Source organism: Ascidiella aspersa, chromosome 4, assembly GCF_963924565.1.
Source record: "Ascidiella aspersa chromosome 4, kaAscAspe10.2, whole genome shotgun sequence".
NCBI lineage: Eukaryota > Metazoa > Chordata > Ascidiacea > Phlebobranchia > Ascidiidae > Ascidiella > Ascidiella aspersa.
This window is the reverse complement of record NC_139450.1, coordinates 13,101,240-13,241,996: the sequence shown is the minus strand read 5'-3', so window position 1 is coordinate 13,241,996 and position 140,757 is coordinate 13,101,240. Positions and strand designations below refer to the sequence as shown.

The 140,757-nt window shown below is 38.3% G+C and overlaps 14 protein-coding genes and 1 non-coding gene across 18 annotated transcripts; 8 read left to right on the top strand and 7 right to left on the bottom strand.

The window, feature by feature from the left end:
• Positions 1–5,975: 5,975 nt before the first annotated feature.
• Positions 5,976–12,924, bottom strand: LOC146147994 (programmed cell death protein 10-B-like). The gene is made up of 8 exons (XM_083386393.1): positions 12,787–12,924; positions 12,554–12,709; positions 12,075–12,131; positions 10,497–10,617; positions 10,170–10,296; positions 9,571–9,652; positions 9,371–9,453; positions 5,976–8,968 (listed from the first exon to the last, which is right to left on the bottom strand). Exons 2-8 carry the CDS (start codon positions 12,647–12,649, stop codon positions 8,875–8,877), a joined length of 660 nt encoding a protein of 219 aa, XP_083242519.1. The 5' UTR covers positions 12,650–12,709; positions 12,787–12,924; the 3' UTR covers positions 5,976–8,874.
• Positions 12,710–13,614, bottom strand: LOC146147993 (uncharacterized). Its single transcript, XM_083386392.1, has one exon. The coding sequence runs from the start codon at positions 13,574–13,576 to the stop codon at positions 12,908–12,910; it is 669 nt and encodes a 222-aa protein (XP_083242518.1). The 5' UTR covers positions 13,577–13,614; the 3' UTR covers positions 12,710–12,907.
• An 8,139-nt stretch (positions 13,615–21,753) lies between these two features.
• LOC146147992 (uncharacterized) lies at positions 21,754–27,646 on the top strand. 3 transcript variants are annotated; one of them, XM_083386388.1, is made up of 7 exons: positions 21,754–22,132; positions 22,730–23,139; positions 23,866–23,979; positions 24,857–24,974; positions 25,897–25,974; positions 26,115–26,250; positions 26,763–27,646. In XM_083386388.1, exons 1-7 carry the CDS (start codon positions 21,824–21,826, stop codon positions 27,044–27,046), a joined length of 1,449 nt encoding a protein of 482 aa, XP_083242514.1. In that variant the 5' UTR covers positions 21,754–21,823; the 3' UTR covers positions 27,047–27,646. The 3 variants fall into 3 exon arrangements, with proteins under 3 accessions (XP_083242514.1, XP_083242517.1, XP_083242516.1); XM_083386391.1 differs by lacking the exon at positions 25,897–25,974; XM_083386390.1 differs by lacking the exons at positions 25,897–25,974; positions 26,115–26,250.
• A 4,018-nt stretch (positions 27,647–31,664) lies between these two features.
• Positions 31,665–33,962, top strand: LOC146147991 (DNA-directed RNA polymerase III subunit RPC5-like). The gene has a single exon (XM_083387416.1). The coding sequence runs from the start codon at positions 31,727–31,729 to the stop codon at positions 33,623–33,625; it is 1,899 nt and encodes a 632-aa protein (XP_083243542.1). The 5' UTR covers positions 31,665–31,726; the 3' UTR covers positions 33,626–33,962.
• A 1,681-nt stretch (positions 33,963–35,643) lies between these two features.
• LOC146147990 (uncharacterized) lies at positions 35,644–39,568 on the top strand. Of its 2 annotated transcripts, none has more exons than XM_083386689.1 (7): positions 35,644–35,782; positions 35,974–36,120; positions 36,518–36,637; positions 36,704–36,831; positions 36,908–38,020; positions 38,237–38,404; positions 38,517–39,568. In XM_083386689.1, exons 1-7 carry the CDS (start codon positions 35,725–35,727, stop codon positions 38,637–38,639), a joined length of 1,857 nt encoding a protein of 618 aa, XP_083242815.1. In that variant the 5' UTR covers positions 35,644–35,724; the 3' UTR covers positions 38,640–39,568. The 2 variants fall into 2 exon arrangements, with proteins under 2 accessions (XP_083242815.1, XP_083242814.1); XM_083386688.1 differs by having other exon boundaries at positions 36,698–36,831.
• LOC146147989 (protein LZIC-like) lies at positions 38,612–39,929 on the bottom strand. The gene is made up of 4 exons (XM_083386692.1): positions 39,683–39,929; positions 39,465–39,597; positions 39,118–39,312; positions 38,612–39,049 (listed from the first exon to the last, which is right to left on the bottom strand). Exons 1-4 carry the CDS (start codon positions 39,781–39,783, stop codon positions 38,906–38,908), a joined length of 573 nt encoding a protein of 190 aa, XP_083242818.1. The 5' UTR covers positions 39,784–39,929; the 3' UTR covers positions 38,612–38,905.
• Positions 39,930–42,842: 2,913 nt separating this feature from the next.
• On the top strand, positions 42,843–53,057 carry LOC146147988 (limb region 1 protein homolog). The gene is made up of 10 exons (XM_083386344.1): positions 42,843–43,016; positions 44,712–44,845; positions 45,260–45,405; positions 45,709–45,926; positions 46,585–46,782; positions 47,145–47,354; positions 47,774–47,862; positions 48,975–49,429; positions 50,025–50,186; positions 51,770–53,057. The coding sequence occupies exons 1-10, from the start codon at positions 42,936–42,938 to the stop codon at positions 52,057–52,059; spliced, it is 1,983 nt and encodes a 660-aa protein (XP_083242470.1). The 5' UTR covers positions 42,843–42,935; the 3' UTR covers positions 52,060–53,057.
• Positions 53,058–59,992: 6,935 nt separating this feature from the next.
• LOC146147987 (zinc finger BED domain-containing protein 4-like) lies at positions 59,993–65,588 on the bottom strand. The gene is made up of 3 exons (XM_083387277.1): positions 62,840–65,588; positions 61,119–61,250; positions 59,993–60,846 (listed from the first exon to the last, which is right to left on the bottom strand). Exons 1-3 carry the CDS (start codon positions 64,684–64,686, stop codon positions 60,474–60,476), a joined length of 2,352 nt encoding a protein of 783 aa, XP_083243403.1. The 5' UTR covers positions 64,687–65,588; the 3' UTR covers positions 59,993–60,473.
• Positions 65,589–66,028: 440 nt separating this feature from the next.
• On the top strand, positions 66,029–81,630 carry LOC146147986 (DNA-directed RNA polymerase II subunit RPB1-like). Its single transcript, XM_083388536.1, has 30 exons — positions 66,029–66,323; positions 66,398–66,513; positions 67,216–67,369; positions 67,705–67,868; positions 68,056–68,200; positions 68,340–68,483; positions 68,704–68,865; positions 69,018–69,167; positions 69,291–69,494; positions 69,649–69,761; positions 69,927–70,149; positions 70,531–70,740; positions 71,018–71,155; positions 71,627–71,752; positions 71,992–72,074; positions 72,184–72,304; positions 72,558–72,644; positions 73,067–73,202; positions 73,895–74,076; positions 74,447–74,620; positions 75,115–75,323; positions 75,626–75,728; positions 76,196–76,420; positions 76,807–77,008; positions 77,426–77,549; positions 77,780–77,909; positions 78,215–78,397; positions 78,605–78,826; positions 79,322–79,481; positions 80,043–81,630. Exons 1-30 carry the CDS (start codon positions 66,243–66,245, stop codon positions 81,617–81,619), a joined length of 6,048 nt encoding a protein of 2,015 aa, XP_083244662.1. The 5' UTR covers positions 66,029–66,242; the 3' UTR covers positions 81,620–81,630.
• Positions 81,631–84,673: 3,043 nt separating this feature from the next.
• Positions 84,674–89,298, bottom strand: LOC146147985 (GPN-loop GTPase 2-like). The gene is made up of 4 exons (XM_083386701.1): positions 88,988–89,298; positions 87,359–87,613; positions 87,050–87,154; positions 84,674–85,175 (listed from the first exon to the last, which is right to left on the bottom strand). The coding sequence occupies exons 1-4, from the start codon at positions 89,296–89,298 to the stop codon at positions 84,941–84,943; spliced, it is 906 nt and encodes a 301-aa protein (XP_083242827.1). The 3' UTR covers positions 84,674–84,940.
• A 3-nt stretch (positions 89,299–89,301) lies between these two features.
• LOC146147984 (ER membrane protein complex subunit 5-like) lies at positions 89,302–91,868 on the bottom strand. Its single transcript, XM_083386702.1, has 3 exons — positions 91,564–91,868; positions 91,381–91,433; positions 89,302–89,484 (listed from the first exon to the last, which is right to left on the bottom strand). The coding sequence occupies exons 1-3, from the start codon at positions 91,640–91,642 to the stop codon at positions 89,302–89,304; spliced, it is 315 nt and encodes a 104-aa protein (XP_083242828.1). The 5' UTR covers positions 91,643–91,868.
• Positions 91,869–92,177: 309 nt separating this feature from the next.
• On the top strand, positions 92,178–99,306 carry LOC146147983 (uncharacterized). The gene is made up of 13 exons (XM_083386836.1): positions 92,178–92,460; positions 92,605–92,996; positions 93,288–93,496; positions 93,564–93,729; positions 93,898–94,103; positions 95,479–95,524; positions 95,587–95,647; positions 95,736–95,821; positions 95,942–96,117; positions 96,261–96,377; positions 96,631–96,745; positions 96,928–97,041; positions 98,150–99,306. The coding sequence occupies exons 1-13, from the start codon at positions 92,258–92,260 to the stop codon at positions 98,230–98,232; spliced, it is 1,974 nt and encodes a 657-aa protein (XP_083242962.1). The 5' UTR covers positions 92,178–92,257; the 3' UTR covers positions 98,233–99,306.
• A 3,592-nt stretch (positions 99,307–102,898) lies between these two features.
• Positions 102,899–105,491, top strand: LOC146147982 (pre-rRNA-processing protein TSR2 homolog). Its single transcript, XM_083387705.1, has 4 exons — positions 102,899–103,031; positions 103,184–103,274; positions 103,521–103,741; positions 104,272–105,491. The coding sequence occupies exons 1-4, from the start codon at positions 102,957–102,959 to the stop codon at positions 104,467–104,469; spliced, it is 585 nt and encodes a 194-aa protein (XP_083243831.1). The 5' UTR covers positions 102,899–102,956; the 3' UTR covers positions 104,470–105,491.
• Positions 105,492–110,622: 5,131 nt separating this feature from the next.
• Positions 110,623–140,092, bottom strand: LOC146147980 (uncharacterized). The gene is made up of 14 exons (XM_083387390.1): positions 139,250–140,092; positions 133,266–133,529; positions 127,225–127,606; positions 117,849–119,073; positions 117,221–117,316; positions 116,654–116,802; positions 115,617–115,806; positions 115,095–115,259; positions 114,564–114,713; positions 114,018–114,190; positions 113,199–113,550; positions 112,604–112,750; positions 111,973–112,116; positions 110,623–111,687 (listed from the first exon to the last, which is right to left on the bottom strand). The coding sequence occupies exons 1-14, from the start codon at positions 139,767–139,769 to the stop codon at positions 111,394–111,396; spliced, it is 4,251 nt and encodes a 1,416-aa protein (XP_083243516.1). The 5' UTR covers positions 139,770–140,092; the 3' UTR covers positions 110,623–111,393.
• Positions 114,881–114,985, top strand: LOC146147981 (small nucleolar RNA U13). Its single transcript, XR_014495259.1, has one exon. It is a non-coding gene; the product is annotated as a small nucleolar RNA U13 (small nucleolar RNA).
• Positions 140,093–140,757: the final 665 nt, after the last annotated feature.

Sequence of the window (140,757 nt, the reverse complement as noted above, 5' to 3'; positions counted from 1 at the left end):
AGATATGATTTAAAAAAAATTCCAAATGTTAAAAAAAACGACGAAATCAAAATGTTTTGCAATATTTGACGTTCCCAGGAGACAGCGAAAGACCGTATAGTCATCGAGTCCTCTGTTTGACAGCCATTCTACATTATGTTGCAGGTGCACATACGGAATTTTTAACACAGTTGGTGTGGGCTACATACCAGAATTATTAAATTGTATACCTAAATTGCCAATAAGGGTTAAGCTGTGGTAGGAAAGTCAAATGTGCAGAAAACATAGGCCTATAGATTCCACACCTGCGCACCTTAACATTTGTCTCTGCCCATCCGACTTCGGCGAAGAGTGAGATGAAATACCGACTGGCCTGACAGTAGCTATCGCTCATATTATGTAAAGAGGTCTTACATATTCTAATATAGCGGCTAGTCACTGTTTTCTTTAGTACATGCCAAAGCATAACTGTTTTTTACATTCTTAACAATAAAAAGCTTGTTTGTTAATCGCGTAGCCTGTGATGAAAGCATGTCTGTAACTTTTACGGAATATCAAACCATCCTAGGGTTTACTTTACACCAAAAAAAATTATTTAATAAAACGGTGTTTTAATTGGCACTAGCAACTACTCATTTTTTTCTTTTGTAATGTTTTTGAAAATGGAAAATGGCAACAAGATGTAACATGGAATTTACTAAATTTTTTAATGCGCATTTTAATGCGAAATTTTTTTCTGTTGATCGCAGATGGAAGTTGAATAAAAGAGTAGCTTTCGAACACCGCAGGGCAAAGCTGTAACAAGACTGACCTACAGTAAATATGCCACTAAGTTGCAAAAGAGAACTAACGGCCAATACAAGGAAGAAATATAGGTGAGATAAAGCAAAATAACTATGTTTTTGCAATGTCCAAAATTGTCATGCATTTTGTTGGTAATCCTGTTCTTTTTAAAGTTAAATGGCCGATAACAGGATATGATCAAAGTGTTAATTAGGGACTGATCAAATTTTTTTTTTTTTTTTATGTGATAAAAAGCTTATTCGAACTCGTATATTTTTAGGAATGCTTTCTATAAAAAAAACGCTTTGGCGCCTTCTACCTAAATGTATTTAGACTTCATTTCAGTTTCACCTCAGTTGTACTGAAAACAGTAGGTTTCTTAAGTTTGCTTGTTTATATCGTCACAATTTTTTACGTCATCTCTATAAATTGTATTCTCATCCTGGTCCACGTAAAAAAATTCAAAAATTTTTAGGGTGTCCGCATTAATAAACGTTCAGGAACCCCTTGTCTATGGAAATCAATTTTCCTCGAATCGCCATAAAGCTATAACTTTACAGTGATAAACTATGTAGTGTACCAAATTTGATAAAAAGTGTTGATAGATTATAATGAGTAAACACAAAGGCCAACGGGACTCTACCGGTGTTATGTTCCTATTGCAAAAACATCGATACTATAGCAAAGTAACATTTTTTTATTTTTTGTACGTAATACACTATCAAAAAGAGTACCGGTAGTGTTCCGCAACTGGTGTGTCGCGTGGTTTCCGAAGGTGTTTTACTTGCGTTTTTCCAAGGTACATTTTAATAGTGGGTAGAATTAACACGAACAATATATACATCTTATCAAGGCAGGCATTTTGACATTATGTAATAATCTAAGTGTAACTTTATGAACTTTCCTTATTATTTCAAAATTTTTAAAAACCCATGTACTATACGTTTAATCACCAAGTTAAATTTTAAAGTATATTTTTAATTTAAGGAGGATTACCCATGAAAAATACTTTTTGGTTTTGCATAAATTATTCTTAGCTGCTTATCCCAAAAATAAAATCAAAATTACAAAACAAAATTGTCTGGTTTTCACTTTTTAAATATGCTATGTCCTGTTTCAATTATCAGGACCGGATTAAGATATTTTGGAAAGGCCTTAAAACAACAAATCGGAATATAAAAAAATGTACACGTCGAACTGTTGGTGGCGCATTTAATCATAAATCGCTCCATTTGCTTTGGGTAACTCTGGATATTTTCTGATGCGGTCTAATGTCGATTGACATATATTTCGTAGTGCGCCGCCGACTTATTTTCGTGTGGCCGCCAGCAGCAAATGTTTTTTTTATAAAAACGAGTGGCTTTTGAGCTTATATTGTGATAACTCCTTAGGGGCGGACCTTGGAATTATAATGCATTCACAAAATAACTCTATACTCAAGAAGTTTTGCAGCGGCGAAAAAATGCGTTTGTTTGGTTTAAATCAGAGGTCGGTAACCTTTACGTAGTCGCGGGCCAAATCAACTCAGCAAGTTCTCGGTTTAATTTACACTAACAATTTTGTTATAAAAACGTGTGGCCTTTAAGAACTTTAAAATGCGGACCTAAATGTTTGATCCAGTTGAAAATGAGTCTATAGTTATACTACAACAGGAAGCAACGCGCGCATCGCGAAAAAATTGCGTAAGTTGGCAAAACCGACACGTGACGCATTGGGCACACACAAAATAAAATATGAAAATATTTCTTATACTCTTTTTGTTAATGTTTATTATAGAAGAATACGTCAGCGAATTAATTTGAAGAAAAATGCATTTTAGGGAGTTTCATGCTACGAAAAATGTCCAACATTTAGTTGTCATGCGCACGTCACTTTTGATCTCAGAAGACTTCATCAAAACGCTCATTTAATTTAAAGGCTAATTAGATACGCGTAGGGCGCGAAAATTTTGTGCATTTTCGTATTTTTTTCGTATATAACAGTTAAATATATTGGGCATGGCCTTGTGTACAGTTTGTAAAAGAGTTTGCGGACCAGATGATTTTCGCTGGAGATCCGGCCCGCGAGTCGTAGGTTGTCGACCTCTAGTTTAAATTGTCGTAACAGGGAGACGGTGACACATTCAGCAAAACAAAATAGATGCACATATTTATTCTACTCTTGTTGTTATATTATCATAAAACACGGAATGCATCCGCAAAATTTTACCGCCATATTTCGCAAGACAAAGAATCTACTCCGTTTTCTGCCAATCATTGAAATTTATTTTTTTCTTTATAATATAACGTAGGTGTGGACTTACTTAGCAATGCGTTTATAATTTTAAATATATTTGGTGCTAGTTTCGCGTCAACTTTCCTGCCGGTCCGCCAAATATATTACAAAATTATATCTTAATTGCTAAAAGCAAGATGTTGAAGGCGGCTTGTCCATCAAATTTAGAACTTAGCCAGTTTCGTAGTTTGCAGCATTGTGATGTAACAAAGAGTTAACGGTCTACTTTGAACTTCATCTTAGGTCACAATACTGCAAGTGTTGTGCCCAACTATTTAAAAGTAGGCTACAACTCGTTTAAATCCTAAACTTTAAGGTTGAGAACCACTGTTCTACATTAAAAGTAAGCACGTGTGTTTTTGTGCGACTGAGAAACCAACAAAAAGCGAAACTGATAGTTAACACTTCTAGGTATCGGCTTGAAAGTATCGAAGTATATTTCAAAAAAGATAGGTAAATTAGATGTCAGATCACAGCAGGGCTGCTGAGTCGCACTCGGGAGTCGAGTAAGACCAGGTAAAACTACCTGAGTCCTACGTGTGCGGCATACGCAGTACCAAATTTCGAAACTGATATGGCAACAAACTGTAAATGGTTAAGGTGGAATAGCATATGCTCGTGGCATATTTTCCATGACCCTATGAGTGGATTGCGGAATATCCACCTTAATTTAGTTACGTAAATTGGTGAAATACAGAGGCTGAGTCGGACTCGGGACGTGATGAAATCTGATATTTGGCCGGAGTCGGACTCGGGTTGTTTTTAACCGACTCCGCAGCCCTGATTGCCAGTGCGAAACCAAACATAGAAAAATGTTTGGCACGCGAGTTGTTAATATTTTGACATTACGCATAAACTGGCACACTGCGTACGAAAGGTTGCCGACCCCTGACGTATGGTATCAAATAATTTTCCTTCTACTCTGTAACCACCTGCAGCTGTACGCAATAAATTATAATTATTATACGAAAAAATGCGTTTGTTTGGTTTAAATCAGAGGTCGGTAACCTTTACGTAGTCGCGGGCCAAATCAACTCAGCAAGTTCTCGGTTTAATTTACACTAACAATTTTGTTATAAAAACGTGTGGCCTTTAAGAACTTTAAAATGCGGACCTAAATGTTTGATCCAGTTGAAAATGAGTCTATAGTTATACTACAACAGGAAGCAACGCGCGCATCGCGAAAAAATTGCGTAAGTTGGCAAAACCGACACGTGACGCATTGGGCACACACAAAATAAAATATGAAAATATTTCTTATACTCTTTTTGTTAATGTTTATTATAGAAGAATACGTCAGCGAATTAATTTGAAGAAAAATGCATTTTAGGGAGTTTCATGCTACGAAAAATGTCCAACATTTAGTTGTCATGCGCACGTCACTTTTGATCTCAGAAGACTTCATCAAAACGCTCATATAATTTAAAGGCTAATTAGATACGCGTAGGGCGCGAAAATTTTGTGCATTTTCGTATTTTTTTCGTATATAACAGTTAAATATATTGGGCATGGCCTTGTGTACAGTTTGTAAAAGAGTTTGCGGACCAGATGATTTTCGCTGGAGATCCGGCCCGCGAGTCGTAGGTTGTCGACCTCTAGTTTAAATTGTCGTAACAGGGAGACGGTGACACATTCAGCAAAACAAAATAGATGCACATATTTATTCTACTCTTGTTGTTATATTATCATAAAACACGGAATGCATCCGCAAAATTTTACCGCCATATTTCGCAAGACAAAGAATCTACTCCGTTTTCTGCCAATCATTGAAATTTATTTTTTTCTTTATAATATAACGTAGGTGTGGACTTACTTAGCAATGCGTTTATAATTTTAAATATATTTGGTGCTAGTTTCGCGTCAACTTTCCTGCCGGTCCGCCAAATATATTACAAAATTATATCTTAATTGCTAAAAGCAAGATGTTGAAGGCGGCTTGTCCATCAAATTTAGAACTTAGCCAGTTTCGTAGTTTGCAGCATTGTGATGTAACAAAGAGTTAACGGTCTACTTTGAACTTCATCTTAGGTCACAATACTGCAAGTGTTGTGCCCAACTATTTAAAAGTAGGCTACAACTCGTTTAAATCCTAAACTTTAAGGTTGAGAACCACTGTTCTACATTAAAAGTAAGCACGTGTGTTTTTGTGCGACTGAGAAACCAACAAAAAGCGAAACTGATAGTTAACACTTCTAGGTATCGGCTTGAAAGTATCGAAGTATATTTCAAAAAAGATAGGTAAATTAGATGTCAGATCACAGCAGGGCTGCTGAGTCGCACTCGGGAGTCGAGTAAGACCAGGTAAAACTACCTGAGTCCTACGTGTGCGGCATACGCAGTACCAAATTTCGAAACTGATATGGCAACAAACTGTAAATGGTTAAGGTGGAATAGCATATGCTCGTGGCATATTTTCCATGACCCTATGAGTGGATTGCGGAATATCCACCTTAATTTAGTTACGTAAATTGGTGAAATACAGAGGCTGAGTCGGACTCGGGACGTGATGAAATCTGATATTTGGCCGGAGTCGGACTCGGGTTGTTTTTAACCGACTCCGCAGCCCTGATTGCCAGTGCGAAACCAAACATAGAAAAATGTTTGGCACGCGAGTTGTTAATATTTTGACATTACGCATAAACTGGCACACTGCGTACGAAAGGTTGCCGACCCCTGACGTATGGTATCAAATAATTTTCCTTCTACTCTGTAACCACCTGCAGCTGTACGCAATAATTATATACGACGTACGAGTACAATTTCTTTTAAATTTTTGCCAAGCTGTATAGACGAACGTTAATCTATAAATAAGCGATATCAGATTAGTGTTAATAAAAAAATATATGGAATAACGCGTAACTTCATAACGTAGACAAAAAACAGGCAACAACTGTATGTTCTCAAACGCTTAAACTAAAGAAATTCTACACGTGTTCCAGTTGTACTAACTTTATTAGAAACGTAATCTGAACGAAATAAATGAACGGCGAATCACAAGGCGCAAAAGCGTATATTGTCATTAACATTATTATCAGGTGCGGGAAGTTCATCACGAAAGTCCTTTTGTGAATTAAATATATCACTTCGTGAAATTAATTCACGTGTGTGTAATGTTTATACATATCGCCCGATAGTGTTTGAATGGAAAAGAATATATATGCGCAACAGTTATCACTTACATACACAAGGTAGGGCTTACAACAGCCTCTCGCTATAATAAAAGCAGATATAAGAGGGTATTATAATACGTCATCCTCGTGTGATAAGGTAGAGGGTTGCAAGTAAAACCTGCGGTACAATGCAAGGTGTTTTCGCCTCGACTGCGTTTTGAAATTAATTTCGATGATGTTGAAACCGTCGTGCAATTGTGACATAAAAACTTGTGGATATTACGACGGCTTTTCGGTAAAAAATACAAAGTGCATTCTGTAAATATATAGTGGTCGGACCCAAAATGGTCTTAAACTGTGGAAAACTAAATGTCGATATTGTGAATTGCAAACAGGGTCGCCGATCAGCATATCATCTCAAATCTTATTCTTAATTAAAATGTAGAAATTCAATGAGAATCAATAGTTAATATTTGACGACAATTGTTCACTTTAAAGAACTGATAAACAGAAAAGTTTCTAGTTTATCGCCATCCGCACAAGCACCAGATTAGATGGGTGGGTGATAACTAACTGCAAATGACGGCAATTTCAATAAAAACATTGAGTTTTTGCAACAAGTGAAAAAGCACACCCTTGTTTAAATCGTGTTTTTGAACATCCATGTAATGTTTGATTTTCAAGATGGTTGGGCCAGATCGCTAAAACGCCCGGGTGTAAAATATGACATTTAAACATAATGGCTCTGTGCAAGCTAAGTGTTGTACGGTCAATGTGTTCGTTTGGCGATAGTGAGATTGCTGACAAAAAGACCGTAAAAACATGTTGTAAAGCTACAATTAAATTGCCCAATAGTACGTTTCATCCTTTCGTTTGTATGGGTGGAAGGGTTGTTTAAACGACGTATGAGAGAAAAGGCACAGGTTCGGTGTGCTGTGAGTGACCATTACCTTGCGATACTTGGCAACAGCATTGGGTTGTTACACGGTAGACAGTAATGTTTGACGGTCCAAAACTTCTTCAGGCAACAGGATCATTTGCGTAACACGGCAAAAATGCAAAAATGCGCGATCGCACTAAGACCATATGATGGCTGGCGCAAAATAAACAGATCAAACCAACAAACATCAAGCAAAGAGTTGGTGTGACAATCACAATACAACGCAATAATAACAAAGAGGGCCGGGTGTGAGCGGGCCCTGCTGCGGAGGGGGAAGGGCAGGAAACACCGCAAGGCACAAAACAACAACAACAGCAGCAGTAGGGGTGGTGGTGGTTGCAGTAAGGGTGGTAAGGATGAGGAGACGGTAAAACCGGATGCAAGGAAGATGCCGCACACCAGCGGAGTTGTGCACTGCGCGGGGAATAGAGCACCAACAAAACGCCATGTTAAGTTGAACTGACGAACTGGCCAGAAGCGGGGTTACAACATTCATGAAGTCTTAGTTTTTTGACTCATTGGTGTAAAAGGAAGTTATTTTTGTAGGCCCCCGGTACGTCTGACAACATTTTTGTAGAAAGACAGTCGACAAAAATTATTTATTAGAAGTGGAAGGACTTTTCCCTTGTGCCGACCAAAAGTACCATTTCAGTTGATTTTTGCCATGGACAAGTGCTCCCTTGTAGTAAATGCTCTACCAATATACCGACCAAAACTACTAAACAGTAACTTGCCATTTACGAGCGCCTGGTGAAGAACTGTCGGTTTCAAAAATCCCAGTTACTGTACAGCGCTTTGTTCCACCAGTGGTGCGTTCCAACTCATTGTATGTCGATTGTCCGGTTTGGCGCTTATTGTGTTTACTTAAAGGCCATCGCAAAGGCCTATCGGCGGTCGCTGTACATACGTCTATACATCGCATATCCCCATCTAGCGCCAGATAGCCAAACACAAGTGTGTAAAAAAACGACGAACCGGAAAACAATTGTTTCGCGTTGGTTTGGTGCAAGCAATTAACAACCAGTCGGTGTAAAGACGGCACATACATATAAACTCTGCTTAGTTTTCACATTTCACCGAGGTCACTATGTACATTCAACTTCTGTTTAAGCTAAAGGTAAATAATAAAAAGTCATGTTTAATTTAATGACGGCCCTACATCAATAACGCCACAGTCGCGAATATGAAACCCGCGTCGTAATACGATCTGGCAACGAGTTGAGAGGAAGCAAGTTTCAATATGCGAGGTCGCAACGCCTTCTTATGTCTGTTTTGAGGTAACGCGGCGTGCTGCGTAATGCTGTCGGCTCTGTTTGCCGCTTTTGGTCGGATTAATCATTGGCGAAAGCGACGGCAAGGAATTCGCCGGGTCATGGATTGCAACATTGGCGACTGGCGCGTTACCTAAACCGCGTACTGGCAACGCCCAAGTTCCCCGACGACTGAAGTAGCTCTCTGGAATTTAAATGGGGTTTTGGGTTTAAAGTCTTCCACATTATGCTGAACCAATGCGTCCCACGACTGCTGAGTAACAGCCGGTCGTGTCCGTGTGTGATTTTTACGTTAACCAAAATAATATCATTGGCGCAAATCGCCGACTTGCGACCTATAACATTGATAGTCATTCATTTATGGGGCACGTAGCGATATTATTTGGCTAAGGCCTCCGGGAAAATTTCTAGTTCCGAGGGGGAAACAGCCTCTGGGCGTTTAATTGTTTTTGAAGTTCTTGGGGCGAGGGGCGGTTCCGCGCGCTTGGCGGTGTGTGACGTCACTCAGATGACGTGATCACCGTGATGACGACGATGACGCCTTGAAGACGAAGAGAATGGCGTTGGCCTGGTGGATGAGGCGGTTGGCGCTGGCGTAGACCGGCACCTCACTGTGGGAACAAGTGTGTAAAAGTAAAGAACGCTGCGCAATTGCTATATACTACTGTTGCTGACAGGGATGTAGCAGTTATGGGATTCGACTCGAAATAGGCGAGAACTGAATTGAGCGCGCAGCTGTAAATTATTATCGGCCGCACAATCGGGTGTTACTCGCAGGCCCGCAATTTGATCCAACTATGATTGATATCCAATCATAAAAGAAACGCAAACGCAAACGCATATGGGGGCAGGGCTTCACAATGAACGGTCGCAACGAGTTTATCACAAGTAGAATATAATGAGTAGGACACAAATTGTGTTACATCAATATAAAGTAACACACGCGTTTTGCCACTGTAGTATACAAACGCTTAATAACACAACTTTGAGGTACACAACTTGTGTTTGCTTACCTGCCGTCTCTGAAGTATGACTTTAACGTGTCGCTAAAGCTTTTCGAACACTTGACAAATTCCTTTTTCTGGTGGTCCAGTAACTGCAAATTAATTTAACATATTTAAAAAGCGATATGCGTCTGTAGTGTATAACAAGGCGAAATTATTTAAGACTAGTGTCTAGGCAACAAGAATAAACAGTTTAACTCCAACGGTACCCTTTTATTATCTCTGGTGCTGTATTTCTTGAATACGTCGTTAACTGCAGATAGTAGGTCTTTGATTGCACTTGCAATGTCTCTGAAAAAGCCAAAAAAGTTGTTGCTTTATGTTAGAACAGTTTTTTAATAAGAACTACTCGATAGTTTTCCTATAAAAAGCAGGAGTTACGAAAGGTTTTTTACATCTTGCTTTTTCACCGCACATAAAGCAGAGTTTTAAAGCATACTAACGTCAAAAAGTCGTTTGTAAGCGTCGTAAAATCCGTAGATAAAATATAGGTTAGTCCGGGAGGAAATTAGCCTACATTTCACAAGTGGAGCTTATTTTAAACTTAGCATCTAAACTTAATAAAGAGTGTTTGTTGTATGAATAGCGGCGGAGCAACTATACAAACGGGCCAATACAGGGACAAAAAACATCCTGACCTTTGTCAGGAAGTGCGTATGCCTTTTAGTAGCTTCGTCGGGAGGGCGACAATTTCCTTAAACTACAAACGTTTAGCACAAATTCGAACAGGAACTCAAAATGGAAAGTAGCTCAGCGTTTAAATTAGGTCGCAACATTTTTGGATTACAGTAAGAGCTTTTTTACTTACTTTATGGTTTGCAAAAATCTCGGCCTATCACTCATCTCGTCAGGAATTCGCGAAAGGATGATTTTTAGCTTTTGTGACTGCTCGGATAATCGAACGAACTCCCTTTCAGTTCGATGAAGTCTGTGTTCTGTTTGAAATTAAATTACAACATAAAATGAATATAAATACACACAGTAAATAAATTGTTTTCAATCCCGCAGATAAAATATTTTTTCAAGGCCAGGGTGCAAAACTGTTAACTGTAGCACAACAAAAAAACATTTATAAAATACTTATAATTAAAAATAAAAATAAAATTTTCAAATACTTGACTTAATCGTAAAATACCTTGGCTATCTTGGCCTGACATACGAAGTAAGCTTTTTGTAAAACTAATTTCATTTGGCACTTCTTTCTGGATGACTCCACTTAGAAGTTCTTGTGTAAATCCTGGTGCTCCCTTTTCAGCCTATAGTAGGAAACAAACAAAATATTTAAATGACATTGCAGTTTAGCCATAACGTATTTAATGTAACATACTGCAGATTTTGCTTCGGTTTTATGTTGTAAGCTTCTCTTTAATGCAGTGTTTCTCAACCTTTTTTACCCCAGGGCGCACTTGTAATCTTTCAAAACGTGGCGGCGCACCTGACGAGCGAGTTGACCGCTAACTTTGTTTGGATACTTTGTTTTTTGCTGACAGTTTTTATTACATCATGCTCCTAATTTTATTATCTATAAAGCAGCTTGCGAAGTCGGTTGAAAATAACCCGACTCCAACTCCTGAGTCCTACTCTGGCCAAATGTGCGATTTCTTTAAACTCCGAGTCCGTCAGCAACCCTACAGCGTAACTAAATTAAGGTGGATTTTCAATAACCCCCTCATAGGGGTGTCATATATCTCATCCAACCACAATACATTGCTGTAAAATATCCACCATATGCTATTTCGCCTTTTCAATTTACATTTGGCGGCATTATTAGTTTCAAAATTGGTACTGCGCATGTCGGACTCGGAACTTGGGACTCAGGCAGTCCAACTCAAGCAAAACAAATCGACGACACTACGTCGAGTCCCAAATCTGACTCCAACTCCACAGCCCTGCTATAAAATATGATGTGCTCAATAAGACAGGCTTAAAGAGATATACCTTTCATGCGGTAAACTATGATAACACACGGTATTTTTGTTAGAGTTTGATGGAAACACAGAGTAAGCCCCAAAAGCAACAACATCTAACTCGGAATAAATCCAAAATGTAACAGAATAAGAACCTAAATGGATAAAATAAGACCCAAAACTGTAAAAAAAGGTATGGGACGATTAAAGGACATCTTCTAGGCATCGGCCATTTTGGTGTCGAAGTTTGGGTGCCTTAGTTTAAAAAGCGCTGTTAGGGCGCCGCTGTTTTGGCACAAGATTGTTTGCCTCTGTTTGTGGTAAGACGATAGTAATGGGTAGAATTAGAATTTGGGTTATGGTAAAATTATTATGGGAGTTTTTGTTGAAGTTATGGGTGGGGTTTGGGGTTAAGTCAAAGGTTGTGAAGGCCTTATTCTTGCCATTTAGGCCTTATTCGGACAAATTTAGGTCTTATTTTGATTTAAACATTTTTTCTCATTTTCTCGCGGCGCACCGGTTGAGAAACACTGCTTTAATGTCTTGACTTAATAATTAATTGATGCCTACTAGTTTATATTCTTGTTGTGAAATTTTTCTCTCTCAAGGTAACAAGGAACAATTTATTAACTACAACCAGTAATAGGCTATTTGTTAAACTAGCATCTTATAACAATCTAATATTTGCAGGTAGGTATTGGATCGGCAAGGACACAACAAAAGTATTGTAAAGTGTTGACTAACAACATAATCACTAAAAAACAGAACTTAATAGTAGTGAACATGCATAATAAGTTATTGGTTACCTGTGTGAATGCATCTTTAAGTAGTTGAATTGTTTGACTGTCGCATTCTTTTGCAAGCTAAAACATATATTGCAAAACATTAGGCATGTTAAAAATTTATGCTTTTTGAATTTACATTGCTGAGTAATCACTCAGCTTAAACAAAGGGCATATAATATAACAGTAGCAACTAAAACATTAAAGAAAAAAATTAAAATAAATAGTGATTTAATATAAAAATGGAAGAAGATTTAAATTAAAAAAAAAAATATTTTTAGCAACAAAAGATGTGTTTAATGAGTTAATAAAGTCAGTTAGCTTGTCAAAGTATTTGAGAGTTCTAAAATGGTTTTGTGTTAACATGTTTACATATAAGATTAGTACTAAAAAAATGTACATTTCACATGTATTTTTTTCCAGAAAGTATCTAAACTCAACTGCATAAAAAAAACATACCTTATAAAGCTTTTCATACACAATGTCAATAATAAATTACTTACAGTGTCTAAGACTGGAAATAAACCAATGTGAAGAGGAACTGAAACAACAGAGGGTGGAGCTCTGTGGTTTTCGTTGTTGTTCGTTGAAGCAGCCATAACAAAAGATGTTTATAATGTTGTGGATTTCCACATTATTCAAATGTGTAAAAGTAAAACCTAAAGAAACATAGTGCAAGTAAATAAATAAGACATTTAAAAATCACAGTTTCCAAGAGTGAAAGCTTGAATAATACCTCGAAGTAAGTGCCGCAACATTTTAAACAAATTTCATACGTTCATGCAAAAATGGTAAAACAAATCACAGTTTCAAGATAAAAACACTTTTTCACGCCTACTAAGAATATAAGTGGTAGTTTACACAGACAAAAATCTTGGCTGCTTCAAACTGGAGTTAGTTCGCAGGTATTTAATATGCTGCCTCTGCATCTCATGGGGCATAGTGTAATGAGGAATACTGGCGTTAAGAGATCCAAAGTGGTTGCTGTCGCAAAACAACTCCTGGTGTATAGGATTGCTGGTGGAGGGCTTCATTGTTGTTCTTGCAGTGGCAGGGGCCATAGTTCCACTTACTGATTGGCATAGTGGATATCGCTTTTCTTTTTCAAACATGTCCCATCCCTCAAACGCAGATTGTGCCCTACGTAAAAATCTTTTATCTATACTGTAGCAGGTATTGAACTCTGATGGATGTAAATTGGATTCTTGTGAAGTGTTTAAACCATCTTCAGCACAGATGTCATCAAGAGGCTTTTTATTGTATGAATCAAACAGTTTTCTTTCCTTTCTTCGGAATCTAACATTGCTGGCATGAGTGAAAAGGCCACAATCTGCGGGGCACTTGAAATACTGTCTACCACGCCAACAGCCATTGTGACTACCGAGTGGGTATTCCAGTTCAACTCCAACCCAATCACCCTTTACTCCATTTAAAAATCCCTTGTAGCGAACTGTTCCGCAAACAATTTGGCCCCGGTGGCGGACTTCTACAAATTGCCCAATGCAAACATTAAGAAACAGCACCATGATTTGCACAAAATTTTCCTGCAACAAAACATAAAAATTCAAACATTAAAACAGGGGCGTGCAATATGCGGCCCGCGGGCCAAATGCGTTTTTTGGCACACAACACAAAATATCCGTTAACTGTTTTAGGTAACTGTTAAAAAAAAAGAAACTTTCTGACTGTTTCTAAATCTAGGTCACCTTATAGTCATGTAAATGTTCAGTTTATTAGAATACTCACAGTATAAGGTGGAAAGCGATTTACCTTAAATTATACCGCCAACGGTCACTTTGTTTGTAAAGCAAATTCTAATTCCTTCAAGATTAAAATCGCCATAAACAACATTATTTTGTTGTGATATTGTTTCAAAACAACCATGGAACAATCGCTGCAGTAACTGCTAACAGTTAGTTACTAGTTTGTTCATAATTTTGAGTCAAAAATTCGATGGTTGACGGAAGCAGAAAAATAAAGTAATTGCAAAGTAATGTGGCTTGTTAACAAAATAAAACTACAAATCTAAATAGGTTTCCACAGCTGAGAAAATTTGTCACTTCAAAGATGGCATTGTTCGGTTCAACGTACATATGTGAACATTTTTTCGAACTGGGATTCATAAAATCCCCTCATCGCTCAGAACTGACTATTAGTCAGACTAATATACACTTTGAGAATGAACGGGGTGCCAAAACTTCAATTAAAATGAACTTGGATATGGTGGTTGGGAAAGCAAGCCAGTTTCAAAGATCATGTTAAAGTGATTTTAAAATATTTTCCGTTGATTAAGAAAATTGTTTCTTTTCATGGTAGTAACTAACAGCTTAGTCGACGAGATATGCAAGTTGCCCGTGGTATAATCCCAATACACATATTTGGCCCGACAGTATGAAAGGTTGCACACCCCTGCATTAAACACATATATAACTAGTGGATTGTGATGAAAAATTGAACTAACTCTGCATAACCAAATTTGCAGGTTAACAATATATTTCCTTCATGAAAATGCTTTACGTAATAAAAATATATTAACATATATTACCCTCAAAATCAGAAAAGATTCAGATAAGTATAGTATATATTCAAGAGAATAATATCAGTAATCTCAAAAAGCAAAAAGGGGAAATTTTATGAACAACTCGACTAACATTTGTGTCCCTAATACAAATGATACACACAGTATGGCAAGTGCACCAGCAAGTCTTTTCTAACCTTCCAAAAGTGCACCCCCCAAAAAAACTAAACTGCCAAAAATAAAGCTTGAAAGTGCACCCAACACCCTGACTTTTTATGCCGTGCACCCATGAATCTCGTTGAGATCTGCCATACTTTCAAGACTGGCCAATGACGAGGTTACACCAATTTTGGAAACTAATATATGTAGAAATACTCAAAAACTTATATATACTGTTTTGAACGAAGAATCTTTAATTTACAAATGAGGTATTTCATACATGCTCATCTGTATTTTGGTTGTATTGGTAAAATAAAAAATACCTGGCAACCCCATTTTTTGAGTAATTATAAACTATTGGTATCTTAAAATATTTATTTTTTTAATTGCTAAACCAATATATCTTTTACACTTGAACTAAACTGTTTCCACATTAGTGACACCCTTCAGTTATTGTTTGGATTGTAGTAGGTTTTTGGTTATTAACAAAAAGGGTATTTCTCAATTTAATAAAATGGTATATAACCAGCATTATTAAATTCCGTAAATCGCAATCCACTGAACGAAATAACCAAAAATTCAATTAACCGCTATTCTGTACGGTTTATACGACGCTTATAGACACATGTTGCCCATATATTTGAATAGAACAATAAGATCTGATTTTAAAATGTTAGGTAAAACTTCCTTTTAACTCTCGTAAAGCATACCCAACCCAAACAAACGGTGTTTGGTTACCAGCGCGTACAATCGCGTTATTTATATACAGCGCCGAAAAAATAGTATAATTTTTAATTCAGGGGACTCAATACCTTAAAAAATTCGTTTTATTATTTGGTAAAAAATGCGCGTTGTTAAATATACAGACTCCTAGAAACTAAATTAAATTTTACGTAGGAAGCTGGAAAGTTCAACAAAAAAAGTAGAAAAAGTTAGCCATGGCAGCACATCTTGAAAAGTTTTCTGTTGAATATTTTTTGTTTAACGCCTTTTTAGTACTAAAACGTAGGCTAATAACTTTTAAACTAGCTATTAATATAATTTATTCTTCCCCAAGATGTTGCATGTAGCCTACATAATTTTATTATAAATTAATATGGACTGGGAACGTGATAAATCGAGTGAATTTTTTTTTTCTTTCATCTAATAAGGCTTTTAGTTATGCAAACATAATTTACTTGAATGATGTTTTTGCGATCTTCTAGAAATAAATGTCATTTTAGAGCCAGTTTTCTGATCGAAATTATATACTAAATTAGTTTACGACTTCCGACGTGTTAGGCCACTTTAGGGCTACCTTTACTTAACTGGCGGACCGCGGTCCGAATGCGGACCTTTTCATTGTTGAATCCGGACCATATCTGTCTCGGTATTTACTTAGCAATGCAATTTGATGAGCTTTTTCTTGGCAAACAATAGCTGCTGCTCATTGAAAACCCCTTTCTAGCGACGGACATTACCAAATTTTTAGCTAAAGCAAAGGACATATGTAAATTGTACCGTGTTACATTTTGTATCACTGTAATTATTTCGTGAGAGTTATAACGGACATAAGCAAATTTTAATTGTACCTTTGCTAAAAATAGTTCAGTACCCATGGGCTACATATTTGTGTTTAACGTTTACAAATAAGTGTTTTGTTGAGGGTAACATGTGTTGTCATATTAAATTTTATTATAAATTTGAATTATCTTAATTTTTGCGCGTAAAACTACGAAATTGCTACATATTTTTAATTGAGATATTATTGCTTATATAAACGGTCGAGTATACCAATTTTAATGCTTTATTATTTTATTTTGATATCAGTAGGCTAATTTGACTTGGATTTGACTTGCTCCAAATATTTACTTGACAGGGACTTATTTCTTTTAAATATTTAACTTAGACTTAAGTTATTTCCCAAATGACTTGACTGTGACTTAAGTAATTTCTAAAAGACTCGTTTAAAACACTGCAAATCAATGGATAGAAATCGCTCTTCTGTTGTAAACGAAGTGATAACCGACGTTTTGGCAGCAGTTACCAGCTGACCTCATCAGGGTGAATAATTAAAACGAGAATACGTTAGCCAACTTAATTAGGCGTATATAGCCTACTATAAAAATTATGGTATAAAAATAGTAGACGATGCTGGAGTATGGGTACGATAAGCCGCGGCGCGACAAAGTCGGAACGCCGTTGTTTTTCGTGCAAAGCATGGGATGTCGTTGTGCCGCTGGGACGCCGTTGTTTTGGGATTGGGTTGTTTGCCACTATTTGGGGTTAGTGGTGGGTGGGTTTGAAGCAGGGTTTATTGCAAGTCTCATTAAACTAATTTGCCTCGGCAATCAACCTCACTATTACTTCAATAAGTATTGCTGTTGTCTGATTACAAATCCACAAAGTTTGTGTTGGCTATTATGGGCAAACCGGTTAATGCCGGAAAGCACAACCACTCACTGTATTGACTAAACAAGACTGGATATATATTGTGTAAGTTTCGCATATACAAGTTGAAAGTTTGCATGAAAGAGAGAAGGCGACACGAGAAAGCGGAAATGATGTACAACCAGGTACCTTTTTGGCAGCCGGGAACTGCAACAATAACGCGTTCACACAGGTGAAAAACTTTTATCTATAACGGAAGTATGTGTCACGATATAACATTATTCATGTGTGAAACAGCCGAATGCTCTGTTCTCAGAATGACAGCGAGTGTTTGGTAAAAGGCGTGAAAAAATGACAAATCATAAATCGTAACATATTTGATAAATACACAATCCAATAAATTTCAAATTATCCACTAATTATTACTTATGATGCTACAGGTTTAAAAATTAAGTTAGGATTCAAATTGTTAGGGGAGTTATAGCGATAAAATTAGGGGTGATGTGTTTCAGGTTAGGAAAAAGGTTTTAGTTTGTCTCTGGCTATTTAGGTTTTATTCCGACGGGTTTAGGACTTATTACTATTAAAACATTCTAACAAACATTATGTATTATTCCTATATTGGTTTTTAACCATCTGTGTTTTATTCCGACGTTGATTTTGTCTTAATTTCGGTCTTACGGTTGGAGTCACTTCGGCCATATCAAGATATTTTAGGAAGACAGTAAAAACGCAAAATCAGAAGATGAAAGAATGTAACACGTCTATTTTTTTATTTTTGTGCGTTTAATCCAAGTTTTCGCTCCTTTTTCTTTTGGATGCCAGAAAATTGGCTCATCTTGTCTATTGTCGATCGTCATATATTTCGTATAGTTGTGTCGCGGAATATTTTAGCTCTGTTGGTGTGCCAGAATTCATTACAATGTGTCTTTTTATAGCGCCACCTGATTACCTTAAGTTCAAACAAACAACTTATCACATATATTGTAAAAAGTGGCAGGGAACCCACAGCGTATCGACCCAAGAGAAATAAAAAAAAAAGTTTTCCAAGGACCCTGTGCTTGTCGGTATTGGTGTCGATCCAACAACATTCGTTATTGCGTTATGTAGGAAAGTAAAAAAAAACAATATAGCCATTTGATTATAATAGTGGGCAACGTCGTTTTACTCGGATGGGCGGCCGTTCTTTTTGAACTTAATATCGCATATTGAAATAAAACTCTAATAATCAGAGCAGTATAAAATGCGTCATTAAAAAAGCTTAAAATCAACGGCAAAAATAGTTTGGCCAGTACCTTGTATGCCCGCTCCATTGTAACCGACCCAGCGGCATAGTGGATTCAGCAACAAATAATGCGAACGATTTGCGTAAACAGCTTTGTTGGTCGTCAAAATTTACAAAAAAGTAGTTTATCTTCGAAAGTTAAGAAAAAAGTTGCAACTGAAACAAATTGAGAAGGCTTTACTGCTTATATTTCGGGGCGGATCCAAGATTTTGTTTTAGGGTCAGGGCATATAATGTAACAAGTTGCGTCAGAACATCACGTCATATTCAATGTAAACTTTAAAAGTGTTTACTGTTTTCAGGCGAAGTTGTGGGTGAATACGCAACCGAGTCAAATTAAACATGCAAAGCGAGAAAAACGTTTAGTTTGTTTATTTTAACACTTTGTTTGCTTAGCAAATAGCAAACCATGTTTCTCAAACATTTCACCTATAGCGGAACCCTTTTGCTTACTTGAAATAACAAATGTGCTTCGCCCAATAAATTGTGAATTAAAGATGTTTCACCAACCCGAAGAAGTGCGCGGACACCACCTCAAGAACCGCTTAGTTACAAAAAGACTTGTCTTCTTGGCAAAAAAGGGATTGCTACAAAAAATCACTCAAAAAGTTTGAGCAATGCACAAAAATACACACATTACGGCTACGCAATGGTATACACAGCACCTTTACGATAAAAAGATTGCTTTAAAATGAGCAAAACATGTTGTAAAATCGAAAAAGATTCGCACAATGCCCGAATTTAAAAAAAATTAATTATTGAAATTAGAAGATATATAGGTTTGGGGTATGGCCTCTTACTAGCGTTTTTTTGTGGTTTACAAAATAATTAGCATTTTATAAATGTTCACCAATCATTGCAAAGAAAGTTTAAAGAACAGCGATAGTTGCGTCATTGGGTTTAAGGTATCTGAAATATTTTCAGTGATTCACAGTCACAATAACTAAGACGTCTCATCTAACAGACAATTATAATTTACTGGGTAGTTACACGATTCGACAATGAATCAACTGAAATAAGCACGATATAGGGCGCTCGTCTAGAATCCTACCACAACGAACATTATTTGGGTTAGGGTGCCGGTTAGCGTTTGGGTTTGGGTGAGTCCAGTAATAGTGTTAAACAATATTACTTGACCTACCCACACCCAAACACTAACCGACACCCTAACCCACATATTATGCATTGCTTAATATTTATTTCAACGTTGTGGTAGGATTCTAGACCAGCGCCCGATATAGTAGGCTAATCAAAACTTTATAGTTAGACCGAAAAGTGAAAGCGCTTGCTATGCCATTCAATATCCATAGCCGTAAGACAAACAAATTAGCGTGAACAGACAAATTTGCTTGAACTCTGTTTATAATCGTTTTGATTGTCAGTGAACTTAGGGATTTGGTTGGTAAAATAGGAATATCTGCGTAGGGTACATAAGAAATAAAATGGTTTTAATCCATACCAGGATTTTACTTTCCTTTCGAGTAATTAAACTTTGTGTATGCCAATCGATGGGCACGTAAAAGCTATTATAGCAGCCTAGCATGGTCCACTATAGTGTCTAGTAGACAAAAAAGTGATTGAATATCGAAGATTGGCGCACTGAGCAAGCGTGCTCGCTTGGCTCAGTCAAGGATTAATTTCTATAGGCTAATAGCGTCGTGTATCGTGTATGTATGAGTATGCTTCTTTTAGCTAGCGAAACTGCTTGCCTGATTTGACGGCTTCGATGAATAGGCCTGTGGGCTTTTGTGTTTCGCGTTAAGACACATAGAGTGCAAATAGTTCTAAACAGTGAGTATACCGAAAGTTAAAATCAACAAAGCTAGGAACAGCCATCTGTAACTATAACTTTCTCTCTTGATATACGTTTGTTATGATTATGCTGATAACGTTCGCTAAGAATGGCAATATTTTTTTTCCAACACAGTTTTTGTTTCTCCGTTGTCTATTTTAGTCCGATTCCGGCATGATTTTAAAAGTGCGTAAAGTCTAGTGCTTCCCATAACCAACATTTTTTAAAAAGGAAAAAAATATACCAATATTTCGCTGATGTGGGTGATCGACTATACGGGCTTTTTATGTTTGCAAAGTTAATCAATATCTTAAATGCTGTTTCAAATTATAGTTGGTGTTAGCTCTGTATACAGTACCAATTTCCTGATGTACCAATCGATTGCTCTTCCCCGGTGATGATAACAAAATAAACAAGGGAGAGTGCATGCGCTAAATTGTCGTGAGGCCACAACCACTTACGAAGTCGTTATGCAGTCAATTTGATGGACAACCCTCTGGTGTGTTCTATGCTCGACTGTTTTGTGGTTTTTGTTGCACAGTAAAAACTTTACAGCCTTAACGTTACAGAAAGGCAACAGCCACGCACAGGATACTCCATCCGTGCGGTGAAAGTTCTGCGCAAAAGAGTAACCACGCATTGGAGTGACATCATTTTAGATTTGCCACGCTTACCAGTGATAAACAGCCTTTCAGTCATAAGCGAAGTGCAAAAGTGTGGACCAAGCCGTGATACGACAGTTCTACGACAGTTCTACAGTGTTTGCATGGCAAGTTGTCATAGTTAGGCACAAAAAGGACTGTTTACGAGTTCACCCTTGACATATAAACTAAAGATATACAGTATAAAAAAAACATTTCTTAGCCGAGCAAGTTAAAAAATTGTCGTTAAAAATATTTGAAAATAGCAAAACCAGGGTGTTGCTTATAGTGATATTGTTTGATAGCAATCTAAAATGTCACCCAAAAGTCACTACGATACCACATACACATATACACCACGCGCCGTCCTTCACTGTATGGCGTGTATGCCTACGCCCTGCGTACAAGTGTCTAGGCTACACTTCAGGCGCAATATGGACAAGTTGCTGTATTAAGTACGCGTGTCAATTCAGAGAAAGCCTAGCCGACTTGCATGTCACGTAACAGCTAGTTGGTTGTCTGCTGCGTTTCCTAGCGCCTACCAGGCTCGACACAAAACGCCTTGCCTGTGTTTGGGAAGCAATTCAAGAGGCGACTCTGCTGGGCCGCGTAAGAAGTGACAACATGTCATACTTTTATAGCTTCTATTGGCTGTCGATGCGGTTATGAGGGAAATTGTTTATGTTTTGCTGCCGCTGTTTTCGCGTTGAAAGTGTGTCGCAAGTCGCAAAGCTGACTGGCTCGGAAGTAAGTTGCGGGCTTGCCGGTTGTTATGTTTCAGCTGAATGTAGGTGGTAAAAACACAGGCTTATGCCGGCCAGCTGTGTGTACGTTGGCGTTTTCTGTATCGAGGTTAGAAAGTCGCATGTTAAGCAAAAACTGAATGCATGGCATGCTTCGGAATACAATAAGAGACGTCTGTATGCAATTTCAGGAAGCAATATAAAATGCCAAGACAGGCTTGAAAATCTTAAGTGGCAATTTTGACCGGGAATCGAGAACGTTATTATGCCTGAAGAGGGTGGCGGCGGCCGCAGTAATGGCAAGAGCGACGCCCGAAAGGTCAGCCTACACGTCCAGCCGCAAAGCAGGATCCATATGCGTCGGCACTCGTGGGACGCGAGCGCGACAAGGGTGGCCGAGATGTTTAGTGGCACGAAGGCGACAAAGCGCAATTCGCAACAGAACCCTGACGCCACACGATCGAGAAGGAACGAAGGCCAGGTGCCTTGGTGGAAGCTAAGTAGTTTTAAGCAGGCCTGCGTTGACGAAGGACCCGCTGACTACAGTGAATCGGATGTTAAAAAGACTGCCGAGGTTTGTGTAAGAATTAAACGGCGTTCTAAGGCTTGCCACACAAGGACTGCTGGTAGTTCTGTAGTTTGTGAAGTATCATAGGAGGCCAATTATGGCAGTAAAGGCACAATGTGTTACAAGGGGATAGATGGCACTATTGCCATAATTAATGAATTTACACTTTAGCTTAATCATACGCCTAAAAGTAAGCTAAACTGTATTTTCTCCTTTCAACAGTAACTTTTTTCCACGATCAAGTAGATTAGACCAAAGTAAATTAGCGAAATCCAAGCGTTTGGGTTCAACAGTCTTTCTTGCATGTATTTATGTGACGCTATGTCGTATTAGGCCTCCGTGCAGAAAAATAAATCGTTCTATATATATTGCGTATATGTAACGCTGGGCTTATCTGTGAGCACACATTGTTCGCCATATAGCTCATTTCGCTTCAGGCTACTCGCCCTGCGCAGCTGCGGGTCGACCGCAGTGTTATTATGGCAAACCGCAAATTCAGGCAGATCTTGCGCGACCGAAATTATAGCTCGCGTTTGCATGCAAGCGAGACACAATTAAAATCGGTGTGTCGACAACTTCCGTTTCTCTTTTGTTTTCGAGCAGGCCGCCCAGCAAGATACGACCCTCGACGGCAAGTCACCTCGACAACGACGCAAAGGGCTACTAGAAGAAGACGGCATGCGAAAGAGGTCTGTCCATTTCGGGCCTCAAGAAGGCAACTCGCGGCATCCTTCAAGCAACAACAGCAACAGCCGCGAACTTAGCGTACCTAAAAGAAGGTCGGGCGTCGGTAACTGGACCTCACCGCCCGTCCAACCAAATGGCAGCCACAAGGGATACAATGACACTACAGCCCCAGGCAATGGCTCGTCGGAAAGTCGCCGGAAGACTATTTTATCGATCGTTGGCCTAGACGCCTCTCTCGAAAGTGCCGAAAAGCGTACGGCTCAGCAGCGAAGAGCAACTGTACACTATTCGTTCAGCGGCAGGCCGTCCGTCATGGGATCTAAGAGGTAAGTGGTGTATAACGATTTATACTTTCACTGCAGAAAGCAAGTGGCAAGCGATCGTCTATATTCGATTATTCATGCTGCTATAGGTTTCTTGGCTATTAACGTAATTATTATTGCAGCTGGCAAAACAATACAGTGATCAAATATCTACTGCATTCGACCAAGTCGTGATCTAAATTCGTATTGCCTTGATGATTTTGACAAAGACTGCCTATCAGCGTTACCCAGGCTTTAGAATTAATTATTGCAAAAAGTCCTTGAAATAAAAATGGAACTGCGAAATTCGATTGCCCAAAAGGATATCGAAAGCAAACGGTTCGTCGAAATAATAATTATTGCTGCTGAAAAAAGCGTGGTTTTCTACACGTTATATGGTTAGAGTTATATATATATATATATATATATATATATAGGCTATATACTATTTAACAGTGCTAAGTTAAGAGATAGAAACTCACTCTATATATTGGTCTAACTTTTACTATTCTCTAAAATCTTACGTATTGAAAAAAACGTATTTTCACCCAAATTAAACGATTTTTTTTCTAAATGGACAGCCAAACTAAATGCGATTCGTTTGCTGAAACCGTAAAATTGAAAATAATGAAATGTACCTGCTAGGCATCGGTTCAGAGAGGCATATATTTTCAACATTTCTATGCAAACCACGTGATTATTTTTAGTGTTTTTTTTTTTAATTTTACCCACGATATTCATGTTTGAAAGGAGATCCTTGCGTTCGGCTCTCCTGGTCAAAGAGGATCGCGCGCTCGACCAAATAAAGGACGTCTGTCGGGAGTGTGTGCTTCGGAAACTGAAGCGCAACCTCCTGTGCAACAAGTAAGTGTAGGAAACAGCGGCGCATATGAAACTTTTTATTTAACAACTTAACAGTTGAGGTCCATTTTACCAATTTTACCAATTTTACCATGTAACCATATAAAATAAGCTAAAATAGGTAAACGTACACCCTGTCAGGAAACCAGTCACAATGAATACATAGTAAAGCAAACGTTTTTCACATCAGGGTTCTTTGTAAAGCAATAAATCTTCCGGCGAATAAGTCAGTAAAAAACACTTGCCTATTTGCTTATACTCATGGTTATTCGAATATAAGGTCAAAAGTTTGCACTGTAAAAGGTTTTGCAGAATGCTGCAGTTACACCACACACCATTTGGCATTATATTATTTAGCTCTATCTTCAAAATTTTATGTCGTTTAGACATGTTTAATCCGCGCGCCTCCGCTCGAATGCTTGTGAGTCCTTCTCCTGTTTACCGGGGTGTTGGCAGTTTGTTTTCAACAGCTCGCGATTTGATTCGTTAGTTACTTCACGTTTCTGTTTGTCGTCTAATGTTTATAATTTTTGTCTATAGATCAACAATATTGTTTCTTTGTTAAAGCTGTTTTTTAAGTACTGGCTCAATGCCATAAGTCAAACTAAGTATTTGCGGTTTGTTCATGTTAGCATTAGTAAAAGTTCCACTAAAACTCCATCGCACTAAATTATGCGCATTAGTCATCTGTGGCAAAAACGTTAAATGTGAAATTGAGTGTCCCCGCAACTACCAAACACGCAGACGAGAAAGCAAGCTGTATTGCCAATTATGAAAGGAAGTCAGAACAAGATATGTCTCAGTCCCTGCTTTTATTACGTGACATTGAGAACTTCCTTTACCGAACTATTGTGTAACAACTCGAGGTTTTGCGTTTCAGGGTCAAAATCAACCGCGAGCCACAACCTCAAAATCGTTGGGTGGTGGACGATTCCATGTTTGTGGTCAACGAGTTGCAAAAATTAAACAAGCATTTGTACAGGAACATTTCGAAACAGGTAATGTGACGCTTGTTTGCTGTTAGCGTTTTGTGGAACAATGCAGTGACAAAACGTCTACTGAAATCGACCAAGTCGTAATTTAAATTGGTATTGCCTTGATGATTTTGACAAAGACTGCCTTACAGCGTTAACCAGGCTTAAGAATTAATTATTGCAGAAAGTGCTTGTAATAAAAATGCAACTGCGAAATTTGATTGCGCAACAGTATATCAAAAGCAAACGGTTCGTCGAATCGTTTGTTATCATCGACCATATCAAAGCGATTTCTCCACATCGTCTTGAACAAATATCAGAACAATATCATACTAGTGCGATTAAAGTCTCCCTATCCGACTGGTTATATGCCGTTTGTATCGTTTGCGCGGATAATATAATCAATATTGTCTAGGATTTTGGCTATAGGCATTACAATATTGTTATATACTTTGGGATTTTATTAATCGCATTACTATAGGCTTGTTCTTTCTCGGGTACACACACGCTTGCTAGACTGGTCTTATACTATAGGTGGCATTGGTGACGATCCGATTTCAAATTAGCGTTGGAACTTCAGTCATGATTTACGATCAAACGCAGCAATTTAATCTTAAAAGAGTATTTTGTCAAAAATTGTAGGTTAACAACTGGAGGTAACAAAACCTAATTTGTAAACGCCAAAGCAAAAATAGCCTGTCAAAAAGACCTTTAAACGTTTTAACTGCACCAATTTAACTTGTTTGAGCTTATACATAATTTGGTATCAGATTGGATTGGTATATTTTTTGTCCAACATATCGGGTATCGTTTGAAGGTGGCGCTATTCGTATTCGCTTAAAAGCTACAACCATTGCAATGGTTGTCCACATTGTCGTGCAAATTTACCACTTACACTTCATATTATTTTTCAAATGTCTTCCTAATCACTTGTAATACAAATCAGATCGGCATCACACTTCGGTCGGAAGAGGTGATCCGAAAAGTGTTTTCGGAACTGGCATTGGAGATTTTGACCACAGAGGTGCGGGTTTAATTTATTAATAAGACTGTCTATCGAATTTCAGGACGTATGCATTCTTGGTTTTTCTCGACTTTTGACTAAAAATAATGCCATAGCGTTGGTTAAGCAAAACCAGAATTGTAAATTATTGCTGTGATTAGAGTCACGCCGATAAGTCGCAAGCATCAGCCAACCAAGATCTTTCAGAAAGGAGAAACGCACCCGCAATACCAAGCAACCACAACACAACTGAAGTGACCTGGGGAAGGATATTTGCCATTCTTGCCATTGCCGGCGGTAAAAACACATCGCGTTTTACCGTTTTCTTTAATGATTTATCAAAAATATCCTCATTGGCAACTTAAGCGATATTCTTTTAAAAAAAGGACCTTAATGCATCTATCAATCGACGTTGTTCTAGTGTACCATAGGCAACTAAAGAATCTCAAATTGTTAAATCGTACTGGTAGTAAAACAGATTGAGTGGTACGAACATAATATTGTAATTATTTATGGACATGTGCCTTCACTTTGTCTCTTTAAGCGCCCAACGCAAAAAAAACCCGCCGACTATGAAGGCCCATTTACAGTACAGCTGCGCTGAGCTGAGCTGGACGTAAAAATCGCTCCGAAACGTAACCGTTTTCCATAGCTGCACGGGGCTTGAATTAGCAAAGCGTGAAAAGCTCTAAGTCTAAACAATAGAATTTAAATGCAAATTACGCTTTGCTCAGCTCAGTGCAGCTAGTGTAAGCAGGCTCTAAACATACTGAAACAAACTAATCATTTTTTCCGGCACCCCACAACAGGGCTCGCGGTCGACTGCGTTCAGCAGGGTCACGCCGAGCTCGTCAACTTTCTCATCGAGTATTGCGGCGAGTTCGCGCACGATGAGGGAATCGTCACCTGGATCGTGTCCGAAGGAGGCTGGGAATCCTTGCGCGGCGTCGCCATTGATGACGCGCGGCGCAGATGTAACTCGGAGTACACTTACGTTACGCGGTTTTGCAACGCCGTGCTCGCCTTCGTGGCGTGCCTTTTGGCCGCCGTTCTGGTCGTTGCTGTCATCGACGGCCTATCGAACTCTCTTTAAGTGCGCGCACGTTTTACGATGCGATTTCGACAAAGCTCTGCATGGAGACCAAAGATCGGCAGCACTATATTGCCATGGTGCCAGCGCAATTTGCAGGACGACTGGTCGAAGTTTTTCATGGTCCCTTAACACTGTTTAGGCCGACACAAATCCACTGTCTTGTTTCCGTTAACAGTGGTTTTCAAACTGGGGTTCGCGTTCCTTTTGGGGTCCGCGAGACAATTTTCTGGGACCGCGAAGCACCTAACAAAAAATCAACACGACGCCCCTTAAGAAGAAATTTTTGTGCAATAAACTTTTCAGGAAACTTACTTTGCCAAACCAAGTTGATTAAGTTGTTCATTCACGTTATTGAACGCTTCAAGTTAAATTTTCCATTGTGGCGTCATAGTGTTGCGTTGTGCTAATGAGAATTATAGTTTTTTAGCTTGCTGCGCTGTTACTGTGGGCTAGACGCCACAGTCACGGTTTTAAAACTGTTCGTGATTGCTTCACTCAAATAAAGTGATTCGTCAATTAGAGGTTAACATACTTGAGCTGATAGCAAAGAAGCAAGTGCACCCGTCCCATTGATACCATTAAAAACAACGTGTTATTTTGTGTTCATTGTGTATATTTGTTAAGGGACCGTTAGCAATTAAAAAAATTGCTGGGGGACCGTTGCGTAATTATTTTTGAAAAAAGTTTGACAACCACTGCTTTTAAACTCCTAACATATTTTTGTTCTGTTCCAAACGCGACTTGTCCTAAATCAGTTACATGTCGAACTATTCGATTTGGGTGGACGTCGGAAAAGACGTTTTATTGAAATTTAATAGTTTTTTGTATGTATTAAAAGAGTCAAAAACTTTCAAGCAGCTTTCTTTTAATAGATATAGGTAGAGCTGAAAGTAGAATAACTTTCATGCCTAAACGCATAAAAGTTACGTCATATCGTGACTTCATAAAACAGGCAACCGCGAGAAACCTGCTGTTTTCGATGATTACCGTGCGCAAATATGCAACTAAAGGCTAAACACTTTCAAAGAGATTGCGAAAAAGCATTTACGCCTAAAGAACATTCGAATGGGCCGACCGTAGTCCGTATCCGGATTTTGAAGCGTTAAACGTGGACATCACCAGTTTAGTTTATGGAACAATTGTTTATAACTACTTTGCGGGACGATTAGGTGGAATTATCAAAGAACCAACAAAGATACCGAAATTTACACGAGCTGACTTTAGCAGAACAGTAAATCGCCTTTTGCCTCCGAGCCATGTTGCATTGGCACTATTTCAAAATATTTGACTCCAACTAACATTGATATTGAATGGACCTAAAAATGGTCTTTCTTCGTATCCGAACCTTTGATAATACTAGTCGAGTATCCCTGGTAATTGGGTTAAATTGTTAAAATAATAATTCAGCAGGAATACAGAAGACGTTTTACAGTAACATGAGTAAGATAAAAAGTGTGACATACACTCCTAACGCTTGCTCCGGTGCACATTTTCTTCTTAATTCTGCTATTTATTTAAATGTACCTGCAAAAAACGCGAATATTTAACATCCGGAAACAACGGTTGCGGAACACTGTTATGGCTGATCTCCGTGTCGTCATTGTAACAAATCGTTTGGATTTAAATGCTTAAAGTTGTGGCCTGATGGAGGCAGGCCTATGAAGACAACCATGTCTTCTGCAACTTGGGCAACTTTAATCAAGTCCTAATTCATCAGCGGCGACATAATGGGTATGTGATCACCTTAAACTGGTGAAACGGTATTTGTTACATAGCCTATACCAGGGGTGTTCAAATGATTTCTGCTATGATCCAACACAGCCAAACCTGACAACATGATGATCCACCAAATACGAATAGTAAACATGTTGGACACGCTTTAATTTTTATGGTGCTTTATTTATGTAAACGCGATAACTTTAATATTTAATCTCGTTTAGTGTTTGTTAACCTTTCTAAGTCAGGGCGCACGTGGCGAGCGAAGCGAGCGCGATTTTTTTAGGTATACCTGCATTTCTTTTAAATTTCTTTCAAGTTTTTGTTACATTGCCAGAAATACAAAATGTTAAAAAATATATATGTCCAATATTTTTGAATAAGTTTTCTATTAACGGTAACAAAGCGCTTATATAGTTCAAAAGACCGCATCAAAACGTAAACAAGTTGGACGCAGAAAGATGATTCGCGCGAAGCGGGAAACTTTTTCGCACTTACGTAGTTAAAATAGTCATAAAGTATTTGAAATAGACTCGTATCTAGTTTGTCAAAGAGACGGCGGGTCGAATGAATTCAATTGGCGGGGCGCATCCGGCCCGCGGGTCGTAGGTTGCCAACCCCTGTTTTAGACTTTAGGCCTTACAATAGCATTGAATTTGGGTTTTCTGTCGCTGACTGATATCCTTGGTATTCACATGAAAACACTGTAGAAAGTTTGTTTTTTCAGACTACATTATAAGATCCGCACAAAACGCTGAAAAGATCCGGAACCGGGTCGCGATATGCCATTTGAACATGACCGGCCTATACTATAGTGATATTCAATGTTATCGGATCGGAAACAAAACCCTATGTTAAGTGGTGGTAACGGTATTTGTCCGATATCTGTGCCGATCCCATACAAAATTAGTGTACGTAATTTAGCCATGATTTGCCATCCAATACAGCAAGATCTACATTTCTAAGGCAAATTCATCAAAATAGTAGGTTAACAGCCGGTGCCAATTAAACTTCTGTACGCAAAAGCAAATGTTGGCCGGTAACCTGAGAAAAATTACCTTTGGACGATTTATTTAAAGACATTTGGTTTGTTTGATCATAGTAATGACGTTTTTGTTATCGGGTCGGATAGCGATATTATGTCTTATGTCGGGTATCGGTTTCAGATAAAAAGTCAAGTATCGTACATCCCTTTGTATAATCCGGTCATGACAGTTTATCCTGTCGGATATAGGGATGATTTTCAAGATACTATAATTGTATCATCAATGATAGTAATATTGGTGGCATAGCAAGCCAATCGATTTCTAACGATACAGGTTGAACTAATTAATAGGGCTCGCAAAAGTCAATAAAGTTAAAATGTTTGAAGGACCTCGTCTGTCCACGAATCAAAGAATAAAGTTGTTTTCAACACCTAGGGGACTGTTTCTAAGAAGTTTATAGGTTAAAATAAAGTTAAAATTTACAATAAAGTTAAATTTTTTTAATAAAGTCAAAATTTGTCAAATTATGGCTTTTGACAAAATATTACGTTTGGGTCTGAAATCGACAAAATATTATGTTTGGGGAACTGGCATCAATTCAGGGAAGAACTGTGGCCTCTACAAACAAGCAATTTCGTTGGGTTAAAATAAAGGTAAAATTTGATAAAAATAAAGTCAAATTTTTTTTTTTTAGGTTAAAATAAAAATGGCCGTACTAATTAATATACCTATTACCTAGGCCTACACTCTGGATAAACGTAGACTGAAAGACCTATAATACAAATTATTTTTAAAACTGTTTTACCACCGCACTGTCGGCTAATATGAATTAACTGTTTTAAGGGATATTAATTGTAAATCATAATGGATTTATTATTTCGATTTCTATGACATTATTAGTTTACAATATCTATCCAACAATGCTTTCCAGTCGTACGGTTCAATGCACACCCAGTATTCTCTACAATTACGTTAGGCTTTCCTAATGTAAAATTAAATTGTAAAGTTATACACAATACCTTTGTATTTGATAAACACAAATTTAAAATTATTTTCTTCGGTTTAGACAGAAATTTGTATTTCAAATGGGGCGCTGGTCTATAATCCTACCACCTTTTTGTCCAGGGCTTTATCCTGCTAACGATATTTGGGTTAAGGTGCGTGTTAGCGTTTTGGGTGGGACAAGTATTATTATTACATTTATTCTCCGTTATTTATTTTGTTCTTTCCGACGCGCCCAGTAAGGTACTATAGGGACCCTCATTGACTGTCTACTGCACCAACTTAACCAAACAAACGTATACTTCTTTGACGTAGGACTAACGTACAAGCTGCACATAAGTTTACGTTTGGCAAAATTTCTGTTGAGTCAGTCTGCGCCGATTTTACGCATATGTTTTACAGATTTACGAAACCGAGTGGATATTTAAAAAATCCACTTGTACAACAATACGTGGTTGAAAAGTTTTACACCAATCTAGGCTGTTCCACCTTGGCATTTTACAGTTTCTGGCTTATTGAGTTATGGTAGGATGCAACTTCCGTGTGTATAAAACCTTTATTACACATCTACAAATTTGTTGCTGCAAGGTTGGACCCTTGGCAAAAAGTGCCACCAACTGCAGACTGGGGACCTGGTCTCTATTATTCAAATATTAACAATTCATAACCTGTGTTTGTATAAAAAAAACCTGGACTGCCTTTGATTGTAACAAATATATATGTGCAATGGATTATTGTAGTTTGTAGGGTAAAATGTGACAAAGAAGGTTTATGGTTATGAAACTTGGCAACCACATCATCATTGTGTAATGTATGATAGTATAAAAAATGCCCTAACAGTGTACAAATTTTTCATGAAAATCCTACAAACTCTTTAATGTAGCAATACTTGTTATGTCATAGGTTGCCGACTACAAACTAACGAAATGTGGTAGCATAAATTTATTCACTAGCTGAACAGCTTGCACGGTACAAGATGGATGTCAAGTCAGAGGTTGATGATGAGGTAGTTCAGGAACTTGATGTGTTCTTGTCCAACAAGCTTACTGACAAGATTTTCCTCTTGCAGTATCCCACCTGCAAAAATTCGCGCATGTACACACCAGACCAGCGCTTCACAGCCAGAGTGAAACCAAAGCACAAAAAGCTTGAAATGGAAGTCCTTCTGGATGTGAACAGTCCCAACTATGACCAAAGCAAAGGGGAGCAGATTGCTATAAATGTTGATGGAGGTGGTGCTGGTTGCTCATCTGACATACCTTCATTTGGAAATTCCATTATGGATGTGCAGGTTTTAACCTCATCCAGTGTTCCACAAAGTGGCAAGCGTTTTGCGGCGGCCATTCTCTGCCATGGACAGGTTCACTTAAATTCTGTTGCTGAAATCATGCAAATGCGTCCAGGTTTCAAGTACATGGATACAGCTGAAAAGAGGGCAGTTCAAGCTGCTCAAATGAAAGCACAGGCTGAATCAGGAAACTCCTCTCAGGATGAAGCAGATGATGCAAAAGCAGTCACTGTACGTTTTAAAGGAGTTGAAACCGAGGCTTCTCGGTCGGCCAGAGAACGTTCCTATGCTGTCTATGAGAAAAATTTAATTGAAGAAAAGTGGGTGACAACTTCCATTAAGGGTCATGGACATCCTTCCAGTATTAAAGAGAGAAAAAGGATGCTTGGATATGTTGAAGGCAATCAACACTTTGATGATAGTGACTTGGCAGTTTGCCCAGAAATGACACTAAGTGCAAGTGATTACTTAAAGGCTATTGTACCAAGTTATGCTGTGACTGAAACTGATTCTGCCACTTGTTCGCATGATGTTTTGTCTTTGGCAAGTCTTTATTCTTTATCACTTCCTGAACAACTAAAAGCAGTCATGCGAAATGTAAAGATTATTCATTTTTCGCATTTACTAACTCTACTTCCTGAAAGCCCTGATCCCAATTTTGTGGTTCGTTCGCTGCAGTCATATGCCAGTTTGGTGCAGGGATGTTGGATTGTGAAAAGTGAGGTGCTGTATCCACCAAAAACCTTAAGTCCTGTTTCTGGGGTACTCTGTGAAAATGTATGCAGAGCTAGGGATTACATACTGTGTTGCTTTTGTCGCAGTACATTTTTAGTGCGGAAGGATTTGGTCAAGAAAGTTGGCATACCAGGTGATGAGGTGAAAGCCATTTTGGAGCATATTGCCTTGTTGAAGCCAAAATTTGGTTGGTACCTTCGTCTTGAACCAGACAGTCGCTTTCCTGCTATGTTCCCGGAAGTATGTGAAAGACAGGCCATGGTTTGGACAGCTAGGTACAAGCAGTTGTGTCAGCAACTGCATTTGCCTTTCACGAATGAACCTCCTATTGTCCGCCAATCACCAAAAGCACAACAGCCACTCCGAGCAAATAAACAAAATATTAAAAAAGAGATTGTAGTACCTTCTTATCCAGCCAAGATTGATAAAATGGTTAAAACTGAAAGTGTTGAGGTCAGCATGAATGGTTTTTGTAGTGAAGCAACGGTATCAACAAATAATTTTACCCAGCATGTACCAATGGAAACAGAACCAGTGCAATCTCACCAACCCTTCATTTCACCCATGGCTGTAGGCATAGGCACAGGCATAGAAAGTAGTAATGGTATCGAAAATAACATGATACAGTTGCCAATGACTGATTTGCTGTCATCTTGTGAAAACCCTGACAGCTTGTTTGAAAGTATTGTACTTCCAAACCTAAACTCACCCAAAATAAACATGGACAATGTAAAATCCACTGTTGCATTGGTCGCAAATGAAATGAGACTACAAACTAAATTTCCATATATTGAAACACCCGCGCAATCAAACAATGTATTTCATGAAGGGTCTAATGATGTTCAGAAATGACCCATAAAGATTGTACTGTACCAAATTTTATTTTTCGTTTTTGTTGCAATGCAAAACCTTTTTTATCTTGGCTCTTGCTTTTGAGCAACATTTTATTTATTTATTAGATTGGTGTACTTCAACATTCATTAATTTTGCCAATATTGAGCAATTTTTTTTATTTGATACAATAGTGTATAATACAACGATTTTAGGTTTATTGAAAGTAAAATTGTTTTGCCAAAAGTATAACACAACAGAATTTTGTTTTTATTTGTATAGTGATTTAATTAAAACTTGTAAGGTTTCAAATAAAATGTGTACACCGGTTGGCACATTCATTTTTTATTGAGCGAAGACTGGCATTATATATGTAATTACTTGTATGCTTAAGAAATGCATAATGTACTGGTCACTTTTTGAATTTTGCTCTAAATTTAAACAGAGATTGATGGAGAATACATTAACCCATAACCTACAATTTAATAAATAAAGATTTCCATTACAAATTTTTACTTATTACAAATTTTTACTTTTTCCATTACAAAGGTTTACTAGGAATAAAACGACTATTTTTTATTTGAAGGTCGCAAAAAATGGTCAATTTAATAATTTCACGAGTTAAACCAAGGGAGCTAGACCATCCTAAAACGATTGATTCATGTCAATCTTATTATGATTTTTTGCACTTTGAGAGAATATATAACGTCTTTTTAATACGGCATTTATATCGTGCCGACGTAATACACCTCTTAAGTGTTTGCACTTCTCGCAAACGTATTACGTAATTTCTGTAAAGCTCTGGTCAATAGACCTCACAAATAACTTGTTGTGAGGCCAAAGCGTCAAGTCTCCGATTCAATTAAACTATTTTTTAAATTTAAACTAAAGAACGCAATTTTTTGCGCGTCGCGCGATCGTTTTTTTTGATAACACGTCACGAGGCACTTGTGTTCCTTTTTTAATTTTTTTGAGCTGCGCCCGAACAATAAATAAAACAAATTAACGCAAAGTTTGTTTAGCGCCTTGCGAAAATCCTGGCGCCATCTTCTTAAAAGCATCTTGTCTCGCTTTGGGTTGTGCAAAAAATATTTAAATGCTGAAATCACTAAGTTAATCGTGGTGTCATTAAAAGGCAAACTTAATAGAATCTCTGTCTCGCAACAGCGATAAAATAGGGGGGACCTCGCTTTATGTTAGCGTAAGGTCACATAGATAGACTACTACGGTTGCCTTTTGTCCGTGTTTTGCTCCTCGTGTTGTTTCCGATGCGATTTAAAATGCTTAACTAGCCTAATGTTATGAATAGCCTATATCGGTGGTGTTCAAATGGCGGATCTCGATCCGGTTCCGGATTATCATCTCTTTGCCCACTGCAAAATAAACACAAATTGGTTATTAAGACGACAATTTTACGCGTTTGTGCTTTGTGTTTTCCCAAAAATCCAATAAAATTATAGCACAAATTTACTCTATTCTAACCATATTTTGCATAGCCAAGGCCAAAAATAGCAAGCAAACTTTGAAGTCTAAAAATGTAGTCTTTTAACAATTTTTTTTTTAATTTTAACACAAGATTATGGTAATTGTAAGTCATTTGCCTTAACTAAAAATGCCAAAGTCAAGCCAAGTCATTTTCCAAAATAAATTAAGCCTAGTCACGTAATTTGAAAACAGTGATTTAAATGCAGTTGAGTCAAGTCCCTTGAGACTTGACTAAATTAATTATACATCACAGCCTGTTTCCTCCTCCCGATAATTTTTTTGCAAGCGAATTTTTATTTCGATTACCGGAAAATTCCGACAAATGTATAGAAAATTAGGCCTGGATTATGTGACGTATAAACTATTTAGTAAATATGTTTTTTTAAATAATGCACTAATTTTGTGTCCTGCACTTTGAGATGAGAACTGTAGGCTATAGTTTTAAATAAATTTATATTTGTTTTCGGACACTAATAAGGGGTTTTACCGAAAACATTACTGTATCGACATGATTACAATCCAATACAGTACATTATGCTTTGTTATTCTAAATTTTAGTATGTCTCGTATTTCGTACCAACGACAAACAATGTAATTTATTCACCGAACTTGTTTATGAAAGGCAATGAACATTCATGACAAAAACCGGGGAAATCAACGATGATAGTCTGCTTTCGTGGAAAAAAGCTAGCGGTAATACTTTATGCTTAGTGTTTGCCTATATGCTCTGCTTTGGAAGTGGTAGTAAGGAGACAAATACCATTAAATTGCAGAACCTTATTTTTGTTAAAGTCGAAGGACTTTTTAGTACAAGTTAAAACACGTCACCATTCACAACATTGTGCAATGTACGTGACAGAATTTATAAACTTTAGTTTCTGTAGGTATTCCATGGTCAGAAAATAACTGCTGCAGGAACATACGAATATGCTTCAACTGCCTTGCATATGCTTTAAGTCAAGACAGTGGATTGGTACAATCTCTTGGGATCATTTGGTACAACTGCCAATATATGCAATGCATTACCAGAGGTAGACTTCTATTGTCTAAAGATATTGCAAATACTTGTATATATGACACCATGCTACGGCACTCTTTCACTATTGTATGTAAAAATTAATAAAAAAAAAATTTTCTTCAAATGCTGCATACCACAACACATATTGTTTGGGTTAGGGTTAGCGTTTGGTTGAGGGTGGGTCAAGTTATTATTAATAATAAACATAATATTACTTGACCCACCCTCACCCAAACGCTAACCCGCACCCTAACCCAAACAATATGCGTTGTGGTATGCAGTAAAATTATTTTTTTTTTGCATAATTTTCTACGTACAATAGTGAAAGAGCGCCCATGCTTCTGAGTAGTAATGTCTTACAACTAAATGTAGTATGGAATTATTTACAAATATATTTGTAACTTATGCAGTGATACAAATCAACAAATTTAATGCTCCTAGCAACCAAGAAGTCTGTAGTCCTGAAAATGTTATTTCTCTTACCAAAACTGCAGTGCAAGCCATTCTGTGTACAAGACAAAAAATTTCAAGTAGGTTTGACCTTGCTCTTTCTAAATTTAAAAACAACACATAACTCTTATATTATTTAGCATTAGTGCAGCAAGAAGTAAATGATCTTATTTTATGTATGTGTTTTATTTGGCTTTCTAAACTTCCAAAATATTTACAACATCATATTGAAAATCTTCTAAGTCTAACCTCCAATTCATCACAAAAGCCTTTGGTGAGTAAATTTTTGGTAATTAGTTTTTAATTTATTAATGTGTTATCTTTATAGTAACATTAGTTGCATTTTTTAGGAAAGAGAAATACTTTGCCTAATTTTGAAGGGGAGGTGTTTACTAAATATTGAAGTGCTATTCAGTCTTTGTGACACAAAGCCAGCATTTGGTGTCTACCTCTTTGCATATGTTTTAGCAAAAGAGCAGAGCATGGTAAACATCAAGATTTTTGTGGAAAATGTTCACAAAGGGAATGAAAATGCATATCTATACAATCTTGCTGCATGCTATTTTACCAATGAAGATAAGCCACTACAAGGACTATGCTACTTACGAAAAGCTTTTACATACTGCCCTAGTCAAGACAAACATCTGACAGTCTTGTTATATAATCTTTCAATTAGTTTGTGGAGAACTGGTAAATATACAGCCTGCATCAAAACACTGACTTCACTAAGTTCATGGTTTCAAAATTTGCCAGCATCAAAATTGTGTGATCAAAATATTGAATCAAGCTTGCTGTGTACCTTGAACAAAGATAGTGATACAAGTTTATGTAAAGTTACCAGCGTTCAACAAATTATAATTCAGATGGAACTTGTTGAGCACCTTCTTTCAAAATTACATTTGGTGAACAAGGACTTTGACATTGCTGCAAGCATGTACAGAGAGGTAATCAAGTGTTATCATGGTAGCATGAACCCCATTGTCAACATAAGGATGCCAAGTATGCTGCAATTAAAAGCTGAATTGTGTCTTGCAAACTTTGAAAACAAAAAAAGCAGCACCAATATTGAATATGAGCAAGACAATTTAAAATATTGTGTTGGTATGTACCAAAACATATTACAAACAAATCCAGTGGAAAGTGAATGTATTTGCTGCCAATTAAACTACTTACAGTCACATAATGTTGTTCTGTTGGATTTATTTTACTGCTTGTGCCTAGAAATTTATTCAACACATACTCTTCCTCTTACTAATACTTTAAAGCGCTACAGTGAAATTATTGAAGAAGTTGAGTGTGTCAAACCTTACCAAAATTGGCCCCAACTATACTTGTGTGAACAACACAACGATGACCGGGAACCAACAAACCAATACTTAAAAGCAGCCAAAGCTTTAAGCACTACTAAGGCAAAGATTCTCTTTAATTATGCTTTGGCAATTTCTTTTCAGGACAATTTTCAGGTAATTTACTTGTAGATAAATGTTACTAAAAATAGTTAGGTAGTTGATACTTTTTTGAAGTAAGAAAAATAATGCTGTTGTAAGATTCAAACTTGCAACAGCTGTTCTAATGACTAAACTACTCTGGTCCAGTGGTGAAGCAAATGAAGAACCAACAACTACAGCATTAAAGTGTTAGTTCAGGAATTATACAATATGTTAATGTTTCTGTTGTAGGTTGAACAAGTTCTTTACTTGCTCCAGGGGGCACTTCAATTTGATAAAGAAAGCATAATCATGAGGTGGAATGTTGTAATGTTGTTGCACAAGATTGGGAAGAAAGAGGAAGGGATAAAAACCTGGTGCAAAACGAGGGGACTTGACACTAGATGCCGATTAGACAAGGTAGTGTTAAACAAATGTTCAACTTACAATTAAAAAAGAAAAGATAATCTAACTTAAGCCTGTATTATTAAAATGAATGACTTGTTCTTTAATACTTAGCTTTTGTTCACAGATTCAAAAAATTAAACATGACAAGGAAGCATTATTGGAAACAAATTTGCTTTTGCAGAAAAGACAATTAATTAAAAAGGACATTTGCATACTGGATGAGTTAATTGCACTTTATTACACTTGATACTGCAATCAAAACTGTTACCTCCAACAGGGTACCAATGTTACAAAGCTTAAAATTCCCCTCTAAAAATATATAAATACACACACAAGACGGCTGGTATATAACTTAACATATCAATTGATTTAATAAGTTTACTACTCTTTCTTTAAGCCATTGCTAAATAACCTATTTTAAGGGGTCAGGCTATTATTTTACTGTATGCAATCAATACATTCAATAATTTGCCACAGTGTAACATTTTCCTTTATCTATTTAGAAGGTGAATGTCAGGTTTTGTTAGCACCCTTTATTTCCGTCCCTGCAGCAGCCAAAACAGATTTCTCGTTGGGTGATTCAGTGGAAACCTCATGAAAGTTTGCTAATGAAGATTTGCCATGTTGAGAAACAAAGCTTTGCTCATTGGCAGACAGCTGAAAACATACGAAAACAAATAATTTCAAACTAGAAAACTACAATTATTATGAATTCAATTGTCTACCTCTTCTCCGAGTTTTTTAACCGCTACAAGAATTTCCAATTTCTGTTGTACATATGAATCTTGGGGCAACTTTCCAACTTTGAAATCTCTTTCAATGCCAGCCAGTCTCGTTCTGAGCTGACCTGGCTCTTTCTTTGCGAACATTTTAATAACTTCTGGTGTTTTAAAAGCATCTGAAACGGCTGCTTGAATTGCCTGCAGCAAAAAACAAAAGTTTAAACAGACAAAAGAACTTTTTTACAATAGATTAATGTTGTATTTTTTGATGGCAAAAAGTGCATGTTACCTTTTGAAATTACAGTAGGTATAAATTGAACAAATAAAAAAGTATGTCAAGTGGTAATTACCAGTTGCATTGCATTAACACTGTCCACAAGAGTGACATCTCCTTTTAACATTTTTTCAAGGGATTCTTTAACCTCGTTTAGTTGTTCAATGGTTTCAGCTTTCATTTCCTCGTATTCATCTTCTAAATCTTCTCTAAATGAAGCAATAATCACGATAATAAATGGTTGCATGTTCCCATAAATGTTTACACTCTATTATAGAGATACGCTTTACTCACTTGTCTTCCTCTAAATCTGCTAGTTGTTGTACCAGCCTGTCAATCTGGTCCTGGAGGTTTTGCTGTAGAACCCGTGATTCTGCCTTTCCTCGTGAAGACATAGTTTGTCAGTAGTAGTTAAGTCTAAATAACATGACAAAGAGGTTAGCAATTCCTCTGCGGTGAATGATAGCTATGTCGCTCTTAAATGAGTCCAAAGAAAAAGCTCAAAAGGTTAACTAAGTAATGGTTTTATCGTTTACACAAAAGAGTTGAATTTGAAAGATTATTTACGAGTTAAACCAGGCACTTTAAAGATCGCAATAGTCGCCAATACGTTTTAACAAAACCAATAGCGCATGAAGACAACAAAACCAACTACTTTTAAACCAAAGAGATTTCAACCAAGTCTCTTTGTTTTAAACCAAGTAAAAAACAGTTTAGAAAAGTACGTGTTTAAAATTATACAGTAATCGATTTAGAAGGTTTCCTTTAAAACGACATGATCTACTTTTTAATTTAAAACTATTGTTTATATTTTATTCTTTCATACTTCAATGCATCGTCATGCTTCGGTGATCTTCATTCAGTCAACCATCCTTCGCTTTGTTGGAGCTCTTTAAGTTTTAGTGTCAGTCGGTTCATTGTTTTCTTCAGCTGTCAGCAACTGTTTCGATCTTGGTGTGAGTTGTATTAAGGAATGCCAGGGTATCAGCTACGAGATGAATCTCAAATAACAACAACATTGGATAACACGTATAAAGACAGCTGTAGCCTTACGCGCTCTTCTTGCCTATTATATGAAGTGCAATTAAAATTCAGACAGTATTTTTATTAGGAGTGGCTATTCGACCGGATCGCTCTTTTTCGCTTGCACCAATACATGTTTATTTATTATTTAGGTTACGGTTGTGGTCTGGGTGGTAGTGGTATTAGATTTATTTTTTCCATAATTTTAGTGATTTTTATTCATAATTTCAGTGATTTTTCAGAAATCGATTTAAACTACTTTGCTAGCCTGGTAAATAGCTCACAACTCAGGAGGTACCTATGGGCTATTTGACCGGATCGCACTTTTACGCTTTCACCAATTATTGATTATATGTTGATTTGAACTACTTTGGTTTCCAGGTTTAAATAGCTTTTTTTAAAAGGTTTGACTTGCATAGAGAAATTGTTTGCTGTTTCCAAATAAATTGACAGATACTGGTGCTGTTCTAGAATCTTACCACATTTTCGTCTGGGGTTTATATGACTAATATTAACTCTTATCGTTAACTGTAGAAAAATGTTTGGATTCTAGACCAGTTCCCAGATACTTTAGTACAACATTAACTTAATAATTATTTTAAATGTCATGTTTGAGAGTTAAGATTGGCCATCTCCTGTGATATCGGTAAATTTTTAACACTGTTCTTGCTTTATTATAGAATTTGTGAAGTTCTATAATATGTTGGCCTTGTTGCCTATTTAGCTATTTGTGATGTGTTGCAAACAATTTATTCATAGTTAAGTCCTAGAAGACCCATGTCACTACCGTACAGTTTAAAGCAGGGCTGCGGAGTCGGTTAAAAATTAACCTGAGTCCGACTCTGGTCAAATGTGCGATTTCGTCGCGTCCCGAGTCCGGCCCTGACTCTACAGCCTGCATTCCGCCAATTTACGTAACTAAAATAACGTAGACATTCAGCAATCCACTTATAGGCTGTCATATAATTTATTCACTCACAATACATAGTTGGAATATATTCCGCCTTTACATTTTCCAGTTAGCGACCATATCAGATTTAAATTTGGTACTGCGCATGTCGAACTCGGGACTCCGTTAGTTTTACGTGGTCTTACTCGTGTCCCGAGTCAGATTTCAGCAAAACAAACCGACTCCTTGAGTCCCGTGTCCGACTCCGCAGCCCTGGTCTAAAGTGCCATTAAAAGTAAGATACATGTCCTAAATTGGCATATTCATTCGCATTTCCTTTTGTTTAATTTAATTTTGAATAAAATCACTTTTTACAGGATGTACTTTTTTTCCAAATTAGTCTATGTTAAAACTGACTTGTAAATTATATGTTTATCTAAAAGTACATCTTTAAGCCAAACCTAGTTTATTACAATTAATTTTTTTATTTGGCCCTCAATGAAATATTTTTACAAGAATTAGCATTAAGAAGCATTTCTTAATTCTAATTTACTGGTTGTCAACCTTTTTTTCATAGCAGAGGTCATGGAACCGCTTAAAGCTTTTTGTCTGATTGCTTGTTTATCATGTCTCTTGTTTTGTACACTAGAGTAGTGCTCTCAACCTTTTTTGACTTGCGGCACACCAACAGAGCCAAATAAACCATCATGGTCTTATGAATATAATTATACTTGTTGTGGAACACTGCACTAGAGCAATGCACAAAAACAATATGTCCCAGACCCTAGTATATTCCTAATTTTTACTTATGCTGTTCTAAAGGTACTATCTAAAAATTCAGTACTGCTAATTCCAGAAAAGTGCATCTAGGTTTTGGGCAGTAACTTTGACCGTATGTTATAATAAACCTTGAAACAAATTTAAAAACTAACTATACTACCAGGCCATTAAGCACACAACAAACATTGGTTTCCAACCTTCAACCAAAGTGAAACCCAAGAGACATTATATATATACTTAGAATCCACGCACATATTTTTATCTAAAACAATAGACATTTGTCATTTTCATCTGTCTGTTTCCCTTTTCATACTGTACATTTTTATGTAGGGTAGTGTGCAATAAGTTTCTCTAAGTTGGGTGTATGCAAGACACAAAGTATTACAGTCCAAAATGCAACTTTTAAATTTTATTTTTGGAATGACGTTTTGAAGCTATAAACAGATGCCATTCTCTGCTTCACCATTGTGTGGGATAACTTTGGCAAGTCCCAAGACTCTGAGCAGCTTCAGAGAAAAGCTACAAAATTAAAAATTAAGAAATGTTTTTCTTTAAAATTTAACGCCTTTGGTGCATAAAAGCATAAAAACTCCAATCCGTTAAAGGTGCAACAGACATTAGCCCATGTGTTTATAACTGTTTTATGTACATTTTAGTAAGTATGTCACCGATAGATTTAAACCTGTTGGTGTGCTAAGAGTGAGAACCGCTGTACTATGTACTCATTTATTGTTATTGTGTTTTTTTTAATATATAGTTCAACTGATTAGAACTTTAGGTATGTTTTGGGCTTGCAATTTAAAAAGTTTGTTGATGACTTAGCCGGCTTTGCTACACACTGCTTGGTGCATCGGAATGTTGGAATGGGCTATTGCTGCAGACGTATCAGCATACCAGCAAAGTATTGAAGAAAAGGAGGAGGAGTTTAATAATGTGGTCAGTGCAAAGTGGCTAAATTAAAAAAGGTTGAATTTGAATTATTTTAATTTAAAATTTAAACAACAATTTGTTTACTGGACTTTGACAGTAATATTTTAGAACAATTTTTCATTACACTGACATACATTTTTGCTGTGTCTTGTGTGGCAAAAAATTTAATTCCATACTTGGCAGTACATCTCCAAAACTAGATATATTTTAAGCAGTATCTGTTGTATACCAATACTTACTACCTTACTTACAGTCAAACTAAAAACATAATACACAAACTTGCATATAGTGACTGCATTCTAAAGGGATATTTTAATCTATAATATGTTTATGTATAATAGTTTATGTATTAGGAACACTAAACACGGATCTGTTGATTATCTTCAGTAGAAAGAGAGTGGCCCAAATAATAGATAAAAGATTCATTCTTTTATTAGCAAACGTTTCGGCAATTTCTTTTGCCATCATCAGTGCAGTAAGTGAGGCTAAGATACACTGATGATGGCAAAAGAAATTGCCGAAACGTTTGCTAATAAAAGAATGAATCTTTTATCTATTATTTGGGCCACTCTCTTTCTACTGAAAAAAAAAGTTTATGTATTGGATAGGGATGTTCAAAGTAGAATATCGAATCCTTGGATTCGAATCCACATGGGATTCGAATCCAATTCTGCCGTTTATTTCGGGTAATTGGAACCGATATAATTTAAGGTTTTACCGCGGATTGTTGCGCCTAATTGCACAAACGCGTGTGGTAAGTTGGCCTGTCGCTGCGGCGACCAATTTATAGTGCTTGCATAAAATGTCACCTGGTAGTGCAGTGTCAGCGTTTTTTTCGGGCGACCAATTACCGCGTCTCGCGATAACGTTCGTCTAATAATTAAGTGTCAATCAAGCATTATTGGGCGAGCGACTAACGTGTAATGTCTGGTGTGGAGTTCGCAATTTCCCTAAATGTGTTAAGTTGCAAAAGTAATATTACGTTGTAAAACGTGCTGGCCGTCTACAAAATGCGCTATAGGGTTACTTAAGGTCAACTTTAGGCTGATATTCAGCGAGGTTATGCAGTTATGAACAGCGTAATTGTCAAGTATTCGCTATGTCAATAGTAACTTTGTATTCTTTGCAGTACATTATTTGACTGCATAACATATCATGTTAGTCAAAAAAGAAGCACAACAATGCTTTAAAAAACAGGACCGAATTGCTTAAGACTTCTGTGTGCAGTGTTTCATTGTTTTGGCAAACAACCTGGACAGTTGATATAATACCGTTTACAGAACTGCTTCAAATGACAGTTGTTAAGAATGTTAAACATATGTGAGATTTTTTTATTATAATGTTCACATGTTAGCAATTGTTTGGCGTTTTATTTCTGTAATTGTAGGCCCTGTGGGGTAGATTAAGATTAATCCTTCCCCAAACAAAACCAAGGTTAGATAATTTAATAAAAATATACTAGGATTCGATATTCTGGATTCGTTATTCTAGATTCGAAACCTATTATTCTAGAATACCTTGGGATTCTACTTTGAACATCCCTAGTATTGGACAAGATTTTATGTAGTATAGCTTATGTGTTGAACAAATATTCTGGGTAATACTATAAGGATCGCTTGTTAACCTACTGTTAGATTTAGTGCAGACAGCCACTAAAATATAAATTTTAAGAATTGATATTCTATCATGCATGTGTTTTAGGTTCGAGAAAACATCATTGCCCTGCTCACATTTATAGTGCTCTACATTGTTTCTTACTTTGTGGTTTTGCGCTACCATGAGAAGCGGGAAAGGGATAGTCTGTATGGAGCTGATGAGGATGCCCAAGCTTATAGGTATTTAAGCTTATTCTGATTGTTTCATAAACACGAAAAAAATACAAAATCTGGGTCCAAATATTTAAAGGTGAAACATGTGATCCGTTGTAACTAATATATAATGTGTGTATTTCTTTTTGTAATTTTATTGAAGATTTGTTTAAAACATTTCATTGTAAGTTGCGTACCTAGTTTTTGGATTTGCTACAGAGACTTTTTTTATAATATTTATTTTATTTTATAATTTATGTTATTTTATATTTGATAATAATAATTGAATATATATTTGTTTTTAATGCTTATTTAATTTAATGTGTTTATGATTTGATCAAACAAACTAGCAGCAGGTATTTTGCCAAATATTAGGATTTTCGGATAAATGATAATTGTAAATGATTTGTAACAATTAACCTTCTTCACAATTATTTTAAGAATTTCTTTCTACTTGTGCACCTTCACGCTTGCTGTGTCATGCGGTGCTATTTTCATGCTGCCAATGTCTATGATAGGAAATGAAGTGGTTCACCTTCATCCTGATAGCTACTGGGTTCAGTGGCTGAATGGTGCCTTAGTCCACAGTGAGTACTAAACAATATAACATGACATAACTTGCTACTTAGCTCCCCAACTTTTTATTGTTCATAACTAGGAAACCTAAAGGTTGAATAAATAGAACCACTCCAAATTATTTACATGTGAATTTGTCTTTTTGTCAGTTCAACCAAACAGGAATATTTGTTTAAACTTTTGTATAGAGACTTTTTAAATCCAAGATTAGTTCTTACAGCTATTTCAGATGCACAATAAAATCATTGCTAATATGAATAACTCCATGTGAGACAGTGTGATTCTTATGTCTAACAGGATTTTATTTTTTGAAGCATTTTGGCAGTGGATATTTGTCTTCAGCAATGTGTCACTGTTTCTTCTTCTACCGTTTTCCTACTTTTTCACTGAATCAGAGGGATTTTCTGGTCAGAGGCGAGGGTTGATGCCAAGGGTCTATGAAACAATAACTGTGCTATTGCTTTTGGCTGTTGTTGTCTTTGGGTTCTCAGTTTTGGCTCTGGCCTTTTTCGACAGAGATGACGCTGCCCAGGTATTTAATTTTTTATTGTTTTAATACAATACTAAATACTGATGTAGCACTGAATATGTGATAGTAGAAATCAGTAATCACCTTGACCCTTGCAAGATAAATATTGACCTTAATTCCTGATCAGTTACTGCCGAATACATTGCTAGCTTTCTCAGAGTATTCCGTCGTAAATACCATATTCAATTTTTGTGTTTTACCTCATTTGTATTGAAACCTTGCTTTGAAAAAAGGTATTTCTTTATCTCTTGCATTATTGTGTGTTAATGTTAGAAAACAAGAAAACAATTTATTTCAGATTTTTATAATGTTTTAAAATGCAAAAAGGCCTTTTTTGTAATTGCATTTATATATTAGGTTGCACTTACATATCAATAAAACAACAAAAAGTCACATTTGCAATCATTTATTTTTATGTTTTATGAATCTTAGTTGTGTTGGTTGTATTAGGGAAAAAACTGCAAAAAATTGAATTGAGTAACGATTTTTGCACACTTATGAATGATTTTTATAAATTTTGACAACTTTAAACTTTTTTGTCTAAAAAAAGTCCAAAAATTCATCCTCACCATGACTCATATGATATGTTGAACACATATGTGTGTGTATCGTTCATCATATGTTATAAATAAGTGTTGATCTAGTTCTATTCGTTTTCCAGGGAATTATTGCAGTGGTCTTTGAATATTTCTTGCAATATTTGTATTCCTTTCTGCTGTGTATTTCTGTATTCTTCATGGTGGCTGGCTGTGCTCCTATTGGATTTATCACCCTCTTTGATGCAGTCGGACATCTTCTTGTAAAACCTAAAATATTTGAAAACAATGACGATCAGATTGCAATAAAAACAATGGAAGAGGTACCTGTGTTATCTCATTACAATTGTAAACTTTAGATTGAAATATTTGTTAACAAATAAAAATTGTGCAGCGTGCATGCCCAGTTTTCGCCTTGGACATATTTTAAGTGGTTTGAAAACTAGTCATAGCACTAAGTTATCTACGTTATCATCACATGATGCAAATTTCAATGTTGACAGATTGAGTCATGCGTTTGCTTCCATTTTTAAGCATACCATAAATGTATGTTTACTCTTCATATAAAAATTATAACAAATCAATGTACTTCTGTATGTGTGTAATCTTACATATATATGTAAGTAAAATATGTTAGCAATGCGATAAAACACACAGTTGTTTATATTGCCTTTTTTGTATAAAGGAAGCCATGCAGCGCAAACTGAAGTCAAAGACCTACCTCAACAGAATAAGCGAAGCTGAACACCATAAACTTCAGCTTAAAATGCAATCCATTCGGCATACTCGCATCAAACTTGAGAAGCGCAAAAATGCCTCCGCTTTTGAAAGAAACATTGGATACCCTTTAGTGATGCTCATTCTGTTGGCTTTGACTGGCCTGGCCCTATTTATGGTAGGATAAAATTGTCCAAACTTTTGTTGTTTAATTAATTGAGTTTAAAAAGGCAAGTTAAAAAATTGAGCATGTTGTATATTTGTTTTTTACAAATGCGTTAATATATTAGTTTGCACTTTTAGGCATGTTTAATTTAGTTTCAAGATGTAAATCTTACGTTCATAATTATAATTAGCTTTTTTCACATTTTTATAGTTAAAACTGCCAGCAAAATTGCCAACTGCGCAATTTGACCTTAAAACTATACAATCCTTTTCAAAATATATAATATATTGCTAGTGAAACAGAATGTGACGCTATCAAAAGTGAATAAACGGTTAATGCGTTTGCTGAAATGGCGAATGCACGATTTCATCACACGCCTATGCCAAAAGAAACCGCAAGTTTGCCAAAACCAAGTGGTTTTGTATTTGCAGGTTTCCATTCACATATTGAAGCTAGTGTTCATTGGCGACCACGAACTGCACCCCAGTACAGTAAAAGAGGAGTTCGGAAAAGACTATCGGTAAGTGAAATCTGGGTTAAGCACACCAGATAATCTTTTTTATGAAAGACGCCTAACAAATAACATCTCAAAAGTGGGCTTGACAAAGCATTTTAATGCTGGTCAGTGGTTAAAAATAGTTGCAAATCCAATATTACATTCCAGTTAAATCAGGCCTTGCGAATGTTTTAGTGTAATTTTGAGAAGAAAAATTTATTGCAAATATGTACGACGGCATGCCATAAATAAATAACCTGATGTGTCATTCGCTCGGCAAAGTGTTTTTCCATTGCTGTGTCGGAACGCGATTGTGAGTTTTCCTTTGGTTTTGAATATTGTTAAATGCAGTACAACTTTGCTGCAATTCGTGTGTAATACCTAAAAACACTTATACTTAAACAAACTTGTGTAACGTGCGTGTTCTTCATGTGGCAAATTTAGGCGACGATTAATGACATATATGGTGACGTGCGCGATACCACGTGTCAATCTTTGCGTAGATTGTCTCTAAATGGTAGTCTTTACAGCGGAAAGGCGTTAATTAGTGCCCAGCACTGAATGCTGAATCGACAATCTGTGGTTTAGCTGTTGTTACATACAAATCGGTCTGGTAGCTGGTTGGTCGTTCACATTTCGCAACAGGAAAGGGCGCGAATACACAAAAAGGAATAGGATATCGCCATTAATCCACATTCCAACGCGCCAACCGAGCGACATTCGCGTATCCTCTTTGCCAAAACGAACATGCTGATAATTATATTTCATTTTTCAAAGTGATATATAAGGTCGTCAATTGAAGCATACCGTGATTACCGTCATCACGTTTATATTTTTTATATAGTTTTACAAATTTTAAACGTTCTCGGTGGTATTAGTATTTAGTTTAATTACTGTACAAATAAAATGTAACCAGAATATCACAAAACTTTGTAGGTTGGATTCCAGTTGCAGTTTTCGTTATTCGCATAACAAAGTGTTGCCCGTTTCTTTATTACATTGTGTCGTTAGTAACCTCGTTCGATATGTACTCTTGCCCCCTAAGAATTCGTTTCCATTTATATATATAAACTGTTGTTACCAGGCATAGTAATACAAATAAAAAAACAGCTCCTATCGTTTCCATTTGTTCACAGCAAATTTTCAAGCGAAAAAACCTGCCCGAAAATTGACAAGGTTGACTCGCGGGAGGACAAAGGTCAGCAGCAGCAGCAGCAGCAGAACCCTAGACGCTGGTGGCGTTTCTGGTCTTCCTCGCCCAGCAAAGACCCCCTGCCTCCACTCCCATCATCCCAGGAACGCTGCCAAGACCTGCATGAGTCAAAAGGGTCTATCGAAGCACCAGGCCACGACGACAATAAGTCCCGCCTAGGCGCCTCGTCCCTGTCGGCCTTTGGAATGTTCGGCACCGTCCTCGAGGTGCTGGTTATCTTCTACCTGACACTGGCCTCGCTCATCGGCTTCTACAACCTGCCAGGCTTCCGGCTGATCCGTCCCCGGCCGCAGGAGACCGCCATGACGAAGGTGATCGCCAACTGCGTGGCCATCCAGCTGCTCAGCTCCTCGCTGCCTGTGCTATCGCGCGTCTTGGGTAAGTCAATAAGTGCGCGACTCGCCAAACTATAACGTCAAGAATTGTGTTCAAAAATATCAATTCAGAGCCGATACCGGATGTGAAGTGGTGGTTTCGGTACTTGCACGTCACTCAGTTAGTATTATAATTGTAAATCTCAACATAAGAGTTTTAGCCATAGGTTAAAATCCAATGCAGCGATTTCTAACCTAACCTAAACTATTCGATGTATGGTAAATAGTGAATTAAAATGTATAAACCAAATTAACATTTGAACTATGCCTTCTCATAAAGTCAATTTTATCCAAATAACCTAAAAAATAAGAGCAAACTTTTTTCCCCAATTTTGTCTTGTTAACAATATAATGGTATTACATTACAATGCCGGAACTTTTGTCCATAAGACAGTACCCGAATAAGAAGTAATTGTTGTTTCTAATTTAGTGGCAAATACAAAATAATTGTCTGTTTGTATCCTAAAATATCGTTTTTAAATGGCGTTATTTCATCATTTGAACGCAATCCCTGAAAAATGCTAGTTATTTGTTGCTTGTGTTCAAAATAATAACCAATAAAATAACTAATAATATGAAATCATGGGCGCGACAAACAGGCATCACCAACTTCGACTTGCAAGGGAACTTCGGCAGCTTCTACTGGCTGGGCGACTTTTACATCATTTTTGCCTTCAACGTTATTTTCGCGACCGTGACAGCCCTTTGCCTTGTGAACAAGGTCACCGCCAAGATCAGGCGGGAGCTCTACAAAGCGATGCGTAAGTTCAGTGCAGTTTTTCTGTGGAAAAGCTGTGTATTGCCGTTCGATATTTTGTTTTTGTTTCGTTTATAGAAAACTGATAGTTATGGCGAAATGTTCCAAGATTTCATACGATTCCTAAATAAATTGCCTTTCTGTAACATATATCACAAATTCACAGCCAATATGTAAAAGGTAATTTAATACGGATAAAGAAAAACATTGATGGGCTTCAGGTCAGGGATGGCGAACCTTTTCATCGCGCGGGTCACAAACACGACTTTAATCCTTACAAAATGCTCAAGTGGGTCATATTTAATTATGTGCTAATTTTATGCGAAACTCTGATGTTACGTCGTTTTAAGTGTTGTTGTCTGGGTTGATAATTTAAGGTTTTCGGAGGATTTCCAAATTCGGATTCCAACAAATATTAAGAAGCTAAATAGTTAACAAATGCTGCAGCATTTTTTATGGGATTACAGGAATTCAGCAGAAAGTTTTCAGCATGGTTTATTGATTTAACCAGGGTTTTAGAACTTTTAGTCCGCGAACTCATAGTTTCCCTTATAAAGGATCACCACCCGATACGTTTTATAGCGATAAACATAATGCGTTTAGTTGTCTGCTTTTTTGCACCGATTTGTTAAAGTGCAGTTAATGTAGGCCTACTCGCCTACTCGTCACACCTTAAACACTTTTCACGACCCACAGATTTACCAGTCCTTATTTAAATAGAGTTATCTATCGAAGAACTCTTTTATATTTGTTCTTTCATGAAAATGATTGATAACATTTCGATATTTCTAAAGAGACAAGTGGGTCATTAAAAATCCCGCGGGACAGTGGTTCGCCATCCCTGCTTTAGGTTAAAAGGTAATCCACATGCTCGAAGGTATTTTGTTGCGTATAAGTAAGTACTTTGCATATATCACTACAGTTTTAAGTAGGCTACTCTATGACAGTGGTTCTCAACCTTTTTAGTTAACGGACCGATAAAATTTCGAAAAAAATTTTGCGGACCGGTGGACCTTACAACTGGTCTTAAATTTTAAGACTTAAACGAGCTGTAGTCCATACTTTTAAACAGTTGGGCAACAAAATGGCAGGCATTGTGACGTACGATAAATCCAAAGTAAACCATTAACATTATGTTACGTCACAATGCTACAAATTACCGAACTTGTGAAGTTCTAAATTTGATGGACAAGCCTTCAACATCTTTTATTTTGCAATGAAAATATGAAATTGTAATATATTTGGCGGAACGGCGGTTGAGAAGAGAACCACTGCTCCATGGAAGCCACGATGTCCAATTCTAACTGATATCGCCTAACTAAATTTGGAATCGCATTTTATTTATAAACAATGTTAAGGCGGGACTGAGTCACGCGAAGCGCGGATCAGAACGAGGCGATATAAACTATAAACAGTACCATACGTAGCTACATTTGTGGAGTTACACCTGACCCACTCACTATAAAGGCGTGTCTTACGAGATGACATGTTTTATGTCTGTGTGCGCTTTCTGTGTTGTTTTTTACCGTTCACAAGGAAAGCAGGGTCTAAAAACGCAGGATTAAAGCAAATGTTCGTTTCGCGCAGAGCACAATCGCGCCACCTTGATACGCCTGGCTAGGAAGCACGCGCACTTCTACAGTGGCGTCAAACGAAACCAGTCTTTCCCGGCCTCCCAACCGTCGGTCAGCGAACTGTCGCTGTTGGGAAGTCAGTCGTCGGACAGCATCCCCGACCTGGACAGCACCGCTTCTGAGGCAACCCTCTTCTCGCCGTCTCGCGGGCACAGCAATGACGTCACGCCCCCTAGAAAGTGTTCTTTGACCCCGCGCGATTTTCTGGCCTCCACCGCGCCAAAGACGGCGCACCACAGGTGATCTGGGCGCCTTTTAAGCACTTTAGATTTTTAATTCCTTTCGCTTACATTAACTTAGATTATCGCGAATTTTGGGAATGCGTCACACCATAAAGTGTATAGTGTCGCAATTTTTCGTTTTACACTTCACCGAATATTTAACCATACATTGGCTAACAAGATAAATGCTTCCAAAACCTTCTGTAGTTTTAGTTGGACTCGCTGATAGCTTTAACGAGATCCTTCACCTTTTGTCAAACTAAATACGCTGTTCTATAAGGACCGAACTGCTCGTGGCAACAAACATAATGTGGTGCTTTTTTGCTACAAATTTATATAATATAAGCTGTCCCCTGTGCGCGATGTTACCGACGTTGGGTGAAGTCCAACCCGGCAGATTAGAGCTGCCAGTGTTTTATTGCGTTTTTTGTTTCATTTTGCTTTTTTTTGTTGTTTTAATTCGGCGACATGACGCGTTTTCGTTTTTTCGCTTTTTTTTCGATTTTCATTGTCTTAAGTTATCCGCGAGCTTTTGGTTGTGCCAACGTTTCTACATTAAACTACATAAGTTCGCGCAGACCGCTTCTTTCGCTTAACCCACTACTGCTACGTTATTACATGTTATAAATATTTTAATTTTTTACTTGCAGTCGTTATTTTCTTTTTGTGCGTTACGTTATATAAGCTTTTGTTTTCGAATTTATCGCAGCAGCAACGCAACGCACGCCAGTTTGATTGGCGTTAAAGTGTTTTGTCTTCTTCAAGTGCGTTAAAAATATATCTTTCTATATAAAACCGCTTATGGTGGTCAAACACGCACACGCACATGACTGCCGCTTTTGTTCGGTCGTGTTTTTATGTGCACTTGTCGCCGCGATTCTAATTCTTCCGCTATTAAAGGTTTTTCTTAGTGTTATTATTGGCGAATTGCTGTTTGTTCATTGCGACTTTTCGTTTAATTTTAATACTCTGTAGCTTGCTGATTCTAGCTTTGGTACAAATACATCTTCAAGCTTGTCATTCATCTATCTTTCATTATATTACGATTATACAGCATTAAGTTCGAATACGAAATGCAGTACGTCTAGTATCAAGCTTTAGAACAGTGGTTCTTAACTATTTTTCACCGTGCCCCCTCTGGTGAGTGTCTTGTGCCTGGCGCCCCATTGCGCATTGGGCACACAACAAATTGCTCGTGCTCGATATACTGAATTTTATCAAACTGATTTTGACAAAAATGTTGCTCGGCTGCATGGAAAGTAAAAATGTCGCTCCAAACGAAAAAAAATCAAAATTGCGCTAACCTGTTCCTATATAAAATATGTGTTTATCGTTTAGTTTAGCAAACCTGTAATTAAGACTGCGCAAAACGCCTAACTTTTTTGCTTGGCAAAAAACACAGTTTGTACCGGGATTGGCATTGTGCCGAACCCCTGTTCACAACTTAGATCTCTATCAACTGTAATATATTGTTCTAACTAAGCAGCCCAAATCGGTCGTCAAATGAAACCAGATATAGTCCAAACACCGTGATAATATGCCTATTAAATATTAGTGCCGCTTAATGAATGGTTTCTTCGGTTACTTAGCTACACTTGTGTAATGTAAAGCATATGACGGCTTAAAAGCAGCATAAAAAACGTAACAAATCAAACGTGAATCGCAATTTTGTAATCATGTTGTAGTTGCAAAACCTAATAGACAATTCACTTGTAGCAGGGCTGCGGAGTCAGTTAAAAATAACCCGATCCGACTCCTGCCAAAAAATAAACCCGAGTCCCGAATCCGACTCCAGTCAAATGTGCGAGTTCCGAGCCCGGCCCTGACTTTGCAGCCTGTATTCCTTCAAGGATATTCAGTAATCCACCTCTAGGGTTATATAATTCATTCACTCACAATACAAGGTTGTACTCCGACTCCCCTGACTTGTAGTAGGCCTACTTATTTTTCAGGATTTTTGAATTAATTCTAAACTGTCACGCTACCCTATATTTAAAATCCATAGAAAATAGATCTATTGCATCGAGAGCACCTCACCCACTCCATGTATATTTTTTACAACTAAGTATAGGATGTTGGATCTTAGCAAATTACTTCTAATAACCAATAACAAATATTATTTATAGTAGCCTAGGCCAGTGTTCTTCAACCTTTTTTGGTTTGGTGAACCCTTAAAGTTGATATGACAAACTCGTGCACTCCATACTTAAAAGGTAAACTGAGGTAAGAAGCGATATGAAAAATGCATATCAATATCATCATGTCAATTAAACCAAGCGAAGCTGCCGAAGTTTTACACACTGTTGGTGAGAGTTTGATTATGGCTGGTGAAGCAGCCTGCAGCCATAATCAAACTCTCACCGACAGTGTGTAAAACTTTCGGCGAGTCCTATTGCATACAACAGCATTCAACGTCAAATATTAATGATTAATTAAAAGTTTGTGATGCACCCTTGTATAGATAGGCCTACCTTTTAGTAATGGTGCACCCCAGGCATATTTTAGTGCACCCTAGGGTGCACCGTGCACACCGTGCACACCGTTGAAGAGCACTGGCCTAGGCTACTTCTGATACAATGCTGGTATTGACGCCGATGTAATATCAAACTAATTTCGACATTTTGGCCGTTGTTTGTTTCCAACACTGGGTTTTAAATCCTAAAAGGTGCATTTATTGTAAAATAATAACTCACAACCGAATGTAACTTTTAAAGCTAAAGCAAGCTACGACTGAACAACCTGTTTAACTATGCTTTGCACCAATGATGAACGTAAGCCAGAACCGTTCAGAACGGAAATCCGCTAAAATATTTTTGCAGGTACGCCGTACCGGTAAAAAAATATGGCAATTTTCCTTTATCACCGGGCCATCTAAACTGTGATTTTAATTGCATATTTGTGTACTATATATAGAACAAGTAGGCTTCCTCAGGTTTTATGACAGAGGTTCCCAACGTGGGCGGCGTTGGCGAGTTACAAGGGGGCGTTTTGAGTCTTTTCATAATTCGGGGGGCGCTGAACGCACATAAGGGGGCGTTATATAAAAGTACTTATATCAAAATTTTATAAAAAGTTCACATAGTAACAAACAGCACTGTAGGACGTAGGTAACTTTTAACCTTAAATGGCAACTTGCGTACTGCAAACTGTAGTAGGTTCCCGACCATTGTTACGTAATAATTGGCTTTCTTATGTAAAGCTGTTGGTTGCTGTTGCGTTTATACGCGGCAAAATGTTTGTATATTTAAAGCAGGGGTCGCCAACCTACGGCCCTCGACCCGCCGCCTCTTTGACAACTAGACACGAGTCCATTTTAAATACTTTTTGATTATTTTAACTTGCTGTCTTTGGACTAGATCAGCGCTTCTTTACCGTTGGGACGTGTATGGTGGCCCATGACTGCCATCCTGTTTTTTTTCAATTTAACAAAAAAAAATAATAATTCAAAAAAAAAAATAAAAAAATTTAAAAAAAAAAATAAAAAAAAAAAAAAAAATTATTAAAAAAAAAAAATAAATAAAAAAAAAAAAAATTATTGAAAATTTCGACGTGGCCCAGGACTGCCATTCCCATATAAAACGCATTACGGTCGGACCATCACTGCCAATCATAGAATACCTTCTATTGTGTGCTGTTAAGTTCCAAGCCAGCGCAGGGAGGTTTGCCACTTAGTCTTTTAGGCCTTCTGGTGGGATTCACCAAAGGGAAGTTGGCAGAGTAAACAAGATATCGATTAGAAATTTTTACACATACTCAAAGCAAACCTAACTTAGCCAGCAATCAGACTTTTAAAAGAAAAAAACATAAAAATATTCATATTTATGAATATTAATATTCAGTAATATTCGGCCCTTAAATTAAAATGTGCCCTAAGTGACTTACATAGGGTGATAGCTACGAGTCTACTCTTCAAAATGAGATAAGACTCGACCGCCAATTATTCGGGGATAAGTTATTAATATTCCTTCAAAAATTCATAAACGTCGAAAGTTTCAAATTTTGTCAAAACGTTTATAGGCTGCATCACTTAAGCAACCTGGCCGATCTTTCAATCAGGCTTTATCAAAACCTTGACAAGTTGACCGCGCAAAACCAACTTAAACCTGATAACAACTTGTCAAGGTTTTGATAAAGCCTTTTTTTATTTATTTTTTTTTTTAAGAATTTTTTTTTTTTTTTTAATAATATTTTTTTTTTTTTTTTTTTTTTTATAATAAATTTTTTTTTTTTTTTTTAATAATTTTTTTTTTTTTTTTTTTATAATAAATTTTTTTTTTTTTTTTTTTTTTTTTTTTTTCATTTTTTTTTTTAAATTTTTTTTTTTTTTTTAAATTATTTTTATTTTTTTGTTAAATTGAAAAAAAACAGGATGGCAGTCATGGGCCACCATAGACGTGGAAGGCTGCCAAGTGTGTCGCGGAAAAACGGAAAACGTTTCCAAAAATATTAGAAATATATATTTTTTAATATTTTTTATTTTTTTGCTAATGTAATAAAAACTATGGCAGGAAATTTAAAAGAAATGCCGTTATACCCCCAAAAAATCGCGTTCGCTTCGCTCGCCAGGTGCGCCAGGACTTCAAAAGATTAACAAACACTATTACACTTTTCATTAATAGTTTGGATAAAAAAAATCCGGGGCCCGCCTGATTTACAGTTGTTCTAACATTTTTCTAAGTTAACATTTTGTGTAGCCCACAGGGACCTATATGAGTTTGGTTGGTGCCCGCGACTAGAAAAGGATTTAAAGTCTTGGTGCAGAAAGATATGAAATTTTCCTGGTAATAACATAACCTGGTGAAATAATGTATGTATAAATTCCAATAGTGAATGTATGTTAGACAGCCTTAACTATGACTGACAGCTTATCGATACGAAAGTGAAGACCATATGATGTTAGACTACGATTAATATAATACTTTACTGTAACGCAAGATTAGGGGGCGATATGAAATAATATTGAGCCCAAGGGGGCACTAGTGTAAAAAAGGTTGGGAAACACTGTTTTATAAGGTTATTCGCTTGTTACGCTCTGTTTTGACGTAACTTAATCTCTAATAAAAATTCAATGCGTTCCAGTTGTATAGCCTATCTCGTTGGTAAAAAGCTTATTACACAACTGCTAATTTTTGCTGTCAGAAAGAGAAAATTGGAATAAGCCTATATCCTAAATGAAAAAAAGAAAGTAAATATTTTTTTTAAGGATATCAGACTTGTGGAGGGTATGGGTCAGGATAATGAGTCTTCATTTATATAATTGCCAAGATGAATCGACCACACTCCTACAAGATTTGAGATGGCCTGTCTTCGTAAGGCCAGACAGGTCCAATTCTTTCCTTTAGTTCAGATACATGAACAGTCAATTTTTGCTGTCTTCAGTCAAAGCTGTAAAAGCCTCTCTTTGGTTCAGTCACAAAAGCACTCAAGTTTGCTGTCTGAGTAGAAGCTATAAAAGCCTCTATCTCTCTCTTTTCTTCATATTGATTGAACACGCTATTTATAGACGAGAATCAGTTAAGAAAATTTCTGCGATAAAGAAAGATTTACGTCATTAATTCTTATAATACTTAACAAAATATCACGTGATAACAAGGCGTGGTCTAAACCTTTTTCTCTCGACTCTTATAGACGGAAATAATATTTTTGTCCAAATATGGCTTGAACAAAAGCGCTTCGCTCTACACTGCGACGTAACTGGAGTTCGATTCTAAAATAATGGATTGTTGACAATAAGGCGAATTTCAAAACAAAGCGCTCACATTAAACGGATATACGTAACATCACATTCAGCTCTGACGCATAAAAATTGGTGTAACAAGGCATTCGTTGCAAACTCTAGCAAGAGATATCGGCAATCGAATTTAAACAAAAACTTTCATGACGCAACATTAAGGCGATAAAACAAAGAATTAATTTGATGTGCTGACGTGTTGCGACAGACTAAGGGCAGTTCGATTTTTTGCAGTTACGTTCGCCTCTCTAGTAATTGTCCTGTGACTTGCCCGTTTCTAACAATTTACACCAAACGAAATTAGAATTACTGTTTTTTAACGAATTTGAGATAAAATGTTATACTACGTCGGCATTCGGCAACAACACAGAAACGTAACTTTCGACATAATGTAAAAAACATATAATATATAGTAGCATTGGTAAAACGCTAGGTGACAGTGTCGAGCTAATTATCTTGGTCGAACAGTCTTGCATTCAATACAATGGTTGTATATTTTTATATTATCCCTTGAAAAGCCAAACAATGTTAGTCCCTCCACATCAAAAATACAACAGTGTTCCACATTTTTTTAGTTTTTTACTTCGATGCAGGCCTACCCTGCTGAAAGAAATTTATGTAAAACGACAATACACACATATACGCAAACTCTCAAGGCCGCAAGTGAAAAATATTTTTTGTTACATGAGACATTGTTAAGTTAAAAAAAAAAATTTAATTGCTTATGTTATATTTATGCGGTTTCACAGTATGTCTTAAACGTGGCTTGAAACAGTGCCCCGACACATTTTGTAATTGCGGTAGACGAAGGAGGTTTGATATATTTCGCTGCACACTTACGAAACATACGAAAAACTATTAAAGCAGCAGATGACAAATTAGCGCTTCATGAATACGTGCAAAATTGATGTTTTTTCTTTCTTATTGAATTTTGCGGTTTTACGGTTTACCTGCAAAGTCTGAAGCCTCTTAAATCCTGAGCGATATGCCTCAGTCACCCCTTAGGCTACTAGTATAGGGGATTAGAAGAGGGTTTTAACGAAATGTAATTTCCCTAAAATAACGTTTTGTACTTCTAAAAAAAGTTCGACAGTGTCGTATAGGCTACCCTTAATTTTAAAAGATTTTGCACTGGTTTCTAGCACATTGATTAGTATCCGTGATCCCACTGTTTGTATAGGCCTGGTTTGAGCACGCTAAACATCTTAGGTTGAGTTTGTTCTACAATTATTTTAACTTATACTTGCGATTAAACATACAAAGGTTTCAAAATATAAAAAAATATTTTGATCAATAAAATAAGGTTCATGAAGTTTTACCTAAGGGGATATTTTAGGCTTCTAATTAAATGTCCGCATTCAAAAAACAAACCCCAAAATTAAATTTGGTAATTTATATCGTAAATTTAGTTCGAAACACCAACTACGATGAAAATGCCTATATATTTTTAATGACACTGTGTACATGCGCTGATTGCTTAAAAGTAAAAGTTTGTTCGAAACTTTTTTCAAAAATTTAGGAAATCTGAACGTACGATGTAGGTATTAATTTTGCGCATATGTTCAAAGTGCCGTTTACTGAATATTTAGAAAGCGCAACTATAATACCCTGATAACCTTGTGGCACAGTAGCAGAGCAATGGTCTCTAGAGTACATAAATGGCTGCTGATGTGAAGAAAAAATAGACGTTTATGAACCCAACAGACTCGTTTCAACACCAGTTACTAAAGCTGAAAAGTTTTTTTTAACTATTACATAAAGGTTTTGACCTTTTCACCCCCGATTCCTCAGTGAAAAAAATCTTGCGAGTGGATCCCTTAGAGAAGTGCTCTTTAACTTTTTTTGGTTTGGTGAACCCTAAAACTTGTTGTGACGAACCCATGCACCCTGTTTACTTAAAAGATAAACTGAGTTAGAAAACGATATGAAAAATCACTATGCATATGAATATCATCATGTCAATTAAACCGAGCGAAACTGCCGAAGTTTTACACACTGTCGGTGAGAGTTTGATTATGGCTGCAGTCTGCTTGCGAGTACTAATGCATGTCATAAAACAGCATTCAAACAAACTTGAAAAGTCAAATATTAATGGTTCAATAAAAGTTTGTGATGCACCCTTGCATACCTTTTCGTACTGGTGCACCCCAGGCATATTTTAGTGCACCCTGGTGTGCACCATGCACGCCGTTGAAGAGCACTGCCTTCGAGAACCACAAACATGTGTGAGCATTTTTTTGTTTAATCTGGGTAAAAATAAATTGCACAGTAAAGCTTACAGTGTCGCAGTCTCGTATCACAACACAATACAAAACGAGGAAAAAACGAACTAAAGATGGCAGATACAGACAGATTTAACAGATACAGACAGAGGTTGATGAACACTTGATACGTGTTATGCTAATAATAGCATAAAATGACGTTGATAACCTTGATAATACGCTTTATTTAAAGGGTACTTCACGTAACGAAGTATTTTGCAACTTAATGAATCTAAAAATTGAAACATAGCAAAAATAGCAAAGTAAAACTCTATATCATCAGCTGATTCCCGACATCCAGCTTGTTCCGAGTGAATTCTGATTAGCTATTTTCAACTCAACAGACTCCTTATAAAATTTACCAATTAGCAAATAACGGTTGAGTTACTTGATTTATTTCTTGTATTCTTTTGACACACATGCGAAAAAGCAGTGGAAACAAAATCATGTTTCAGGCGTCCCAGGAAAACGGTCAAATTTTGCCAGATTGGATTTGAGGAAAACAACATCCTGAAGATATGCCTGTTCTTCTTTTGTTTCACCTGCAAAACAGACAGCGGCACTGTTCAGGATTGCCTCATCTGGAGTGCCCAGGCAGAGAGGTGCTGCTAGGCTGTTTAGGGCAAGTTGTGACAATGCTGGCCATCTGCATCGACAGTCCAGCCAATAGTAAATAGGGTTTGTTCCAATTGAGAGAGACTGTGACTTGTATTCCTCAACCTCTTTGTAAATGCTTTCGTTTGAACCTTTTGCTGTGATGCTTTGAATCATTGACTCTGCCTTCTGCAGAACTGTGTTTGACATGCGATGCCTGAAACTAAAAACGATTAAAGGGTATTAAACAAATAAAACTGTAGTAAATATATAGAAGAAGTGGCCACACAAGTGTTTTAAAAACGTACAGCTCAAAAAATAACAAAAATGAATAAACATTTTTTGTGGTTATGAACTATAAAATACCTAAATTTATGCTACTCTCTGAATAAATAGGTCCGTCAGTTAATTTGGTCTGGTTAGTTGTATTAATAACAAGAGGTAGGATTGCAAACCTGCCTTTGCAATTTAGGCTGATAATTTGCTCTGATTTACCTTGGATGCAAAAATGTGCTGAGAAAATATTCTGGATCCCCCAGCATTTTGTTGTTGAGTAGTAAGTCTATCTCATTAGCCAGTTGCCGACTAACAGGTTTGAATTGCACCACTGTTTCTGCACAGATTCTCCTGAAAGGGGAAGGTAAAACAAAACACATAAAAACAGAGGTTATGAATGTGGGTACTGCAAGTGCAAGGTAATGGCTACTTCAAAGTGCCCGGCAAAAGAAAAGTATAATAAAAAAACACAAAAAAAACAAATTCAAGTATCTTGATGTAAATGTGGACCTGAAAATATGAAAAAAAATACTAATTTATAAAAGGTAAAACAGCTTCTATAGTTAACAAGGAGCTAACAGCGTTTGATGAAGCAGGAATACATAAATAAACAAACAAAATATGTCTGAGAGGGGTGCATAAAATCAACCCTTAAAAAATAAATATTTAAATTTGCCCTTTAGATTGTTTATAGTAGCATGAGCTGTTAGAGAAATAAATGAATGGCAAACTTGTTGACTTTTGGGTGTGAGGATTTCAAATAAAACTTAGGTTAGTTAGTGTACAGCACATAACTGCTTACCATTTGTACATCCATGAGTATTGAGTATGACTGATTTCATTTTTTAGTATTACGTATACATACCAAAATAGTAAGGCAGGCTAAATTAAAACACAATTTGGAAGGACGGAAATTTGCAGAGTGCTTATTTGGGGTTTCAGCGAGTGTTATTTCAATCAGAGGAGTGCTGATTGGTAGACACTCGCTCGGCTGACATATATAGAAATCACTATTAAATTTTCTATTTAAACATTGCACTGATGTTAAGTTGAAATTTAAAATGAATTGTAAAATTTAGAAATAATTTCATTTTTTTGAAACTAGTGCACTTAATAATTATTCATTAAACATGTAATAAAACAATAGACATCAAGCAAATAAATTATGCAAATCCTTATTTATATACTGTTCTAGCAAAAAATGTTTGAATATATTTTGTTTCATTTAGAAAGTTTGCACACTACTTGTCATTATTATGCTTTAGTATAAACACTGGGGAATTACTGTTAAAGAATGTATTTATATTGTTTAGCTGTTAAATAAATTTAAAATAAATGTACCAAAATTGCTTGGAAGAAAAATTGGGGCAGGTGTCATTGCAAAATCATACCGGGTTGATATTGAATTAAAATTTGCACTCGCGAGCACTTTGCCAACCAATCAGCATTTCCGGGATAAAATTACACTTGCCAAAAATAATGGTATGTTGTCTGCGCAGGACTTTTTATTATGTGCACTTGACTTGTTTAATTTCTCTACACAAGTGTGTATTATTGGAAAACTACACAATAATTGGCCTTAAGTTGTTGGCATTTTACATTGTGTTATCAACAAACTGATACCACTTGTTCTGATAACCAATTTTGGCTTCTGATGACCAATTTTGGCTTCAAACTTTCACCTGCATGGCAAATGGTTGTCAATCAGCATTTACCAGCAGGCGAAATGTAATTGCATTGGAAAACGGTTGAGTTTAAAATCCCAACCCTGTTATACAAATGAAAATTTAACCGATACATCTATTTATAAAATTTGGTAATACCTTATTTATCCTGGACAATACTGGGTATAGCACAACATTTATAGTTAAAAAATCTTTATTATAGGCAGTAATTATGATTGTAGCGCATAACAGTAGTCATATGTACAACAAACTTACTCCAACGACGCTTTTAAATCCAGAACAACAGGAATACCTTCACCAAGAAGTAAATCACATCCATTCAAGTATGAGAATGCTTTTTCAAATGGTCTTAATGCGCTGATAAAGACAAGGTAAACCTCCCAATGGAGGTCAGTCAAGTTTGAACAAAATGGATCAGAGGTTTTAGCCAACATGCAGATTTCATCTTTTAATTCACAAATCCGTTGTAGCATAAAGAAAATGTTTTCAGACAAACTGCCAGATATGAGCTGCAATGGCTGTGGTCGGCCACATTCTACTTGGATAATTGTTAGGCGCCTTGCAGCTTCAGCATTTTGCTTAAAGTATTTAACCAATTCAATTGCATGTTGTAGCGGGGTTCCAAAGTATGTCAGGTTGAATTTAGCGAGCACTTTTGAAAGGCAGTTTTGCAGTTGGGAGCGGAGACAGGCTAGACTTTTAACTTGGTCAGCTGTGTTTTGATTGTGCATCTCAAATTCATAATTTATTGCTTTGTCACATAAAACAACCCCCATGTTTTTTTTAAAGGATTGCATATTTCTTTCAGTGGCAAACTCGGATGCTGACACAAGACTTTGTGATTGTTCATCTGAAACATTCAAATTGTTTGAGACAGGTTCATCATTTGAATTTGTTGGGTTTGTTGAACATGCAGCATTCACATGTAGCCAAGGTTTGATTTGATCAGAAATTATTGTAAGAATTTCGCTATTATTAAGTTCTTCGGGGAGCTTTACAAAAGCTAACATTGCCTCCAAACTTTTGAATGAGGATTCCACTGGGTTAACGTAATGAGCTAAAACAGATAAAAAGTTATTTTGCATCTTGTCTTTCTGAACCTGAACAGAAAGGGAGACTGCAGAAGCAGAATTTAGAAGAGATTGTGTAATTTCAAACTTTAGCTTTTGTTTTGCAACGGCAAGGCACTTCAAGACAAACTTCGGAGAAATATCTTTTACATTGGGATAAGCTTGTTGCATCATATTTTTAAAACCGGAACCAAACACAACCGCTAAATGTGGCAAATCAGTTATCAAAAACAGGGCAATATCCATGTGAACTTTATTTGCCTCAAGATCGGCCTGATAATCATTGTTTATTGAGGTATTGAAAGCCTGTTTGTCTTCCTTAATAAGTGCTTGCTGATAAGATTGATCATAGCTTTCACTATTTTCTTTATGCAAATCTTCAGCAATTTCTAAAGGAGTTTTAGAGATATCATTGTTTTCCTCTAAAGATGGCTTTCTGTCTGTAGGACTTTTGGAAGCTTGTGATAACATCCTTTTTCTGAAGCATCTCTTATGGTGCACCCAAAGATTGGTTGTGTTTCCAAAAGGCCGGGAAACTATTTTCTGGCATGACAAACAAATAGTTGATTTGGAGTCAAGTGGGTTCTTAACGAAATATTTCCATATTTCTGACCTCACGCTTGGCATTGGTTTTAAACGCACCTTCTTTAAAATAGGCTGTTGTTGGGGGTCAATTGGTTCAGCTACAGTTTGACTGCAAGTGGTTTTGTGTCTCCACAGTCCAGCAGTGTTGCCACTCCTGCAGTTCACAACCCGCCTACATCGTAAACAGATTGCAACATCACTTCCGTGCTCCCTCTGATACCAGTTCCATACAGGTGAACGCTTAGGAAATTTTTTGGTTGCAGTTGGTTTATTTTTTGGACGTTCCTTTCGTACAATTTGACCATTGTTGTTCACAGAGCATTTCTCATAATGTTTCCACAGGTTTGTGGTGTTACTTACTGGACGATTAATTATTTTATTACAACTTTTGCAAATAACATTTGTGCTACCAGGACATTTGTCAAAGTGCAACCACACCTTAGACATGATGGCTGAAACAAGGTAAGAGGCGGTTCAGTGAAAAACATTAAAAATACAAAATTAACTATAATTTATGCATTAAAAACTGGTAGATATGTTACAGAAGTATGAAGATATTTTTCTTAATAAATAACTCAAAATAGTGGCTCTGGTCTAGAACCCTATTACACTTTAGTTTATAATGGGGTTTATAATGTCAACATTATTTGGGTTAGGCGTTAGGGTGGTTCAAGTATTACTATAGTATTGTATATATTCTGCCACATTTATTTCTTACTTGCAATTTCATTTTTGACAACTCGTTTTATTACTGTAAAACAATGTGTTAGGATTCTAAAATCGTTTTTGCTATTGTGTTGTTCTGTAATATTTTATCCAGAAAACAAGGTTTAAGCATGATTTTTATTTCCCCACACGCCTATTTAAAAAAATTACCACAGATGTAAGCACAACAAGTCAATAAACTTAAAATTTCACAAGAAACTAAAACATGTAACACGTTTTTTAAAGCCGGATGGCTACGAGACAAGTAACAACCACTCAACAAGCAATTATTTTCATTCTTTTATAACAACGGTGAAAATATGAGAAAACTGCTATATTTTCAATTGTAAAAGTTATGAAATAAAACACTAACTATGCACTACTATAACTTATAAAAGACCTAAATTATTTTCCGTTATTTTATGCAAAATTTAACATATAACGCGCATCGCGTCACGTGACCCAAAACATCATGGCGGACAGGCCGTTTCCATATGCCAAAGGCGCAAAGCAACGAAATCGCTTGTAGTTAAAATGCTTAGAAATTCAACAAACCAAAATACGTTAAAGCAATTTTAAGTGGTGTTGTGTAAATGGTAAGATATCATGACGAATTTTGTTTGGTCATTTGTAAAATTTGCAAGATATCGGCAGAACGGATGTCAAAAGCTGAACGTTGTCGGACCATTTCTGTATCGCTTTCCTAGTAGGCTGGCTGGCCTCAAACCTTGCACTCATACAAAAAAACAAGCTTCTACTCTTCCCTCGTCTGCCTTCTACCGCAAGCGCCGACTGGCAGTTGCGCAAGTTCTCTCTGAAATAGTCTTCTTCTTTTTGCCCTCTCTCGAAAATGTGTCAGTCATCTTTAGAACTGGCCAATGGGAACACAGGACAGCCCGTCTCGTTTTGACAAATTCGGTATGGCCCGATTAACCAGGCGTGACGGACCGCCTTACCAAATGCTTATAAATACCACTACCATGCTGAAAATCGCTTATAGCTTCGTTGCTAGCGCAGCAAGCGTTTCTCTCAGGAAAGCAGGTCTACGCTGCTCAGGCAAGCGTTTTGTTTGTTTATTGCGAAAGCAAGAAATATTAAAATCACCGATCTTGTATATTAAGGTCTCTCCAATTGAATTGTTTAGACAAGATTTTGTTTTTGTCGTTTTTCTGCCATTTTAAAGCGAAAATAAGCTCTCGACAAAGCGTGACGTCACAGACCGGCGTGTCTATAAAGCCGACTGAGGAGCACGTTGCTGCCAGTTTCGCGCCCTAGAGCGTGTTACTCGCTTCGCGAAAATGGCCCAGCTTACAGAATCCAATATAGACCTGCGACAGGTCCGACGCGTGCAATTTGGAATTCTCAGCCCAGATGAAGTTGTACGTTCTTAATATATATCTTTTAAAACTAAATCACGAATTGTAAGCTTATGCACGTTTTTTTTTCTTCATAGAAACGCATGTCAGTCACGGAGGGGGGTGTGCAGTACCCTGAAGTTTCTGAGGGTGGCCGCCCCAAATTACTGGGTCTCATGGACCCAAGACAGGGAGTGGTTGATAGAATGTCACGGTAATTGTAATTGCATATCTTAAGCAATCAAATTTTCATAAATTTTAATTTCATCCTAAACAATTGTCTGTGTAATGTGTTTTATGTGTTTGTCGAAATAAAAGTGTATATTGTTTTTTTAATTTGATTCATTTTGGAAAAAAGCTGTTTGCCCGGAAACCCAAATGTTGCCAAACTACGAAATTTGAAGTGTTAGACCCATTGCCACTATAGAATTAGTTGCAACAAAGAAGTTCTTATGCACATTATTTGGCTTAGGTGTTGGTTAATGCTTGGTGGGGGTTGGTCAGTTATTATTATTTAATAATATTGCTTAACTACCCAAACCCAAACGCTACCCAAATAATATTCATGTGGTAGGATTGTGGACAAGCGCCATCTTTTTCCACCCGTTTACCGAACTTCAAAATTTGCCCTAGCGTACTGGAACCGGATCTGCAAAATTGCAAAGAATGAGTCGGTCACCAAAGTTCGGTAGTCGGATATCCTTTTACCGAACTTAAATTTACAGTACTGTAAAACGGCTTTAGCAATAAATAGTATTGTAATTTTGCAGTTCCAGTTACAAGTTTTTGCTAAACGGGACAGCTGGGCAAATAGCCTCTTCCATATTTTTTAAAATTATATAAGTTGTGGTTCATATCAATTATAGAAAAACAAGAAAAATTGTTCTCATAAATGTTTTTTGTTTATGTACGCTAGATGTCAGACCTGCGCTGGAAACATGACAGACTGTCCAGGACATTTTGGTCACATTGAACTCGCAAAGCCTGTGTTTCATGTTGGATTTCTGACTAAATCCATAAAAATCCTGCGTTGTGTTTGCTTTTACTGTTCACGACTTCTTGTTGAAAAAGTAATACATAGCTTTTTATATTTTGTTTATGCTAATAGTCGTTTATATTTTTAAAACACAATTAATTAAAATTTCAAGTAAGGATTCAACACAAAACCATGACAAATAAAACACCTTTTTTATGTATGTAAACTATTTCTTTAGTATAATTTCACCATAGCCTGATAAACTGTAGTTTCAAGTTTCAAGCAAACTATCCTGTTGTAACAAATTAATTAAAAACAACACAACACAATGTACTTCAAAAGAGAAAACAAGTTCTTTTAGCATAATCCCAAATATCAACGTTATAAAAGCAGCATCAAACTTACCACTTATGAAAAAATTGTGTGCAGAACAACCCGAAAATAAAACAAGTTATGGCAAAGTCAAAAGGACAACCCCGGAAAAGATTAGCTCACGTGTATGAGCTTTGCAAAGGAAAAAACATTTGCGAGGGAGGAGAGGAGATGGATAACACATTTGATGTCAAGCAGAGAGATGAAGATGAGCCGAGAAAGTTAGTCAATTTTACAGTTTTATTCTGTAAACTTTCTATGAGTAAATGTTCTCTTGCCTTTTCCTACACATGCCATTGTTATTAAAAATGCTAAATAAAAGTTTAAATAAAAAGAGACACTAAAAGGTTCATATTAAAAAAAATCTAGAGAAAGCAAAACATTAAAAATTTGTTCTTACCTGGTCAGAGTTGGTCATGGAGGATGCGGACGATACCAGCCAAAAATTCGGAGGATTGGAATGGACCTTTTTGCAGAGTGGAAACATGTTAATGAAGACTCTCAAGAAAAGAAAATAGCAGTGTCAGCTGAGCGAGTTCATGAAATTTTTAAGGTTTGGTGGCACCCTTGTGGTTTATTGATTGATTTTAACATTTGCAAACTGTATGACAAAATATGAGCTCAAGAAGAAAATACAACATTTTGTAAATAGTAGTGCTCTCTAGTTTTCACTGAGATTTTGTATTATGCAGAGAATATCTGATGAGGAGTCTGAAACCCTTGGTATGGATCCCCGCTTTGCCAGACCTGAGTGGATGATTTGCACAGTTTTACCTGTTCCTCCTCTCTGTGTCCGCCCTTCTGTTGTTATGGGTGGTGGAAGTGCCAGAAGCCAGGTAAGAACTTGACAGTTTTGTTAAACAAATGCTAAATTTATGTATTTAAACAATTTATTAGGAAGGTACTAAGTAGAATATTCACATTTTTATGGTGGATTTTTGTTAACTAGAAAGGAAAATTACATTATCAGGTTAATGGATTTTTATGTATCACTATGTATAATTTAATACCTAAAAAAATGATGAATAGTAATTTAAAATTGTATTTCCAAAAAAGGATGATTTGACCCACAAACTGGCTGACATCATCAAAGCAAACCAGCAATTACGAAGAAATGAACAGAACGGAACAGCAGCTCATATTATCATGGAAGACGTTAAACTTCTGCAGTACCATGTTGCAACTCTCACCGATAACGACATGCCTGGGGTTCCAAAGGTGTGTTAAAATGTTTGAAATATCTGCAAAACTTTTTTAGCAAATTATCTTACTTATTGAAATTCTGTTATGTTTGCATATATGGATATTTGGTTAAATATCAGTATCTAGTGTTATAAATTAATCCAACAGCAAGAATCTTTTTTTTAAAGGCTTTGCAAAAGTCTGGAAGGCCGCTAAAGTCGATCAAGCAGAGATTGAAAGCAAAGGAGGGCCGTATTCGTGGAAACTTGATGGGAAAACGTGTAGATTTCTCTGCACGTACTGTTATCACACCTGATCCTAATTTAAAAATTGATGAGGTAATAACCATTGTGCATATTAAAGTTGGTGACTACTTGTGAAATGCCAACACTTAATGATAACTATTCTATTGGGATCAGGTGTGATAACAGAGGTTTTTCATGAATATACTGTTGTTCCAGGTTGGCGTTCCCAGATCAATCGCTTGCAACTTGACATACCCAGAGATTGTGACACCTTTCAACATTGACAGGATGCAAGAGTTGGTTCGCCGTGGTAACAACCAGTATCCTGGTGCAAAGTATATTATTCGAGACAGTGGCGATCGAATTGATCTCCGCTACCACCCCAAGCTCTCGGATCTTCATTTGCAAGTTGGCTACAAGGTGCAAAAAACAAATTTATTAATTTTGATAAAAAATCACTGTCTTAAAATATTATTTATTATTATTCTAGGAATATCTCCTCTTAAGGTGTATTTAAGGTGATAAGTATCCTTATATATGTTTTTTTTTATAGTTAGTCAATTTTTTACTATAGGTTGAAAGACATCTAAAGGAAGGTGATGTTATTGTGTTTAACCGACAACCCACTTTACATAAAATGTCTATGATGGGACACAAAGTTCGAGTCCTGCCCTGGTCAACATTTAGGTATGTAAGAAATGCTTGCTCTACAAAATCTGAAATCAATTCTTTTCAAACATGGAAATTCAAGATTTTTATTTTATTTTTAAAAAAACATTCGTCATTTTATTTTAAAATCTTGGTGTTACTTGGCAAACTAAAATTCCATTATGTTTTCCCTATTTTGTTTAGAATGAACCTTTCTGTAACCACCCCTTACAATGCTGATTTTGATGGAGACGAGATGAACCTACACGTACCACAAAGCATGGAAACTCGTGCTGAAATCTTGGAGTTGGCTATGGTCAACAAAATGATCATCACTCCTCAGAGCAATCGGCCGGTCATGGGAATTGTGCAGGACACCCTGACAGCAGTCAGGAAAATGACAAAGAGAGACACTTTTATTGACAAGGTACTGTCTGAACTCTGAACAGACCACTGGGTTGACACACTTACGAATGCTTAATCTGTGGCAAATTTATTGTTTAACTGTTGTTCGTTTACAGTAGAATGTTGGTACATCAATTGCTCAAAAATAATTTGGATTAAACTAAGTGTGTTTAATCCAGACTTTGAACAGCTAAGTCGGACATTCACAAATTTTTTTTTGTAATAGCCGGAACACCTCTTGTCATCTCATATATAATTTTTCCAAAACATTATAGACAAATGAAATCGAGTGTTCAAACAAACGACGTCAAAATAACTAAAAAACATGTTTCCTAAGTTAATTGAACGAGTCCAATGTCCAGATAAATTTCCCTTTTTAATACCATTTCGTGTGCGTTTCCAGGAAAATTTCATGAACCTGTTAATGTACATAAACGACTGGGACGGCACGATACCGCAGCCGGCAATTCTCAAGCCCAAGCCGCTCTGGACCGGCAAGCAGCTTTTCACGCTGGTCATCCCGCCCGGTATTAACTGCATTCGGACGCACAGCACTCATCCTGACGGTGAAGACTCCGGCCCCTACAAGTACATATCGCCTGGAGACACGAGGGTAAGACTTGGCGAAAAGTAATCGCCCAGTGTTTGATGTGCTTAATCGACTATAAAATGTATCGTGTTTAGTGTGGCAAACGTTTAGTTTACTTATATCTTAATGACTTATTTTCTACCTAGTTAATATCGAAAGTGCTATATTACACGTTTAAAAGATAGATTCATAAACGTCGCCACTGCTGTAAAATCAGGGGTTTACCTTTTTTCATAGTACTTGCCTGTAAAGATTCAAGCCGATATTTTAACAAAGCAAATCCAAATTAAATCTTTTGTAGGTTCTTGTTGAAAACGGAGTTCTGTTGAGCGGCATTATTTGCAAAAAGTCGCTGGGAACTTCTTCAGGCTCGCTTTGCCATATTGTGGCACTCGAAAAAACTGCGGACGTGTGTCGCGAGTTTTATATCAACATTCAGGTAAACAACTAATCGCAAACTCGAGGCTAAGGATCGCATTGTAAGTAATTGACAAAGAATAAGAATCATCGAATTACAAATTCATAAAATTTAAAAGTTATGCTGAAGGTAGTAGCATTTTAAAGCTGTTATCTTAAGGCCCGGTTACACTATAGCTGCACTGAGCGGAGCTGAGCTGCACTGGGCGTGGAATCGTTTTCACTACAGCTGCAGTGAGCTGCGCTGGGCGTAAAAATCGCGACAAAACGTAACGTTTTTCCATAGCTGCACTGGGCTTGAGTTTAGCAAAGCGTGAAAATTTAAATGCAAATTACGCCCAGTGCAGCTGTAGTGTAAATGGGCCTTTAGTAAAAATTCATGATTTCATAAACTCGACACCGTTTGAGACACCCTTGAGTGGTATGGTTTCCTTGGATCAATATCGTTTATAAATTTTACAACGACAGAAAAAATGCAAAAATTTCATTACAGACGTCTGTCAACAACTGGCTGATGATTGAAGGGCACTCCATTGGTATTGGTGACACCATTGCCGATGCGCAAACTTACCAGGACATTCAAAATCAGATTCGAAAGGCCAAACAAGAAGTCATAGAGGTTCGGAACTTGCCTTTTAGCGTAACTTCAAAATAAAACGTTAAATAGTCCCAAGAGAAGTGTATCATGTTTCTCATAAATACTACAACCAGTGGAAAATCACACTGTGCAGAATCGCGAAAACCTTAATGTAACACGAAAATTCGTACACAAGTTAAATTGTCTGAAATCAAATAATACACACTGCGAAAATTACAGCCATCGTTTTGAATTGTTTAAGTTATTTCCATCATTTTCAGGTTATCGAAAAAGCGCACAAAGGCGATCTGCAACCCACTCCCGGAAACACGCTGCGACAAACCTTCGAAAATCAAGTGAACAGGTAACATTTTTAAGGCGCAAGCATGCAGTGTAAAGCATCAACCGCGTTTCGTCACACTTTAAGGTTTGAATTGCGTGGGTTAGGATTGTGATATTTATTTTTTTGTCAGGATTCTGAACGATGCCCGTGACAAAACAGGATCGTCTGCTCAAAAGAGTTTGTCCGACTTCAACAACTTTAAGGCCATGGTGGTAGCTGGGTCCAAGGGATCCAAAATTAACATTTCACAGGTTTGGATACATTTATTAAGTAGGCCTAATAGTTTGACCTTAAGGCAGTGACGAATATCGAGAGTCGAGCTGGTTGTGCAATTGGTGGCGATTAATGCCTGGGTTTGACTGACATTCTCTTATGTTTTACACACTTAATCAACAAACTTTTTTTCGAAACTTAGCATATTATTAAGGTGTCTTACTTCTAACACTTACAGTATTATGCACACGATATTACTGTTTGTATTTACCTTACATTTTCTCTTCCCAGGTTATTGCCGTGGTGGGACAACAGAACGTTGAGGGCAAACGTATTCCGTTCGGTTTTCGTCATCGCACCTTACCGCATTTTATCAAGGTACAGTCCGTTATTACTTGTCGTACAAATGTGGTCGGTTTGAATCAGTGATTCACCACCTCTGTTAGCCCATACCACCGAGTGTCTTTCTACTGTCTGCTGCGCTCTGTCCCTGGATTTAAAATAAAGCATTTTCTTTAAAAAAAATTAAAAGGGATTTTTGGTTAAATTTTGATTTAATGAGAAAAAGAGAGAATATAACAACTTTTGAAAACTCCCGATTATGCCCAAAGGTTAAGTAATCGTCATCCGTAGCTGTGATCCAAAATACACACCAAATCATTTCAGTCTTATCAAATTAAATCGTTGTATAAAACCTGCCTATCTGTCGGTTTGTCATTTAGTTATACGAAACGACGTTTGTTGTATTTCTAATAAAGTCCCATAATAACCGATTGCGCATTTGTCAACTTTTTAACCAGGACGATTACGGTCCCGAAGCCCGAGGTTTTGTGGAGAATTCGTACCTGGCCGGTCTCACGCCCACCGAGTTCTTCTTTCACGCCATGGGAGGAAGAGAGGGTCTGATCGATACTGCCGTAAAAACGGCTGAAACTGGTAATTTAGCGTAAAACTTTCTCTGCTTACCATAAAGTATCTTAGGCAATCATAATGACAATGTATTCTGTGTGCTGCCTAAAGCAATTAAAAACAGACGTTTTCGCGCCAAGCAATCGTTCTGTTTTTAAATCTAACTTTGTCTAGAGTTAAACGACTTTCCTTTAATTTTTTTTTCTATTTTTGGTTAGCGAAAACCATACCCAATTCTGTACATTTTTATTATTTATTGTAAAGTTGTCAATCCTTTGACTGGTTTATATGCCACAGCAAACGTATCTGGAGCCCTTATCCCATCTAAATAAAAACTGCGTCACAGAACAAGACTCGTAAGACCTAGGAATAATTCAGAACAATCACCCGTTCACTTTATTATTTATCGTAAGAATGTAAAGCCTTTTACAGGTTTATATGCCAAAGCAAACGTACCCAGAGCCCTTATCCCATCTTAAGAAAAAGAAATGCGTAACAGAACGTAACACCTAGGAATAATGCAGCACAGTCACTCCGTTCACTTTATTATTTATCGTAAGAATGTAAAGCCTTTGACTGGTTTATATGCCACAGCAGACGTATCTATAGCCCTTATCCCATCTAAATAAAAACTGCGTCACTGAACAAGAATCGTAACACCTAGGAATAATGCAGCACAATCACTCCGTCTACTTGTAACGGATCAAATGCCACTTCAGGTTACATCCAGCGTCGTCTGGTAAAAGCTATGGAGGCTGTGATGGTACGTTACGACGGCACAGTGCGTCAGTGCAACGACTATATGATCCAGCTGTGCTACGGTGAGGACGGACTAGCTGGCGAAAAGGTCGAGTTTCAGAATCTTGCCACTCTCAAGCCAAGCCACAAGACCTTCGAGAAGGTGCGTAGTTGAAATGCCGTTCACGATAGCTCGCCACCATTTTTGGTTCGGTGTGCAACATTTGTGTTCTACAGCCGATAACAGTATTCCGAGGACTTTTCCATTCCAAATAATTTGTTGGCTCAGCAGTTTAAAACAATAGCTCTCGTACTTTTTGCTAAAATTTTAAGTATATATCATGTATTTTAACGAATTACTATGTAAATTTTATTTACGTCGTCTTAGACTTAACTTAAAAACGTAAATGGTGGGCAAAAAATAAAACAACCCAAGCAAGGTACATTGAATCAACGCTTTCGGTGCGAATCTTCTGGCACGTCTGAGGAATCCTAATCGAAGTTGCGGCTTAACGTTTGTTTTTTCGCGGCAGAAATTCAAGTTCGACTGCACGAAGGAGCGTTACATGCGTCGGTGCTTAAGCGAGGACGTGGTCCGTCAGATCCAGACGGACGTCTCAATCCAGCACCAGCTCGAGGCCGAGTTCGAGCAACTGGTTCAGGATCGCGAAAACATCCGCGCCATCATACCCTCGGGCGACAGCAAGGTAAGCTTGGTTGAAAATGAAGCTGGTTATTAATTACCCCTAAAAATCGCTTCCCTGAAGGCACTTATAGCGGGAAAACATTTTAAACTAGCATTTTACGCTTTGTGACGTAACACTGGGCCATATTTTGTTGGTTTCCATATACTTCAAGTGGCGTACAAATAAAAGCTGCTCAATTTAGCCAAACATTTTACTGTCTCAATAAAAATGCGAAAGCCATAATTTATGGCTTTTCGTAAAAACCGTTAAACCCTGTTTCTCAACCCAATTGTAGTAGTTTTATATGCTTAGTTATAATGTGATACAAGATATAAAAACTTCAGTGAAGAAAATTGTGTCGCGCTGCTTTGCTGGTCTAAATAGGCTTAAGATTCATGCAATCTCGGAAAAAACCTACCACTTTAACGTGGTGGTATAGCGTCAGCCGTCTTCAACTTTGTTCTTTTACTTAACTTATTATCCAAAACTTAAGTGAACCGTCTGTCGACCCACAGGTGGTGCTCCCGGTCAACCTCGGTCGCCTGATCTGGAACGCCCAGAAGATCTTCCACGTCGACCTGCGCTCCCCCGCCTCCCTAAACCCGATCCGGGTCATCGAGGGGGTCCGCGACCTCAGCAAGAGGCTGGTCATCGTTCCCGGGGAGGACCGACTAAGCAAAGAGGCCCAGAGCAACGCAACGCTCCTTTTTAACGTTCACTTAAGGTAGGGTGGCAAAATATTTTAAACGCTGAGACAAATATTAAAAAAAACTCGTCTGGGCACCGCACCGATAAAACCATTATTGTTTTGTATTATTTTGTGTAGCGGTATAACGAATGACGTTTTGTCGGTTATCGCAGTTTGTATTACGGCTCTAGTTTTTCCACTTTAGGGACAACGCAACATAGAGTACAATGTAATCGTGGTCCCGCCTAATTTTATTTATTTAATTTAAAATTTACCGATGTATAGTTATCACGATAATAATCCACTTGACTGATGTTTACCCTGTGTTATTCGCCTAGGTCAACCCTGTGTTCACGTCGAGTGGCGGACGAATTCCGATTGTCGCAAGAAGCTTTCGAGTGGATTCTTGGCGAGATTGAGACCAAGTTCCAACAGTCGCAGGTTGGTAGTTCGCTGAACACGAGTTTTATCAAATCTAAAATTTTGGCAAAGGTTGTTTGACGATGCCAAGATGATTTTGTTTTAATCGTGGCCCCATATGACTAGATTAAATGGGAATTTAGGTAGCCACCGCAACCCCTTTTTACATTGTTCAAATTCAGTGAAACACGCCTTTCAAGTAATCTGTTGAAAAACAACGTTCAAAAGTTAGAGGCCAAATAGTTACATCAGCGCAAAGATAGCTCACCGGTTTTCAAAGTATACTTTTACTAAAAACTTTTGGCGAGCACCCTAAGCAAGGTACGCAAGTCTTTTAAAGCGGCCACGGGTTAAAACCATAAAATCGTTCGCAAGGGAAAACGGAAAACACTACATTTTTAGAAAACTCGAACCTATATGCCGTTTCAGGAAGAAGTAATGGGTCGATCCCTCTCGCCTGCCTGATGCTAAACGAGTTTTTTTTGCAGGCTCATCCTGGCGAGATGGTTGGTGCTTTGGCGGCCCAGTCGCTTGGCGAGCCTGCTACTCAGATGACCCTGAACACTTTCCATTACGCCGGAGTGTCGGCCAAGAACGTCACCCTTGGAGTACCGCGTCTCAAGGAGCTGATCAACGTCTCCAAGAAGCCCAAGACCCCGTCGCTCACAATTTACTTGCTCGGCCTGCCGACCAGGGATGCACAGCGCTGCAAGGCATGCATTTTGTAGATTATTTTTGATGATTATAGTAAACTTGCAATTTTAAAGGTTTAGTGAATGCAATTGCGCTATAATCTACTTAAGACAGGTTTTTTTAAACTGAGGTCCATTGGGGGTCGGTAAACTAATTTTAGGGGGTCCATAAAGCCCTAAGAGAAATATTAGTGTACAATAAGGAAGTAGGCAAATTAAATTTTCAAAGAAAAATTTAAATAAAACGTTTTAGCACTGAATATTTTTGACTTTTTACTTAAATCATCAGCATATTTATAAAGGTCTATACCGAACCAGTCGAAAACACGTAACAAACGTCAACCCTTTACATTCAAACAGAATCGTTTGCGCTTCTTTCAATTAAATTTGCCTAACTCAATTGGCAGGACGTCCTGTGCCGGCTCGAGCACGCCACCCTGCGGAAGGTGACGGCGAACACGGCGATCTACTACGACCCAGATCCGATGAACACCGTCATCACGGAAGACCAGGAGTTCGTCAACGTCTACTACGAGATGCCCGACTTCGACGTGGCTCGCATCTCCTCCTGGCTACTCAGGATCGAGCTCGATCGAAAGCGCATGACAGGTTTGTGCGGGAAAGTACCGATTAGTACCGAGAAAAAAATATGTCGTAAATATTATATATATAAAGAGAGTCTTTAAGAAATTGTGATTATACCTCCAAAAACACCCTCCAAACAGTGATTCCCAAACTGTGTGCCGCAGCACACCAGTGTGCCTCGAGAGATTGCCAAGAGTGCCGCGAAACTTTTTGTAATTTCGGAAAACAGAGCATTCGTATTACCAATAGGCATACGTGCAAGCATTTTGGACATACAAATTAATCATTTCGAGACATTTACATATAGTTCATCGTGCGTTAACGGCGATTGTAAATTTAGTGTGCCGCGAGCCCAAAAAGTTTAGGAATCACTGCTCCAAAACAAAAACACTGAACTAATGTGTAGGATAAAATGATATTAAAGGTTTTTTTATGTTACAGACAAAAAGCTGAGCATGGAACAAATCTCGGAGAAGATTAGCGCCGGTTTCGGCGACGACCTGAACTGCATTTTCAACGACGATAACGCAGAAAAACTGGTGCTGCGAATCCGTATCATGAACAGGTAAAACGGCGTCGGTGATTGCTGTATTTTTTATTGGCTGTAAAAGTTTTCATATAGCATTCAACCCAGCTTTTTAATTTCAACTGCTGCATAAAATTAAAATCTTACGGTCAGGCGAGTAGTTCTTGAAGCATTGACACAAGACCAAGATTAATGCCCTTTCACTCTCATTTTGCAATTAGACATTTTCAGTTTAACTTTAAATTAATTGGGGATCGTTTTCGCTACAGCGAGGAGCAAAAAAATGAAGAGGACATGGAGGAACAGTCTGACAAGATGGAGGACGACGTCTTCCTGCGCTATATCGAAGCTAACATGCTCACAGACATGACGTTGCAGGGAATTCCACAAATTGCGAAGGTATGTTGTGTTTTCTCAGAAAGGGGTTCAGACTATCTGAAACCCTTCATTGGAAAAACATGTGAATGTTAAGCTAAAATGCTTGAAAAAATGCTTTTGCTTTTTTGTAGTGGTTTGTGTTTTTATGAGTTTTGCATAAACACGAAAAAATTCACTGATTTGTGTTTAGGTAAAAATTTTGTCGAAACAATATATTTTTAGGTTCAAATTTGTCCAAATTTATGTTTTCAGGTAAAAAAACAATCGCTCTAGTCATAAACCAAGCGGGTTTAAAACTCCTCCAATTACAAAATGCCCTATCGCAGGTCTACATGCATCTTCCCAAAGAAGAGAAGAAGAAGCGCATCGTGATCACGAAAGACGGCGAGTTTAACGCGGTGCAGGATTGGATCCTGGAAACGGACGGTACCGCCCTCATGCGGATCCTGGCCGAGCGGGACATCGACCCGGTCCGCACGACCTCAAACGACATCTGCGAGATTTTCGCCGTGAGTTTCTACTTGCCTTTTTCTTGGAGATAAGATTTTGATTAGGTGGTTAACACACATATGTCTGTGCATGTTTTATTGAATACTGATTAGGGTTTTTTTTTAGGAACCATGCAGTTGTTTGGCATTGAATATAGTGGAAATCACCTTGACCAACAGACGGCTGTATTCTTGTTCAGTTGACATTAATGCTTAATGTTGGCGCAGGTTCTCGGCATTGAGGCGGTGCGGCGTGCAATCGAGCGCGAAATCAACCACGTCATCTCGTTCGACGGCTCCTACGTCAACTACCGGCATCTGGCGCTACTCTGTGACGTCATGACCTCCAAGGGCCACTTGATGGCGATCACGCGCCACGGCATCAACCGACAGGAGACCGGAGCGCTGATGAGATGCTCCTTTGAGGAGACGGTCGACATTCTTATGGAGGTGCGCGTTTTAAACAGTTCATCGATTGAAAAAAAAGTTTATGTTTATTATATTGTAATTCTTAATGTTGTTATCCACTTAAAACGTTAGAGACCACTGCATAGCATTTAAGGTTTTTATTTTTTAATAATTAGATGGTTCAGTCAATATGCGGGAACCGTTATAAAGTGTTTGTTGCCGAAGAAGTTCAAAACACGTTTTAACGAAATTCTATTATTTCGCTTTTATGATTAGTAAAATGCCATTGTCAGCTTAGTTCTGAGTCTCTGGTGATTAACGTTTAGCTGCGAACAATCCATCCGCCTTTAAAGTTTTCTGATAAATACTGGTAAAAATAGAAGTGAATAAATTTGGGCAACCACGCAAAAAAAACTTTTGCTGGTTAAAATAAAGCAAGATGCGAGTTAAATCGTTTTTGTTTTTTTGTAAACAGGTGTCGCATTCGTCTTTAACTGTATTTAAAGTAAAATTAATTGGACTGAATTCCATTTGCAGGCCGCGTCGTCGGCCGAGACAGACCACATGGCTGGCGTGTCCGAGAACATCATGCTGGGTCAGATGATGCCCGGTGGCAGCGGCTGCTTCGGCCTTATGCTGGATGCAGAGAAGTGCAAATACGCCATGGAGATTCCCACCAACATCGGCGGCATGGAAGGTGAGCGGCCTTTTTTCTGTTTTTTGACGAAATTGACACGATTTCCTGTAGAGTTTCTGTAAATTGTTTTCCTAAATTAAGTTTGTTTTTTGCACAAAGTGCTGGTATTGGCATGGACGCCTTGTAAGTGTTATTTCAAAACGTGTTTTTGATAACTAACTGAACGTAAACTTCCCCTAGGCCAGTGTTTCTCAGCCTTTTATTAGGGGCAGCACCCCTCACAAATATTAAAAATATTGCGACACCCGTATACGATTTTTCCATGGGTAATTCACTAGAATGTCACAATAAACGGAACTGGAACAACGCACATCAACTCTGCACGTAGGAGGTTATAAATGAATTTATTCCATCCTAATCTTACACAAAAATTTGTAAGGGTTGAGCAAAAAAGATTTCCAGATAGGTCGCTGCGCCCTTGAGCATTAGAAATGGCAACACAAGGTGCCGCGGCACACGGTTGAGAACCACTGGCCTAGGCGTTTCGTACGAATTCGCGTTAATAATAATTTACCGTTTTTCTAAAGCTTGGCCGATACTCACCATTTACTTTACTTCCAGGTACCGGAATGTTCTTCGGGTCAATGGCGTCGCCCAGCTCCATGTCCCCGAGCATGACGCCATGGAGCGGAAGCGGCGGAGCCACCCCCGGTTTCGCAGGTTCCTACACCCCGGGCGGCTTCGGTTCCGGCATGACCCCGAGCGCGGCCGCCTTCTCCCCGGCGCCGACCGACAGCGGGGGATTCTCCCCTGGATTCAGCCCCGCCTGGAGCCCGGCACAGTCCCCGGGCCCGTCGAGCCCTGCTTCGCCATACATACCGTCGCCCAGTCATTCCGGAATGTCGCCGAGCTACTCGCCGGTGTCTCCGGCCTACGAACCCGGAACCCCCGGAACTCCGCAAAGTCCGAAGTACAACCCTGGTTACACGCCGACGAGCCCCAACTACTCACCGACGTCACCGCGCTACTCACCCACCAGTCCCGGGTACAGCCCCACTTCCCCGTCCTATTCACCCACCTCACCAAGCTACAGTCCCACGTCGCCATCCTATTCACCCACAAGCCCTTCGTACTCGCCAACCAGTCCCAGCTACAGTCCCACTTCACCCAGCTACAGTCCTACTTCACCCAGTTACAGTCCCACCTCGCCAAGTTACAGCCCCACTTCACCCAGCTACAGCCCGACATCACCCAGCTACTCACCAACCAGCCCGAGCTACTCGCCGACTTCACCATCCTATTCACCCACCAGCCCCTCGTACTCGCCAACATCGCCAAGCTATAGCCCAACCTCGCCTTCTTACTCCCCCACAAGCCCGTCCTACTCGCCGACGAGCCCCAGTTACAGCCCCACAAGTCCATCGTACTCACCTACCAGTCCCTCTTACTCTCCAGCAAGTCCGAGTTACTCACCAACTTCTCCGAGCTACAGTCCGGCTTCACCGAGCTACTCGCCTTCAAGCCCAAAGTACTCGCCAGCCAGCCCCTCCTACAGTCCAGCGTCACCCGAGTACAGCCCCTCAAGCCCCAAGTACGCGCCATCTTCCCCGTCGTACTCACCTGCCTCGCCATCCTACAGTCCATCTTCTCCGAGCTACTCACCTTCCAGTCCCAAATACTCACCATCGAGTCCGCAGTATACGCCTTCCAGTCCGCAATACTCTCCATCAAGTCCATCGTACTCGCCCACGAGTCCAGCCTACTCACCCGCATCTCCGGCCTACTCGCCTTCTAGTCCCCATAGCGAAGGAACCAGCCCGGCCTACAGCAGCCAAGTCGGCTACTCGCCAAGCAGCCCAAGTTACTCACCCAGTAGCCCTGCTTACTCACCGACTAGTCCATCTTACTCGCCGGCCAGTCCGCAGTACACACCAACTAGTCCTGCCTATACCCCGGGTGATATGACTCCAGCCTCGCCCGGATACAGTCCAAGCTCACCTGGGGGCGATGGTCCTGCTAGTCCATCGTACAGTCCTTCCAGTCCATCGTATAGCCCTGCAAGTCCAATGTACTCGCCGACCAGTCCAGGGTACAGCCCATCGAGCCCCGCCTATAGCCCATCGTCTCCCGGCTATACGCCAAGCACGCCCGGCGGAGGAATGCAATATGCGGCACAAGAGGATAGCGATGAAGATTAAGGACAACGCAGTTTGGCCCCAATCGGTCTAAAGACACACACACACACCCCCGCTCTGACACAAAATGACTGTCTGCTGCTTTTTGCTTTGTTGTATTTATAATGCAATGGCCAATTTCGTTTTCGTTCTAATTTTCGGTGTACCGGTTGACTTTTATAAAAAAAAACGCATTTAGGTTGTGGTTTTAAGTTTGTTTCTATCGCAGAAGTGAGCGTGTATTTACGGAGCCACTGATGTTAAATAAACAATTCCACAAGCAATGGGACACAACGATTGACTGCACTGCAGAGCTCAGCAGCATTAACCAACTTTCAGCTTGTTTTTTCTGTGAAACACAGATACATTTTGTAAGGAAAATTGATAATTGTTTTTCCTAGCTGAGTATGACAGAATGCTGGCGACTATGTCGGCCGAAGAATCAGCCGAAAAACGAATAAATTGGCGCCAAAAATTTATTAAAAAAATACAGTCTGATATCAAATTTAATTTTTTTTGGAGAATCATTTTACAAAAAAAACTTGTTTCCACACATGCTCAATTTTATATGTTTATAAGCACGAATAGGGAACTACAGTTGGCGGAAATTAATTTTGTTGGTGCCATTCTGAAAAAAGTAACTAAATCGCGAAGAATGTTATATAGTGGGAAAAAGGGCATTGTTGGGCAGATAGATTGTTTATTATTTTAAAAACTACTTTATTTCGATCATAGAATTGATGTGTGTTTGCAGGTTTACTTGATTAGTAGGTTTTCGCACGTAAGCACTCAAGCAATCATTAAAGTTGTAATTCCAGTTAAAAAGCGAGTATGACATAAGCATGGGCTGATACAGTGGGTACCAGACAAAGGCCAAGCTTTCCCACTTAAAAAAACTGTGTCTAGTGTCTATTTTTTTACGTTAATGCAAAAAATCTCTTCGCACGCAAATTTTTTGGCATTTTGTTATGTTCCTGTCTCTGTTTTAGGCAAATCTAACCAGCACAAAAGTGCGATGCATACTATGACATGTTGCGATGTGTTACTCAGAACCTTGGCAAACAATTTCCATTAAATTGGACTCTTATAGGCCTATCTCATTATTTCGAGCATTATGCCAATCTCTGTGTTGTGCTTAATCCCTAATATGTCACTTGTAAAGATTTAAACTGTTTTTTAGCTGCAGGTTTGTAGGCCTACACAAGATTCATATTCAATTTATTTTTGTGGATCTTTGCGAACATTGAAAAACAAAATAACATAAAGAATAACACAAGGACGGCGAATGGACTGTTCGGTCATCGAGTCGAGCTACCCATACACAAGTGCACTTTATAACAGCTGATCTCAGGGTCTGAGTTAGAAAAGGAGACATGAGCAGTTAGCACCCACAGTTTGTACTGTTGCCCTTATCCATTGCTTGATAAATATTTTGCGCCTTAGGCGCAACTATTGGATCACTACTTTTCTTGTTAATTGCCTTGTTTATCGCTTAAACATGGCATGATTTATACGTTCGTTAAGCAAGCATTTCATTTTGAGGGACGAAACCAAAAAACAAAGAATTTAGGCCCAAAATGTAAGGCAGGCAAGGTTCCACACAACCTTCTGCTAGCTCTTTCATTTGCCTTTTCAAAATGAGAAAAAGGAATAAGGCCTACTCCTGGTAGGGCATTCATATTCATCGATCTTAAAAACTGGACACTTCTAAGTTATACGGTCCAGACATTTTACAGATCTCTTTGATATCTATAGCCTACACAAGGTAACAGAAAATCAGATATTACTCTAGCTCAGGTGCACAATATGTGACCGTTGACAGTAGCTTTTGCGGCCGTGAACACATTTGAGAAAACACAATGTGATGGCGGCCGTACGGCGACCATTTTTTTTATGCGGAAATTTCACTTCTATAACTGGTCTAAAAGTATGCAGAGTTTATATGTTATAGGCCAGGCAGGCATCAGTCTCCAGTGCTGATCTATAGATTTGGCTATGACCAGTGTGGGGAGAAGCGATGCGAAAAGATGTACTGATTAAGGCGAAAAACTTTTTGAAACCCTAGTTATTTAGTTCGAACAGTCTGGCCGGTTGTGACGTCACGTCTGTCTGTGTGTCAAACCGTCAGCATAATCTGCTACTGGAAGCGCTGCGTCAGTTGTCCAGAATTTCCTGTTTTTGTTTCGTGTTTAAATCGCGGTGTTGGAAATTTAATTACCGCCATCAGGAATGTGTTATTTAAGTGGTGGAGTAGGGTTTCGCACGTTTACGGAGGTATAATTTATCCATTCATTGTGGTTCGCACCCACAATTTGGAGACACGACGACTAGATTTGAACACTCAAGAGACCTTCTACTTTACAACCAATCTAAAATATTGACATAAATTAACATTTTGTTTCGAATTAAATATACTGTCGCTGTTTGATTAAGACTCCTTACAAAACGCAATTTCTGCCAAATTATCTAGTTACCTCATTTTTTGCTGTAAGGGCAAATCTATAACGCCTTTGCAGAAGGTTATTTAGTCGTGAACGTGAGTATCAACTATCCGATTTTGAAAAAAAATATTACATAACTTTCTACGTTATTTCAGGGCAGCTATTGAGCTGTGAGTGAATAAGTGCTAATGCTTTATTGTGTCGAATGCATCATCTCTCATTCTAGGTAACCCATTCAAGGTTGAAAATCATTTTGATACCACTTCACATCGGGTATCGCCTTCGATCTGATAGCATCGGACATCCTTCAGTCTAGCAGTCTAGTTAAGCAAGTTGGCTTACCAAATCAAAAGCAACAACTAAATATACATATAGTGCATAGCAACGGAGGCTGATAACCTTTTAAAAATGCGGACTGGCCCTGGTGACACGAGGAGCATGGCGGCCTTTGGGTCTCTTCCTGCACTGGGGAATTAGGAGTCGAAAAATTGGAATATTCTTAAAACACTGTTCTTTTTAAAGTCACAAATCATTTATTTCAACCTTAAAGAAAAGGCGAAGGTTGCTAAAGACTGCTAAAGCACACCGGTCACAAAGCAGTCTTATTGGCAAATGCGATACGGTATTTGTTTAAAACTACGTTTTTTCTTTTATGGATGTTTTATTTTTCAACAAAGTTGCAATGCCCTCAAAAGTTTACAAGTTGTGATGCTAGGTTCACGAGAAATTCGATACAGTCCTTTGGGCAGTCAGTTGGACGTTTCACAATTTAAAACATGGAAAAATCACTTTCATATAAAGGCAGCCCACACGCAAAAATGACACGGTATAATTCCCAACCACAAATTCAAAACGTGACAACAAAAGACGACGCCTGACTGCCGTATTTCCAATTAGATTTATTTCACGGATCTGGTGACAAGTATTTTTCGTGCACAACGGCCGGGCGGAAAAAGTCGAAGTCGGCCCCGACAGCGACCGATAGAAGCTTCTGGATGTTTCGCTCTTCGACGCCGCCGTAACAGTAGCCGTTTGCCTTATCCACTGTCTTCAGCATGGAAAGCATGCTCTCCTTATCTTCCACAAAAAGCGGAACAAAGGAAACGAGGCTGTAGTCTTCGATCACGCTACAAAGCTTTCTGTATAAAAAATATAAAAACAGTCTGGTTTTCAAGATATTAAAAACATAAAAAAAATTCTGGGTAAAAAGAAATCACACAGCTAGATCTGTAGAAAGAATCCAATCAATAACACAGTTATATTTTAAAATAAAAAAGAAACCCTGTACACAGTTTACATTCCTAAACAGCACGAGTGGTGACCCACCACAGATTTTTATTGATCCACTTGTCTCTCTAGAAATACCGAAATGTTATCAATCATTTTCATGAAAGGATAAATGTAAAAAAAAAACAGTTGTTCGTTAGATAGCATTATCTGTTCTCAGCGCTGTCCATCTGTGAGTCGTGCAAAAGTGTTTTAGGGGTGACAATTAGGCCAACATTAACTGCACTTCAACAAATGCGTGCAGAAAATCAGACAACTAAAAGCATTTTGTTTAACGTTGTAAAACGTAAAGGGTGGCGATCATGCGAAATTAGGAGTTCGCACACAAAAAATTCTGAAAACCCTCGTTAAACCAATAAACCATGCTGAAAAGCTTTCCACTGAACTCCTGTAATCCTATAAAAAAATGCTGCAGCATTTTTTTCTATTTAGCTTCTTATTATTTGTGGAAATCCGAATTTGGAAATCATACAATTACCAACCCAGACAATGACACTTAACACGACGCAACAGGAGAGTTTCGCATAAAATTAGCAAATAATTAAATATATGACCCACTTGAGCATTTTGTAAGGATTAAGGTCGTGTTTGTGACCCGCGCGATGAAAAGGTTCGCCAACCCTGAGCTATACCATCCCACTTTCTGCTCTGTATTTCTTCTAAAATCCTTAGCTTAATCTACGAGGGTATTAAACGAACTATTGCCCATTTCTCCCAAGGGAACAAACAAGCTTATTTATTAATAGCCTCTTTATACACATTTGTGTAGAATTAGAGTACTATAAATCAAATGTTTTCCCACATGGTAAATAGTTGATTTGTGTTGTTCCAGTTCCGTTCATGAGAACATTACAATAAACCACTCTGCGGGTTTACTATTTATAAGGGGTGCCGTGGGCCTAAAAGTTTGGGAACTCAAAGGTCTTCCCTTATGAACTGCCCGGGAAGATCTCTAAAATCTATGCTTGTTTTGTTGGATCTTGCATACCTCTGGAGATTGGCTGTCATGGAGAAAACCCTAACACAAGACATGACAGCCTTTTTCCAAATATGAAGATTGGCGCTCAATAAAATCAAAACTGTTACGGCAGCATTCCATATAAAGAACAGAGAAGTAAGATGTCAACTTAAAACCCAACTCGACGTTGGCATTCCGCCCTTTTCAAACAAGTCAATATATCTTGGGTATCGCTTGAACACTGTGAACAGCAACACGGGCTTGGTATTTTCAATCGCTGAATATAGTGCAACAGGTGTCGCAGCACACTAACTAAATTCCCCGTGCATTGTCCATGGATTTCTGAGGCGCACACCAAACGCATGTCTTCCCAATACTTGCGGACATTCCCCTGGTCATCATTGCCAGAAAGGAGCAACTCAATATCTGACCCATCAAACACTTGACTAAAATCATCTACTTCACTGTATCCTGCCCACCTTCTTGTGTCGGGCGTGTCAGTTATCAAAACACATATGGGATCTGGTCCCGTCAACAGACTTCTGTATGTAGAAGAATCGATTGACTACATAATTTGGGACTTCCCTATACTACGATTACCGTACAGTGTGCACTGTGCAGTGCGCATGGTCTGAAGATTTGGACGATCAAACAATAAACTGGCTGGCCAACAACTGCTCTAAAAGCTAGCCTGCGAATGGGCTGCGTTACTGGAAAATCTTGGCATACCAGCACCAAGAACATTTAAATTTAGAAAAAGTAACTTACGTGTTCAAGGAATGATACTTCTGAGTAAATGGATCTTTGTCATCCAATTCTAGTAGTTTGCCAAGATCGAGAACTTCAGTGTAGTAATTCAGTTGAAAGGGAAATCTTAAATAAAAATAGAATATTTTAAATCACAATGTTCTATAAAGAGAAATGGTGTTACAGAGCTGAATCAAATTTTACACTATTCAAAATGTAAAACATTATTATATGAACTACCATCCTTGCTTGCTTTCAAATACAAAACTTTGGGTAGAAATAAAAAACGCTAATTTTTCTTGTTTAAAAATTCACAAAAAATCTACATACTTTCCATATTGTTCCGCAATGTCCATTTTGGATAGAACATTTACATGGGGAAGATTCATGTGAAGCATAGTAGCCAGCGAGGTTAGAAGAACAGAAACAAATTTGCTGGATTCTGAGCAGTAGTGGGCATCCACTAAATGAACTGCAGTGAGTCTGATGTCGTTCTCCTTATTGCTGAGCTTCTCTATCACATTTCGCAGGGAGGCGTGATGTGTATAGAGCTCAACTTGCCCAGGACAGTCAAATATAAAGTACCTGAAAACAGATAAACGTAGATATATAGGGCAAAAACAAATTTTAGCTATAAGCATAAATCATGTCTTTTTTGAGTCAGGCACAAAATTGATGGTTTGAAAACTTGTTTTTGGTATGTGCTTGAAATTGTTGTTCACTGTATTGTCCAAACATTACTACCCTAGCATAACTTGGTGACACAGTAAGCTTTTGTCAGAGGTGATAAAATAACTTATGACGAGAAAGGCATAACAAACATTTTTGCAATGCTAGATGAACTAAAATACATATTTCGAAAATGATTACCTACAAAACCAAATGATTGCCAAAATACAGTATGATTGCAAACATAGTTACTGTTATAGAATTAGGGCGATTATTTTTTGACTTGTAAAAAAAAGTCAAAATTTTGTCAAAATTCACACGTTAGGTCAAAATTATTGCAAGGCAAAATTAAGTAAAAATGCACATAAATTATATACAAAATTAAAATACTATTGTCAGATTTTTAAAATCGTCATTCAGTTAAAATTTTATTCAACAAATTATTTTGTTTTGAATTATACTCAACAACATTTTAACTGTATTATTAGATCTTCATTAGAGCAATATACGGTACACCGTATACGCAAACCGCACAATTAACCACTCAGGCCTAGTTTATTGCAATAGATTCAGCTCGAATTTCTTTTTTGCTTTTTGTAGTTGTTTATCTCTTATTTGGACAAATCAATTGACCAGTATTTGCTGTCTTCGCTTGTGATTTGCAATTTACCCATTTTATATTTCGATAATATGCTTAGTTTTTGTCAATTTTCTGCAATTATTTTTACCTGCATTTCAACTGTTTTACACATTTTTCTAAAATAACCAGCGTCTTATTACGTAAACCAGAAAAAAACTCTGATTTGTGTTCGATCGGTAGTCAGTAAAACATCAAAAACGTGTGGTTGACAACGCCAAGGCACTAATGTAGTACTTCAAACAAAATATGGTGTTTAAATCAATGTATTTTTAATAGGTCAAAATTTTGTCAAAAAAATATATTTTTAGGCAAAATTTTAATTTTTGAGGTCAAAATTTCTCATTTTTTAGGTTAAAAAATAATCGCCCTAGTTATAATACATTGGCGTAGCCAGCCTAAAAATTCTTGCCCCCCAAAAGAACTTAAACTAGTAAGAGTAGGTTTGATTTGTGACACTCCCCATCAATGCATAAATAGACAAGACATGCTGGGTAGGCAAACTATAATTTAATAACTTGACACTGAAGCTGCTATCTCATAGAGATAAATTAGCTTTTTTAATTAAAAAATTATGCAACCATCCCTAAAATCACAAAAAGCTTTGTGTGCATCATGCAAGAAAAGCAGCCACCATTTTTTATATAACATACCTTCCCTTAAACTTCTGGAGCTTCTCCAAAAGCCATTCAACATTGAGTTCCAGATATTCCATGCAGTAAAGGAGGGCTCCATTTGGCCCTAAAGATAAGTTCTCGGCAACATCTTCCACTGTCACCAGTTCACTAATGTTAATGTCACAATCATACGGAATAAAGTCATTGGCAGGGTCCAAGTTCACGACACAACACTCACGCTTAACTGCATTTAAAAACTGCTGCAGGCCATGGCAATAGGTGGTCTTGCCACTGCCAGGAGGGCCAATAACTACTTGTCCAAATACAGTTTTCGGGAATAGGGGCATGGTTTAGGAGCGCGAGTGCAGAACTCTTCCGCGATGCTGAAATGTGCAAAAAGAAAATCTGTTTCCAACTGTTTCAAAAGACTTTGTTTTCATATCAGCATTGATTTGAATGTCTTTGAATTCGCCTGACACCATCAACACCCCACAGGATGTGAGAAATAGGCCGAGAATTGATTGAAGAACAATCTAAATTGAAGAATAGGATGATTATTAGTGTTTTGGGGGGTTATTTGTTTAGTAAAAAAGCATTTAAAATTATAATTTCTTTCTGTATTTCAATTAAAATCATTCATTTGCTTTAAAACCAAAACAAACATTTTGTCTTATGCACAAAGTAAATTTACTTAAATAGTTTTCAGTGATATATGGCTAAGGTTGGTCAAAATGTTGCCATTATTTCAACAGCAAGTGTAAACAATATAATTCTTCAAAATACGCATCAAGGCAACTTTGTTTCTGCTAATGCAATGTAAAACTGCATATTAAGTTCCTAGTTCATGCAAAATTTCTTACAGGCAACCAACATGAAACTGATATTCTTGCCTTAAATAACACAAATACCAGGTTATTGCTAAAACCTTATATTTTCCCAATATAGTGAGTACAATGCAACACAATAAACTCTTCAGCAATTCAGTATGATTTATAAAACTTGTTTTAGTTTCTCCTTTCCTACAAACGTGAACTGTTATGTAGTCAAATAATGTGCTGCAAATAACACATAGTTACTATTGCAAGTATGCGTAACCAATACTTGATAAATACGCTGTGTGTAACCTTGCTAAATTTTGACCAAAAGTTGGCCTTATGTAACCTCTTAGCACATTTTTTTTAAGGCCATTACAGTATACAAGGAGATGGTACTTTTGCAACTTAACCAATTTATGAAAATTGCAAACTCTGTATCTGGCAATACACATTGGTTGCACGTCAATTAACAATTGATTGGTACATAGTGATCTAGGGCCCACAAAAGTCAATAAAGTTAAAATTTTAAGGACCTCGTCTGTCCACGAATCAAAGAATAAAGTTGTTTTCAGCACCTAGGAAACTGTTTGTAAGAAGTTTATAGGTCAAAATAAAGTTAAAATTTAAAATAAAGTTAAAATTTTGTCAAATTATGGCTTTTTACAAAGTTTTTGTGTTTCTTGAGAGTAATTTTTGTAAAAATCGTTGTGGGAGCATTGTAAATCAGGAACTGCGACACAATTAAACCATATTAACCCATAAAAGCAGGCAAAATGTCACAACAATGCCCTCTTGGATCAGCCATAACTTTTATCGCAGATTGTCCATTGTTTTATTTATTGTTACGTATTTAAATAATTCTTATAAAACACTTTATCTTCCTAAACGCGGTCTTTTCGAAGATCAACAAATTGGATTTTAGCCTACTGACATACTGTAATACAAAAATGCCTAAGCAAGCTAACTCTATCGCCAAAAAAAACTGATGCACTTTTTACGTTTGGGTCTGTAATCAACAAAATATTATGTTTGGGTAACTGTTATCAATTCAAGGAAGACTGTGGTCTCTACAAACAAGCAATTTTGTTAGGTTAAAATAAAGTTAAAATTTGATAAAAGTAAAGTTAAAAAAAATTTTTTTTAGGTTGAAATAAAAATGGCCCTAGTGATAACGCAAAGATGATTGCAAAGTAATGATCCAAGAAAAAACGCTACTGCTGCACTGCTTAGCTTTATTTAAAGCAAGCACTATAAATATGTCGCCACATGACAGGCCTTTATCTAAACTTGCCACTTGCGTTTGTACAGTTAGGAGCAACCATTCGCAGTAAAATGAAAATCCAATGGCCAGTTTTTATGGAGTTGACTTTAGTTACCGTTCGGAAATGTTTTGTTCACATTTGTTAAAAATAACGCTATTTATTGGTCTGTGAAAATAGCCATAGTTGTATAGGTATTGTTGTAATTTGTAGATAGTTCGAGAAATTTGAGAGACCGTTTCCGCTGGTCAAAATCGCCTCAAAATGAATACTGCGAAATTCGATTTTGTGATGGCTTTGATAATATATTAAATATTACAAAAAAAATAATTAACATATAGGCTTAGTATCTTACATCAGCAGGCAAGGAGTGAAATTCCTGTTCTGTCAAACGAACAAATGAGCGATCTGGAAATGTTTAGACAATTGGTTAGGCAGAACTTATAATCAGTAGACAAAATCAATGATAATGACAATTTGTTACACACCATTACTAATATTTAATAAGTTATATAAGAATAGGAGTAATATAACTTACGTTGTGCTGCAGATATACCAGCATGGACAATAAAGGCAAGGCCCAACAATAATATAATTTTTTTAAATAATTTGTTCATAATTTAGCCAAATCAAAGAGTGGTGCTTTTAACGCTTTTAGGAAACAAAAACCCAGAGAAAGTGTAAGACAAAATTTTTATCAAAAAATAACAAACCAATTTTTTGCGTAAATTGTATTGATTGGTTATGAAATCTTCAGTTCTGACGTTATGTTGCCATAGCTAATTTTAAAGAGTTAAAAATAATTAGACGTAAAACAAATCTTGCTTTTCGAAAAGTCACTTTTTGCTGGGTTATTAAACATGGTGTGACAAGGTTCAAAGTGAATGACACATGGTTTTTAGTCGCAGCCATTTTGTGTCCTTATAAATTATTAAGAACGTGGTATTTTGGGCTATTGCTTCATTCCTAATGCAGATAATATAAAAACCCACGAGTAAATATGTCTTTCATCATTGTACTGATTCACTTTTATTTTCTTAAAAACGATGTTTGTTGCGCAATTATGTGAACATAGTTTTGTGAATGGGAAATAACCGAATTACGCCATAGTCTTTTAACCGTCAACAAAAGCTTTTTAGGAAACACAGACAAGCAGATTTTATATAAAAGGTGAGTACGCTGAAGGAAGTACAAGAAAGCGGCGCATTGGTTGTTTATTACATTTAAAGGGAATGTCGAAGACACAGAGCTCGTTCAGATTAGAAACGATGGCCGATATGCAAAAATCAGACTCTAAAGAAGAGCAAACTCGCAAACATCAGCTGTCTTTGGAAAATCTTATTCTTGCTCCCAAATTTCAAACTCCCATGAAAAGCTCTAAGCAATCTTCTCGAAAGAAGCCGCCGATGAAAACGGCCCTGGATGTAATAAACAGGTAAACTTTAACAAGTAATATGTTTTTCTTTTCTTTCAAAGTTTATTAACTTATCTGGAACAGACATAAAAACGTGCATTGTACTAAAATAGCGTTGTCGTAGGATTCTAGACCAGCGCCCTAATTTATTGTGTTTGGATTTAGGGTCAAATGGGATGATTCTTTAAATCCTTGTGACTTTTCTGTTGGATATCTAGATAGATTTGTTGGAGTGGTTGAAAAGCCATTTAGTGAGTTTGACTGGGATTCACACATTGCCGATGTTGGTCCTGACATTCTTGCAATTCCACAACATCGAATTCAATATTTTAAATATAGAAAAAGAACTGTTTGGGACAAAACCGACCGCATTGATCATGTGTTTGGTTCAACTGCTGGAAGTTTAAAACTACAAGATGTTTTAGAAGAGCAGGTTAAGTTAGATGTAGAAAATTGTTTGAATACAATACTTGAACAAGTTGTGAAAGATCCAAACCACACAGTTGCAGATAGAAAAGGTACACCAAGTGCTACTCCAAAGATTAGTAAACCAAAAGGTATGATGATATTAGCTATTTTTTGTTTTCTAATATGCACTTTGGCCTTTCTGAGTAGTCTTATGGCCTTTTCTGAGAGTCTGTATAACCAAATTTGTTTCCAATTTTCGAAAAATAAACTGGTGAAGTGTTGATATTTTTAAATAAAACACACAGACATGACCAATTTGAAAAATATTTGTCATTAATTTTGGTACACTGTAGTAACATTGTGCATTTTCCGATAACTTATAAACATACAAAAAATACAATTTATGATTAAAAATAAACTGACTGTTAAATATTCTTTAGGTGGGGCTAATTATTTTATTGGAATCAAAGTGGATGATGAAAATATTCGTCGTAGTGTTTTTGCATACCAACGCAATATTTTCAAAGAGGCAGAAAAGGCTAATGTAAAAGATTCCCTGAAAGAAGCTTGCATACCCCTTGCAAAGTTGCATTTAACATTTTGTGTGTGCCAGCTTCAAACTGAAGAGGATATTGAGAAAGTCAAGATGGTAATTTGTGTGATAAAATAATGTTTTTTTTTATGATTATGTTAAAAATTAATATTTGTTAATTTAGATTACTGAATCAGTCTGTCGTACCATTGGACCCTTGTTTGCAAATTTCAAATCAACTGGAAATTTTGGAAAAGCGGTCATATATGCACAAACGGAATGTCGTGACATTTATAAATTTGTTAATGAGTTAAGAAATAGGCTTGGTGAAGCAGGAATTGACATGAGAGGTTTGCATTTTTGAAAATATTTGTAATTTAAAGATAATGGTATTCAGCAATTAAAAAAGTTTGAAGCTAACTGACCAGGAGTGAGTTGTATTTAGAAGTTAATATAAATCTCTTTTTGCATGTTTTTATTTTTTCTCTATTAAACATCAAACATTTGTTTCCCTGCAGGCAATTTTGATCCATATAATCCCCATCTAACATTGGTCAAGTTTGGGCGATCCAATCCTCCAAGTCGGTCTATTACTGACATACTGTCTAACAAAACTTTTACAAGATGGGTTTTTAAAAGTCAGAATTTGAAAAAAGTGGTGATTTGCAAGATCGGTTCAACAGACCAAACTGGGTTTTATCAAACCATTGCTTCATACATCTTGGTAAGTGTATTATTACTGGGAGAAAAGGCAGGAAACAGTTTTTTTTTTTTGAAAATTATGCAAACCTATAAAAAACATATTTAATTTTGACTAGAAAAACAAAATAGGTTATTGGAAACTGAAGTTGACTTTCGCAGTATGAAATTGAATACGTGTTGTATTGTTAGTATTTATTATTTCATCCAACTCTTTTTGTTTTACATAATACTATTTTAGTTAAAATTTTTGTTTTAATTATAAATGCATATGTATATATATATAATTGCTAAGTTTGAAAAATGTTTGAATTCAGTTTAAAGCAGGGGTAGCAATTAGTTTTTACAGCAGCCGCATGAAAAACATAAAATGTTGTGTCGAAAGAGACAAAAAATTATCTTAAATACACACAACATAGTATCATAGTGTGCTGTTCTAAAACAAGTATGCCAAAGTAACCTGTGGTTACATTGGAAGGTGTGTGCAAATATGCAACAGAAGTCAAATTAAAGATAAGGCGGTGCAAAGCAGAAAAAACTATGACTATTTGATTTAAAGTAAAAACTTGAAATTTAGAGAGGGATGTGAAGCATTAAGCTCAAATAAAATATATGCACATTGCTTAATGTATTGCCTTTATCAAAGTATGGATTATGGGGGCTGTTGACCCAACAGCTGCAAGGTTTAACAGAAAACACATGAAAAGTTCGCTCAAAGCGTGAAACAAAAAAATGGGCATTAACTAAATAAGGTTGAAAAAAAAAAATGAATTTTCAAGACAAATTGAACGTTGACTTTTCTTAACAGAATTTCAAATTTTGGCAAGAGTTTCTGGATTTACGGCATAAGATGACTACTACTTAACTAAAGTTACAAGGTTTATTTGCATCATCTAAACACCTAGATGATAGACAGAGTATATTTGTTCAATGAGCAAAAAATGCATTTATAGATAATAGGTAAACTTTAAGTAATAATAGTGCCACAGTCAAAAAGTGCCTTTTTGTCTGTAAAGTGCCAAAAATACACATAAAACATACAATAAAGACAGCTGAGATTTGCTCAGAGAGTAAAAACAATTTCCAACTTTGAAAACAGGTGACATATAAAGTTTTGCGTATTCATGACTGGAACTGTCCCTGGAAAGAGTGGTGTATGTGTTATTCTACATCCAAACATATGCTGTAAAATGTTGCATGTGTTTTGTCCTCACTGACTTTATAGTGAACACTTTAAAAAAAAGCAGGCTGGGATAGAATAGCAGATTTGTTGTCAAATTACCAAAGAAAATACAGAAAAAAATGTGTTTCAAGAAAAATAAGCAGCGGCCCATGTTAAACTGCTTGGCCAGTCATACTTTGCCCTGCTCTGGTTTAATATGTTACATATTTCCTTGTAGGAAGAGAACCACAAGCGATATTCTGGACAAAAGCATAACATCATTGGTTGGTAAACTGTAATTGAAAACATATGGTTAAGTCTTATAAACACCTTAAATTATTTGCAGAAAAAAGGCGGAAAGTCAATTCACAAAAGGCAATCGAAAATATGGAGTCAAAATCTGCTCAGTAAGTTACGTATTCAAAGAAATTCTAGAATTAATCTTGCTGTAAATATTTTAAATCTAAATTATTAACCTAACTTTAAATATTTTAGAAGCAACAAAAATGCTGATATAAATGCCAGCAAAGCCCTAACAGCTATATTAAGACACAACAAATTTGGATTTAAAGTCAACACAGGTATTTAAAAAATATTTAAATTTTGTATAAAATACTGTTGCCAACATTTTGTTTAATAAAACAAAGAAAATTTATAACTAAAATAACAAAATATTGCGTTAAAATCCTTCTCCTTTTTAGAGGGCTATGTTCAACTTGAAAAGGTGCTAGAGCACCAAATGTTTTCCACACGGTTTAAAATGTCAAAGGCAGACATATATCGAATAGTGGAAACCAACAACAAAAAAAGATTTGAAATAAAAACTGATGAGTTTGGAGAAGATTGGATCAAAGCCACTCAAGGTCACACAGTTGAGGTGATAATAAAATGCGTCTGTTGAAGTTTACAGGTATAGCAAAAGTGTAACTGTATGTTTTGTACGACAATGAAAAAAAAATAAACTAAAAAATAACAACATAAATGACAACTGTGTGGTTTAAGGTTTGTCATATTTTTAAGGTTAGTGACCTGGATCTAAAAGAAATAACTGATCCTTCTCAGTTTCCGGTGGTAGTTCATGGCACATTTCAAGGTGCATGGGAAAAAATACAAAGAAGTGGCCTCCATAGGATGAAGGTGTTACCATGTGTATTCTATTACATTTGTGTTTGTTCAAACTGTATTGGGTTTATTTGGCAATATAACCAAGTGAAATCCTTTAAAGACTTCTGTTTGTCATGCTAACGCCACCAAATAGTATTATATTGTAGAAGTGCATCTAAAAAAAATTTAGACCTGTTGATCATATATATGTACAATTCTGGATCATAATATTTTTGACCTTCCAGCGCTAGAATATGGTTGCTGATTGTGTTATGTTTATCGACAGAGGATTCACATTCATATGACTACAGCAGAGCCAAGCGATCCCAACAAAGTTGTCAGTGGTGTGAAGAATGGATGCAATGTCTTTGTTCACATTAACCTTGAGCAGGCAATGAGAGGTAAACAAAACATTTATTTATACAAACTATTGATTTCCAGATAGTTTTTCTTAAATATATGTAGGATTAATTGGTATAAATTCAACAAACTTTTAAAATATTGTGTAATATCAATATCAAATTGGTTATGGGGAATACTAATAATTGTCACAAACAGACTAAACAAAAACTTATTATTCTAGATGGTTTAAAGTTTTACCAATCCAGCAATGGAGTGATCTTGTCACCTGGTGATAAGGATGGCTACATCAGACCCAAGTTCTTCTCCTCAGTGTTTGGAGTTTTTAAAACGAAGCGTAAGTCTTTTTTGTCACCCGATCCGTTAGAAATTAGTGCATTCCTAAGCAAAAAGGTCTACGACAATTAGTGTATCCAAAGAAGCAAAAAGTCCAACATTTAGACTTTGAGGTCTCGAAAAGTGCACTAATTTGACTTAACAATGTGCTTAAAAAGATTAAGTTTAATAATACTTGACCCACCTAAACCCAAACGCAAACCAGCACCCGAACTCAAATAATGTGCGTTGAATTAATAATTACATAAACGCTTTAGGCGCCAAGCCCCCAATATCTCATTTTGTGACGTAACAATCCTACCATGGACGAGAAACTATCTTATGCCCACCGAAAAGTTTGTTTTTCTCCCCAGCATTTAAATAATTATTACATTAACGCACTTTATTTGGGTTAGGGTTCGGGTTAGCGTTTGGGTTAGGGTGGGTCAACGGTCAAGTGTTATCAATGCCATCTCACACTTTTTGCAATCTTTTGTGAATTTTCAGCGAATATTTTCAATTTATCTACGTTTACCTAAAGGTCCAAATTAGTGCATTGCCACGACCTCAAGGTCTAAAGGTCTAGACTTTTCTGCCATTGGATGCCCTAATTGTCGTACACCTTTTCGCTTAGGAATGCACTAATTTCTAACGGATCGGGTGTTTTTGTTGAGGTTCTTGTAAATCAGTGGTGGCCAAACTTTTTTTGTCGCGGCCCAAAGTATTTGTTTCAGAGCTATTGAAGGCCCACTACGTAAAACCACTACGATACAGTGGCGGATTCGTGATATTTGATTTTAAAGTGAAATATTACACGGCGCCTGGATCGCGAAGCCTGAAAAAATGTTTCGTTTACGTATTGTTAACGTTGGAAAAAAATATAGTTTAACAGGCTCTCAGGGCCACATTGGCACGTGGCCTTTTCCAAGCTGAGCCAATTTAAAAATTCTATGCCACACTAACTTTAACAATAAAGTGCAACCTCACAACTAAGTCAAAAGTAACTCGCGATCCACTAAAAATGACTCTGCGGCCCACAGTTTGCCGATCACTGTTGTAAATGGATGTCAAATACAAAATTAACAAGGAAAGTTACTTTAATGTAAATAATTATTTACTACGTGTTTTAGGAGTCTGCCTTTGGAACAATGACACACACCAGGAAATAACACCTTCCTGTAATCAAGAGAGTTCACACCAAGGAAAAACATGAAGCCCCTAATTTAAACTTAATAAATTTCGTTACATTTTTATTCATAGATTTTACTGTTCTACGTCAGCATTTGTGTTGTGTAAAATTCTTTGTTTGGTTTATTGTATGTTATATAGGTAACTTCAAATCGGGTGCTAAGCCTACTATGTGCAAATTCCAAATACAAACCACTGTTTTTTTTTAAGTTTTGATGTATAAACTGAACAGTAATTACTGCAATATAATGAGCTGTTAAAAAAACTAAAAAGCCACTGTTGTAAAATTAAATTGTCGGGGGTAGTCATTATTTTAAAAACGACAACCGACCTCGAAAACTTTACGCCCGCCAAAACTAACAAAACGGCATTTTTGCCCTATATTACAGTACAATCTACTTAGCCGTGTGAACCCAATTCGCGCAGAGAACTTTAAAACGTTTGTCGATTACTATTTCTGCGTGGGCCGAAATTTTTCTGGGCATATCTTGGCATGCATACCCAAGTCTCTACGGGGGCATAGGATTCTGTAGTTGTCTCTATTCTGTTTTTAAAAGCGTACATCTTATACACCACTACTATTCACCTATGTGTGATTGCTTGTCGAGTATAGTTACTAGTTATTAACCCATAAAGTAAATCAGAAAACGTGTCGAGATCGTACATCCTATTATAAAAGTTCTCGAACTTCCTGGCGAAAGGCGGTATAAATAGCTTATTACTATACTTTTTTTACACATCACGGTTTTCCAATATATACCCATTTTAAAAACACAACCTGGAAATTGGGAGGTGTTCTCACTTTAACTAATGCTGCAACATGTTTATTGTGTATTATGTGTTAAGCGATTGTTAACCCACGAAATACAGCCATATAGACAGGGTTGCCGTCATTATTTCTAAGACTTGTCCTTATTTTAAAGGGCCAGGTCTTAGAAAACCTAAATGTCCTTGTTTTCGACTTGCGTCCGTATTTTGTTTTATTTTCAATAACTTCAGAATTTCAATCGTTTTCCTCTGGAACCGGCGTTGAATAATATTCTAAAATTATGCTTTTGCGCCGAGATTTTATGACATCATAAATGAAAATGTACTCTCATGTCGTACAAGTCTCTGGATTTTACTTAAAGGTAGGGCAGTGGTACAGCAGTTTTGGCTTCTGTACCATGATAGAACAGCTGACGACATTTTAGCAGTAAACAGCAGTACAAGGTTACTGCTGTTTAGGCTACAGCAGAATAGGGTGCGACGAAGGCAGCATTTTTTTGCGAAGTAGTTGGTAAAGGAAAAATGGGTGCGCAGTGCAGTCGACACTTTTTGATTAAATTAGTAAAGCTATAAGCAGGGGTGACCAACATTTCGATCGTGATCGACCGTTCGATCGCCACATTTCTTCTGGTCGATCGCGTTATGGTTCGGCTCTTTTAAAAAGCGTTCTTCAAGCAACATAAACAGGAATAAACAAAAAAACCTTGATAAATTGTTGGAGCAGATTGTTTCTGGCAAAAAGTATGGAATGTGATATGACACGGCTCATGTAGATACAATGCATTTCCAAAAACGTGTTTTAAATGCTAATTTATTTTTTTGGTTGTCCTTATTTTTGGGTCCATGTCGATGGCAACCCTGCATATAGACTAAAATGCAACTAAAGAAAACTCCACGTTTTCCATGTTTTTTTTGTTGCCAGGTTTAACAGGTTAACCTACATTCGAAGAAAGAGAAATGTATTTATTATTGTGAGGCTTCTTGGACCAGTAACGGAACGTTTGCAGGAGTTTTGCAAATGACTTGACTTGGACTAAAGTTGTTTTGCAAATTGTTTGAAAGGTACTTAAGTCTTTAAAAACAATTGTTCACAACATTGCCATGTCGCCCACTGTAAAGGACTAAATCAGTGGTCGAAAACTGTAGGCCGCGTGCCAAATGTGGGCCGCAGAGTCATTTTTAGTGGGCCGCGAGCTATTTTTAAGTAGTTTATGTCATATATAGTTGTGGGCCGCGTGATTGCTGTACATTCATTGCACTTTATTTTAAAATTTGATGTCGCTAAAAATTATATTATTTTGGCGTGGTTCAGGCCCGCGTGCCAAATATGGCCCTAAGAGTGCCTGTCAAACTTTAAGCTATTATTTGCTAACTTTAACCATGTATATTGTATACGCAAATTTTTTCGCGCTTCGCGCCTATATTCTTTGCTTTGTAGGATGTTTTACATTATGGCTTGTGTTTTCGGCATCAAAGGCTCTTTGTAATATTTAACTTTTTCTTGGTGTACACAGCCTGACACTGTGTGGACGACTTTCTTTAAAAAGCAATTTTGACCAAAGTATATATTTTAATGTAATTTCCATTGAACATTCTAATATGCTATTGCATCGCTTGTAACATTTATTAAAATTTTAAAACAAGATTAATGTTAAGATGCATTTTTGCGTTTCGTGCCAATTTTTTATGTTGTTTCGGGTGCCACCATTCAGCTAGTGTAAATCTTTTATGCATTATCACAGGTAAAGTATTACGTCACAGCTAAACGTTTCACTAACTGAGTTCTAATAGACGCATTTTTTTGCGTTTTGCGCAATAAACTTGGTTTAGTTGCATAACTACACCGATTTGTTTAAGAACAACAACACGTTTCTTAAATTACTAAACTATATGACGTTACTTGTGACTTAAAATGAACGTTTTTAAGTACTTCTATCAGTTTAAATTAATTCTGTTCAACCAAAAGGAGATAATCTTTGGTTTATCGCGTCGTGTAACTCTTGCGTTGTGTGACACATTGCGAGCAATAGGTGAATGCTTTTATGTGCCATATGCGTCACATATCCTTTTAATTGAAGTTTTACCAATTTAAACAAATAACTCCCTTTGTTCGCGAAAAGCGAAATTAAACTGGATTTTAGCTTCATATTTGCGCACGAGTGTGTACGAGAACTGCTTCTCAGAACAATTGTTTTATGATGTATATTTGTGATGTCATTCTAATGTCTTCAACTCAAAACAAATATCCTGGGTCCGACCCTGTTTTTGTAGTGGTTCTATGTAGCGGGCCTTTAACAGCTCTGAAAAGACCACTTTAGCCCGCAAAAATTTTTTTCCCGCACAAATTTTGCCAACCCCTGGACTAAATGATAAGCTCGCAGGCCTGTTGTAGAAATAGCACAGCTCAACCCCAGTAAACTTTTAAACAGTAGCCTATTCACGAAAAGCGATTAATTATTATTCATTAATAATAATATAGAAATAAAAAGAATACAAAGTTTCACTTTGAAATTGCCACAGATTACGCTGCGCTTTTCGCACAATGTGAGCAACAATTTTCTCGTGGAAAAGTTCGCACTTTCATTTACAATGTGCACATGGCAAAGTGTGCACTTGCACGGATGCGTACTTATAGCAATATTAAAAGAGTTTAGAGTTAGAAGAGCTTTGGAAGAAAAGTTGGATAACGAATTGAAAGAATAGTTAAAGGAAGAGTCGGTGGAAGAGTTGAAGAAAGAATTTAAGGAAAAGTTTTTAGAGGTTGATTTGAAAGAATAGTTTAAGGTACTTTTAAAAAAGAGTTGAAGAAAGAGTTTTAAGAAAACATTTAAAGAAGAGTTGGAGGAAAAGGTAGGGAAGAGTTGGATGAAGAAGTTAAAGAAAATGTGGAAAACGTGTTGCAAGTAGAAGTACCGTATGCAAGAAGAAGGGAGTTGCAAGAAGAAGGGAAAAGAGTTGTAAGAAGAAGGAAAAGAGAAACAAGATTAAAAAGAGAAGAGTTATAAAAGTTGAGTTAGAGGAGATGAGTTAAGAGTAGCCTATTTGATAGAAGTGGCCCCGAACTATGCCCAAATTAGTCTATTTATCTTAATTTATTCCATGAAACTTGTGTGCTCACTCTGAAAAAATGTGAACATTTTTGAAGACACTTGAAATGTTTGCACAAATTGCAGGATATCATTAAAACGTTGAAAGAGTTTCACCAAATTGCTGACAGGGTGTTAGTATTCGATGACAAGGTGTCAGCATATCGGTGACAGGTTGTTATCAAATTGCCGTCAGGGTGTAACAAAATCCTTGAAAGGGTGTATCAATTATTTAATGACACTGACACGTTGTCAGTAAACATCACGACCTCTCCTCACATTTAGATAATTTTAACAACTGACCTCTTCCTCGAGACGTCCTTTTCAGTTGCAGGGCTTTGAAAATGCCTTTAAAATCTAATAATGTGTTGACCACCATTACTGTTGTGCCAGTCCTTTTACATGTATTAATATTCTATTTTTGCATATTTCAGCAAGAAGCAGTCATGCGTGGCATTTAAATATATAAATAATAAGAAATCATTGTATTTGTAACGCGTGTATATAGGAAATACTTTTGCCAAATGTTGAGTACAAGTAAGGATAAGGTTTGACGTAATCTTATTGCAGCTACTCGCAACGATAAAAATTATTGGCGCTGGTCCAGAATCCTACCACTTTTTTTTTTTTTTAAGTGTCTATACTACTCTAAAATCTTTAGCTATTCATGAGACAAACGAAATATAGTTTTACTAAAAAACATTAGCATAGAACTTCTGCTTTAGCGAAATTTGAAGTAATTCAAATTTATAATGCCTGTTTATAAATTTTCTCAAAAGCAGCCTTTCTTTTTATAGTTTTAAGTAAATAAACTTTTTTATCATGTTTATTTATTATAGCAATCTTATCAATATTTGCTATGACAATGTTTACACCTTAATTGTGGTTAACAAATATGGATATTGAAGAAACAAAGCGACTCTTCTATGTTGGAATTCAGGGCTATCTTAAAAGTTGGACAGCATTTCAGGTGAATATAAGTTTGCAAGCCGAATTTAACCAATACGTAATATTGCCAATAATCCAAAGTTTGATAACATATGATATGTCTTTTCAGTTTAAAGGGTTTAATGGAGTTCCATTTACATCAAAATGGGTAAAATATAAATGTATTTATTTTAGCTTGCAGTCATGCATGGTTTTGGGGGTCCACATAGCAGTGAAAAGGCACAGTGGATGGTTGGTGTAATACAGGATTTCTTTCAAGAAAATGGTAAACATAGAATAATTAACATATTTTCATTTATTTGTTGTTTAAATAAAACACAAGTTTTGCATACCCCCAACAGTTTAAATATTTTTTTGGAAATAAACTTTGTTGTTAATGCAAAGAACAGTAGATGTTTTTGTTTTCATTGGTATTAGAAAAACAACGCTGGAGTAATTACTTATTTTCACATAATTTATACCCTTTTCTTCTCTTTTTGTATAAACCAACTATTTCATCTTTTTTTAATAGATGATATTGAACCATGGGAACTTGAAAACTTCATTGCTGAATTGCTTTCAACTGAGTTTAACACTGTAACAGAGGACAACAGTACTCAGGAAATTTCTGTAAAACTCTGCAATCTTTACCAATTGTGGGTGGCTGGAAACCATGATGAAATAATGAAAAGGCTTCGTGCATTGCCATGTGTAAATATGGGAAATTGCATTTCAGGCGAGGCAAGCAACAAGGTATAGCCAAGATTGTCTTCGTGTTAATATTTAATGATCCAATTGCTTCTGTTAATATTACCTAAAGTCGCTGATAAAATTTTAGTCCAAAATTAGAATGTTTAAATATATATTTTTCCCACCCCTGGTCTAGTTTAGTATATATATATTTGTTATACTTTACCCTATTTTATTTTGATTTTTTAAGAAAACTGCGCAAATGTCAATGAGCAATCTTAATTATTAGTTATATTAATAGAAGTTAACAACCTTCATTGGGGACAAGTTAACCCAGTCACACCATGATCTATAATGGTATACGAAGCTGGGCATATTTTTTAATTTAAATCCGAAGCATACTCAGATTAAAGGCCGTAAACAAACTTAGCATTTGCAATTTAGAATTGATTTGGATATTAGCTTATTGTGCTATATTTACCTATGTGCTTTAATAGAAGTGCAACGTTATAGTTGTAGCATGCTGTGTCATTCATAAACATAGCCTATAATATTTAATAATAATAATTTTTTGTAATTTTTTTAAATGGCAGGACACACAAGCAGATGCAAATGATGAGCTGTTAGCCGTTGAAAACCTCCAGTTAAACGCGGCGGAAGGCAATGTTGATAAACAGCAACAGCAGGAGAAAAACAAAATTAACTGTACTGCGGAAAAATCGTGTAACAGCCAAACTCCTGATGAAGATGGTTGGGTTGAAATTAAACCACGAAGAAAAAGGACTAGATAAAACTGTTTTAAAAGTTTTCCATTTCAACCTAAAATATCTGGATATGGGGAATTTTCTACATGGCTCACACTTTTCCAGAGGAGAATTATTCTGTGCCATAAATATGATTTTTTAAACACCAGGCACATTCCTGGCGCTAAACGACAAGTTTTCAGAATCACCATACGCTTCTGTCCAAATGTTTTGTTTCACTCCACCCAACAAAGGCGAAGCCTTACTGCCAACATCCAGGGAACCTTCTACTAGGTTTGAGGGTTGCGTCATCCTCAAAATAAAATTGATAATTATAATTGACACCATATATAATCTGCTGGTCCAAAAGCTGTGTTAGCAATTATTGTTGTTTGCGTTTTATGGTGGTATTTTAAGTAAACGTCCTGTGGAGAGAAAACAGCAGTCAAAAGACCGCTTGAACGCTGGTTCCGTCATCGTGTCCTAGAGTAAAGCAGGGATATCGAGTCTGTTAAAAAGAGTTTATTACCGTTTCGATCCTAAACCGCCTGTATCAGTCCGACTTCAGCAAAATAAATCGAATCCCGAGCCCGTAACCCGACTGCAGTGGAGTGCTAAAAATAAATACACTTTAGTACTGAATAACTAGCGATACTACTCTAGTGTATTGTTACCTTTTATTTCTTGACCACGTTTACAGGTAATTTTTGCGTTCAAGCCGAAAAACAGAAATTTAGTGTTTCAGCCGAAAAACAGTGCAAAAGGTACCCAAATTATCAAACAAAAAGGTGCCAATAAGGCTCCCGCGGAAATCATTTTTGTGCTTCGCTTTCTTTCAGCCTTTTCGGGTCTAAGGCTAATCGTGACACCACTGATTGTTAGCCATGCCCTTTTTAAATAACGATTAGCCTACACACAACATCTGTTTTCACTTGACGTCGTGAGAAATATCAACTTGCAAATCTATACTAGTTATCAGACGCACAAAGGAAAACCAAAAGTTTTTACGTTTAGTATAACCGGAGAACCAAGGTTAAGATAATATCGAATAGATTTTTTTCCACATTACTAAATTCAACCAACTTCAGAATGTACCTAGAAATGTTAATAAAATCTTGACATTAAAAATTGTAATATTCGGTTTTTACAATCAGGCTTGCAGAAAAGGATTCGCAGCGGAAAAACTTAAGAGTTGACCGCCAGTTCTTCAAAAGTGGTCTAATAATATTCGTTCAGAAATTCATGAACTTCAACAATTCCAAATGGTTTACAAAAGTATAACTCAAGTCATAACAAATATTTTTATTTAAAAGTTTTACACATTATTTATACTCAATTAACTATAGCAATCAATTTTTTCTATTTCGTAGCCTACATAGGTCCAATAAGCTTATTTGAGCACTTTTTTACTCAAAAGTATTTCGCATGTAACAAAAATTAGGAAACTTGCTGTTCAAATTTTGAACTAGATGTGTTAGGGGAAGGTTGCCCATGATGGGACACGTTTTTTCAAATGATTGTAGTTCTCAATTATAACAATAATTTTGAATAATATCATGCCTATACTTGATACCTCTGCCCTTTACGCTTAAAAAACACTTATAACTTTGCCTCTAGCGTTCTAACGTTGTTGTGTCCCGTCTTTAGAAACCAGTTTCATATGATGGGTCAGTGTGATTCGCAAGATGGGACAGGAAGAATCCGTTGTTTTAAATTGATCAATTTGTACCACAAGCATTATAAACAACTTGAACTCCACCTGCTACACTTACATAAGTTTAAAACTAGCCTGTTTAGAACAATTCACAGAATCTTAGAACGAATTTGCTGTGGTAAGCGAAAATTAATATTTTTAAATTAACAGGACAAGTGTGTGGCAAAGAGTGACTGTCTTGGACCTTTATTTTTTTTGTGAATACATTATGCAAATATTCTGCCTGTGTTGATAGCTCTCAACGCACACGACCTAGGCCAAATCTTGTCTGTTTGCTCGTTTGTTTTTTAGTGAACTTTTAAGCAATAATTTTGTTTTAATTCGAATAGGTACGTATTTTATGGATAGGTAAACCGTATAAATGTTTTACGTCATACATAAAAAATTTTAAACTAGCCATATTAAAATTTGTTAGTTGAACTATAACAAAATGTTAGCTTCTTCAAAAGAGGCAATGGCAAGTCCATTTTTTTTGTCACAATAACCCAAAATGTAGGTTGCATTTTCAACTTAGGGAATTCCCCTATTTTTCGTCTGACGTTAATCAATAATGACGTCATAAAACAGTGACGGTATGACGTCATAGAATGGTGATTGCAAGACGTGATAACAAAACTAATCAGAACAGCCAAATACGTTCAGCAAAAGCGACCACGTGCGTCGTCAACAATCCTGTCAGGAGCCAGTTGCGAAATCACGGTGTGCAATCGTTAACTTCATGCAAAAAAACAAACTATGACCGTGAAATATGTGTGATTAATTGTGGTAAAATCACACATAATTCGACTATCAGCGGCGCAGTTTTCAAGTTCCATGAACGGAACGAGCGCTAAATTGCAAGCACGTCTTTCACCACCTGCAATACTAAACGAAGATCGTTTTTTCCGGGTGTTATTATGCCACGATTAGCACAACATCTGCGCCGAGCTGTGTGCCAAGTCAGCTAAATTACAAGCTGCGGTTGAGGGGAAATAAGTTCTGTCCATTGCATACTTAGCACGTGTTCTTAGAGTATGCTTAAAGAGCATAATTTTGCGTTAACCATCATTACTTAAAAATGAAGACTTTGAAACGCGCACGACAGTCACCATTATACCTCCTTTTCAGAATCTGCTTCAGTTAAACAAATGTCGATGCTACACCAACCTCGGATATTAGCGCAGAGACCGAACAGCGAGGAACATACTGCGTATAACTCGACGTTTTGCAGCAAGAAAAAAGGAAAAAAAGGAAAGAAGGTTCGACTTAGCGTTGTCAATTGTCCAATACACACTTGTTGATCAGTCAACCTAAACAAATAACGAAAGAGAAAAACTTCCAGCGATTATAGTCGACCAAACAAAAAACGGAAAACGGCGTTTTGCACTCGATTTTGGTTTCGCATTAGATTAAGACGCGTGACCCAATTACTTAAAAAGCACGCCGCTTCGAACAGTTTTTTTAAACCATGACAAAAACGAACAAAAAACGATAATATCACTTACAAAAAGGGGGTAATAACTTCCGCCCCACCCCCTGGATACGCCACTGGGGGCAATGGATAATGTATAATATTTTTAACCTTCATAAGTAATACATATTGCACTTATAAATAATACTAATAATCGCATTTTGAAATTCCAGGGGGGGGGGGCAAGTGCCCCCCCTTTCCTCCCGTGCGGGCGCCAATGATACTGGCTGCTTATAGGTACAAGATAATATGAAAAACTTACCTGTATAAGTAAACTTGGTAAATTACCCATATATTGGTAAAAAATGCATTTTATACAACTTCAACAAATATGAAATAACTCAAATATAAAAATAATAAAACCAGCAAGAAAACACCCCTATTTTCTTTAGATTGATATGTTGTAAAAACGCCGTCAGCCTACCGAAATGTTTTTGTGTTAAAATGATGGCTACCATTGGGTGCTTCAAAAAATAATTACGAATTGGGGCTACCTAATGGCACGTTGATATAATCCTCAAGTCCCGACTCAGGCAACGTCCCATCTAGGGCAACCTTCCCCTACATTCAAAAATTCTGACAAATAAAGATCGCGTTGGCTAGCCCAGTGCTCTTCAACCTTTTTGGGTTTGGTGAACTATTAAGGTTGTTGTGACGAACTCATGCACCTTGTTTACTTAAAAGGTAAACTAAGGTAAAAAGCGATATGAAAAATCATTATGCATATCAATATCATCATCTCAATTAAACCGCGCGGAGCTGCCGAAGTTTTGCACACTGTCGGCGAGAGTTCGATTATGACTACAGGCTGCGAGTACTATTGCATGTCATAAAACAGGATTTTTATACATCAGTTGAATTGAAACCTACCCTTATACATCAGTTGAAATTGAAACCATCTTTTTTCTAATATCCAGAATGTCAAATATTATTGGTTCATTAAAAGTTTGTGATGAACCCTTGTAGGCCTATACCTTTTCGTACAGGTGTACCCCAAGTATATTTTAGTTCACCCTAGGGTGCAGCGTGCACACCGGTTGAAGAGCACTGGGCTTGCCTACAGGAGACGATTGGTATTCGAAATCTGTAAAAAAGCTTCTAAATTTTTGACTAAATTTTTCAGTTATGTAGTGTGTTCTACCCTAGTAGGCTATAACTTTACGATTAGATATTATGGGACAGCGTGGTCCAAATATATTTTGTCGCGGGCCAACAGAAACAATTAATTTCATGAAGCGGGCCAAAGATGTAATGGCGTATCCGAATTTTAGTTGGCGGGGGACATATGACGTCACAATTACGTCCGAATTCATGTATTCTTTAGAAACGTTTCGTTTTTAAAACAACTGATGTGCAATTATGCAACCGAAGTAAATTCATACCGCGAAGCGCGAATGTGTATGAAAGGTGCAGTAACCAGATAATTTGACAGAAATTTCAGTTTTTACCGAGTCCAAGGCCGTAAAGCGCTCGGCATTCGCGCGAAACCGATATAATTTAACATAAGCGAGATAAAATTTGCGTTTAAATATGTGAAAAAATATTTTTTTGATTTCATTTCTAGCCCACAAAAAAAAGCTCATTGGCCAATAAAAAGAGTCCGCGGGCCACTTTTGGCTCGCGGGCCTGTAGTTGGACCACGCTAATATGGGATATACTTAGCTGAAAAATCATATTTATGCCTTTGTAGCATCTGGGGTCATTTCAGATGTTTAATTGAGTATTTCAGGTGTTTATTGAGTGTGCATTATGTGGATACTCTTTCATGCTTTTATTGAAAACTTTCGCTGTCACTCTGAGAACAAAGCTTCGGCTGTTTTCACACATGACAAATGTTTTTGTGTGACACATATTTCCGTTACAGATAAAAGTATTTCACCTGTGTGAACGCGTTGCTGTCACAGTTCCCGGCTGCCAAAAAGGCTTCGGGTTATAAAACATTTCCGATTTTCCGTGTCGCCTTTCTTTTTCATACAAATTCTCAACTTGTATATGCTATAGCGTTATATGAATATACACCAGTCATGTCTAGTCAATAAACAGAACGGTTGTTGCTTGCTGGATTGCATGCTGGCTTGCTCAGCGCCAGCCAACAAAAACTGTGCGGACTTGTATTTAGACTCTGCAATTCCCATTGGAGAAGTAGGGAAGATTCATCGGGCAAAAGACAATTAATGAGAACTCATAATCAAACCACTTTCTTCACCTTATTTTGCCCATGAGACCCAAAACTGGTTTAGTTTAGGTTACAGCTTTTATATAGGATAGTTTAAACGTTTCGTTCAAGTATTTTTAGACGATGGCATAGTTTTCTGAATTTCGAGGATTGTGGAGCGGTTGAATGCACTAGGTGACTATAGATTTTGCAAAGAGTTCAGATTAGAAAAATGAACTGAGACACAAGCTTCTAATATGTAACGTATTTGTCGTAGGCTACTTAGGTCTAGACCAGATTGACCGAAGGTTTGGTGGCTCATTTGTAGTTATAAATAGTTACTTGAGCCTTGATTGATTTCGCAAGAACATTCTCAAGAGTGATTCCAAGTAAAGTTAAGTCACTATGTTCAAATGACTTGATTTTCCCAAGTCTTTTGACCAAAATTACTCAAATTATAGTCTACTTAATTAAGTCATTTTGTCAAATAACTTTGGCTAAAATGAAATGCCTTCCTTAAATATTTTTTTAATGAAACTTGGTAATTTAACACAAATTTTGTATACGTAAAAAAATTGCTTGCTGTAAGTTGTGTTTTTTGTCATTTTTAGAGTTATTGCTAATAATTAAATCGGACGAGTTTACCGATTTGTTTAGTAGGCTGTTTAATGCATTATTTTTATTTAAATGACTTGACTTGAAGTGGATTGACTCTCATAATGACTTGCTGGCTGTGACTGTTGCCACATCAAACAATTTATTTACCCTTGATTTTCGATTTATTATAAAACTGCTTAAACTGCCTATTAAACAATTTTTGTTTGTTTAAACGTCGTTTAGTCAATGACAGGGACACAATACCATTTAAGATAGTTTCTAATTTATTGATAAAAATAACCAACAAATTATGACAAGCGCAAATACAGTGATCGGGATAAATTAGAACGAAAGAAGCGACACAAGCAAAGGCGTGAAGATGGTCGTCGGGCGGCTTTCAATCAGATATTCGGCATTTGGTTCGTCTCAAAAATTACATGTGGAATGACGAATAGACGCAAACCGACCAAAAGGAATCATAGATCTGGGGAATTTAGGCATGGCAAAGGGCGACGAAAAATCGGAAATCTGTTATGATTAACTTGAAACACGGTGGCGATAAATAACTTTACACTGGAACTTAACGCAAGAAATATTCAGCAACAACGATAATACATTGTAAAACTTGTTTTTCAGGTCATTGAAAGGGATTTTACCACAGTTACGGGATCAAAGTGTCTCTAAGGGTGTTGGGTGAAATCCCCAACTTTCCTAAAGTGCCTATTGGCACAAGCCCTGACATCATTTACATTCGAGCTGGTTTCCTAAGAGGTACCGAACAGCTTTCAACAAGGTCAAACAGTGACTGTTCTATAATAGTAACATTACGTTCTGTTTATATTAGTAATAATCTATGGCAGCGAAACAAAACGTATGTGCAGAAAATAGGGGAGGAAAACAAGAACAAGAACGAAAACAAAAACAACAACGAATAATTAAGTGCGTCTAAGTAGGGCCGTCAGCACGAGCCAAAAGGCAGCCGCCAATGGCTTGAAACGAATCAAAAGCAGCAGTCGGTTGTCTGCAAAGCATTGACAAGTTTTTGAATCCGTGCTATTACGATTCCCACGACTCATCGCCGCTACTGCCGCCACTCGAGTAGCGTCCTTCGTCAGACGGCGACTGTTTCTGCTGCTTCCCGAGGCTGTACACTTCGTCTCGCGTTATGTCCTCGCCCTTGCTGGCGCGTTGCAGAGCGTACATCCACCTTTCCATGGTGGCCTCGGTGTTGGTGGCGAAGAAGAGGTTCTTTCTCGCTTGTGACAGCCGGAAGCAGCATCTGTGGTCGTTGCTGTTAACCGCGGTCACCTCGTAACCGGGCAGAGGCATCGTCATTTGGGCGCGTACGTCCTGTAATAAGCAACATTATATGATTATTCGAAGCTAGTGAATATAAAGGGTTCATTCAGTCAAGATTGCAGTAAAATGTAGGGCGTATGTATAAACGTGTTTAATTAAACAACATGGTGATTACACGTTTGTACGCTTTGTTTTCTAGGCTTTATAAATTTTGAGCACATAAGGACTTATCAATAAGTGATTCGTTGTTCACAAGTAAAAGGCGCCTTACATAACAAAGGGTTTCAGTAAAGCAATAAAAATTGCGCAATATGAAATCAAGTGTATTCTACAAACCTGGTGAGCTCCGTAGAAGTAAAGGCAAAGTTCGTTGTTCGGGATCACACACCAGGTCTTGGTCCAACCCTTTTTCTTTGCGCTTTCAGAAAAGAAGAGATATTCGGCTAGGACGCTGTTTTTGGAAAAAGCGTCGGCCTCAACCTATTAAAACGTGGTGGAAATGTTAACGCGACCAAGGTTAAAATGTCTTACATGGTTTCCGGCGCGTGTTAACGAAACGTAATGCTACACTTGTGAAATGAAGGACGTGTTTTTGTTCACTCTCGGTTTAATCCCCACATAATCCGACGAGGCTTCTTAGAGCTCCTATTTTATGATTACGCACTTCAAGCTTGACGCGATAATGCCGTTTAGAAAATAATCACGCAACATTAGTTACCTAAACACACTTTTTTTCACATGGATTCTTCCTTATTTTTCTCTTTCTGATGAAAAAATGGCACAGAAATAGACTGTTTCAACTAAAAAACTAAACCGTTAAATTACTGTCAATCCAGTGTTTGAACTGCCGTTTACATTACGACATCAAAACAGACGGCTGCCTTTTTATGCATTAAGGCGTAGAAATGTGTTTACTTTAAATTTGTACATAAAAGGTAAACCTTGTTATTTAGGAAAAGGCGTTTACCTCGAGGACGCCCTTTTTCTCTCCGTCATCCACCTCCGTTCGCTGTCGGCCTGTGAGCTTGTTGAAGCAAGTGATGCACACCTTCTGAGACTTTTCCGGTTCGTATTGAAGCTGCAACTTGTGGTCGGAGCACTCGGAGCACACGACCTGAGAAGAAGAGTGTTTTTGTCAATTGGATTGCGGAAATACTTGATTCAACAGAAAGCGTTTTCTTATGATGGAAAAATATAGCCTATATCACTTTCTTCTTAATTGCTTTTTCCTAAAAATACTAAAATATGCTTTGCTAGACAGATCATATATTTGGGTATTGAATGTTTTTCAAACAATCGATACTAATATGAAAAGACGATTAGTTGGCTAACGTTTGTTTTTAACTGCCGTGTCACACAAAGTCAAAATATTTAAAAGGTCACGAGAACAGTCAAGTTGAAACTGCATAACAATACCGGTAACGCACGGTGATAACAAGAGCTTTGGGAAAACATGGCTATACTGGAGACATCTCAGAAAAGTTTTGTTAATGACTTATAAAGGGCGCCAAAAGTCGGTTGTTTCTCCACGCGCATGAGGCCCAAACTTTTTTAGGACTCACCCTGCCGCAGGCTCTGCAGTGGTGTCTTCGTCGCAGCAGTGTGCTGAAGGGCTTCTGGCAGCACATGCACATCGTCACTTCGTGGTCCTTGATCCAGCGTGGCGCCCGCAGGCCCAGGTCGGCGTCGTCCATTAGCTGGTCGTTGGCCGACGCCGGCGCCGGGTGAACCGGACTGGCGTCGTTGAGGTGAGTTCCCTGATGGGCGGCCCCGTTTGCAAAGGCTGCGGCGTCGGCGGAGCCTTGGGTGTCAACCGGCGACTTGACGCGAAGCGCGAAGGACTTTTTGCGTTCTACGAATTCCTGGACCGCGGTGATGATCGCCTCCATCCAGGAGTCTTTTTCCTCTGCGGTCCTGAAACGCACATGCTTTAACGTTAGAAAGGCATTTGTCTACAGTGCTTCTACAATCAATCACGATTTACAATCGAATGATAAGTAAACACGGCAAAACCGGTTTGAGGTGTATGCGTCTAAGGCGATATCAACAACATTCCAGTTGTGCCCTAACATTGCTGCTACGAAATTTACAATTGGGAATCGCAAGTCGTTTTTAGACAAGCGATTTTATGCCGATTTTAAGTTCTAGCTTTAAAGACTTTTGTGAAATATGATTAACTTGCTGTTTTCAAATTAAAATCTACAAAATACAGTTTAATTGTATAAATTTATAATTTAGTTTTTCTAGATACGCGCCAGCAACAAGCTAACAGGTATTCCAAAAGCTAAATCCAAACAGATACGCATCGCGGCCGTTTAAATCGAATATTTGCAATTTAGTTTGCAAAAAAATCAAATAAATTCGTGAAAACTTTCACTCACCCGGTTGCAAACTCCATCGATTTCTGCGTGCCGTTCACGCAAAACACGTTCGACACGGTCGCGTTCTTAGCATCGACAATCTCCATACCGTCAAGGTCGATCTTGGCGGTGACCCGGTACGATTTGCCTTGCAGTCGGTTGAGCGGCGTACAGCATAGCAACATGTCGCTGAACTGTAACAACATAAGCATGACTTTCTGTCACGAGATCCGTCTTGCATCGCGGCGATAACTATCTCGCCTAATGATGATCGACATCGCTTATATTGTTAACGGGCACAGGTGATCGCGCATTGAAAACAAATGCCCAACTGGAACAACGCGTTTAGCCTTGGTTTACTGTAGAAGTGCACGTAACTTTTAGGAGCGTTCTTGTGTTGGTAAGCGGCGCTATCTAGAACCGATGGCATATAAGCTTTAATAATACGTTGCAAAACAAGGCATTTCCGTCGAAAATAGGTATGTTTTGTTATTATCCTTTTATAGTCTTTCGGTGCAAACATATGTGTAATAAACATGTAGCTGTATTGTAACTCTATTAGCTTACCAAGTACAGGTATCTTTCGTATTTTTCGCCGTTTCGCGCCGAGATCTTGATGATTTTGCCTTCCCGCAAAAGCTCGCGTGAAACGTCGACGATGTCAAAGTTGACGTCAGCCAAGCGGTTGAAAACGTTGACGAGTTTATGAAATTTGTCCTGCAAAAATCAATAATTTTACCCCTCAACGCTTTAGAATCTTCAACAGGCTAATCTTAATGAGCCTCAAAAATGTCTGTTGAGCCTAACCAGCCTAAATTGTGCGCCCCACAAACGATAAAATTACCCGCACATCTTTGAACTAAATTTCGAGGTTTTTATAGCAGATCCTTCTAAGGTCAAACGGGAATGATGACGGGCTAATCATGCGTCTGTATGAGATGTGTCAACCCACACCTTGTTACGCATATGACACATAGCACCATCTGACCCTATTTTAAATTAATATAAATGTATTTGTACTATTTTAATTCATTCTTTTGCCGTTTTTTCGGTTTCGCAAAAACAGAAAATCTATGGACAGGTTTCTAGTTTTCTTACCATTTTCTTCATCATCTCATTCGAATGAGTGGCGGCGGTTGAAATCAGCTGCAACGCAGTTTCGGCAACAGGTTTCTCTTCGGCATCGTCGGGCAGACGCTTCACGTAATCTTCCAACAACATCTTGTAGCGAGGCACTCGTTGCACGGGGCCCAACATGTGGTGCTAAATACATTTGTGTATGAAAGAAAATGCTTGGACCGTTACCCATTTTGTAGGCCTATACGTTTTCATCCATCTTATACAAAGTTTATTACATATATTTTTAAGTAGACTTTGGACAAAGATCAATATTGCAAAACGCCATTTTTTGTCTACTTTTAGATCATTTTGTAAGTTAGCACAATTTAAGAAACACTAATATTATCCAAATAATAGCGATATAAAACGCCAGTCAAACGGCTCCAAACTTATTGCAAAACGAACCCTCTGTACGTTCACACGAACGAATAACACAGGAGGTCGAGGTATTTATAGGATAAAAGCAGAAACTGTGAGCAACATTCGGCGAATCTTTCTCACCTGCAGAGTGAGAAAGTTGCACTCCGGAAGCTTCTGGATCGACTTGATGATCCCGTCGAAGTCGCGCGACTTTTCCGACCAGGTCTTGATCAAGTTGATGGCGTCGTCAAAGTTTTGCACGTAAAGGCTGTACATCTTCAGAAAGGGAGCCGCTTGCGTCATGATATCGCCTATCTTGGGTTTGGTTTCCCTGTCGACAAAAAAGGTGGGCAAACATAAGAGACCGACACGTCATGTCGCCTGTGCACATCGTAATGAATGCAAATGGATCGTAAAACAGATCACGACACCGCCAAAATCCAAACCGAGGTTTGTATTTCGTGTATTAGTACTTTGTAAATACTATTTAGAAAAAAAAAATAAACATATCACCGCTTTAGAAAGTTCAGTATAAGTTGTAGATGTAGGCGATGTTTTGAACTTTTTAAATTTAAAATCAATCATGCTTTTTTGTAGTAGGTTTTAACACAAAGACAGTCACACAGTAAAAAAAGTGTGAAACGTGTCGACTGAGTTTCCTTTCTCTTTTTTATAGTCGGCGGTTTTAATGGCGAACTTTCGCCGTCATGTCGCACTGCGGAGTAATCGCTCCAGGCCCTATCAATTATCCGATCAGGCACAAAGTCGCATCCGCAAACCTGCGATTTGAGGTCAAAATAATTGTCTGGTTTGCTTTAACTCGTATTATTTGGTTCAGTTATGAACATGGTTTTGATTGTAGTAAAATGAAAAAAATCAAGACGTAAACTAGCTAGCCTTTCGCATCGGTCAATGTATGCACTTCATAGTTTTGATTTAGCCGCATTCTGAAACCGGGACACATTTACATTTTGTATAGCCTACCAATCTAAACATAGCTTAATTTAATCCAACTTTAAAACACTTGGACTAAGTCTAACTAAACCGTCCAAACGTCATAAAACTTCAGTGGCACAGTAAAAGCTATTAATCAGTAACAACTTGGCTATATTTATTGAGTTGCACAAGGGACCACACACCACCCGACAACAAATAAAAGTATGCACGTATAGTCGTACCACTGGTCCAGGCGTTCCCGCAGCTGTGGCAGCAAAAAACTGCTGTGGAACTGGTAGATCGCTGGAATGTGACAGAATATGTTGTTCACCACCGTTTCGGGCATGATGTGCTTCTGAACGGCGGCCTCCATGATTCGCTTATGAAAAACCTGAGTCAAGAACATATTACGCTGTTAATTTATTCGGAATGACTGGTTTCGGCGCTATATAATAGTTGTTTAATTGTTTTAGGTTTGCTAATCCTGAATAAATGGCTCGTAGTTTGGTAGGAGCTTAGGGCTTTTCAAAATCGTTCCAATATTGTTTTAGTCGATAAGTCCTATCATAATAATGGTAATACCTAATGTACAGACTCTCATTTGGGTGACGCCGGGCTAGCAAAAAGGCGCAAGTTTAAATAATGAAAAGGCGCGTAGAGTTTGATGAACCCAAAATATGTCGCCAGTTTTTTAAGGGTTAACTCAGATAGCAAACATTTTTAGCGTTATTGTGTATAGGTCATTTTGAGTTTCGTCACTTTTAGACACCACGCACAAAGCTTTCAAACAAAGGAGCGTCGTTTCTCACCTGATCGATGAGGTGCAGCACTGCCACGTACGACTCCTCGGTGCTCAGCAACTCCTTGGCGATGTTGTGCCTCTTCACTTCGCTCGGCTCTTTCAGCTGCAAAGTGCGTGACGTGTTAGAGCATTTACCCACTAGAACTGAGCCCTGTCGGCTTATCACAACAACTCACGCCGAAAGGGGAAGGGGCGACCACGCAGCGCTCCGGTACTTTCCCGTTTTAAACCCTTATGCTGTCGCACTGGGCAATTTGCCAACCGCTTTTAACAAATGTGACGTGTTAGAGGGGGTTAACATGGAACTGAAACCATTATTGCTCACAAAACAAACAACAATCTACTTTGAGGGGGATACAAGGGGCCAAAATGCTTCGATGGACCTCTAAGTAATGTGTTTAGAGAAAACTCGTTTTGCGGTACGGTGTTCTCCAACACAAAGTAAAGGTGGTTTTATCAAAGCAAGCATTGCTAAATTTAATATCGTTAGAAAAACGGAACTTTGAGTAAGCGACAAGCGCGCATGGAGGGTTTTTTCAGAAAACCAGTGTTTCTACAGAAACAGTGCATCAAAGGGGATGCTAATTCGTCATCAATACAAAATTCACATTTAAGACCCAGGTGGTTTTCCTTACCGACGCGCTTGGGCTGGGCGATATCGAGTTGGAGCGCGGCTTGTTTTGTGTGCCGACAACGCTCTCGTCATCGCTGTTGTCGAAGTCGCTCCAACTGTCGGCGTTGGTACCGCGCTTAGATGGCACTTCGAGTGAGTCGCGAACGCTCGAGCCCGAATCCACAGACTCAGCGGTCGAGAGCTTCTTTGAGGGCTTCTTGGGCGGCACAGGCGGAGCTCCATCGTCGTTGATCTCCTGCGCGATCTTGTCGTACTCCTCGAAGGCGTTGAACTCGCCCGAGAGCGACGAGGTGATGCCGCTGCTGTACGAAGTCCCCAGTGAATCGGTCGAGGTCTCGGATGGCGCGTCGCTATGCGGCCGCGGCGTTTTCAGCAGGTCTCCGGGTTTATTTTGCTGCTGAGAAGCCGGTGGTCGATCAGGCGCGGCCGTTTTTTGATTTCCCGGCTTAGCCTTGGGCAGCGGCGGTCTAACGAGGTGATTGTCCAAGGAGCCGTGACGCTCACCGTTGGGGCTCGGTACCACCGGGCGTTGACCGTCGAAGTCTCCTTCGGTCTTGGATCGCTCGCGCTTCAGAAGGGTGAGCGTTGTTGGCCTTGGCGGGTCCGAATCATCGGTGGACGTGGGGTCCGTCGAAGGGGTCGACTCGGGGGAGCGGCGCGGGGTGGTGGGCGCGCTCGCCGCGTACGTAGGCGCCTTGATCAGCTTGTGTAGCGAGCTGGTCCTTCGCTTGTTTTTGATGCTGGCCTCGTCTGTAGGGGAGGAGTCGTTGAAGAACTTCTCCTCGCTCGGAGACTCACCACCGAAGATGGCGGCCTCGGTCGTTTGAATCACCAGCGGTGATTGCTTGCCGGTGAGCGACCCTCTCTTGTTGAGCGGGAGGCTTTCCTTTGACGAACTCCTCTTCATATTGTCCAGGAAGGATCCGCGACGGCGGTTGTCCTCATCGTCGGTTGAAAAGGAGGAGTCGCACGATCCTCTTTTGCCGAATCTTCTCCTTTCTCTAGCGACGTCGGCGTTGTCGCGCATCTTGTCCATTAACTGATCGTCCTCGCTGCGCGCGTTCTCCTGGATGACGAGAGGAGCGATCGGAGGATCCCTGGCCACCTCGTCGTAGATGTTGGTGGCGTCGGTCGACTGCTTGCTCGCGATCGAGTCCTGGTCCAGGGAGTCGTCCGACCAGGAGTGTCGGTGCCGAACGAACGCCGGCGAACTGCTTCTCGGTTTCCTGCAAGAACAAAGATAGGATAATGCCAAAATCAATGTGTGTCTTCGGCCTTAAAAAATAAATGAAAAGCTCTTTATACACTAAAAATGGTAGTTTTTATAGTATGTTTCGGTTATCAACTAAAACAAGCCCAAAGATACAGTAGTCACTCTAGCCAGGTTTACATTTCATTCGCACGCCAATAAATGCAACTTTATACGGAGTGCAACGACTTCCTTTATGTGGATGTTGGCATTTAGCAAAACAATAAGTGAATTCGGTAGGTGTATTATCCTTTAAGTAGGTGTAAGGCAAAAAAATGGACCCCGAAAGGAGATCGCGTGCGTGCGTCCGAGTCACAAGTTCAGTACTGTACGCCATAGCTTTTTTAGACTTGTTTTTTCGCCTTGTTTGATGAGAGTCACGAACAGCGAAAGGTCGTCGGCAATTGCCCAGCAATGGAGCGTAATAATGTGTCCGCCATCGACATACCGCAGCCAGCGTGACAAAAACAAACGGGCAAGGGAATGCCGAGCGTGGGAGAGCGGCCGCTTTCGGGACTTCGACCGCTGGCGCAGCCGAAAATTGCAGCCTGCTACTTTAGGTTTAATTATAGAACGGTTCGCGATTAGCTGCGGTTGACGCGTTTAGCACGATTCTGTCGCCCAGTGATGTCGATAAGCTGGTCGCGAAGACAGGTTCGCATGACGTGCGGCCGAGAACTCGACGTTTACATGGCAACTTTGAGCACGACGCGATGTGCAATGTGAATTGAATTTTCCCGGCCATATTCGGAGCGTAAATGGCTTTGCGAAAGTGCAGCTCGATGTCGGCACTTGACTTTTGTTGATAAGTCAACTCTTTGTTATCTCTGTATTTAACTGTATTGTTTGAGCTACAATGCGGGCTTTTCTAGTCGCCACTCGTATCACGCACCAAATCAGCCAATCCCTAAAACGATTATTCGGTTGGCTATATCATCTCATGTATTGTAGAGCACATTATAAACTGCTACATTCCAAAGATACAATGATGTGTTGTGTAGGCCAAGTTTATTTTGAGAACGAGACTTCATAGAGCTATATGTATCGTGATGTGATAACCCGACATGATTATGCGTAAAAAAGACGCTCCTAACTTGAATAAGGTGTTATTAAAGTTTTCTTCCAGCAATTCGTCGATTACCTTATGGTGCAAGCCTCCAATAACATGCCAGGAGTGACGGTCTTGCCCTGAGACAGTTCAGCTATTGTTTATGACTGAGGCAAGGCACAGAGGTGGCAGAGTGCAGATCACAAAGCACAATGCGCCCGGTACAGCGCGATGCCAATAGGCGAGTATTTAAAGGAGACCGGAAGTCGTACGTGTGACGCAAAATACTTTGTGTATCGAGTTCGGAGCAATCTCGATCAGGTCAAGTGCATTGCGCAAACGAGCCACGTTTCTGGCAATGTGCAACAAAATTTCGGGCCAGCCGCGCTTGATCTTATCGCCTGTCGATTTTCTCATCCTACATTGCCTCCAATGATAAACCGCAAATGCAAACGTTGGCCGCGTATTCCTTGGCAACTGAAGCTGCTGAATACTTGCAACGTTTCGTCATTTAGGTAAAAAGAGACACGGCTCATGAGATAAATTACTTTAAAAGCCAAACATAACTTGGCAGTCTAGAAATATACAGTCTACGTTATTCTGGTGTAAAAGGGGGCATTCATTTAAGTATGGCCGCTCGTCAAACCCAATCAATACAATTTAGCCTTATCTGGTGAAAGAAACGTTCATGGCTATCTGATTAACTCAGAATCCAGAGCAGGAATTTACAACACATCCTTGTAGGTCTTAAACACACGCCCCAATTATATTCACCTCCATGTATAAGGCCCCTATTAACAGGTGGCGGGCAGATTGCCAGGTCGATTTCCGGGTTCAGGAGAATGGGAAGTTTGCTGCATCCTTTGTGAAAGTTGCTAGTAATTTTATATTGTTTGTAATTCCCCTCATATTTAAAATATTAAAATACCGTATCTACAACATTTGTCTAACTGTAGAATTACGATTTAGGAAGTCCGGGGAATCTGGCAAACAGCTAGTCATTTCGCATTTTGTTTTAAAATATATCACACGACGTATATGATGTGTTTGCACCCATTGATTAGTTTTATTCTTTTTTTATTTACAAATAAAATAAATATTTAATGGTGCGACGTGCTTTATTATTCAAACGTTTCGGCAAATGCTCATGCCATCATCAGTGATATGAAGGCCACATCAGTTACACCCGTTTATATACACTTTAGTCGCAAAACTATATTCACCATTACACTTATGAACAGATCCGTATATAGTGTTCCAAAAGAAATATTGGTTTCAAGCTATGCCGCGACGCGACAACATTGCACACTGGTTGTGCAAAGACTCCTTAAACATAGCCGTAACCATACGGTTCTAATGCAGGTTGCACATATAACCAATTCTATACCTGCACGCCACGGCAACACACAGGATATTGCATCCGTCGCTGGTCTTCTTAAAAAACTCCTGTAAAGTCGAAAGGCAATTTCCCTTGGTCGCCTTTTTGTTGGCCGATCGGATTCGCTTGTACTCGCGCCACTTGCGTCTGCTCCGTTTCCTACTTTCAGTGTCGGGCAAGTACAGAGGCATTTCCGTGACGTCACGGGTCATTTTATAATTTTCAACTCGTAATTGTGGTTGCTTACTAAATTCTTGTTGATTTGCTCTCCGGTGTACAACTTTTAGCAAGTCTATGCTTATCATAAGCACAGAGATTCATTTATACATGCCTGCGACAAAGTTAAAAACGAGTTCAACTGCAAGTCATTTGAAACAGATTAAAACCTACTGAGAAGTGTCCCTACGAAAAGTAATAAAATAGTTCTTCTAAATCTAAAGGTTGGCACCTTAGGTTTCCGCTGCTCCTGGGGCTACTAGAAAATCTTCAAATTAGGAATTCTAGCCGCCCGCCTATCATAATAGTCAAATCCCTTAAAGTGCTCCTGTCTGCGGACTTCAAATAAACTCGGGTCGCTAATTCGCGCCGCAAAACGTCAGCGGCGGCAATTAGGCCGTCCAAAAAATCGCTTCCCGACGGCTAGAATAACAAAGAAGCTCATGCTCGCCCGATGGATATAAAAACTCTAATTCGGCTCAATTACGCTCGTGGTTGCGGTGCTGTGGCGTCGAATTCGCGATTTGCTGCGTCAACGCTTCGCCATGCAACGCTAAACAACAACACAGACTAGCTGCCTGTCCTCCCTCATCACAGGTTGCCAGCTGCTGAAAAGCTTGGATTGCCAACTGCATGCACGCAAGGTTCGGGCGTACTGAACTTCACAGGAGACTGCGTGGCCTCTCTCGTGTCGTAGAGCGCTGCTTGGCGCCGATTCACGTCCAACGAGCTCGTTCAGGTTGCAGTATTGGGCATAGTAGATGCACTATTCATAAACCTCGAAGCAATTAGTCGAGCCGTGTGTGTCCCGTGATGAGTGCACTTGCTCGAGCTGTATTGCCAATACTGTTGTTGTTTACCGGGTGTGAGCTGAACTCAGGGCGGGTAAGCAATGTGTCATAGCTTGCATAATCCGACCGCATTTGAATATCCTTGGTTCTGCAAAAGTTGTCTGCTCCCTACAGCTATAGGAAATGCGATAGAAGTATCCCTCGTGATCTAGTTCTCCTTTGCACGACTTATGACTCGTCGCATTATAAACTTTCTCTCACAAATACTCTTAAAATCTCACTCCTAAAACTTTTATTTTTCTATTTATATCCGTAATCTGCTTGACTACGCTTAACCTTTTAATCCAACAAAGGTAAACCTGTCGGTCTACTTCGAGCTAATGAAACGTGCGATTCCTCGAATACACCTCAGCACTATATGGTCGCCACCCGTGCTACATCTACAGATCGCGTGTGTAACCCGAATAGCACACTAACTGAAAACAGAGCAGCAGCGAATGGCGGCACAAATCCAGTCTGACAGAATTTCGCAGTGTCGTACTCCGTAAAGCCGGAGGCCAGAGATTTCAAGCGACCGTCTGCGGTGCCACCGTTTCGCTCTGGCTCGCGTTAATTGCTTTTTTCGCCCTCCCCATTAAATTGATGCTTTACGGCTCGAACTGCGCTTGAATTGCACCTGACTGACTGCATAATGAACGACACCCTCTTGCGAGGCAACTGGCTTTCTCTCGTTGACGCCACTGCCCTGTGTACACAACGCATTACACGAACGAGAGGGTGTTTAGGCACTTGACTCGGTGATTTATGCACCTGAGTACACTTGAACCACGTAAGAATTGCAAACTCTACAATAGAAGTAAGTCCCTAGTGTTACTGAACAAGCGTCATTGTTCTATGACACTTTTTATGAAATATATAAAATGCTATTTTGCTTGGTTGATTTGGACGTTGAGGGATTATTTAGACTCTGGTGTATGACCATTCAGCTTAGAACAAATCATTTTGAGTTTTGACGACTTACGACATTGTTTTTCCAACCTGTTTACTCCATGATTTACATTAAGGTTTTTTTAATAGTTTTTTTTTAAATAATAGTTAATTAGAGCAACAATACTTGATACAAATTTGTGGAATTTTAAGCATATAGCTAAAGTAAAAATGCTGCGAATAACACTCAATCGTTTTAGGTAGATGCACTTTGCTCACACAGTTTACCCCGATTTTTACATTGTGCGTTTCTTTGCTATTTTGCGCGAAAACACCGCAATATTCTGTCAGTAAAGAAAGACAATTGGCGCCTGGCGTGAAGCAACGCTGTTCCTGTATAGTGCAGTTGTGTACAAATACACAAAGCACCACCATGGAACGATTGTTGTCGAATCGCTACGCTTTTCTGTATCTGAAGCACGATCGTCCATAATCGTTGCATAACACGACTTAGGAAGGGTGCTCGTCGTCACTTGGCCGCTCGCTGTGATTACAAAGCCAGTTTAAATACCCACTTCAAACATCGACACGGCCATGTTCATTCAACACGCTTCGGGCAACCTTTTGCACCCCTTACGTATTTACATGGCAGCTTCAATCAAGCGAGTCGGCTGATTTCAGGGTTGTTATAAGAAGGCTCGCAAGTTTAAACCGTCAGGAAACGCGCAGTTAACATCGTCGTGACTATATGCGAAGCAAACTTGAACCCGGCCTATAGCGCTACTGGTCGTCGGTGGACCGGCGTCACCTGGAGATCGACTCGCTGATAACAGGCTTTGCGATAATAGCATTGTATCAGGCGGCGTGAGCGCCCACCGGCTCGCGCTACTTCTGTGCTGTTCGTGTGCGTCGCGACGCCACATCCTTCCGTTCCTGTCTCGCCTTAGTCCAGGAATATGCCCGCTCGAAATGGCCTCCCAACCTGTTCCGAGGTTTAGAAGTGCGGGGTCCAGCCCTGTGGGCTTGTAGGTATCTCTCTCTGCACTTTTCTGTCGCTGTTGTCGCGGCGTTGACACCGACAATTTCGAGCCTTGCGGATGGACTGGGGTGCGAATGGACAGTTGGACCTAGCACACCAGGGCGCTGCAAAGAAACGTGGAACGGCGCATACTATTTTTACCTGTCAGCTATTTTTACGCGTTACTTCTAAAGCTTGTTTTTTGTTTGCGATACGATAAATTTATATTAAATGTACTCATACTCCCTCTCTAAATAACGCAAGCGAATATTTTACTTTCGCTTCGTGAACACCTTGCGCTAAAGAGATTCGCTCGACAATAAACTAAAGTCCTGACTCGACACTGTTAAAAAAAATCCCAATGATTACAACAGGCTAAGCCAAGCAATAGACAAGTAAACATTGCACGACCATCACAGCAACCAAGAACCGGCCGATCTACACCTAATAAGCCTTTCACGAGAATGAAAATCATCGGCACCGACTTTCGCCCCGCCGCAGCACAAAAACACTCAAGGTCCTTTTGGTCTGTAAGAGGATTAGCGGGTTCTTGCGGCCCGTTAATCACATGACCACATCAACTCAGTGCTGACTTAACGAAACGTGCCGAAGACTTTATTTTGTGCTTGACGTTAAGACGTATTACCTAGGACTTATACAATTAGCCGTTTAAAGTGCAGTGGAATATGGCGACCTCATTCATATCGCCCGAAAATCGAGAACTACGTATTCCAATTAGGTATTTTTATTAAAATCTAGGGCGTCGCCTATACGCCTGCCATATTTATTGGCTAACGTCGCCGCTTAAGAACATCCCTTTCGAACATAGCTCCGAGACACAGGTGAATTATTGTCTTTCATAGAGCTAATCTGTTTAGGTGACTGTAGCCAGATTGACTCATCAATTAGGGTCTACATGCGCCAAACGAGCGCTTGTTTTTTAAAAAACACAACGCAAATCCTGCTAACTGTATATAATGCTGTCGTTTGGTCTTGCCCTGGGCAGCACCGACTCAAAGTGAAAGCAATGTTGTTGTTTTTTAGAGTTGTTTCACTGCGGTGGCGGCGACGTCGCCAATTATCTGCACGAGAGCGTAAATATGGGCAATTACAATTCCGCTGAACGATTTCATCGGCTTCGCGCCACACTGTCACGATGCAAACCTAAAATACCAAACTGCGCTATCTCGAACACCTATCCTTGCCCGGCGGTTAGACCGGCACACTTAGGCACGGTTTAAGTCGATTCGTTCGACCCTGGCCCCTTAGGTCAAAAATTCCGATGGCGCTGATTTCACGCAGGTCTAATCGGTTCGCCCATTCACCTAGTCCTAGGCGAAAGTTGTGTACGTTACGATTTCCGACTGGCCTAATTTGGCGCGTCTGAACGCTGAAGTCACGGAGATGGTATACGCTGCTTCGACCGAATGCCAGCGCCGCTTAAATCAAGTGGATCAACGTAATGCTAACAACTTGCGACGGTCGGGGCGGTCAGCGATGGCAGTTCGTCCGACGTTCATCCGCAATCATTGTATTAAGTGTGACTTGCGCTCGATAAGACAACAGGAACCCTTTCGACTTGAGTCGATGTGAAACCGCAAACCAGACGACGTAAGTTGCCAGTAAAATATGCGTGAGAAGCGAACAGGTTTTAACACGGGCTGTTTAAATTGCATACCATCCGATCACGAAGTGTGGAACCACGTGCATGAAAATCTACTTTTGTACTTTCATAAAAAACGATTTAAGGTCATTAGGATGTCGGTTCAAGGGGTCCTTATTAGTTTGAAGAATTTCACGGGGAAAACAGTTCGGATTACTTTAACAAGACTCTGTATAGTGCATATTAGTGTCAAACGTTTGGCATCTTTGGTAATCAATCATCCTTAAACAGCAGCATGTGTCGCTGTCACACAAGACGCTGCGCGACTTTGCTGAATCAGATATGTTAGCTTACATTTCGTCCTTGAAGTCTGCCAATAGTCAGGTTTTAGGCGAGAAATTGAGATATTGAACGTCCCAGCTGATCAAATACGTATGTACAATTTGCTTAAGGATCTACCTGAGCCTACGCACAGAGCAGTGCCCACTTTGTCTGTATGAGTTGCATTCGTAATTGCAGAAATGAATTATGCTTGGCATTATGTGATTTTGGAAGAAAGACATTAAATAGCCTACGATGTGATTAGTAGGAAAGTATGTCAACAGTGGTAATTGAAAAAGCACGATGCTGTTAATGGTAATCACTTGGTTAAACTATAAGAAAACTTTTAGACATTTTGTGGTACAATAAATCATCAGTCACGCTAAAACTTGCCGAAGGGAAATCCCGATTCTTCTCGCCCATTATATTAATCACTTTACATAAGTACCATAGTCATCTTAAGTTGCAACCCTAATGTTAGAAAATCGCAGAAAATATTTTTAAAATGGTTTAAAATAAATTTTTATTTCTATTTGGCAAAGCTGTAAAAACTGCCCCCCACCCCGTTACGGTGTTGGGAAAGTTCACCGAGTGGAAACAAATATTAGGCGCAGTGGTGCCACGATATTTCTCTGTAAGTGATTTGGAGATTGTAACTATTGCTCCTGTCTGAAAATATTTTAACCTAAAACTTTTCCGTTGAAAGATGGGAATTGAATGCAGAAGAGTACTCCCTAATTTTCGTATATAAAAATGGCAAATTTCAATAAGTTTTTATCGCTGTAATAAAATTTTTACAGTGTAAATAACAAGCAATGGCACTCACCTATTTTGGAAACCTGCTGGTTTTCCCGTTCCTCCGAAAATCAAGGCCTTCTCGCTCACGGAGGCATTGGCCGACATCTCGGTCTGCTTCTGCTCTGAGCCACTGAAGGGCGCACTCGAGACGACGGCCTCGGGGCTCTTCGGTGCCGCTGTGACGTCAAGTGCCCGTTTCACATTCGTCTGAATCCGGACCGGCGCTACGGGGCGACTCTTTGGCGCCGTAGGTGGCGGGTCTGTGTGCTGACAGTTTTGCTGCTGCAGTTGGTCCTTGTTGCTGTTGCTGGTGGTGATGTTGCTACTACTGCTGCTGTAAAGATTTTCCGACGATTTGTTGCTGCTGTTTGACGAAATGGAAGAAGTCCGATTCTCGCGCGTCCTAATCTCTGCAAGTATATCATGGATTCGTTAAAAGTGTGTCAAAGTAAATTAATTATATATAAATATATAGAAACTCAAGGTCACTGCCAGTTCGCTGTGCTACTTCGGCTCACATTTATACCTATACGGAACAAAACAAATTAATAAAAAAGGGCTCGTGTACTAGTTTATGCCTAATAAAGTTAAACAAGTCATAACCATAACACCCAAACGTTTTAAATCGAACATATACTCATACTGCCACATGATAATTTGTCACTAATTAATTTAAAAATTGAACGGTTGATTCAACAGGCTAAAGTACCCCGAACCCGCAACGTGAAACTCAACCCCAATAAATGTCATAATCGGTCACGATGTATAAGAGTTTAGTGGTTGGGCACTGAGCCAAACATTAGTTGTGTGTTTGAATGACAGGCGAAGCAAGTCGTTTCCATATGAGGATCGCACAAACAGCGTGCAATCGTGCAGTAATAATGCTTTGCTGTCGTTGCTGACTAATCTGCCATCTTACGTCAACCGAGCTATCCGATTTCGAATCGCGTTTTGTTCACCGAATCGGGTCGCTACTATGACGTAATAGTACACCGACATACAAAGCAGTGAGGTTAAACGAGAGACTGGAGGCCAAAATCAAAGAACTTTGGCACACATTTGGCTTGTCAACGTAAAATTAAGGTCAAATTTTCACTTCAAGTTGTTGGCGCGTCATCAAAAGTGGCATCAGTATTCTAAATAAAATCACCCTGTCAGCGTTTTGAGGTAATACATAAGAATATTTGAGTCTGTATAAAAAAAGGTTTTATACTTCTCACGGGAATTTCGTTTTTATAATTACAAAAGAAAACACAACAATTTACTATAATGTCTGTGTCGGATTTGCTTTAAAAGTGAGTATGTTTTAGTTTAGGTAATAATCATTTTGGAAACTCAGGATTTTTTTACGATATACTGTGACGCAACGTTACCTCCGCATTGATTGAAAACGTTGATACAATTTATACGGTGTAGTCGACGAAACTGTGTTATTCGTTTTACCACACTATTAACGTATTATTCACGTGGTCCCGATTACAAACAAAATCCGCAATGAAACAAGCTTAACGCAACAATTGATTATATCAGCCTCGGCCGCCTATTTCGGTTACGATTTCAGTCCAGCGCTCTACTCTGAGATGTAAATTGAACGCAGCATATTGATTTGCATAATTATTTAAATGTAAAACTAATGAACTGCGAAAAGGAAGGTAAACTTTTCACTCAAGAATTTATTTCAGCCGATGCAGTGGTCAGCAACACTTAACGTCCTAACACACATGTAAGCGCTTGAACATACATATTTTGAAGATACTTTTCAAACATACCGTTTAACGTATAAACTGTTGCTACCAGGCATATCAATTGCATTTAACGGTTTAAGTATTACGAGCCGTACTATACAGATCGTTATTATTAAATAGCGTCTTAACTTGGTTCATATGGCCAACAATCATATACTCAATAGTAATTTTGTCACTCCAACTTTTAAGCTTACTTTAAGCTCAACGCACGAGTAGTTCAGTTTATTATAATCTAACTTTATTGCATACTTGATTGTTATTGTACACATAACCACTGCCTCGCCTAGACCAACCTAAACAACAAAAAAACGCGGTCCAGGATTAAAAAGTTTCCGCTTAAACGCCAGGCTGCCACCGAAGCGAACGCTGCTTCTATAACTCTCGGTTATTCTCTGTAGACACAAACACATTCACTCACACACTCGCGCACACCCGGAGTCTATGTTTTACACGCCCGGAGAAGCGCGTTTCGCAGCACACAAGATAACGAGCTACAGGAAGAGAGGCGACGCTTGGTGCCTGGTAACGTGCCGTGAGTCGGCCTTTGCATCTCACGCCGCTGATGTGACGCGTTCCGCCGCATCCAGAACAAGCTAGGTACCGTAAGTTCCCCCCCCATGGATTTCAGGGACACCCGTCCCCTCACCCCGGTGCGCAATGGACTCTGACACTACTGCTACAACTTTCCGTTTCGTTTGACCCGCAAAACACAAATTCAAGTTCCCGAATTTACAACTGTTTTGATTTCCATAACGGAAACGTGATTTTACAGACAAATATTTTAGAATTTGCGTTTGCCCACAGCGGCTTGAGTATTTTAGCTTATATATAGAGTTTTTGTTCCGCCTCTTTAAGCTATATCCTTTTCTTTCAATCGTACCCCCTTCAATGGTCCAAAACCTAGTGATATCTGAGAATAACATCACATATGCTTGATTTTGTGTCCATTCTATCATTATCCTGCACGTCTAACAAGAAACTTTTGAACAGATTTCAACAAACTCTGTTTATTAATACGGCTCTTCTGCAACAATCTCTCAAATTCCGGGAAGACCTGTGCCATGCGGCCGACTTTGCGCTAGCTATTGTGCTTCTAATCAGCGTCAGATCAAAAGCACCGTCGCCGACAAAACGCACATCATGAACCCTGTCGTCGTGCTATGACGCCCGGTCCAGGCGCTACGTAACGGCCAGCGGAAATCCCACGTCATGGCTAGGCTTCTGCATATGCGATGGCTGGTGCTGGTCCCGTTATATATTTGACAGGAATAAATTAGCTCCTCTCTTACGCGCCGCACTTCGATATCAAACATATAGCGAGAAACACTGTCTTGAATGTGTCACGGTGTCGTTTATACCACTTTACATGTGATAAAATAGTTACCTTGACTCATCTTATCGGTATAGTACTTGTGCCTGGTATAAATCAGTTTGATTTAAAAAAAAATCAATTAACATTACATGAAAAATCTATTTTTACGGATGACTTGGTTTTGTATCCGCTTCATGATATTCCACGCAGAATTATTTAAAGATTAAGGCGGAAGGACTTTAAAAATTCCATTTTACCGAGGAGCTTTGTGTATTACAAGGCGCAAGCATGCTAAAGTACAAGAAACAATTGGCTTATCATCGGTCCCTTGGGAAACACGGGAGGTATCTGTTCGGCATCCAAGCCACAAAACTCTCGACAGTTGGGCGCTCGTAATTTATGATTTTCCGCCGCGCTGGCGTATCGACTGTCTTATTGAAGAAGTGTATTTCAGCTTTGAGGCTCCATGAAGCAGTGGGGTTTGGCTAATGGAGACAGTAAAGTTCACGCCGCGGCGGGCAGTCAAGTGCCGGTTATTTGCGCTCGGCTGCTGGCTTTTGACTGAACTGGCGCGATTGCAAGAGGACGTCGTGTAATTCGACGACACTTTCGGTGGCCGGACGGTCACACGGTATAAGGGCAGGCGACTTGGGCGTCATACGAGACGACCCTGAAAACGGTCCCACGAGTCGGGATGGAATAAAATTGGTTTTAGCTAGCAAAATTTTCTGTCCGGCCCAACTATTTCGTAATGCCATTCAAAGTGTTACGTTTGGCCGGCACACAAGTACACTACAGGTTCGCGGTATGAAGCACCATGCTTTATTTACCGCTTGACGATTCTCTTAATGTCTATCAATATAGACTAGGCATTTATTCGCAATATACAAACTGGGCATTTTAATAAATTGTGCGAATTTAAAATGGCTTAATGTGATTTAAAAATAGAGTTGTTTTTTCGTCGAAGAGTGATTGAATACGGCTGTCACGGTAAGAAGGGTTTATATATGTGGAAATCGATCGAGAATTGGAGGGTTATATTTGGTTCACAATGGGTTTGTTACATTTATATTAAATCTTAACAAATGGAATTAAGCGGAGTAACCAACACAAAATCTTTCAAAATAGGTAATCTTTTAATGTGCGTGATCGCAACAAAAAAAATTGTTATTTTTAAGCTACATGTTTCTACTTGTCCAGTTAATTTATACCACATAACTATCCTGGATAACATAGGTTTATGAAACACTTTGACCTCCACCTTTAGGCAAATCAAATCATAATGCGTGTCATTAACCTGGTACTTAATTTTATTACCCTAATGTACAAGAATGATATACTGTATATACGGGCCAGTAGTTCAAAATTTATCAGACACGAAACTAGTGAAAATACCGTAAAATGTAAATTGGTCAGTAGATGACCGAACTGTTCATTAGCTTTAAAAACAAAATGCTACAGAGGCGTGTTAATCGTCATATATCTGACGCCAATAGCTTATTTACGAGGCAGCCCGAAAAGCATCTGTTACAAACTAATAACGTGCTTATGAGTTGTTCTTAAACAACCAATATTAAAAGCAACCAGCACTTTACCAAACTAAAGTTACTAGAGGGATGGTTAAAATTAGGTAACGAAAGTAAAAGGCTTCAAAACTCTTTTATTATCTAACCTTATTGAGAAAGGCTCAATATTGTCATCGTTTGTAGCGAACTACTGTATGTTTAAATTTGGGTAAGGCGAAATCGATAAATGACTGTTAAGTGAACAACTAAAAACATGTAGATTGCCCTGATAAGCGAACATTGTTCAAACTAACCGAATTGGTTCCTACTTGTTAATGATAAATCCAGCAAGCCAAATGTTTACTCGGCACACCCGTCAGCGAATTTCGATTCCTGTCATTGTTACCTTAGCACCACAATTAAGGTAAAGTAATATTCTTCCTACACGCTAGATTTCGGTTCCCTTATGAATTGTTACGCCCACTCTTTATACACTTTTGTCTGTAATTTAAAGTCTGCAAAAGATTTAGTTCTGCTATATGGACAATGTGAACAGGTCTAAATTTCTCGGGTCTCACTATAGGAAGCCTAATTTGATTAGCCTACATATATTCATGTTTTCTGCGCTTAGGTCCACTGACTTCCGTATACGCAAGCCTCATTTTACTCTGATTTAAATGTATGACAATGCGAAGTCGAATAATACAGCGAAACTGGTAACTGGCAATGGCGATAGTGGGTTACTGACAAACGCTCTACCATCCGCGTTGAGCAAATGTTGACTCTCAAAGAAATAAACTTTGCTCTGAAGAGGTCACGGAAAGCGAGCCCCGCTGAACAACTATACAAGCGTATTAGTGGAACTCAAATATACTAAAACATTCATAAATATGAAAGTCATATGTTTGGTCTTAAAGTTAGACCTAGCCTGAAATAAATCTAAAAACAGCTGCATATATTTTTTATTAAACTATAGCCTACATAGGAGGCGAAGCTCGTCCCTTCCAATCCGAAAGTGTTTTAATTTACTCAAATTAGAATAACCTTTCGTTTCGCCAATGTTTACCCAAAATATGTCCTTTTCCAACTGGCGCTTACGATTTCCCAGCGGACTTAACTTGTTCAAGTTTTTAAACTGTTAACTAACAAGCCTTTAAATATCGGACCCGGAAAATGGACAATAAATATGGGATTATTAACTTTAGTTTACCGATGTAACATAGGCTCAAAACGTAAACAATTTACAGAATGGCATCACAACTCTGCTAGATAAATGTATTTATATTTAAGCAAAAGTCATACGTTACAGCTGCAATATATGTGGACCCGTTGATAATAATAATTAATTAATGCCAATATGCGTAGTTTCCGTATGCGTTTTATCCGACTATTTCAAGCCTTGATGGGCGTTGTGCAATAAGGTCCAGTAAATGTCTCAGGGCTCAGTGAAATGGACACGAAATCAGCGTATAATAACATTTAGGAGGTGATTAAGTTTACTCCTTACCGGTTTGGACCTTGTTGTCCCAAAGCTTCTTGATATCGCGGAAGGTTTTGTGGAGGTGGGGGTCGGACATGGAACGCCGATGCTTCGCCTTTCGACTGATTGTGGCTTTTGGAGGGTCTTGTACTTTACTGGAATGATTCTGTGTTTTCGCGTGACCGTTCGACTTGTTCAATGAATAGCGTAGCTTGACGCTTGGAGGCTTGGGCCGAACCTCGGTATCTTTCACCCGGGCTTCCATGGCTGCCACAACGTCTTTCACGTTCACTGTGATGAAACAAACTTGATTAATATGTCGTTATTTATTTGATTTATTAATCTTAGCGAGGTGTTCAAGCGGAAAGATCTCAGTTTCTCCCTTCTCACGATCACATTTTGCTAGTCGTGAGATTTCACATTGTTTTAATAATCCAAATTTGCCATTTGATTTTAAATCTACTTTGAAGGAACAAACATCAAAACATATAAATGCCGATTTGAGAAAATTTTGCTAATAGAAAATAAATCATTCATTAGATACCTTGAAAGGAATTTTTAGAACTTATCGATTGCAAACCAAGCTGCAAACAGCCACTTGACGCGTTAGTGTAAAAACAACTGAAAGACGTATCGGATTGATTTTAGATAATAAGTTATACACAAGCCAGTATTTACTAAAACACAATGTCACAAACTGCAGTAACTGTACTTACTTATGATGCAATTATCTTACAAATGCATTACTGTATTGCTCTCTATATTTATATTCTCTTAACTATATATACGTAAATAGCTGGGAACGCCTTCAGGAAGCACATATTTACCCGAACGTGAACTGTGGGCTATTGTGCCAACTGCGAAGTCTCAGGGAGAAGTTTTGACACAGGTATTGCCATTAGAAAGTAACCAAATTAGTTTTATTTTTAGATTTAAATAAATTTTAACGTGGTTACCTTCTATTATCGTGAGGACATTTGACACAACACATGCATATGACATCGTAGGTGCATTGTTAATGAAATGAACAACCCCACTATCAACAGCAAACGTATGATGTTTATTGTCGACCACATCAACGGCTATCACAACTTGTATAGTGACTATGATTACATATTTATGCCTCTTCATCTTAAAAGTTATATAAATCTAGTATGCAAAAAAAACCTATAGTCCTTTAATATTTTTAGTAAAAAGCAATGCGTTTATGACCATTGTGATTTGTAATACGAATATGTTTTGACGCCTATGTGTTATACATGATTGTGACGCGCATGTCTAGGATGTTATTCACAACATAAATACAAAGCGTGTTTAGGTTTACTTTTTGGAATTGTTAACATGACACAAACAAAAATCTCTCAATTTTGATAATGTTACTAGACATAGGCTACTGGATAGTGGATACCCAAATAAATAAACAAATACTAAAATTTCATTGGCAATCTTGTTAAAGGAGGTGACGAGCTTTGTTAATTTTTCAACTCACAAAACATTGCTTAAACCCGAAAAACCTCGGTAAAAAGATTGTTACATAAATGCCTACACTTTTCGCTCACAGTTTATGACACTTTAAACTTTATTTTCGAACCTGGATGATGTATGCAACTTTCGTCGAGGAATCCTCTATGATCCATGAATGCTGGCTTCAGCGCTAAGTTATTTGGTCGGCTTTGAGACATCATTATAATTTCTTTCTATTTTACAAGTTCATTTTTCTAATCTCTTATAATTCAATGCTGCAAAACAGCAACTAGACAATGATAGTTTATAGTCTTTGTTGCCTCTCGTTGACTAACAGCTTCACTCTGCCAGTTTAACCTTAACCACTTTCACTTCGTTCGGTAAGCATAAGTTACGTATCGACATCGACATCGCGCCTATCCTTTGACTACAGCCGAACGTGATGCATCTTCTTTCAAGTCAGTTTAAAAACCAATAAAATAAGCATATCGAGTCCAAAAACTCGAATTACTTCCATTGTAAAAGCATTCTGCTACCAGTCATAATTTGGGATTGCCAACTTTGTGCAAACAGCAATTCGGCTATGCAGCCCTTAACAAATAACCAAAATCCACACAAAACAAACCCTGGAATCTTCAAATAGTCCTCGCAAGAGCTGGTGCTAAACTGAGTCGACAACGTAGGCGCTAATAACACGACCTCGCCTAAATAATTATCTTTTAAGTGAGACCATTCGTTTCAAGCGACGAAGGGGTCAGTGACATAAATCTCAAACGGCACTGGTCGAATCGCCTTCTAAACGCTGTCGTGCACCTGTTTCGCGCTTTGTTAAGGCCATAGTTATAACTCACTCTATTGGTTCTCAGTCAGCAGTGGACTGAAAACATGTCTCAGAACGAATGCCCACTTCATTATACGAAGGCGTTTCCGCAACGAGATGATGTGCGCTTGATATATTTACTACAAAACCGGACCAAAACAGCTTGACTAGTGATACATTTCCGCGCTTCGCAACGGCAAGAAAAGCCAGGGCGAACGCAAGCAAATACTAGAGCTTTGTAATCCATACAATCTAATACTAACTGCAACAAAATGCGTCGCCGCAAAACAGCAAACGACGGTAAAATGCATACAGGCTATCCACATACGCAAAACAAACAACACAGTTTAACCTAAATATGGAATTCGATTGCGCCTGTTGCCATAAGAGAAAGCGTTATCACCATTAGCTGAGCAAACTCTCCTTATCTCATGTTAACAAGGCGCACATAACCTGACCCTTGGATCTTCAGGGCAATGTTGGTAAGCATGTCCGCTCGTTTGCTACACAAAGTCAGTGGTTGGTAACCATAGTGCAACGTTATCTGGTCACTTGCTACTCAATCGTTGCTCGGTCACTTGCCGTACAATATTCCGCCTATATCAGAGACACACTCTCTGTTTTGCAATATGACAACAAACAAGCAACAAACACGTGACGAAAAGCTTCAGTCACCCTCTTCCGGAAGCAAAGCCTTAACCAGGCAGGGTAATTTATAGCGAGTCACGTTACTTCCGGCCGCAAGACAATGTAATCACTTTTTGCCGCGCCGAGTAAACTCTCTCCCTTTAGGCCTGGTATTTTTTTTCTGAGAATTTAGGTCGTTAGTTGTGCATTCGTAATATACCGAGCGAGGTTATTGGTCGCCAAGCTTCGGCGAAGTTGGCTTTCATGGTAAGTTCTTGGGCTATTTGATTAAAACGTTGGAAATACGCCTGACACTTGGCACTAGATCGTGTACAACAACAAAAGTAGCCTATGATATAACATTATTGCACAAAACAAACTCACTAGTTTTAAACAGTTAGGTAACGTTGACCACCCCATCTACGTTAGTAATTTAAACACTTTTGCTACGAGATTGAGTAATGATGTTCGAGAAAAGAGTGTCTTGGTTAAATCACAGTTTCTTGAATCAAGAGTATTGGCAATCAACAAAAATATATGCGGCCCTATGTTTCTTTCAAATTAATCCTAAATTACCTAATTAGTTTCCCCGTCAACGTTCTTGCAGCAGGCTGCAGGGCACGATTAAACACAAAGAAGCCTATTATAGTGGCTGACAAACAATAACGTGCATCGACCGGTAAACAAGGCGTTTTACATAAATTTTTTATAGCTGAAGAAAAATTTATCTTGTTTATGGACTACGGGCTACTATTTTTCCAGCCCTAGTTCAAATGTAACTGGAATATATAGAAAGTAGGTGTAATTTTGATCTTTAGTGTTGTTATGTCATTTGTGTTAACCAATTCCATTATTAAGGTCGACTTTTAACATTGAAACAAACTGAAGAATTTGCAAATAATAATTTACATTTAAAAACAGGCACCAAATAAACAATACGAAATTGACTATGTCTTGTGAAAAATAGAAACACTCTTCAAAGCTGCACAGCGGCACGCTACTTCCTGAAACTGGTTAACTATTGCGTATTGGTGAGTCGCGCAATCAAGAAGCTAACGGCGCTTGTATAAACAGGAACAGCAACAGCTAGCGCGTCACAACTCCAGGCGCGTGCACACGAGTGGAAAAGAAAACGAGGAAGAAAACCGGGCCCATGATGCTCGACTATATACTGGCTAGCCCGCAGAGCTATAAGCAGGTCGTCGAATGCCGGAAACTCAGGCAGCTGGCGCGTATAAAGCAACAGTCACACCACGACATGCCTATATGATGTCAATGAAGATGGAACGACCGCAACCGGAATGCTAAACGAGGAAGAAAAAGCTCCTCGTTTGACCGCCGGTCACAGCATGGTATCAGGTTGACCTACAAACTCTTTCTTCCACATTAATGTTTACATTTTTCAAAAGCGTTTTTTCGCTGAAAAACGAGTAGTTGGAATTTGATTGTGGGCGACAAAAGATCGTGCTTTCATCATTTTAGGTATGTATTTCGACACACCTGAAATAAATCCACGAGTGTCCGCAATGATTTTAAAACATAGCCAAGTGTTGACTCTTTCCCAATTTCGACGACTACTTTCGCTTTAACAAAGGCGAACAAATAAAACTTAACTCTTTGTACAGAAAGCCAAACACGGTTGGTTTTTACAGCTACGTCACGTTTAGAAATTCATTTTGTAAATAAATAACATTGTCAATTTGTTTTTACAAATTAACTAGGGAATAGGTATAATGCTGGACACAATCAAGCTATCTGGTTAGTGTTAAAAAAACCTTGCCAGTATTGCCCCTTAAAAGATTTATTTAAGGTGAAATTTCACGACGTGTTCTATATAGCTTTACATTTCTGTGAATAGGTTTACTGTGCCGTTAAGAGAAAGGGTACAATATATGCTTTAACGTAACAGAACGTTGCGCTTAACAGGGTTTATATCTTCACCACAGGTGACGCCAGTTCGCGATTACTACACAAGCGGTTGTTTTTTCAGCCACTCCATGCGGAACGGAGGTGACATGTTTTTCACAAGCTTTTGACTGAAACGTGACGGGAAGTGATTTTCACGTTGGGAATGAATTTTTATGGGGCTGAAAAAAAGAATTTTTATGGGGCTGAAAATCTGCATATTACCAAAAAATATCGTGCTAAAGGTACTGTTCACCCAGAAACAATTTATTTTATTTTTCAAATTTATTGATTTTAGATATTTAATAAGTTTTTTGAGAGTGTATGTTGAACTGTTGGTTTCTAGGGAACTTTTGAGGGTTGCCACGTTACCGTTATTTCTGTGTTGATTATTATAAACGCGGTAACAAACTTTTTTTTGCAATGTCTTACGTTAAACGTTTGCTAACTGTTTCCGTAGCAAAACAGTATTAGAAATATTTTGTATCTTTAAAGTTAATAAAATATTGTTTGGTCGTAGAGAAAATACCTTTTGGAGGGTGAACCGAAACTATACACATCACGTAAATTCTCAAATATGGCGCTGCTGGGGGTCAAGTGGCAATCCCGCTTAGCTTCGCAAATATTTGGGGTCGAGGCACATTAAATGATTAACTACAGTGTTACGACTTCTGTACGACCCCGAATTACGACGTCATCAGCTTTGTCATGTGCTGACTACGTAAGTCATTCTAGCTGGGATGCTTGTGTGTGTGTGATTCAAGCCTACATTCCAAGACGTTGTATCGCATACGCTTCACTTGTCGCCTTAGCTATTGTCGTAATACTAACGACAACCTTTTTCTACCTAAAACATGCAAAGTAAATAGGCAGGATGTCAAGGCCATAAATTTGCGTCTCGAATTACACATTAGCATTTAAATCGTATTTTTATGGTCCGAGATAAGGCCGCTTTTTCGACAAAAACCTTCCCAGAAAATTAGCATAGCCCTTCGACAATTGGCGACTGTTCAAGTGTTGGGTTTCAAATGTGGGGCTGCAAGTCGCTGTTCAGTCAATTTGGTAACGCGGAAACACTCACCGTTTCGAAACCGAACCCGCCTATTCCTGCGCAATCGCGCTTATCTGCCGCAGCGCAGTTTTCGTGGCTCATTCAGCACGCAAGGCCGATTTAAAGAAATCAACAAAATTTTACCTTTGCTCTGTCGTTTCTCGGCGAGTAGTCTTCTTAGTCTTCGCGCATTAGGTCCATCGCTGAGCGGGTCGAATGCGGGCGACGACGACCTGGAACCGAAGGCGAACGACTCTGACTTGTAACGCTTTAAGATTGGTCGAGATGCGCTTGCTGTCTTCGATTGTCTCCCAACCGAATTCCTATCGTCAGCTAAACGCGGTTTAGTGCTGACTTGCTGCAATGGCTGGACGTAGGACGGAACGTAGCTGGCTCTATGGACGTTCTGCTGCGCATTGACAAAATGCCCCCCGCTGCTGCTACTACTGCTGAATCTGCGTCGTCCCAGTTCTACTACGTCTTCGACTTCCTTTTTGCCTCTGTCGTCATCACGCTGCTGCTGCTGTCCAAGTCGCATTGGTTCGTTGCGGTACTGGATAAGTGACGTCACCGATGCAGGATACTTGCTCACATGCGCTATTTCGCTGTCACTTCGGTTGATGTCGTGCATCACAGGCGCTTTCCCTTGGTGGATGCACGCCATGCCGGTGCATTCCGCGAGTGACGCACCAGTAGAAATATTAACCGATGACGTTTGTCAGTGGGCACAGGTGGTTTTAGCAAAAGGCGGGCCAAGCTACTTCGCCGCGCTGTCACACAGGAGTTCCTTCTCGGTATCTGTTCCGCCCTGTGAAAACGCGGCCTTGTTCGTCGTAAAACCTTAACTCCAATGTTTTCGCTTCGTCAAGTCAGCGAACACCAGCCTCCGCGAGATATTCTTTACAAGCACTCGGCAGACTATACTCCCTTCACGGCGACAGGCTTGAATCGATCGGCTGTGATATAGGATGAATCACAACAGCCCTATATTATCTGCGTAGTTAAAGTACAACGCATTGTAATAGCGATAATACATAAAAGCGAATTGACTGACCCTGCGGCTTAGTCAGACTGCTACCTCAAACGCACTCCATAATCTAAATTTCACCCCACGCACCCTTCACCCAAAGACCAGACGCTCTTTTTTTCTGAAAGCAGTCGAGACGTGCCACAGCCAGCGTAATCGGGGTTTTCTTAGAAGGGCGGGCTTGTCGGCAAACTGGGCGAAACTGACACTGGACGACTGGGTTCGATCGGAAACCTTAGCTGCTGCGAGCCTTAAACAAATAACGCAGGCTTGTGGCCCACTCGTTTAAGCAGTGCGCGTTTATACGACGATGGGTCATGTTAAATCGCAGGTAATTATCGCGTTTGGCGTTGTCACTCGGTTTATGGCGAAATGTGCTTTAAGGTTGTTTGTTTACAAGTGAACAAAACTCAAGTAGGCCTCGAGTCAAATCTACTGATGTCATGTGTTAAACCGCAGTTGGCAATATTTCACTGATTCGTATTAATAAAACGCCTGATCGATTTTCAATATAGGCCTGACACTCACTAGGTTACGGTGCGTTATTGATGAAGCTGACAACCTTTCGCGCTAACTTTTAGGCATTTCGATTCCTATCGAGTTCAAGTGCTGTCTACTAGAGAGC

Excerpts from the sequence above, each read along its gene's own strand:
- LOC146147987 (XM_083387277.1), bottom strand. The coding sequence starts at position 64,686 with ATGTCTAAGGTGTGGTTGCACTTTGACAAATGTCCTGGTAGCACAAAT. Across the intron at positions 61,251-62,839 it reads GATTTAAAAGCGTCGTTGGA|GAGAATCTGTGCAGAAACAG; the intron begins GTAAGTTTGTTG and ends TTCCCCTTTCAG. Across the intron at positions 60,847-61,118 it reads AGCACATTTTTGCATCCAAG|TTTCAGGCATCGCATGTCAA; the intron begins GTAAATCAGAGC and ends AATCGTTTTTAG.
- LOC146147991 (XM_083387416.1), top strand. The coding sequence starts at position 31,727 with ATGGATGTCAAGTCAGAGGTTGATGATGAGGTAGTTCAGGAACTTGAT.
- LOC146147992 (XM_083386388.1), top strand. The coding sequence starts at position 21,824 with ATGCCTGAAGAGGGTGGCGGCGGCCGCAGTAATGGCAAGAGCGACGCC. Across the intron at positions 23,140-23,865 it reads TCCGTCATGGGATCTAAGAG|GAGATCCTTGCGTTCGGCTC; the intron begins GTAAGTGGTGTA and ends CATGTTTGAAAG. Across the intron at positions 26,251-26,762 it reads CATTCTTGCCATTGCCGGCG|GGCTCGCGGTCGACTGCGTT; the intron begins GTAAAAACACAT and ends ACCCCACAACAG.
- LOC146147983 (XM_083386836.1), top strand. The coding sequence starts at position 92,258 with ATGTCGAAGACACAGAGCTCGTTCAGATTAGAAACGATGGCCGATATG. Across the intron at positions 93,497-93,563 it reads ATATTGAGAAAGTCAAGATG|ATTACTGAATCAGTCTGTCG; the intron begins GTAATTTGTGTG and ends TTGTTAATTTAG. Across the intron at positions 97,042-98,149 it reads TGGAGTTTTTAAAACGAAGC|GAGTCTGCCTTTGGAACAAT; the intron begins GTAAGTCTTTTT and ends TACGTGTTTTAG.
- LOC146147994 (XM_083386393.1), bottom strand. The coding sequence starts at position 12,649 with ATGGCTGCTTCAACGAACAACAACGAAAACCACAGAGCTCCACCCTCT. Across the intron at positions 12,132-12,553 it reads TATTTCCAGTCTTAGACACT|CTTGCAAAAGAATGCGACAG; the intron begins GTAAGTAATTTA and ends TATATGTTTTAG. Across the intron at positions 10,618-12,074 it reads TTAAAGATGCATTCACACAG|GCTGAAAAGGGAGCACCAGG; the intron begins GTAACCAATAAC and ends TTCCTACTATAG.
- LOC146147989 (XM_083386692.1), bottom strand. The coding sequence starts at position 39,783 with ATGTCTTCACGAGGAAAGGCAGAATCACGGGTTCTACAGCAAAACCTC. Across the intron at positions 39,313-39,464 it reads GTGTTAATGCAATGCAACTG|GCAATTCAAGCAGCCGTTTC; the intron begins GTAATTACCACT and ends TTTTTGCTGCAG. Across the intron at positions 39,050-39,117 it reads TTAAAAAACTCGGAGAAGAG|CTGTCTGCCAATGAGCAAAG; the intron begins GTAGACAATTGA and ends GTATGTTTTCAG.
- LOC146147988 (XM_083386344.1), top strand. The coding sequence starts at position 42,936 with ATGTTGGAATGGGCTATTGCTGCAGACGTATCAGCATACCAGCAAAGT. Across the intron at positions 46,783-47,144 it reads CAATAAAAACAATGGAAGAG|GAAGCCATGCAGCGCAAACT; the intron begins GTACCTGTGTTA and ends TTTTGTATAAAG. Across the intron at positions 49,430-50,024 it reads TGTGCTATCGCGCGTCTTGG|GCATCACCAACTTCGACTTG; the intron begins GTAAGTCAATAA and ends CGCGACAAACAG.
- LOC146147984 (XM_083386702.1), bottom strand. The coding sequence starts at position 91,642 with ATGAACAAATTATTTAAAAAAATTATATTATTGTTGGGCCTTGCCTTT. Across the intron at positions 91,434-91,563 it reads TGGTATATCTGCAGCACAAC|ATCGCTCATTTGTTCGTTTG; the intron begins GTAAGTTATATT and ends AAACATTTCCAG. Across the intron at positions 89,485-91,380 it reads TTCACTCCTTGCCTGCTGAT|ATTGTTCTTCAATCAATTCT; the intron begins GTAAGATACTAA and ends TCTTCAATTTAG.
- LOC146147986 (XM_083388536.1), top strand. The coding sequence starts at position 66,243 with ATGGCCCAGCTTACAGAATCCAATATAGACCTGCGACAGGTCCGACGC. Across the intron at positions 66,324-66,397 it reads TTCTCAGCCCAGATGAAGTT|AAACGCATGTCAGTCACGGA; the intron begins GTACGTTCTTAA and ends TTTTCTTCATAG. Across the intron at positions 70,150-70,530 it reads GAGACACTTTTATTGACAAG|GAAAATTTCATGAACCTGTT; the intron begins GTACTGTCTGAA and ends GTGCGTTTCCAG.
- LOC146147985 (XM_083386701.1), bottom strand. The coding sequence starts at position 89,298 with ATGCCCCTATTCCCGAAAACTGTATTTGGACAAGTAGTTATTGGCCCT. Across the intron at positions 87,614-88,987 it reads CTCCAGAAGTTTAAGGGAAG|GTACTTTATATTTGACTGTC; the intron begins GTATGTTATATA and ends ATCTGTTTTCAG. Across the intron at positions 87,155-87,358 it reads ATTGCGGAACAATATGGAAA|ATTTCCCTTTCAACTGAATT; the intron begins GTATGTAGATTT and ends TTTTTATTTAAG.
- LOC146147990 (XM_083386688.1), top strand. The coding sequence starts at position 35,725 with ATGACAAAAACCGGGGAAATCAACGATGATAGTCTGCTTTCGTGGAAA. Across the intron at positions 35,783-35,973 it reads TTCGTGGAAAAAAGCTAGCG|GTATTCCATGGTCAGAAAAT; the intron begins GTAATACTTTAT and ends TAGTTTCTGTAG. Across the intron at positions 38,405-38,516 it reads CTAGATGCCGATTAGACAAG|ATTCAAAAAATTAAACATGA; the intron begins GTAGTGTTAAAC and ends TTTTGTTCACAG.
- LOC146147980 (XM_083387390.1), bottom strand. The coding sequence starts at position 139,769 with ATGGCGTGCATCCACCAAGGGAAAGCGCCTGTGATGCACGACATCAAC. Across the intron at positions 116,803-117,220 it reads TGCTGCACCTCATCGATCAG|GTTTTTCATAAGCGAATCAT; the intron begins GTGAGAAACGAC and ends TTCTTGACTCAG. Across the intron at positions 111,688-111,972 it reads ACTTCTACGGAGCTCACCAG|GACGTACGCGCCCAAATGAC; the intron begins GTTTGTAGAATA and ends TGCTTATTACAG.
- LOC146147993 (XM_083386392.1), bottom strand. The coding sequence starts at position 13,576 with ATGGTGCTGTTTCTTAATGTTTGCATTGGGCAATTTGTAGAAGTCCGC.
- LOC146147982 (XM_083387705.1), top strand. The coding sequence starts at position 102,957 with ATGGATATTGAAGAAACAAAGCGACTCTTCTATGTTGGAATTCAGGGC. Across the intron at positions 103,032-103,183 it reads AAAGTTGGACAGCATTTCAG|CTTGCAGTCATGCATGGTTT; the intron begins GTGAATATAAGT and ends TATTTATTTTAG. Across the intron at positions 103,275-103,520 it reads GGATTTCTTTCAAGAAAATG|ATGATATTGAACCATGGGAA; the intron begins GTAAACATAGAA and ends TTTTTTTAATAG.